Here is a 121,955-nt window from a genome sequence, read left to right as displayed (position 1 = left end):
AGAGGCATTTTACAGTGCGCAAGACACCACAACAGAATGGTGTTGCGGAACGAATGAACAGGTCGTTGAATGAAAGAGCCAGATGTTTGCGGTTGAATGCGGGGCTTCCCAAACACTTCTGGGCTGAGGCTGTTAACATGGCGTGTTACCTTATCAACAGATCGCCAAGGGCATCGCTGGCTGGGAAAGTTGCAGAGGAGGTATGGACTGGTCATGATGTTAGTTTTGATAACTTACGGATTTTTGGTTGTCCTGCTTATGTGCATGTACCTGCTGATGAGAGATCCAAACTTGATGCAAAATCGAAGGAGTGCATTTTTCTGGGTTACAAGAAAGGTGTCAAAGGATTCAAGTTCTGGGATCCAGTTGCGAAGAAAGTTATGATTAGTAGAGATGTCGTTTTTGATGAACAATCCATGTTGCAGCAGAAGCAAGACACGACAGTGGTGGATTTCGAGCAGTTTCCAGTTGAGAAACCAGAAACTTCTCAACCGACTTCTGGTGGTTCCACTACGGATGATTTGCAGGATTATAGTCTCGCCAGAGACAGGGTGAGACGGACGAATATAAAGCCTCCGAACAGATTGGGTTTTGAAGACTTGGTATCTTTTGCACTTATTGTTAGCAGTGATGATCCGGTTACTTTTCATGATGCCGTTACTAGTCAGGAAAACGACAAGTGGATGGCAGCCATGGTTGAGGAGATGGAGTCTTTGAATCACAATCGCACATGGGAGTTAGTTCCCCTTCCTGAGGGTAAGAAGCCGATTGGTTGCAAATGGGTGTATAAGAAGAAACCAGTAGTAACAGAAAAAGAGGGGGAGAAGTTCAAGGCTCGTTTGGTAGCGAAGGGTTTTTCACAGCAGAAAGGAGTTGATTATGATGAAATCTTTTCTCCTGTGGTCAGACACACTTCAATCCGAGCAGTACTTGCATTGGTGGCTAGTTGGGATTTGCATTTAGAGCAGATGGATGTTAAAACTGCTTTTTTGCATGGTGATTTAGAGGAGCAGATCTACATGCGGCAACCTGAAGGTTTCACTCAACCTGGAAACGAGCATTTAGTTTGCAGATTGAAGAAATCTTTGTACGGGTTGAAACAGTCTCCGAGACAGTGGTATAAACGGTTTGACTCCTATATGATCAAGATTGGCTACAACCGATGTGAGTATGATTGTTGTGTCTATGTTAAGAGCCTTGATGATGGTTCTTTTATTTTTCTATTACTGTATGTTGATGATATGTTGATTGCTGCGAAGAACATGGATGATGTTATCGGTTTGAAAACTTTATTGAGTCAGGAATTTGATATGAAAGATTTAGGTGCTGCAAAGAAAATTCTTGGAATGGAAATTTGCAGGGACAGAGACTCAAGGAAACTGCGGCTATCTCAACGGGGTTATGTTGAGAAAATGCTAGAAAGGTTTGCGATGAGCAGCGCGAAACCAGTTAGCACTCTATTGGCGAATCACTTTAAGCTCTCATCAGAACAGTGCCCCAAGACAGATAAGGAAGCTGAAGATATGGCAAAGGTTCCGTATTCTAATGCTGTTGGCTGCTTGATGTATGCGATGGTATGTACTCGTCCTGATTTAGCTCATGCTGTTAGTCAAGTTTGTAAGTACATGTCTAAACCTGGTAAGCAACATTGGGAAGCAGTCAAGTGGATCTTTCGGTACTTAAAGGGTATTGTGGGACATGGAATTGTTTTTGGGAGTCAGCGGGATAATCCTTTGGTTGTAGGATATGTGGATTCAGACTATGCAGGTGACTTGGATAATAGAAGATCTACGACAGGGTATGTCTTTACTCTTGGTGGAGGGCCTATTTGTTGGAAGTCTACTGTTCAATCTATTGTGGCTCTATCTACAACTGAAGCTGAGTACATGGTAGCGGCTGAAGCTGCAAAAGAAGCTTTATGGCTTACTGGTTTAGTGAAGGAGTTGGGTGTTCAACAAGGTGGAGTTCAGTTGCTTTGTGATAATCAAAGTGCTATTCACTTGGCTAAGAATCAGGTGTATCGTGCTAGAACTAAACATATTGATGTAAGGTTCCACAAGATCAGAGAGTTGGTTGCATCTGGAGAGGTTTTGTTTCAGAAGGTACATACTGATGAAAATGCCGCTGATATGTTCACTAAGCCAGTTACGACAGACAAGTTCAAGCATTGCTTGGACTTGTTGAATGTTCGAGTTGTTAAAGAATCAAGGTAACCCAACCCACATTGAATTTTCCAAGAGGCAGGATATTCGCCAAGGTGGAGATTTGTTAGGTATGGCTCATAAATATACCAGTAAAGAGGACAGGAGATGGAGCGGAGTGAGCGAACATCAACTGTCCTTACAAAGAAAGTCTCGTTGTGGGGTTACGAATTATGTGGGTTGGGGGTGCGGGGGCGCAGCCCCCGCGGTACGGTACAGGGTTAATTTTGTAATTATGTACCAGGGTTTTCTATTATAAATAGAGATGTAACCTAGACCTAAAACATCATTGAATAAAAACTTCTAGCGCCGCCTAGGCACCGAGGACGTAAGCACATTGCCGAACCTCGTAAAATTCTCGTGTTCTTTTGTTTTCTTTACCCGTTTTCGTCAACAACCCCATACATTCTAGGAATCGTCAAACCAAACCCTGTCTCCGCTTTCTTTTTCCTTTTCAATTTTCTATGGCCACGGTGGCGCGTGTGATTCACTGCCAACTACTCTCCACAAAACCCGGAGCTAATACTAGGAGAGAACTGGTTGGTCAGGTTCAGGTCCCGGTTCAGAAAGTGAAAGTGGGTGAAACTGAGAATGGAAAGATTGTGTTGCAGCCCCGGTTATGTACGTTAAGATCCTACGGTTCGGATCCAGTTGGTGTGATGAAGACGAGAAAGGAAGAAGGTGATCAGGTTTCACCCTTTTTCGAGACTTTATCGGAGTATATCGAGAGTTCCAAGAAGAGCCAAGACTTCGAGATCATCTCCGGCCGCCTCGCCATGGTAATTAAACTTGAAACTTTGATGATCCAATTTCTTTAAGATGTTTTCGATTCCTTAAAGGAGGGTTTTCTTATTTTTGCAGATTGTGTTTGCTGCAACAGTGACGACAGAATTCGTGACGGGAACCTCCATATTCAGGAAGATGGATTTGCAAGGGATTGAGGAAGCCGTAGGTGCGTGCCTAGGGGCGATGTCTTGTGCGGCGGCTTTTGCATGGTTATCGAGTGCTCGGAACAAAGTTGGTCCGATCTTCACCGTCGGCTGTAGCTCGTTTATCGATTCCGTGATCGACCAATTCGTGGATGGCTTGTTCTATGAAACTGATGCAAGTGACTGGTCTGATGATATTTGAAATCAGAAATCGTGATGGTGTTGACGTTTATACACGAGTAGGATCTCCCTTTGAGAGAAATGAAGATTATAGTAATTATTATATGTGGAGTTCCTGGTAAAGAAAACTAAGAGTTAAAGATGGAGTACTTAGGTTGTGTTGCAGCAGATCTTATAGAATCAAAGGCATAAATAGATGGAGAATGGGATTGAAGTAATAGTTCATAGTGTCTGCCCATCTCATGTGAGATTATAGATGTTAATTTATATAAACATTATATATATGGTAATCAACTATTGGAGTAGTTATGCATATTTTTTTAATTCTTATTTTTTTAAATATATACACCTGTGTTCAAACTTACATTAAAATATTTTTATGTATGATAATGAAAAGAAGGGATTAAATAAAGGTTAAATTATGCGATTTTTTTTGGTCTGATTGACTTTGTTCATCAATTTCAAAATTGAGAGTACATGGTCCCTAATTTTATCGATCCGTTCGATTTTAGTCTCTAACATTGCTGATCTGTTCGATTTTAGTCCCTTAGCTATGTTACATATTCGTTAAGGATTAACAATGAAGAGACCTAAACCAGACATACCGATAATGTTAGAGATTATTTACGCTTAATTTTTAATTTGGTGATCAAAATCGGATAGACCCTAAATAAAAAAGACTATTCACGTAGTTTACCCTTAAATAAAAGAGAAAATAACTTCAGTGACCAAAAATCCCAGATAATATACGATTTTGACCAACTTTTTTTGGATTTGCGAAAATGACCAACAAAATCGCAATGCGATCTCTAATTCGCATTGCGATCTCCACTATCGCAAATTCGCGTTGCATTTCGCGTTGCGATAGTTGAAAATCGCGTTGCGATTTTCCATTTCGTGTTGCGATTTTCCATTTCGCGTTGCGATAGTTGAAATTCGCGTTGCGATTTTCCATTTCGCGTTGCGATAGTTGAAATTCGCGTTGCGATTTTCCACTTCGCGTTGCGATAGTTGAAAATCGCGTTGCGATTTTCTATTTCGCGTTGCGATAGTTGAAAATCGCGTTGCGATTTTCCATTTCGCGTTGCGATAGTTGAAATTCGCGTTGCGATTTTCCATTTCGCGTTGCGATAGTTGAAATTCGCGTTGCGATTTTCCATTTCGCGTTGCGATAGTTGAAATTCGCGTTGCGATAGTCTACAGTTGTCGTTGCGATTTTCCAAATTCGTTGTGATGGTTAAAAAAAAGATTTTGTTTCTTAAGAATTTTATCTAAAAAGATAGTATCCGCGCGGACGTGTCGAAGACACGTATTACCACGACCACGACCACGACCACGACCACGACCACGACCACGACCACGACCACGACCACGACCACGACCACGACCACGACCACGACCCGACCCGACCCGAGACGAGACGGACGGCGGCGGCGGCGCGCGAGAGTTTCCCTTGTTCTCTATCACTCAACAAGGAAGTGGGAAAGCCAAGCCTTAAATACCATTCCCAATAGTGTTTCCAATACTATGTGGGATTTGAGCATTACCAACACTTGTTCCCAATACTATGTGGGATTAAGCCTTAAATAGTGATATTATTTTTGAATGTTTTGCTTAAAATTGCAATAATCGCGATTGATTGTAGATTGACTTTTAATTATGACATATTTAATCGTATAATACTAATGCAATTGGTTGCTGATTCAGTTGTTTTAAGGTGCATGATTGTTAATTGTTTCCTGAATATTCACATTGTATTGGAAACAAGTGTTGGTAATGCTCAATCCCACATTGTATTGGAAACACTATTGGGAATGGTATTTAAGGCTTGGCTTTCCCACTTCCTTGTTGAGTGATAGAGAACAAGGGGGACTCTCGCGCACCGCCGCCGCCGTCCGTCTCGTCTCGTCTCGTCTCGTGGTCGTGGTCGTCGTGGTCGTGGTCGTGGTCGTGGTCGTGGTCGTGGTCGTGGTCGTGGTCGTGGTCGTGGTCGTGGTAATACGTGTCTTCGACACGTCCGCGCGGATACTATCTTTTTAGAGAAAATTCTTAAGAAACAAAATCTTTTTTTTCAACGAATTTGGAAAATCACAACGACAATTGTAGACTATCGCAACAAATTTGGAAAATCGCAACGCGAATTTCAACTATCGCAACGCGAAATAGAAAATCGCGCGAAATGGAAAATCGCAACGCGATTTTCAACTATCGCAACGCGAAATGCAACTCGAATTTGCGATAGTGGAGATCGCGTTGCGATTTCAACTATCGCAACGCAAAATAGAAAATCGCAACGCGATTTTCAACTATCGCAACGCGAAATGGAAAAACGCAACGCGATTTTCAACTATCGCAATGCGAAATGCAACGTGAATTTGAGATAGTGGAGATCGCAATGCGAATTAGAGATCGCATTGCGATTTTCTTGGTCATTTTCGCAAATCCAAAAAAAGTTGGTCAAAATCGTATATTATATAGGATTTTTGGTCACTGAGGTTATTTTCTCTAAATAAAATATATCGGTCTCTCTTCAATTTGGATTTATTTAACTGGTTAGGACACTGATAATGTGATGGAAAAAGTTCGTAAAATAATTTTTTCCTATTTCTAATGAACTAGTATACTAAAATTTCTAATTATTCCAAAGATTACATCTAAATTTTTAACATTTGAAATTATGGTTTACATTAGAAATTACGGATACTTACTAAAATATTAGCTATCCATTATAATTTTTTGTACGTGAAAAGTTTATTTTCTGATTTTTTTTTTAAAAAAATCTTTAATAATTTGATATTGCATTATAATATACAGTCAATAACGATCAACAGTTAATCAATACTATTTAATTTATTTTCTATCAATACTAATTAATTTCAGTCAATAATAATAGTAAAGAATGATCAACAATCTAATCAACATTCCTACTTAACACCAAAATAACTCATACTAATCCCAAAATATTTTATTTTACCTAAATATGTTATCTATCTAAAATTTCTGATTCCTACCAAAATTATGTAACATCTACCATAATCTATATATTTTATCAAAACATGTACAATACCACAGAATTTATTATAGTTACCAAATAGACCAAAATATTTTAGGGTAAACTATATATTTAGTACCTAAATTATTATTTTTGTTCTATTTGTTACTCAAACATTATTTAAAAAAAAATTATATATAAAGTTTAGTTTATGTTTCATTTTGGTATCTCGCTGTTAAAAAATTAACGGTGATGTTGACTGTCACCATAAGGTAATGATATGTCATCTTTGAAAAAAATAAAGTTTAAGTACTAAAACAGAATAAAAGTAATAATTTAAGTATTAAATGTGTAGTTTACCCTTTTTAATTTATTTTTCATAAATAATACCTATATATATATATATATATATGGTTTGTTAAAATTGAAACTTATACTAAACTAATGGTTTTGAAAAAAGTCTGTGTATCAAAATGAACAAAGGTAATAGTTTAGATATTAAACATGTAATTTAATATCAATACTAAATCAATTAGAAATATAAATACTACTCAAGAGAGTATCAATAAACAAATTATAACCAAAGATTTATGTGATATTGAGAAGTTCGATAAAATATATGCATCAACTAGATAATTAGCCAAGTAAATTTTTTAGTAAATTTTTGTTTTTCCCACTAAAGTTTCAACAGTAAAAAATTGATCACTAATATTATCAATTTATAATAAACCGATCACGTACCGTTAACCATTGTTACTAAAACGTTAAATCAAATGACCTAGCACTATTTGACCATGCGAGATCCCTTTGACCGGCCATTTGACTATGCTCTTTTATTTTGCTTCCTTCATCATCTTTTGTTTTGCTTTCTCCATCATCAAACTTGTTTTCTTCCTTTCATATAAACACTAACTCAACGTAACGATTCGGTAATTAAACTCCATGTTATAGTAAACTGTTTGATTTTCTTATTTTATTTGATTTCTGCAGCATATGGTGAACTGCACCAGCCTTCCACTTCTACTTACGAAGAATAGTATATCTTCTGCTGTGAATTTCATTTTACTTGGCATATCATCCCAAGGAGGGCCTGCTGTGTTCCTTTCCTCATTGCAGTGCAGTTTGTCCATGCTAGCTCGTTGCTACTCCTTTCTATGATAAGCAAGATTCCATACATGTTAACAAAAAGTAAACTTGCATTATAGTTTCCGAGGGAACCTCTTGTAGGCGTTGAATGATCGTGTCCACCTTAATACCTAATTAACATGTCTTTCTTGTTAGCGAATGACATATATGCCTCTCTGTGTTTATCCTTGTTTCTTTTAAGATTGAGATAGTGCTGGAAAAGCTGAGAATATTGAGGCCATAGATGGAGTTGTAACCCCAATGAAAGCTGGTGATCACAAAGCATAAGAAATTAAAGGATATAGCATCATGGATGATAAAAGATTGTAAATATAATCAACTAGGGGGAAAAGAAATAACTTTTTTTCAGATAACAATGGAAGGGACTTGAGAGCTGCACGAAATTGTTCATCCTTGATGGCGAGGAGTAGCAGCATTGAGCAACCTGTCATCTGCCGAGAAGTTCCTTTTGCGCATTTGCTCCAAACGATTCATTGCTTTTTCAATCTCCTTTTCCCGTAAAAGCCCATTGATAACGACACTATATGAGATGGAATCGGGTAAGCAGCCCTTTTCTTCCATTTCTTTGAGCAATTTATCAGCCACCAGTGACATACCGTGAGTAAATATGTATGCATGTATTTCTTTCCTTTCTCTTATAGTTTCCAAGCGTTATCAAGTTAGCTTTGATTCGTTTGTGGTCCTCGAGGTAACAATAGGCCCAGAAACAGCAGCCGCGGTTAAAGTGTTTATATGAAAGGAAGAAAACAAGTTTAATGATGGAGAAAGGAAGACAAAAGATGACGAAGAAAGCAAAATAAGAGCGGAGGGTCAAGTGGCCAGTCAAAGGGGTCCCGTATGGTCAGATGGTGCTAGGTCAGGTCAACATTCCTATATTTCAGTAACGACTGACCGATTTATTATAAATTACTTGTACTTTTGAAACATTAGTAAAAAACGAAAACTTAAGAAAAAAATTAATGACTTTTTTATAGAATTCAATTCAAATATCTGAAGAAAAGCTATTATGCTCTTTAACTATTAAATCGATTTGATGGGTTGGTAACGAAAGATTTAGAAGGCAAATTCCACTTTCCAAGATTAACGGGGAATTAAAGAAATGAATAGATGAGCGTGTTTTAGTGCTCCGTAGAAAACTCGACGGAACTGTGTTACATTGGCGTCACTTTTTCCGGTCTATGTGTGGATTTAACTCAATTTTCTATTTCTACCCAATATGTTCAATTCAACCTAAAATCAAACAGTTTGAATACCAATTACCTTTGTTTTTCCGTGTAATTCTCACACTTACGACGCTCGACGCGACAGCTTCACGTGCATCCCCTTTCATTTCTGCCTAAGCATTGCTAAAGCTACCAAGTGCAGCGCTTTCACTAATAATTTGGTTTTTGTTTTTCTAGCTAAATATAGATCGTTGGTTTTAAATTCACTGTATGGTCCCTTTCATTTATCGCATTCCCCAATTCACAGATGTCTGCAGATTTTGATGGCGCTTCCTACCCATCTCTCGCTTCCTTCCTCCACTCTTTTCGCTCCAAAATTCCATCCCTTCTCACCCTCTCCGTCTTCTTTCCCTTTCTTCTCCAAACCGTGCTCCAAATCTCTCAATCTTCGCCTTCGTGCTGATGTCCTCTCTTCCACTTTGACTGCTATGGAAGTCGGTGAAAATTTACCACTTAATTATGGTGACTGGCTTCCCCAGCCAGATCCGAACCAGCGCCGAAGAGCTGGAATTTTGCTCCATCCCACTTCCTTTCGTGGACCTTATGGCATCGGGGATCTTGGCGAACAAGCTTTTCATTTCATTGAGTGGCTACATTTAGCTGGTTGCTCCGTTTGGCAGGTATAACCCGCTTCATTTAAGTTCGGAGTTCAGTTAAGCTAAAATGGATGCAAAATGTTATGGATTGATATAAAATTTATATTAATGATTGGAAATTGATTGTCAATGTAGGTGCTTCCCCTTGTTCCTCCTGATGGTGAAGGATCGCCATATGCAGGCCAGGTGCTGCTTCACCAATGTCTTATTAATTATTTATTTTTCTGTTTCAATAAGTAATAACAATCGATTCTGAGAGTTTATCAATTTAGATGGTTCTCTTTTTACTAATTATTGATTTATGTTTCCTCTTTGTTTTATACGAAATTGTGTAAGCTTCCTTGATGATTATTGTTTCAGGATGCCAACTGCGGTAGCACTATCTTGATTTCACTTGAGGAGCTTGTTAAAGATGGTTTGCTAACAAAGAAAGAGCTTCCACAACCAATGTGAGGAGGTTTTTTTATTTTTTTGGTACTGTTATATTTGGCTAAAATTGTAGTATAACATAATCTTAACACTTACAATTTAAGTAGCTTCTATGTCATTTGTGCAGTGATTGTGACCGTGTGAACTATTCTATTGTTGCTAAGCTAAAGGATCCTCTGATAACTAAGGTAAAGCATCTTCTGAATGACACTTCTTTATCTGGTTAGCCATGCTCAGTTCAACTCATGTCATCATTTCTTAGGCCGCAGAAAGGCTACTCTCAGCTGATGGAGAACTTAAAACTCAACTTGAGGCTTTCCGTAGAGATCCTACCATATCGTGTGAGCTATTTATTTTCCATATAATTGCACTAACTACAATTACATTCCTGTGTACTTCTAGTTTAAATATCCGCTGAGCTTCAATCTGCATTTGATCGTTTTATTACTGTGTGAATCTACTGAGTTTGTGGGCTTGAGAGTGAAAGGTTTTTGGTGGAAAAATAACGTTTTTTTTTTCTGGGATTAAAAGGGGTTGACAAAGATTTTGAAAATACTCATTTTTGACTTATTTACTTTCTCATTCTCAATTTGCGTGCTAGTCATTTATTTGGTGCAGATTCAAATTGTTTCCCTACGTTTTCTCAATTATTTGAATGAAATTACTGTAATGAGATGACTTTTATACAAATCTTTTGCTGGTATTGGTCGAAGTTAGACCTTCTTTCATCCAAATTTCTCTGAATTTACTCTGCAAAATCCTCGTGATTCTTTTCATGGAACTTTTACTTTGATGTCCTGACTCCTGATCCTTCCATGTCGCATGTTTTATATATGTAGTGATTTACAGTTAAGAGATTTCATAGGGAGTTGTCTGCCAGCAGTAATTAATTTTTTTAAAAACTTTCACTTGTGTGCATCTGTAGCTAAAGAGTTTTACTTTATCCTAATTATTTAAGTAATACTCAAGAGAATACAAAAAACCACAAAGTAAAAGTATTGAGGTTTGTTCTTTTTGATGTACTGATTTATCATGCTCCTTTCCATTACCTTTGAATTTAATTTTTGTGAAACTGGAGGCCTTTCTTCATGATTTTTTTTTATCTTTTTAGGTTGGCTCGAAGATGCAGCTTATTTTGCTGCCATCGATGACCATTTAAAAGCATTCAGTTGGTATGATTGGCCTGAACCTTTGAAAAATCGCCATCTTGCAGCCTTAGAAAGGATATATGAGGAAAAGAAGGATTTTGTATGATCTGGATCTCTCTTATTAAAAATACTGGCTTAATAGCATCATATACTAGCTGCCTAATTTAGATGCTAATATTGCTAGCTGCCGTTGCTTTCATTTGACAGATAGACTTGTTTATTGCTAAACAATTCCTGTTCCAAAGGCAGTGGCAAAATATTCACAGCTACGCACAGGCAAAAGGAATCAGCATAATGGGAGACATGCCTATTTATGTAGGTTATCACAGTGCTGATGTTTGGGCAAATAAGAAACATTTTCTGCTGGTGAGGAGTTTATTTATGATCAAGAATAATTTAACTATGCTCCAAATTGTTCTATTGTTAGTATTGGCTACAAGTTTTCTGTTCTCTTTGACAGAATAGGCATGGCTATCCATTGCTAGTCAGCGGTGTTCCACCTGATGCCTTCAGTGAGACTGGTCAGCTGTGGGGGAGGTTTGTACTGACCAAAAACAAGTTCATATGCGTGTTATATAAACAATCTAGTTTTTTATAACTATTTTTACCCATGCTAGTGAAAGCAGGGTATTGTTTCATGTTCATTATGGAGATACATTACATATCCAATTTATGCACCTAAAGAGTGTTTTGTATCTTTTTTCTTTATTTTTCCTCCCTTGTTATTTTATTGCTAGGCATGTCTTTTCGATTTCCTAACAAGGTTAGTGGTCATTTATTCAACACTTTTTAACTGTTAAAACTCACACAAATTATTTTAGTTATAGCATTTAAACATCTGTATGATGTTTTGCTCATCCTGATATCCAGCTCTTATTTTCTCTTAGGCTATGTTTGCACTTTAATTTTTTATGCTAGGTTTTTGCTGCACCGGTCGTCTTTAATTAAGGTATCCTTTATTTCAGCCCTCTATATGATTGGAAGGCCATGGAGAAGGATGGATTTTTATGGTGGATACGTCGCATTAGACGTGCACAGAATCTATATGATGAATTCAGGATTGACCACTTTAGAGGATTTGCTGGCTTTTGGGCCGTCCCTTCTGGTGAGTTGTAAACTATACTGAATGAATGGTGCTTGCTAGAAATGTGATACACTGAAAACCACGTTACTGAGACAATTAATCTATGCAGAAGCAAAAGTTGCTATGGTTGGACGATGGAAGGTCGGGTTTTCTGATTCTGACCATGCTAAAATTTTCTTCAATTGTCCCATTTTCCATTTCCATTACTGATTTTATTTCCATGATAGTAGGTCGGTCCTCAAAAATCGTTATTTGATGCTATCTACAGAGCAGTTGGAACCATCAATATCGTAGCTGAAGATCTGGTATGTTCTGCTTGATATAATATGAACTTATATCATTTTTCTTTCTGTTTCTTGCTGTAGCTTTATTTGCTAATCCCTTCTCCAAGGAAAGTGGCAAATAGATGCTTCAAGATTTAGCAAGGATGCTGAGGATTTTTAGGGTCCAGAAGAACGTTTTGTTTAACTCTGTAGTTCATGTCCTCCTTTGCAAACTCTCATCCTCTTGTGTACCACATGGCAGGGAGTTATAACCGAGGATGTGGTTCAGCTTAGGAAATATATTGGAGCCCCCTGGAATGGCTGTTCTCCAGTTTGGTAATATGTTGCCACTAATTAACTGTGACACCTAGGGATGGGCATGGGACCCGAACACGACAGGTTCGGGTCGGGTCGGATTTGGTTTTAGGGTGAAAGATACCCGACTTGACCCGAAAAAAATATAATTTTACCTTAGATATTTAGGAATAATTACAATAATACCCCTCTATGTATTATTTTTTTCAATTAAATCACTGTTTTTATTGAATAAAAATAATGTTTTTTTTATTATTTCGGGTCGGGTGGAGGGTATATATTATGCGGGTCGGGTCAGATTTCGGGTGGAGGAGTCATTGTTCTCGGGTCAGGTCGGGTGGACCAAAAATCCGACCCAACTTGACCCATGCCCATCCCTAGATACCATATTTTTTAAATTATCATTTTGACTGATGGCTTTTGATTTGGCATTCTTTGATATTGTAGTTTTGTCCCATTTTCTCTTGCTTTAGGTTTTGGTAGTGACTCTAGAAACCCTCATTTACCTCACAATCATGAGCCAAATCAAGTTGTGTACACGGGAACACATGACAATGACACGGTAAAGCTCCTTCAAGGTTCTTCGTTCTTGCCATACTCCATTTTCAGTATCATGGATGCTTGAAAGTTGGCATGCTGCATGCCAGGAATGATAGTTGCTTTTGGGAACTTTATTCCATCTGAGCAAACTTCATTAATCAAATGCAATTCGAAACAAAACAAGGACAGCATTTAAGATATGGAATGACGGAAATCACAATAACAAGTAAAAAACAAAACCAGTGAAGACAACTCAGAAGTAATTCATTTCAATTTTCAGCAAAAATATTGAAAAAATTACATAAAACAATGTTAGTAAGGGAATCACCCATGTCTAGAAAACTAATATCTGAAACAAACATCAAAATTTTGAAAATTGTCTCAATCTTAGAATATATATGGAGGAAGAAGAGTAGGGATAAAGAATGAAAGAGAGGGATGAGGTGTGAAATTTGATACGACACTAGTCATATATTCGAGCTTAATGCATATTTTATATGGTTTCACAAAAAATATTTTACCAAATCTTTAGAAGTTGTATAGTAATAGTTCTTTTTGATGATCTCATAGATCCAAGGTTGGTGGAGCAATTTGATGGAACAAGAGAGGTCCAATGTGAGTTTCCTTTGTTATGCTAAAGCTTCTGATCAGATTTATTATCTTGTATTTGTTTTACATCAAAAATTTGTCCCAGGTATTGAAATATCTTCGTATCACTGAAAAAGATGAGATCTCATGGGCACTCATCCAAGCTGCAGTTGCTTCAATAGCTCAAACAGCTGTCATAACCATGCAGGATGTTCTCGGGTTAGACGGGTCTTCCAGGATGAACATTCCTGCAACACAGGTAAATATAATTTCTTCGCATGTGCCAATATGAGTGTGCTGTAGCATGGGGTAATTCAGGTTCATGCATCTAGAACATTGTGCAAAACCTTGCTCCCATTGGTTGATTAATTTAAACTTGGATGACACACGTCAGAATCTTCCTTGTTTTAACTTGATCCAAAGTTTATTATTCTTCCCTTTCTAAGTTCTCTATTTTTTTCTTTCCTGTTGCAATTACATTCTCATCTTTATCAAGGTAAAAAAGGAAAGTAATATGTGCATTGTAAGTGTCTCATATACTCAAACTGACCGATTTCCACAAATCTCAATGTGACCTGTTGTTGTGCAGCAAGGAAACTGGGGTTGGAGAATACCTAAGTCCATGAGTTTTGATTCCTTGGAAACCGAAGCCTTAAGGTTAAGGTATATGCTTTCCATGTATGGGCGAATGTAGTTCCGGAAAGCTTCATATATTTCTTTTCCTCAATAATTACACATGATTTTAGATTTGGCCACCCCTTATCATGTGTCGAAAAACACTCTGTAGCTTTGAATAAGTTTTTCTTATGATCAATGCTTAAGAGTAAAATATTATTTATAAACTAATAAAAGACTTGATGCCCTTTCATTTCTATCTGGCTTTAAAATCTTACTTTCTAGATAGATGCTGCTTGGTGCAATGACTGCTACTTATAATGGATGAATTAATACTAGCTTCATGGAGAGGACCCAAAACTCATATCCCGTCTGCTTTTAGCTTGAACTCTTAACCTAGCTCGGTATATTTTGTGCTTGAATCTTCCTGTGACTACCCAAGTTTCAAGTTTTGGCAATCATTCTACTTTTGCAAGTTTTCAGCGTACTAATTATCTGTGTTCAGTAGCATCATGTTGGTTGAAGAATGTAAGCAGTCTATACTATAGATAGAAGTGTTATTTACTCTACTCTATGTATTATAAAACCGAGTCTTTGTACATTTGATATCCTTTTACAATCATTTTGGGGCATATAAATTGATTATCAAGATTCTGGGTATTGACAATGAAATTAATAAGAAAGAAAACCAGAAGAAAATTCAGCAGCAGCTTAAGTGCTGATGTAAATTTCAATCTTCCCCAAATTTGGGTACTTGAAAGCAAAGTACTATAGGGAACTGCAAGGTAAAACCTATGCAGCGTTCTCAATTGCTTGGATGCATTCCAATACAGTGGATTTCTTCGACATTGCCAACATCAAGGCTTCATGGATCTCCTTGTTGTTTTTCAACAGGGATCCAGCAAACAGAACCTGTATCAGTTTAACGTTTGCATTAGCTTCATTTATCCTATAATATGAAAGCTGAAGGGATAAGTTGAGTAACTTACTGCCCATCTAGTTAAATTTTGCTGCTGATCATTGCTGAGTTTTGGTTGGCTCCTGTTTATGAATCTCTGCAGAGAATACAAACCATAGTTTAGTTGCATCAGTGGTAAACTACATATGAAATCTTGTTCAACTTTGGCTGAAAGGCTTGTTGTAAAACCTGGAGAGTGAAAAGATCAGCTGATTGACCCACCACTTTGTCATATTTCAAACCCTCTGCTGCAAGTCCAGCCATTGCAACCACTGCCAACCTGAGACGCACGTACATAATTATATATGATAATTATATATAAGCTTTGAGATGATTCATATTGGTACCTGTCGAGCTGCTTAGCATCAAGCTGTCCGCTATATATAAGCTTTTCCAGCTTTTCATCAATGAGATTGACGTGTTCATTACCAATATCTAGTGAATACCCCAGGATAGGAAGACCCAACAAATAGCCAACTACATAAGAGTATTTATATGTGAGTATATACATACATACATACGCATGCACATGTCATTAGATATTAGATGAGATGAGAGATTACTTAAAAAATGAGCAGCTTCATGCCTAGCAATCCTTTCTTGGTAATCAGGGAAGAATGTGGAAAAGCCTCCAATGGCAGCTTGAAGAAGCCTGTAAGAGCAAATTAAAAGAGAGTCTAGAAACCATGGGATTCTTGCATTAGACTTACCCAGGCGAAATGCTCCCCACTGCCAACACTATCAATGAAATGCTCCCGATTAAATATGGTACAAAGAAGCCCCAATCCTGTAATGAACCAGAAAGAACTTGTCTACTATTTTACAGTTCCATCAAAGAGAACAATGACAGTTCAAAGATAAATTATGTGGTCAAGACACTAAATGAAAAAGGAGAGGAGATCATATATAGAGTTAAATTACCCCAGGAAGCTGGCCAGCAAGAACTCCCAAAAACCCTGTTGTCCCAACTACTGTGAAAAGGAATGCTGCCTGTTACAACTGAAACATATCAAATACATGAACAGAAATTTGTAATTAATGTTTTAGCCATGTTTGAGCTCCGAATTCCAAATTTTTAGTGGAGCTTGGCTCAATGACTGCCATATATTGACTCCAAAATATGAGTGATACTATGAGATAATCCCAAGTAGAAGATGAGCATTGTGTTTCTTACATCATTTCGAACACTTGGAATTGCAAGATTTTCTGCATTTTTAATACCGAGGCTGGTCAACTCCCGAAGAGATGTCTGATGCAAACAATCCCAAAGTCAAGCCCCTTCTTTTGCTGGGCTAAATATGTATATAGCAGTGAACAGATACGATGGTATGGTAAACATGTACATGTATGCATATGCGTATGCAGGCTAACATTTGAGTGATCACTTTTCCCAAAACTTCAGACTCGATATCGGAGACTGACCGTACGACGAGAGACATACGGCTGCGAACTCCATTTCTTGGCCCATCCAGTTTCAGTAAGCTGATCAAGTGCCTCTTTCACGGCATCACTGTCTTTCTGAACCAAAATACATATACATAGATATCAACCATCATTCATTTTTCAGAAAAAAAGCTGTGAAGCTACAAGCAAATGATCTTAATATGTAGGTTTAATTCAATTTCAATAAAAAAAATGAACAAAAAGTTAAACCCGAAATTGAACACCCAATTTCAAGTAATTTTTTAAGCAAGTCAGGGGGGAAAAGAAAGAAAATAAACCTTGGAAATGGCGAATTCAAGAGAGTTGAGGTTAACATCAGGAGCAGCCGCAGATGAAGAAGAAGATGATGGTCTTATTTGCAGTTGCAGCTCTGATTTCCTGGGTGTTATTGTTAACGCCTTAAAACACTTGCAGGAATGTTTATTGTAACAATGAAGATATTGAAATGGAAGCTTTGTGTTTGATAGAGAAGACATGGTATTCACATTCAACATTGTCTTTGTTGCCGTCTTTTCCAATTTCTTTTTTCTCTAATGTTTCTCTTTTGAGAATTGGGAAATGAAAAAATATTGCTGCATGCAACTGACTTATTAAGAGTGGATAAGGTTCACGGGGCTTTGGCACAAGGTGAAGTTATTTTTGCACCACGTTGGCTAAGGCTCCTTCATCGTTTTGGAGAACTAAGTAATATTAAATCAATAATTTTTTTAATAAAAAATTAAATAATTTTTAATTTAAATATAAAATTGAAATTTTTAATTTTTAAAATATAATTATAGTTTATTTTATAATTTCTATATTTATATTTTTTTTATCAATACATAATTATATTATTAATAGATTTATTAATCTTGTTAATTGTATATCTTAGTTTATTTACATGTTATTTATGAGTTTTAAAATTTTATATAGCATGTTCATGTTAATTTTTAAATAAATTTATATATTTTTATGGATGTAGAACCAATATAATTTTTTAAATTATTATAATTTAAGTTGATATATATATAATATTAAGAAATTTAAATATTATTTTTAGTTTACAATGATAAAATGATCATTTATTTAAAAAAATATATTTTAACAACAATATTAAATATTTAAATCTTAAATTAATCTTTTAAAAATATTTTTAATAAACATTTTTGTTTCTTCCTTTTTAAAATAATATTAAACTAATCCTAGACTTTATAATCAACTAGTCAAATACAAAAGTTCTTTCTAGGAAACTTTTAATGTATTTATGCATTTTATGGCATGATGATTTTCTAGGACAATTCCTTCCACTTATGAAGAAGTAACACAAAGCTAAGAGTGGACAAAAATTATGAAAGAAAAAATTAAGGCACTAACATAAAATCAAATATGGAATTTAGTTTCAAAGTCAAAAAGATGTAAAACCAATATCCTGCAAATAAGTTTATAGGGTGAAGACTCGACCAGATGACTCTATTGAAAGATATAAAACTCGACTTGTTGTTCGAGGTTTCTTTCAACAATATGGATCATATTATGAAGAAACATTTAGTTTGATGGAAAAGATCACAACAATTCAAGTTTTACTTGCTTTGGTTGCTAGCAAGTCTTGAAAGTTGTGGCACATGGATGTCAAATATGTTTTCTTACATGGGGAATTTGACAAGAATATTTATATGGAGGCAACCAAGAGCCTTTGAGAGCAAGATCCATCCCAAGTATATCTACAAACTAAAGAATACCCTCTATGGCTTGAAGCAGGCTCTAAGAGCATGGTATAAAAATTTCTATGAGTTTTTGATACAAAGTGGTTTTAAATATGCTCATTCAGATTCTAGTTTATTTGTGAAAGAAAATCAAGGAAAACTAGGCACAATACTAGTATATATCGATGACTTAATCATCACGGGAGATCATTGAGAGAAAATCCAAACAAAGGAACATCTTTCTATTATGTTACATATGAAGGAGCTTGAAGAACTCAAACAATTTTTTTGGACTTAAAGTAGAGCACACGAAAGAAGGATTATTTTTGGGACAACAAAATTATGCTAACAATCTTTTACATAAGTATGAGATGCTTAATTGCAAACCATCTCAACTCATATGGATCCTAATATACAATTGCAAGAAGATGAGAAAATAGAAGATGTTACCATGTATCGATAATTGGTGAAAGTCTAGTTTATCTCACACTAAGCCGACCAGACATAACTTATGCAATTGAAGTTGCTAGTCGATACATGAGCAATCCAAAGAAACCTCACCTTGATGTGGTACAACACATCCTGAAGAGGTTAAAGGTACTATTCATTTTGATATTTTATACAAGAAAACAAAGGAATGTCAGGTGATAGGATATTATGACGCTGAATACACTGGAGATTATGATACACAACTATCAAAAATTGAGTATGTTTTTAGTCTTGGATCAGATGCAATATCATGGTGAAGTAAGAGACAACCAACAATATCATTATCAAGCACCGAAGCAGAATATCGATCTACAACATCAACGATTCAGGAAAGTACTTGGTTGAAACAACTAATAAAAGATCATCAGCCAACAGATTATCAAGTAAGGCTTCTATACGATAATTTATCAACCATACGTCTAGTAGAGAATCCAATCTTTCATGCAATGACAAAACATATAGAAGTGCACTATCAATACGTTCGCGAGAAGGTCCTTGAAGGGGAGATTAAGATAGTGCCAATAAAGATAGATGAACAAGTTCAAGATATTATAATGAAGAGTCTGAGTTGACCAAAGTTCGAAAAGTTTAGAGAAACAATTAGAATGGTCTGTAAATCATCTATGAAAATAAGTTTATATTGAGGGGGAGTGTTAAGATCTAATACAACTTCTAGATAAATATATAATTATCATTTAGGAGATATATATTAGGAATATTCTAGATTAATATAGAAAAAGTAGATATCTAGAAATATCCATAAAATAATATAGATATTTGTAATGGTAAATGACTAAGATGTTGACATGTGTCAACAATCCAATGACCACTAAAATCTATAAATAGGGGTGAGTTTTACCATTGTAGTAAGAGTGAAAAAGAATGAAACAAGTGTTAAAAGTGTGAGTTAGAGAAAGATAACTTAGAGGTAGAGAAGATAAAAGTGGTGTGGTTAGGCTGTAATATTGTCATTGTGTTTTCTATTAATAAAAGTGTTATCTTCTTTTAAGTTTCCCGATTAAGCTTTAGTTGTTTTAAGTTCCTAGTGCACTTGTGTTTATATATGGTCGGCTATGCCACTTGAATAATATATGGTTGGTTATACCGCCTAATTGATATATGGTCACCTCTGCCGCTTGAATGATATATGGTGGGCTATACCGCTTAAGTATTATTGCGCACTAAAAATTTATAGGATAAAAGGCTAACCAACGTGAAAAAAGTTGATGTAGTGTTAGTGATCTATCATAGATCCTTCTTTTAGGTGAGCAAGTTGATTTAGTTATCCCAAAGCCTAACAAAATTTACACTCGTATGGATGATGATCGATTTTGCTAAAAAAATCCTTGCATTTTTAATTAATTTTATTTAATAAAAATATAAATTATTTTTAATAAAAAATTAAAATTTTACTAATGCTTACAAAAATTCTTTGACTAACTCAATACTAATCTTATTTCCTATTAGATTCTTGGTTAAAATGCTTCTAAAAATATAATACCCCAAAATTTGTCTAGTGACTAAAATCTAAGTTTTGAAAGTTTTGTGATTAAAGTACAATTTTAAAAAATATATAGTTTAGCCCGGAAATGAATAAGTTGGTATAAAACAAGGATTTTCGTAGGAATCATATTTTCGGTACAAGATTTGTGTTAAAGGCTATAAAACGGTAAAGTTCGGTATTAAATCAGATAATTAGATCAAATCAAAATTTCACAAAAATTTGAAGGATGATAGATAAAGGTTGGAAATATTATTTATATATTTTAGAAAAAAGAAATTTAACATGGATCAATGAAATTAAGATCGATTTTCCATGTTAAGCTGAAATTTTGGAATTAGGTGACTAAATTGTAATTTTCAAAAATTGCAAGGACAAACATGAAGAATCAGAATTAAGATATTTTTATGGATATGAAGAGGTAAGGGATGATGTCATGGACTGACATGGGTGTAATTTTGGGAATTCATTAATGGTAAGTTAGTCTTTTGGCCTAAAATGATAAAAAAAAAAGTTATAATTGATTTTTTTAAGGGTTAAAGTAGGAGATTTTTTTGGAATGCTTGTGAACTTCTCTTCTCTCGTCCAGCAGGTTGCTGAAACCCATAGCCAAGGTAAGCAAATTTATTTTCTTCCATTTTTGACCAAATTTAGTGAGTTTTGGGACTAAAACGTGAAATAAGAAATTCACCTACACTAATTTCTCTATAAGATGGTGTAATTAATTCTTGGTTTCATGTTTGAATGGTGGTAGTGGGTGATTTATGTGGATGAAGGGGAAGTGTGATTTTTATGATTAAAGATTGATTCTTGATATTAGAAGTGTGGTAAGAATTGATGAAGAACCTAAGGACGCAAATTAATGAAAATAGTTTAGATTTTGAATTTGGCAGTGAGTTTGAAAATTCACCATAAATAATATAAAAAATATTTGGAGGTGATTTTTATATATTATGTTCTTATATCAATATAGTTTTGTTTAAAACAAACGAGGATCAATTTCAAGGTTTATAAAAAAGATATGAATTTTTAACCGAGGAAAGGTCAGAAAAACGAGCAGCAGATTCTGCATAAAACATATTCTGTCAGTCAACTTTGAAAATTCACCATAAATTGTACAGATTGAATTAGAAGGAGTTATTTATATTTATAGATTCTTATTCGAGTCTAGTTTTCAACGGAAGAAATAGAATTAAATTTCAGTGAGTGTATCAATACAAAATATTGATTCTTTAAAGGTAGTGCAAGTAGTCTGAATATGGAAACTTTAGAATTTAAGTTGAAATGGATTAGAAGATGAAGAGTAATTTTTAAATGTAAAAGTACCATTTGGGTGAGTTAGAATAATTTTGGAAATTTTGGAAAGTGTGCTGATTTTTGGAGTTTAAGTATTAAGTTGGGATTGAATTTCAAGTTTATCAAGTTGTAAGGTTGAAGTATTGATTTGAACTTTTATTTTAGTTGCTGGAAATTTTATATATTTAATGGGAAATGATCATAATAGTGAAGAGCTATTATGAAATTAAAGGAAAAGTTGAGTTTAATTCTGGAAAGAATTTAAAATACGTGGTTTGATTTTATAATTGGTAAAAGTTGAAGATCATGTTGGGAATAATTATTTGTGGAATTGAATAAGTGTTTTGAGAAATTTGAAGTTATAATGGAGATATGAGTTAGGTTGATATCGATTTAGTTATCGATTTTATTTTATAGATTCTCAAATGTCAAAAATGAGCTTATGTTAGAACGATACTAATATGTAGTTTAAACATTTTCTGTTATAATTTGGTATTGTCAGATTACAATAAAACTAACAATCCGAACAATCTGAAAGGATATGACAAAGCTTGTGATTAGTATTATCGTATACAAGTTCTTAAGTGAGGCAAAGGTGAGTGCAATTTATTTATTTAATTATTTTGATCAAGGACGACTTGCGATAAGTTAACCTCACCTTGTTTATTTCAAAGATATGAATTATGTTTTGATTATGAAATTATATCCATAATTTCTTTAATAAGTTTTATGAAAGTTTTTGGACATGAACTGTCCATGTCACATTTTAAGAATGTGAATTAAATATATTTTCGACTCTGATATGATGTTTATCAAATGGTTAAGAAATGAACTAAAAGCCCAATGTATGTTATATTCAGAGTCAAAGGTACAATTGGCATGCCATGAGGTGGAGTGATTATCTGTTCTGATTTTGATATATTGTGGTGTACCGGAGTGTACACTAGTATATATATATATATATTCTGATATGAATGCACTTGGTGTGCATATTATTATTTCCGATGTGATAGCACTGTGTGTGCTTATCTGTTCCGACTGATGATATGATATCTGTATTGCGCACACTCGTCTGACTCACGTATCTTATATTCTCTTAAAATATACTTTGGGCTATAAAAATGAAATAAGAAAGTTCTGAAAAGTGTTTGACTACAAAGGAATATGGACTGATTTTTTCTGTCTGATCTGATTTATTATGATTTTGTGAAAATTATCAGATGATTCTTTTCAGGTTTATGATAAAGTTCAACATGAGATATCTGGTTTGAATGTTCTGAAGAAATTCAGTCTGTTTTATTTTAATGATTTTATATATTTTGATATTTTATTTAATTATTCTCACCTTAAGTATTACTGCCTCACTAAGTTATACTTAGCGCGTGATAATTTTCATGCGTAGGTTCTAGTAAGGATAAGTACGATCAGTAAGGAGCTATCAGAGCATCTTTTGGAAAGACATACATATCATCAGTATCAGTAAGGCATCTATGATGTTTCCTTTGACTTATAGTGGCATGTATAATTATGTCGGTGATTTCTATTTATCGTATTTATTTATAATAATCTGTAATAGTAAACTAGAACTATTTTAGTTTATTTTACTTAGATTAGTGTTATCAGTATTTATGCATGAAAAGAATATATTATGTTATTATGTTTTTTTTTTAAGATTTCACGAAAAGACATGGTTTAGTAAAATTACTGATTAACAAATGAATTTATTTTCTTGTAATAAAGAAATAAATTATAGTTGAGATATACTTTTAAAATAGATTTTTAAAGTTAGAATAAGAGTGTTTTCAAATGAAACAAATTTTAGGCAAATTTCAGTTCAGTAAATGTATTTAAGTTGATGTGACATCTTTGACTCGTATATTGAGACGTATACGGGTTAAGGGTGTTACATTTATTGGTATCAGAGCTACAGATTTAGTCGATTCTCGGCCTAAACTGAGCCTATAATATGTCAAAAATATGCACATGCCAATAGGATATCGAAATTATTGATATGGTATGATATGATGATTTTATTTATGATGCTGCTCCTTACTAACGTAAATTTGTGCTTTTGTTTAGATGTCGGGTTCGAAAGGCATAAGACAGGCCACCGAACAAGAGGTTCCCAAGGGAACTGGTAGTGGGAGTAGTAACGAAGTAGAGCACGTACCTCAACGTCAAGGAGAGCATGTACATCAAGGAGTACCTGCTCCAGATTAGGGAACTTTCTTACAAGCTCTAGAGGCTATACTGGCTCGATATCAGCCATCAACAGCACCTCCTCTTCCCTCTGCCTCCACCTCTTTCTCCAGTTTTGAGAATATCGGTTTCGAAAGAATTAAAAAGTTTAGGAGATGTAGAATTTAAAGGCGAAGCAAACGAAGGCCCAGTAGAAGCATATATGTGGTTGAATGATGTGAAAATAATGTTGGACAATCTTCATTGTTCTGATGATGAAAGATTGGAGGGAGTAGTTTTATTATTACGAGGTTAGGCTCATATATGGTGGACGAACGTGACGACACGTGTTCCTCCAGATCATATCATATGGCAGTTTTTCTTAGAAGCATTTCAGAAGAAATATATTGGAGAGCAGTTTATTACTGAGATGAAGCATGATTTCTTTAATCTGATTCAGGGTGGTAAATCGGTGTACGAGTATGAATGTGAGTTTAATAAACTTGCTCGATATGCCTCAGAGATGATTCCTACTGAAAGAGATAAATGTCAGAAATTTATTCGAGGTCTTCGTCCCACACTCAAGGAACTTCTGTTGGCTGCGAACTTGACTACTTTTCAGGAAGTAGTGAACAAAGAAAAAGATTTGGAAATGACACAAAATGAGAATCTTCTGATAGAGCAGAGACGATAATCTAAAAGATCTGGAGCATCATCATCTTTTTCAGTCTAAAAGAGGTCGAGGTTCCGGTTATCGATATCAAAATAAAACTGAAAGTAGTGCTTCTAGTCGTAAAGGATTTGAGGCAAAAGAAAAAGGTCGACAGACTCTTATGACAGTTTTAGGAGCCAGTAGATCAGCTCGATCACATGATCAGATATTGCTATGTCAGTATTGCGGTAAAAATCACCCTGGAGTTTATAGAATGAAGACTGGAGCTTGTTTCTGTTGTGGAGATACCAATCACTTTGTCAGAGATTGCCCTTTAATTGGGGAGTGATCAGTACAAACAGAAAGGTCTGTAGCAGTATCTCAGAGAGGCGGTAGAGGCAGAGGTAGAGGGAGGGGATATTCTGAGACAGCCTCCCAGTCTGACGTTCGTGCTCCAGCGAGAATTTATAACATCAAGACTAATGATGATCGTGACGACCCAGAGATCATAGTAGGTACTTTCTATCTTTATGATGAGCCTATATTTGTTTTGATTGATCCGGGTTCTATGCATTCCTATGTTAGTTCGGAATTAGTTAAAAATAAGAATATTCCGTTAGAACCCATCAATAGTGATATGATAGCTATAAATCCACTGGGTCATAGTGCTAGAGTCACAAGGATTAGCAGAAATTGTTCGCTAAAGATTCAAGGGGTTATATTCCCAACGAATCTTTTGGAGTTACCGTTTGATGAGTTTGAGATTATATTGGGCATGAATTGGTTATCTCGACATTATGGTTGGGTAGATTGTCGCATGAAGTGATTATTTATAAAGGATGCAAAGGGTACCGAGATAATAGTAATTGGAGAAAAAATGGGGTCTTTGCCTAATGTACTATCAGCTTTTATGGCAATGAAAATGATGGAAAAAAGTTGCACAGCTTTCTTAGCAAATGTACTCGATACCCGGACATCTGAAATTCGATTAGAGAATATTCCGACAGTTCGAGAATTTTCAGATGTATTTCTTGATAATTTTTACCTGGATTACCTCCTGATCGAGAAGTGGAATTTAAAATTGAAGTTTTCCCAGGTACATCTCCTATTTCAATGGCTCCATATAGGATGGCTCCAACGGAACTCAGAGAACTAAAGGCGCAATTATAGGAGCTATTAGATCGAGGTTTTATTAGACCGAGTGTATCTCCATGGGGTGCACCAGTATTTTTTGTTAAAAAAAGATGGCTCGATGCGATTATGTATAGATTATCGTAAACTGAATAAGGTGACAGTGAAGAATAAATACCCTCTTCCAAGGATCGATGATCTGTTTGATCAGCTCAAGGGTGCTTCAGTATTTTCAAAAATTGATCTTCGATCAGGGTATCATCAGCTAAAGATAAAAGAGGAAGATATTCCAAAGACAGCTTTCAGAACTCGATATGGTCATTATGAGTTTGTTGTGACGCCGTTTGGACTAACCAATGCTCCAACAACATTTATGGATTTGATGAATCGAGTCTTTCAGTCGTATTTGGATCAATTTGTGGTTGTGTTCATTGATGATATTTTGGTGTATTCTAAGACTATGGAAGAGCACGACACACATCTCCGTATCGTACTTCAGATATTACGAGATAAAAAGTTATATGCTAAATTATCAAAATGTGAATTTTGGCTGTCAGAGGTTGCCTTTCTGGGTCACGTGATTTCAGCAGAAGGAATTAGAGTAGATCCTAAGAAAGTACAAATGGGTAGTAGAGTGGAAACCTCCGAAAAATGTTTCTGAAGTCCGAAGTTTCTTGGGGTTAGCTGGATATTATCGGAGATTTGTGAAGAATTTTTCAATAATTGCATCTCCACTTACCAAACTACTTCGAAAGGATGTACCATTCATCTGGAATGAAAAGTGTCAAGAAAGTTTTGAGAAGCTTAAAAAGATTCTGACTGAGGCACCGGTATTAGTACAACCAGAGTCAGGAAAAGATTATGTAATCTACAGTGATGCATCCCATAATGGTTTGGAATGTGTTTTAACTCAAGAAGGTAAAGTGGTAGCGTATGCTTCAAGGCAGTTAAAGACGCACGAACGAAATTATCCGACACATGATTTGGAGCTAGCAGCTGTAGTGTTTGCTCTGAATATATGGCGCCACTATTTATATGGTGAGCGATGCTATATTTATACAATCATAAGAGTTTAAAATATTTTCTCACTCAGAAAGAGTTAAATCTAAGGCAAAGGAGATGGATTGAACTTCTTAAAGACTATGATATGATTATTGATTATCATCCTGGGAAGGCTAATGTGGTAGCTGACGCACTTAGCCGAAAAATCTTTGCTGCTATGAGAGCGTTAGATGCACGACTATCAATGGAAGATGATGGTGCATTGATTGTAGAATTGAGATTGAGACCTGCCCTATTGGATCGTATCAAGGATCTTCAGAATAAAGATAAGAAGTGTTAAGATAGAATAGAGCAAGCAAAGAAAGGAGAAATGACATATTTTGAAATTAAGTCTGATGGATGTTTGTATTATCGGAATCGAATTTGCATACTCGATGATGAAGAACTGAAGAAAGATCTTCTTTCTGAAGCTCATTATAGTCCTTTGACTATGCATCCAGGAGGAAACAAAATGTATCAAGATTTAAAGAGTCGGTATTGGTGGGCAGGTATGAAAAGAGATATCACTGAGTTTGTTTCTAAATGTCTAACCTGTCAGCAGGTAAAAGTAGAACACCAAGTACCTTCGGGGTTGTTGCAACCTATCTCAATTCCTCGATGGAAATGGGAACGAGTTACCATGGATTTTGTGACAGGTTTATCTTTGACACCTAGTAAGAAAGATTCGATCTGGGTAATAGTGGATAGATTGACAAAGACAACACATTTTATCCCAGTTTGAGAAGATTATTCTATGAACAAGTATGCTGAGTTATATATCAGAGAAATAGTACGACTTCATGGAGTACCCATTTCGATAGTTTCTGATAGAGATCCGAGATTCACTTCGAGATTTTGGAAGTCTTTGCATGAGGCATTGGGAACTAGACTAAATTTCAGCACATCTTATCATCCTCAGACAGATGGTCAATTTGAAAGAACTATTCAGATACTTGAAGACATGCTAAGGGCGTGTGTTATTGATTTTAAAGGATCGTGGGAAAAGTATTTGCCTTTAGCAGAGTTTGCTTATAATAACAGTTATCAATCAAGTATCAAAATGGCTCCTTTTGAAGCATTGTTTGGAAGAAAATGTCGAACACCACTGAATTGGTACGAATTAAAAGATCGAGATGTAATTGGTCCAGATCTAATTAAGGAGGTGGAAGACAAAGTGAAAGTAATCCAAGATAATCTCAAGATAGCAGCTGATAGACAGAAATCTTATGCTGATTTAAAAAGAAAAGAGATTGAATATCAAGTGGGTGATAAGGTATTTCTTAAGGTGTCACCTTGGAAAAAGATTCTAAGATTTGGACGAAAAGGGAAATTGAGTCCAAGATTTATCGGGCCATACGAGATTGTAAAGAGAGTTGGATCAGTAGCTTATCAGTTGGCGTTACCTCCAGAGTGGACAAGATTCATAATGTATTTCATGTATCAATGCTTCGAATATATCGATCAGATCCTTCACATGTAGTTACACGGGAGGAAATTGAGATTCAGCTAGATTTATCATACGAAGAGGAGCCAGTAAAGATTTTAACACATGAAGTCAAATAACTAAGAAATAAGACGATTCCATTAGTAAAAGTTCTTTGGCGAAAAAATAAAGTTGAGGAATCAACTTGGGAACGAGAAGAAGACATGAAGAAAAAGTTTCCTTATCTATTTAATTCAGGTATGTAAATACATATGGAAAATTCGAGGACGAATTTTATTTAAGGGGGAGGAATTGTAATACCCTAAAATTTGTCTAGTGACTAAAATGTAAGTTTTGAAAGTTTTGTGATTAAAGTACAATTTTGAAAAAAAATTATATAGTTTAGCCCGAAAATGAATAAGTTGGTCTAAAACAAGGATTTTCGTGGGAATCATATTTTCGGTACGAGATTTGTGTTAAAGTTTATAAAACGGTAAAGTTCGGTATTAAATCGGATAATCAGATCGAATCAAAATTTCACAAAAATGTGAAGGATGCTAGATAAAGGTTGGAAATATTATTTATATATTTTAGAAAAATGAAATTTAACATGGATCAATGGAATTAATGTCGATTTTCCATGTTAAGCTGAAATTTTGGAATTAGGTGACTAAATTGTAATTTTCAAAAATTACAAGACAAACATGAAGAATCAGAATTAAGATATTTTTATGGATATGATGAGGTAAGGGATGATGTCATGGATTGGCATGGGTGTAATTTTGGGAATTCATTAATGGTAAGTTAGTCTTTTGGCCTAAAATGAATAAAAAAAATAGTTATAATTGATTTTTTAAGGGTTAAAGTAGGAGATTTTTTTGGAATGCTCGTGAACTTCTCTTCTCTCCTCCAGCAGGTTGCTGAAACCCATAGCCAAGGTAAGTAAATTTATTTTCTTCCATTTTTGACCAAATTTAGTGAGTTTTGGGACTAAAACGTGAAATAAGAAATTCACCTACACTAATTTCTCTATAAGATGGTGTAATTAATTCTTGGTTTCATGTTTGAAAGGTGGTAGTGGGTGATTTATGTGGATGAAGGGGAAGTTTGATTTTTATGATTAAAGATTGATTCTTGATATTAGAAGTGTGGTAAGAATTGATGAAGAACCTAAGGATGCAAATTAAAGAAAATAGTTTAGATTTTGAATTTGGCAGTGAGTTTGAAAATTCACCAGAAATTCTATAAAAAATATTTGGAGGTTATTTTTGTATATTATGTTCTTATATCAATCTAGTTTTTTTTTAAACAAACGGGGATCAATTTCAAGGTGTATAAAAAAAGATATGAATTTTTAACCGAGGAAAGGTCAGGAAAACGGGCAGCAGATTCTTCATAAAATAGATTCTATCAGTCAACTTTGAAAATTCACCATAAATTTTACAGATTGAATTAGAAGGAGTTATTTATATGTATAGATTCTTATTCGAGTCTAGTTTTCAACGGAAGAAATGGAATTAAATTTCAGTGAGTGTATCAATACAACAAATTGATTCTTTAAAGGTAGTGCAAGTTGTCTGAATATGGAAACTTTAGAATTTAAGTTGAAATGGATTAGAAGATGAAGAGTAATTTTTAAATGTAAAAGTATCATTTGGGTGAGTTAGAATAATTCTGGAAATTTTGGAAAGTGTGCTGATTTTTGGAGTTTAAGTATTAAGTTGAGATTGAATTTCAAGTTTATCAAGTTGTAAGGTTGAAGTATTGATTTGAACTTTTATTTTAGTTGTTGGAAATTTTATATATTTAATGGGAAATGATCATAATAGTGAAGAGCTATTATGAAATTAAAGGAAAAGTTGAGTTTAATTCTGGAAAGAATTTAAAATATGTGGTTTGATTTTATAATTGGTAAAAGTTGAAGATCGTGATGGGAATAATTATTTGTGGAATTGAATAAGTGTTTTGAGAAATTTGAAGTTATAATGGACTTATGAGTTAGGTTGATATCGATTTAGTTATCGATTTTATTTTATAGATTCTCAAATGTAAAAAATGAGCTTATGTTAGAACGATACTAATATGTAGTTTAAACATTTTGTGTTATAATTTGGTATTGCCAGATTACAATAAAACTAGCAATCCGAACAATCTGAAAGGAAAGGACAAAGCTTGTGTTTAGAATTATCGTATACAAGTTCTTAAGTGAGGCAAAGGTGAGTGCAATTTATTTATTTAATTATTTTGATCGAGGACGACTTGCGATAAGTCAACCTCACCTTGTTTATTTCAAAGATATGAGTTATGTTTTGATTATGAAATTATATCCATAATTTTTTTAATAAGTTTTATGAAAATTTTTGGACATGAACTGTCCATGTCACATTTTAAGAATGTGAATTAAATATATTTTAGACTCTGATATGATGTTTATCAAATGGTTAAGAAATGAACTAAAAGCCCAATGTATGTTATATTGAGAGTCAAAGGTACAATTGGCATGCCATGAGGTGGAGTGATTATCTGTTCTGATTTTGATATACTGTGGTGTACCGGAGTGTACACTAGTGTATATATATATATTCTGATCTGAATGCACTTGGTGTGCATATTGTTATTTCCGATGTGATAGCACTGTGTGTGCTTATCTGTTCCGACTGATGATATGATATCTGTAATGCGCACACTCGTCTGACTCACGTATCTTATATTCTCTTAAAATATACTTTGGGCTATAAAAATGAAATAAGAAAGTTCTGAAAAGTGTTTGACTACAAAGGAATATGGACTGATTTTTTTGTCTGATCTGATTTATTATGATTTTGTGAAAATTAGCAAATGATTCTTTTCAGGTTTATGGTAAAGTTCAATATGAGATATCTGGTTTGAATGTTCTGAAGAAATTCAGTCTGTTTTATTTGAATGATTTTATATATTATGATATTTTATTTAATTATTCTCACCTTTAGTATTACTGCCTCACTAAGTTATACTTAGCGCGTGATGATTTTCATGCGTAGGTTCTAGTAAGGATAAGTACTATCAGTAAGGAGCTATCGGAGCATCTTTTGGAAAGACATACATATCATCAGTATCAGTAGGACATCTATGATGTTTCTTTTGACTTATAGTGGCATGTATAATTATGTCGGTGATTTCTATTTATCGTATTTATTTCTAATAATCTGTAATAGTAAACTAGAACTATTTTAGTTTATTTTACTTAGATTAGTGTTATCAGTATTTATGCATGAAAAGAATATATTATGTTATTATGTTTTTTTAAGATTTCACGAAAAGACATGGTTTAGTAAAATTACTGATTAACAAATGAATTTATTTTCCTGTAATAAAGAAATAAATTATAGTTGAGATATACTTTAACAATAGATTTTTAAAGTTAGAATAAGAGTGTTTTCAAATGAAACAAATTTTTAGGTAAATTTCAGTTCAGTAAATGTATTTAAGTTGATGTGACATCTTTAACTCGTATATTGAGACGTATACGAGTTAAGGGTGTTACAAAAAATATCCTTTCAGTCCATCTTAACATGTAAATGTTTTTTTTCAATATTTTCTTTTTGGAAGTATCCCAACACCCATTCAACAACGCAACACCAAATACATTATGAATCTCAATTAAATATGTATCACCAATATCCAGTTTAAATTGCACACGATCAAGGATTTCTCATGTTAAACTTTGCAGGACAACTTCACCGCCAGAGTAATTCTTTGCCACTCACTACAAGAAAATATTCCTTTAATGACACACGAACGATGACACACGCTAATTTATGACTTGTAAAACATGTGTGTCATAAAAAATGTCATGTTTTTTAAAATCTTAACGATTTATGACTTACTGTAATATGTGTCATATTTAATAGTCATAATCCAAAAAATTTGCAAAAACACGGAGTACACTTTTTAATTGTGTGTCATTTGTAAAAGTCGTCTTTTAATTTCCCCCCATTATTTTCATCATTTCCCGCTTCTTCCCCTCATAATCAGTTCACGCCTAATGTTTTGCACTTCTTTCATTCTCTCTTTTTCTCTCCAATGCCAAAACCCTAACTTACTTTCTTTATTTTCCTAAAAGCTTCTCTCTCCGTGTTTTTTGTTTTTTTAGTAACATTCTTTAAATTATTTCCATTTCCTTTTTCTTTTCCCCCTCCTGGTTTGTGGTCAGGGGTTCGAGTTTTTAAGATGGATATTGAGCAAAAGCAAGCCGATTTCATCGATCACTTCGTTAAGCAAGCGTCGGCTCAGAAGGGGACAACCCTTGTTTCCATTATCGTCGAAGCGATGTCTCATTCTTCACTCTTCGCCTTCTCTGAGATTCTTGTCGTGCCTACCATCGCTGAGGTAAAAACCTATTCCGTTATCAGTTTCTTTTATTTTCTTTCCCCTACTTTCCTCAATCTGAGAAATAAAAGCCGTCATCAGTTATTTTTTATTGCACATAGCTTAATAACATTTCTTCCTGTTTCTTTTTATGTGAATATAGTCTGGTGTTTTAGTTTTATTCATTGCTTCACTTTTGATTTGATGCTTTAGTTTACTTTTAATTTATAAGAAACCTATATACCTTTGCAGCTTGATGGAACTAAAAACTCGATGTACCTGGAGGTGCTTCGGTTGTTTTCCCATGGCACATGGAACGATTACAAGAGTAAGCTAGAAAACCTGTGTTTTATTGTTTGTGACACGTTTGTGATGTTTTCAATACACTTGTTTCACTTGTACCCATATTTTTTCTATTCGAGATATTTTGAAGATCATTAGTAGTAAACATTTGTCACTACCGTGTAAATCTTTTCAAGATTACCAGTTTTACTCTTTTAAATGTTACCCTTCACTTAATTAATCCACTTGATTATTTCTGTCTTTGATTGTTGTTATTGTAACATCCCAAAATACGGGTTAGTGACTAAATTGTAAAACTTCAGAGTTTGGTGATTGAAGTAGGATATTTGAATAGTTTAATGATTTATGTGGAGATATTTCCTGAAAGTTATTAGTAAATATTAAAGGAGTCAAAGGGCAATTGAGTAATTGAACAAGGAAAATAATTAAATAATAATTAATGAGTATTATAATACCCATGTGGAGAATGATTGAAGAGATAAGCTTCAAAGCAATTCTCTTCTTCATCTTCTTTTCTTCTCCACGTGACAACTCAAAGCAAAGGTGAGTTTGCTATTTTGTTAATTATTTGTTGTTTTAAAAGTTGGGTTATGATCACTAGATGATAACTAAGCTTAAGGAAAGCTTAAGTTATCTTATAGTCAAAAGATGAAGAAGTTATAAGAGATTTAAGAAAATGAGTTTTTATATAAAATCATGGAATAGAGTCGATAAGTTGAATTTTAAGTTTAATTTGACTTGTCATCTATGAGAATAAGAGGTTAGAAGTGTTAGAATTAAGTTTGGATAATATGGAAAATTTGGTATAATTATTGAATTCTATATAGAGAATAGAATTTTGAGGTTTAAGATGAAATAAATGAATATAAGTTGGTTTAAGTAATGGTGGTTGGGTTTAATGGCATGATAGGAGTTTAAAATAGAAGAATTGAGTGAAGAATTGATGATTTTCGAGCTCGAAATACAATTTATGGGCATAGGGAACCGATACCCTATGAAGGGAATCGATTCCCCCTCTTGGACGAAAATTTCCAGAATGTCCAGGGGGTACAGATTCCCCTGGGGGGTATCGATTCCCTGGGAATAGATTCCCCTGGGGGTATCGATTCCCCCCTAAATAAAAAATGGAATTTGATTCATTAAATCGGTTTAAGTTATTAACATCAAGTTTAAAGTTTAGGCTTCTGATAGTTGTTTTGAAATGATATATTTATGTAGATATTGAGCCTAAACAAGTTCCGGAATAATCAAAGGATTATAATCGAATCAAAGCAAGGCTAAGGTGAGTGCAATTTAATTTGTACTTATATTATTGAATAAACATTGGCTTGCGATGAGCTAGTGATAGAGTTACTATGGTAAGAAGTAACTCCTAAAATGTGATTTGATTGGTAATCTATGTGATGATTTGTGTGATTATGGGATATGTGTTAAAAGACAATGATCTAAATGACTACATGAATCATGTGGTATAAGTTATGTGATTACATGTATGTATTAATACATATTGCTTGCATTACATGTTAGTGTGATTATGAATAGGTAGAAAGGAAACAAATGATGATATAAGAATCTATTATAAGATATATGATATTAAAATATGATAGTGAGCTATGTGAAAGAACTATGAGATATATGAGTTATATGGAAAATATATGCGAACAAGATATGACATCTATGTTTATATGAAACATTGCAAGGTGATATGAGCTATGTGAGATATGGATATAAAATCATATGAGAAGTGAAAAGAATTACATGAAAATAGACTAAGTAATTACATGTATATGTGAAAGAAGCTATGAGCTTATATGAATATGTGATATGAATGAAGCTATATGATACGATCTATGTGATTACATACACATATGATATATGTTATATGAAATGACATATGAATAGGCAATACGTGATACATGTGATATGATATGGAATACATGGTTACACATACATGTGGTATGTGACAGAAGAGAAATGACAAGTAATGTGAACTGTTAAATGATAATGCTCATGTTATGTGATATGAGAGCTAGGGTATAGTTGGCATGCCAAGGGTCGAGGGTTTACCTATATTCTTCGGGACATATGGACTGTTTACCTATGTTCTTCGGGACATATGGACTGTTTACCTATGTTCTTCGGGACATATGGACTGTTTACCTATGTTCTTCGGGACATATGGACTGTTTACCTATGTTTTTCGGGACATATGGACTGTTTACATATGTTCTTCGGGACATATGGACTGATTACCTAGGTTCTTCGGAATCTATGAACTGGTCCTTTGGGACATTGATCGAGCTGTGGTGACAGCATATGTGTGCACAACCTCAATGTACTCACATACCTTAAGTTCTCACTAGTGTACATGGGCTAATAAAGTGATTAAACAAGCATACTGAATGTGATATGTATACGATAGGTTTATAAATGGTTATCAAAGGTAAGTGGTTTGAAATGTGTTACATGAACCATATGATGTTATGTGTGTTTCTTAATGATAATGATAGAGATTATGATAATAATGGTATATGTTTATGTATGCTTTATGTTATATGAAATATTATATGTTTTATATGCCTCACTAAGTCATCGACTTAGCGTGTGATTGTTTCACACGTAGGTTTGGAAAGCGAAAAGAAAAGTAAAGACGAACAAGACAGGTCAGTTCTCCTTACCGAATGTCAGATCAGAAGAGAGGTGAATAATATGTATTTTTGTATATAAAGTTCTAGTTGGCATGTAATCAAAAGAATATATTGTATAAGCTCTGAATAATTTTGTAAATGTTTTGAATAATTTAAATGTTATAAAAGTTTTTAAATTACTCACTATTTTATACGAATAAATTTTTGAAAAGTCAATGTGACACTTCGGACTCGTATCCTGGTCGGATACGGGTTGGGGGTGTTACAGTTATAGTTATTATTCACATCATAATGTGACCAACTCTGGCTACTTAAACTATTTGATTAGGCAATAGTGGCAGCCTTCCTCAATTGGTCCCTGATCAAGTTCTCAAGTTAAAGCAACTCAATGTCCTTACACTTGCTGAGACGAACAAGGTATTGTAGTTGAGTTAAGAGGGCATTTGATCATCTAAATATGCTATAGTTGCCAGCCTCGTTCCATTTTAGTGGTTATAGTTATTTTGATATTCTTTGAACGTGCCACTTTGACTTCGTAACGTGAAGAAACCAAGTCTTTATAATATCTTGAAAAATTTTAATGCCTTTCTGAATTGTTTTATTCCACTTTATAATTGAAATGGATATACCTTTTGTCTGACAATGGCACTATAGGTTGTAAATGTTGGTTGTATCAAGTCCATTGGATGTTTTGTTGAATTTTAAGGGAAATGAGTTCTACTAGAGGTGCAAATATACTGAAAGTGTGTTGATTTTTGTTCATTTTTCCCAACCTTTTTGTTAGGGTATAGTCAGAGGAAAGTTGGATCAGTTGCGAAGATGTTTAGAGGTATACTGTCATTTCCTCTCAAGAATTTTCCTTTAAATTTATTTTTCTTCACTGATTAAAATCTTTAATATTTGTTCTGGAAGATCCAATTTGCTGCTGGGAGGGATTTAAGGCCAGGACAACTTGGGAGTATGATAGAAACACTGTCGAACTGGTAACATCTCTGGTTCAAATAGAGCATTTCATCAAGTCCTCTGCCCATACTTCATTTATAGTTGCTACTGTGTGATTTTCTATTAAATTTTTTGATTTGTTCATTAGAGTTATTTAGTCCAAGTAGACCTGACAGAATACAAAGTTGAATTTGATAAATTTGCAAGATCCTTTAATTGGAGCAGAGTGTAGAGCGATGTTTCAAGAAGCAGAAGTTGATGATAGGTTTTTAATGATTTTATTTCTTATTGTGGAACATCTCCGAAAGAATTCTTCGTGGAAACCGTATGTACTTAACATATTTGATTGTTTTCTTTTAGTTTTCTTTTATTTATTATTTATGTGGATTTAAAGATTGGTTCAGGTATCTTGATATGCTTCCCACCACTTTTGGGAATCCGTTATGGTTTACCGATGATGAGATGCTGGAATTGAGAGGAACAATCTTGTATAGAGAAACTGAATTGCGGGTAAATATAATCATATAGTTTAACGTTTCTCTTGAAGATGAAATGCATGTAATTTGACTACCCATGATGATGAAAGTTAGTGTAATTGTTTTATAGAAAAAGGATTTGATTTCTGTGTACGAAGATAAAGTGAAGGGTTTGGTGAAGAAACTTCTTGCTCTTGATGGAGTTTCAGAAAGGTCGGTATTAATTACATCGAATAAAGTAGGAATCAAGTGTGTTTATTTTCCTTTTTCGCAATTATGAATTGTTGTTAATGCTTCTTTTGCAGTGAGATATACTTTGAAGATTTCCTTTGGTAGGGATCTCCTCAAAATGAACTATTTCTTATTCTCTCTCAAAATGGGGTGGGTGGGGACAATGAAGGAGATTGACTATGATATGATGACATTCCTTGCACTTCAAACTTTGGTGGTTAATACTGCGTGATTTCTATAATGCTAGGGCGAATTCTATATTTTGGTCTCGTGCTCTGAACCTTCCTCTTCCACATTATTATGTATTTCCCCAAATTCAAGAAGATACCGAGACAACCTGTCCAGTTGAAAGAAGTTCTGAGGTGACCATCAGTCATAGTGGACTAAGTGGAGAGCCTGTTAATGAAATTGATGGAGAAAGTGAGGTTACACTTTAGTTCTTACCACTTTTGTGCCTAGATCTTTCCTCTTATTTCCTTTCACAGGTGAAAGTTTACTGTATTAACATGGAGCTGAGGTTAAATATTTTTATTTATTTTGGGTTTATATCAGGATTTGAGGGTCATGAGAATGATAACAAAGTTAATGGAGCAACTTCCACATCGAAACAAGAAGAAACTGTCTGGGTGGAGGGTCTTCTCCCTGGTATTGACTTTTGCAACCATGGTATGTTAGTTTTTATTAGTCAGTGGCTCTCTAGTCAATTAATTAGAGTCTATTCTCATTGAATTTTTTGGTTGTTAATTTTATTTTTAGACTTGAAGGCAGTGGCAACATGGGAAGTTCCTGTCCCAAAGGTAAGCATTAATGCATTATTATTTGTAATCAATAAGCTTAATTCTCAGTATTATTGGAAACGTTCTTTAATAAAATGTAAGTTCCACTGTCAATATGCCTTTTTTTCCTAATATTTTATGTGTTGTTAATTAGTTCCATTTGTATGGGGCTCTGCTGCTATGCTTTTAACCGATCTATGAATTTCTTGTTTTTGCCTTTATGATATCCTTTGTGTATTCTATTTTTCATGCATATAGCATCGCAAGCCTATTTCAAAGTTAAATTACTATTATTAGTCTATTCCTGAGGACATTTAACTTATATGTGACTTCTGTGGTTACCAGCTGATCGGTATGTAGTTTAGTAATCTAATTTGCTAAATCAGTGCGATTGAGTAATTCCTATTTCCATACTTTATGCATTATTGTCCGTCTTTCCCACCTTAGAGGGATTGTAATTGGAGTTCTATGTGCCAAGGTGGGTATTTGATTTGTATTATATTTCCCGTTTAGAAGTTGTGAATTAAGCATGCTGATAAACATAATTGAATTATTTTGATTCTTAGTTTTGACATAATTGGTCTGCTTAGCGTTGTACTATTCTTGTTCCTTATCACTTCATTTTCAATTTTCTTTTGCAGATATACAATGAGCAAATAACAAATTTATTGGATCCAAATCAAAGAAACCTGCAGGTAAAATGGATTATTATTTAACTTTTCAGTTTCCAAATCAATGTTGTTTTGTAACTTTTCTATATATTGGTAATTGTTGATGAAACTTAGATGGAGTTTTATTGGTTTTATGGCTTAATTGGGTAAATCCAGAGAAACATTGTGGATTTTGTGATATAATCCTTCTGATACACAAAAAAAAAAAACTGATTTTTGGCTTTTTGTTGGACTGTACATGGATGCTTAAGTTGTCTCAATCTAACCTAGATATCAAGATATATGCGTTAATTTGTTAGAGATTGGATTTATCTAAATTCACGTAGACCAAGAAAGTTTAGTTCAATGCCCTCCTTTGTTTGATTGATTAAGGATGTTCAGAGTTTAGACCCACTATGTTACTCCTTATAATCATTGGAATCTATAACTAATTTTGGTAAATAGATATCAATCACCTTTTCCTATGAGCGAAATAGAATTCAGTAGCAAGTTTGAAAAAAAATCATCATTATAACCGAGAAGAATGGGGGAATTACCCATATGTAAATAGACTTATCCCCTTAAAAAAACAGTGTAGCTGTGAGAAATGAAAAGTAAAGCTTTTAAAGCTTAATATACCTTTACCACAAATTTACTTGATTTTTCGTTCTTTTCATATTACTTAGTGATGAGTGATGACTTGATAACCATAAATGAAAATGTTTGCTCTTTACAAATGTTTGGACTACTTTATGTTCTCACCTGAAGATAGTTGATGCTTGATTAATATATGAAAAGTATTAATTCCTATATGTCATCAACAGTTGGTTCAAATAAGGAGTGGAAACCAAAGGTGATCAGCTCTAATTTTGGGAAGGGTTTGGGAACAGCTGGTTCATCTAATGTTCCTACTAGTTCAGTTGAAGCCAATGCTCATTCGCAGCCTGTTTCAAGTGTTCTCGACTCTGAAGAAGCAACTTCAAAATTGCAGAAGAAGCTAGAGGAGTTACATCTAAGATCTTATAATCTGTTAGTATCTTCTTGTGATAATCTGAGAACATTCTTGGTTTTTTTTTTTATTCAAATAGCCATAGGTGATGGATATTATGTTTGTAACTTAATGTGAATATATTGTATGCAAATGGATTACTTATATATAATATGATATATATATTTAGTATTATGAGGCATTAAATGTGATTTAGTTTGATTATTTGTCAATCTACAATATATATATATATATATATATATATATATATATAACAATAATTTACGAAATACAATCACGACACACGAATGTCTGTCATCTTTTTAATGGCGTGTGCTTCAATGACACGTAATGTAAGTCATACATGCGTGTCATAAATTTATGACACACAAATGTGTGTCATCTTAATTTATGACGGGGCTTCAATGACGCTCAATGAACGTCATAAATGCGCGTCATAAATGTGTGTCATAAATGCGCGTCATAAATTTATGACGCACAATTGCGCGTCATCTTAAAATCATGTTGGTGGCTTCAACGACAGACAAATGTGTTTCATCCACACCCATAGATGACACGCAATGCACGTCATTAAAAGGGTTTTTTCTACTAGTGACTGAACCGTCAACAGAAACAATATGACAACTGAAAATTAGAGTTATGCAATGCAATTTTCATCCAGTTTCCTCATTTGTTCTTCATAATTATGTATTTGATCTTTAAATTAATGTATAATTTCTTCTAATTATTCGGAAGACAAAACATTGAATTCATATATTTTTTCTATATATAAAAAAATCGGATCAAATAACATCTCAATAAACAATTGGATTATTCACTACTCACACCAGCTAATTCAATAATCAAAGATTATAAGTGAAATTTGTATGCAATGAATCTACTTTGTAGCATTACCAATCTAAACATAAAACTTTAGTAAAATACCAAAGCTTACATAGTGAAAATTTCTTTTTCCCGTTTGAGATTTTCACGTAAATTCTGAAGTTCTTATTTTTCTTGTTCCATAAGTTTGTTTGCCATTAACCGATAACTTATAACATAGATAGCACCGAAACATATCTCTCGTGTCTTATCTGTAGAAGGTTGTGTTGAAGCTGGATTTGCACGATGCAGAAGATTTTGAAGGCAATTTCAACCATGGGCGGAACTTCCAAGAACGAAGAGGAGCCTTGGGCCCTGTAAAATTTTCTTTTAAGTATTAATAAATATTAAAAAATACATTAAAAATAAATAAATAAAAAACTTTACCCTATCTTCCTCAATTAAAAAAATTGTATTTATAAAAAATAAAAAAATGTCTCCTTCGGATTTACCCGATTATACAAAGCTTTAATTTTTATGGAGTATCGGACACTTGCGTTCGAATTTAAGTAACATATTTGAGCTGGCCATGTAAAAGTAGTGATCTCTCCTTTGGATTTAACTTGCCCGGAATTGATTCCATTGGCATGGATATGAAGACAAAGCAGTTAACAGTGATTGGCACAGTCGACCCCGTGAACGTGGTGAGCAAACTGCGCAAGTACTGGCCAATCGACATCGTATCGGTCGGTCCGGCAATAGAACCGGAGAAGAAAGAGGAGCCAAAGAAGGAAGAAGGGGAAAAGAAAGAGGAGCAGAAGAAAGTAGATGGAGAAAAGAAAGAAGAGGAGAAGAAGCCACGGTCACCACCAGACCCTGTTTTGGAACTTGTCAAGGCTTACAGAGCGTACAATCCTCATATGACCACTAAAATTGAAGTTTTACTTGAGGTTCACTAAAATTAAAGTCGGCAGCATATTTTACTTGTATTATTTAAAGTTTTAATTAATTAATTATGTAAATGTAAGATTTTTATTATATCCACATTGAAATTGATTTCTAACAAAATATTTATGTACACGTGAATGTATAACTATATCATGATATTCAAACGAAACAAATCTTAGTCGATATCTCTTTAAGTTATGTAAAAATAATTATTATGCATGAGATAAATTAAGAATACATTTATTTAAAATTATTAACCCACCATATTTAAAGATGTTATTTACTTACATGAAAAATTTTAACTATCTTTTACGGAAATAATACGAAATATATAAATCAATTGAAAAAAATTATACATCGAAGGAGGCAAAACATAATAATATTTTCAAAATTTTCTCATATTCTTCGGAAGAATAATTTTACAAATGTTCATCAACTTCGTTTAGGTGTTAGTTGATAAATCTATTTATCAATGTATTGTCAACTTCTTTAAATATCATATTCACGATAAGATTATAAAAACTATAAAATCTTATATGACGTTGTCACGAGGAACTTTACGTTGTAAATGTAATCATTTTTCTTTAACGGAAATTTTATCATACTATATATATATTTTGATATAACATTTAGAAAAGAGTTAGACGGAGGTTTGAAGATCTCGCAGCAACGTGGAATATAACTCCAATGGTGGCTCTAAGAAAATAGTAGCAACAATGGGGTCTCCTCTTCTCAAAGTAGCCAACCTATCCGCAACCATATTCTGCTCACGACATATATGTGATACCTTTGTGATCCACTCAAGTTTGAGCATTTCGTGGATTTTAGTGACCAAAGCACTCCCCACAAGCGCATCCGATGAAAAATTACAGATTTTCATAACCTCGAGGTTATCGGTTTTCAGTTCAATATATCGGATTCCTAGTCTCCAAGCATGCAACAAGATCATGAACACCCCACAGCTCAGTGGTAAGAATCAAACAACGTCCTAGACTAAGCGTGAAACCAAAAATCCATTCTCCCTCAGAGTTGCGCAGAACACTTCCTACAGCCGCCATATTGTCACATGTTCTAACAACCCCATCCGAGTTTCCCTTAATCCAACCAGTGGGAGGTCGACTCCAAGACAAGATGCTTCTAGACATTGATGGACTACGATTTTTGTTGCTAACATTAGCAGTCACAACATCATCAACAAAGCGATTGCAACGATAAATAAACTCATCTCTTTCAACATAACTAGGATCAAAGAGAATATCACATCTCCGTTTTCAAAGGTGCCAACAGTAAACCAAGAAGCGAATATCCCAATCATCATTCATTTGCGCATACACTTCAGGAGCCCTTAAGTTACGTTCATTCCAAATCTTGTAAGGAAAAGTCAAGAACTCATTAAGCTTCTCAGTTTTGATAACCCTTACCCACATATTCCTAGCCATACTGCAATGATGTAGAATATGATCAACATCCTCTATAACAACCCCACAAATCTAACATCCCAGTAGGCTAGAAAGGTGTCGACGAGATCGTTCTACATTAGTAAGAAGTCGATCATGAAATAATAACCAATGGAAAATACGGAGGAGTTTTACAAATATCTCATCTTATCTTAGTAAAATTTTAACGACATAATCTACTTTTAGTGAACATTCAAGGAGGAGTTTTATAAATATTTATTATTTATGAATATTGATTATTGTTAAAATTAAAGGTTTTGAAATTTAAGATTCATTAAAATTAGAATTTTATTTGATATCAAATCTTTGAGTTTATAAATTAAATTATATAACTGAATGTAGAAAAGTAGTTTTGATAAAAATGATTTTATTGAATAGTTTGACGAATTTAAGAATTATATTTTATGATTTAAAAGAGTTTTATGTTCTCATAGAAAAATTAAGAATATATTTAATTAAAATCAAATAGAATTAAAAATCATTTGACTCGTATGTTAAACTCAATTCAAACCTAACTGTTACCTATTCCATGAACAAAATCAACTTTATACAACCACGCATTCCTCACTGTGTATTCATCACAATCTTATGACAAACGTGAAGTGTGAAATAAAAATAGAAGTTTAGACGTAAGTTGAATAATTAAAAAATATTACTATTTTTTTGTTCTAAGATAAGAACTTCATATTTTAATATTTAAACTAGTTCATAACAAGTGCATGACAGGATGGCTGATTTAGGATTGTCTGTATTCGTTATGAACCGAATAAACACACAAGAATAATAAACAACTGAAACTTAAATTTAAAATTAATATAAATCTCGAAACTGCATAAATCATCCCAATACTGAAGCAACTTAAATATCAATACCTGCAGAAAATTCATTTTAACAACACTATATTGAATATACAGTTGCACATAAATTCAAGGCTTAGGAAAACTAAAAGGAGGACTGGAACACACAAAATAATACCAATAACGATTAAACCCTAAAAAGGAGAAACCCTATGGTAATGGAGAAGAAGTATCAGCTCTTTCCACAGCAATAGCATGCAAAGGGAATTTCATCTCACATGAGAGCTTGAGAACTTCGCTCAAATCAACCAGGTGAGAAGCCACATCCTGAACCCACTTGAAATGCTGCACCAGCTTAGCAACCCACAGGTTAACTGTGACGAGCCCAAGGTTCTTTCCAGGGCAAACCCTGCGCCCAGCACCAAAGGGTGCGAGCCTCAGGTCACCGCCTCTGACGTCCACGTAGGCTTCCAAGAACCTCTCGGGCTTGAACTCCAGCGGGTCATTCCACACGTTCGGGTCATGCGTTATGGCCCACATGTTCACCATGGCGGTTGTGTTAGCGGGAATCAGCATCCCGTTACTGAGCTGGACGTCCGACGTGGACAGCCTCGCCCACGAAAGCAGGGGCCCTGGGGGATGGAACCGGAGGGTTTCTTTGACAACCGCCTGAAGGTAAGGTAACTTTGCCAAGTCGGCGTCGGTGAGGGTTTTGTTCTTCACAACAGCGCTGTCAATTTCAAGATGCAGCTTGTCTTGTACTTCCGGGTATAATATCAGCTCAGCCATGACCCACTCCGTTAACAAAACCGTCGTATCAGTTCCTCTAAATATCATTTCCTGCACCAAAATTCACAAAGTTAACTCAGTATTCAACATGCAAATAAAATTAGTATATACAATCACTATCACTAACCCATAAAACGGCAACCATGTCATCTTCTTGGAGTTTTTCTTCACCGTCGAGAGAGAGCAAGACATCTACAAAATCAGCATTATCAAACAACAATCTGGACTCACATAGTCTTTGTTGGTGTTGTTCAATGATGCCTTTGACCAGTTTTCTAACTCGGGGAATCAGTTTCGAGCAACGTTGATTAATATGAAAGGGATCATAAAAGTAACTCAGCCATGGCAAATAATCAGACCAGTTAAAAGCCCCCAAGAGTTCAAACCCTTCTCCTACCATATCCCTAAGCTCTTCCAATTCTTTACCATCTTTTCCCTGGTCATATCTTTTGCCAAAAACACTCCCCATGATATTGTTCAAAGCAGCAAACTGAAGATGTCTTCTTAAGAAAACAGATCCATTGAGTTTCTGCTCGTTTGATATGTCGCGCAGCATGGTGGCGCAGTCTAGTTGGCGACCGGTTTCGTGTGCCATAATGCGCTTTGGTACAAAGAGGTGGGAGGAAGCTATCCCTCTCAAAAGCCTCCAATATGTTCCATTGGGAGCGAATCCTATGGCTCGACTGAACATGAGGCTTTTAGCAGACTGTTTGATGGGTCGGTCGGCGAAGTGAGGGGAGGTTAAGATTTCTCGAGCAGTATGGTGATCGGAAGTTACAACGACAGGGGTGGAACCGAGGCTAAAAGCCATGAGCTGCGTGTTGGCTCCGGACCAAGCCATGGCGGCAAGCGAACGGTGAGCCAAGCCACGACTCAATGTAAATAGGCTACCAAATACAGGGAGACCCCTAGGACCAGAAATTGGAAGGCTACCTTTTCGGTTCCTTCCATTTCTCCATGCAGTCCCACCAACATTAAAAGCCCAGGAAAGAAGGGCAACTGAAAGAGATGCCATGAAGATGGAAAACAAAACACAACCATCGACGACTGACACACACCTTACTGCAGTGATTTGATTAACCTTACACTTTTTCGTCGCAGTTATCTATTTTTAATCTTTTTGTCATAACCGTATTTCGGTTAGATCTCGAAATTGGGTTCCGACTTAAAAAATGTGGATTGAGAGTCGCCACCGATTATTTACTTTACGAAAAGTAGGTTGATCGGATACCTTATTTCTTACCTGATCTACGTCTTACCAGTGATATGTCGGATCCGAGAGTCGGTTACAGTCAAGGAAGGATTAACACATTTGAACCGCCCTTTCGGTACTATGTAATTTCCAATTGTCTTTAATTAAGAAAGTTGAAAGTTTAAATTGAAAGGTAAAAATAACGATCCAAAATTTACATTTGATTGATTGAAAATGTACACTTAAGAAAGTAAAAAAGCCATGTTAGATAAAATGGTAAGAAATTAATTAATTAATTAAATTAAAATGAAAAGAAAAGAAACCAAATTAAGTAAAATGATAAAATGAAGAAAGTAAAGATAAAATAGTAAGTAAAAAAATAAAATAAAATATAAAAAACAAAAGAAAAAGAAATAAATAAACAAATAGAATAATAATAAAGTACGAATAATATATAATATATAAATAAAAAAGTAATATATATAATTAATAAATTAATGACGAAAAGAACATATACATATATAATGATAAAAACCAAATAAAGATAATTACAATATATATATATATACAATACTAATAATGATAATAAGTAGTTAAAAAAACAATCACACCGAAAAGGGAAGAAAAGAAGTAAGGTTTGGTGAAGTATAATTGACGGGAAGAAAATGATGAGGGGTGGGGACAAAGTAGGTAGATATAATTAACTTATAAATATATATATATATATATTAATAAATAATAATAGTAAAATGTATATAAACAACACATATCGATAAAAAAAGAAACTAAAAATGATAAAAATATAAAAAATTAATAGAAAAATATATGTATAATATTATAAAATATAGCACTTAAATAAAAAATCAAATATATTATAACATGTATAAAACTAAAATATTTAAAAAGAACATACGTATATATATATATAACAAAATAAATAATATAAAATAATACAAGTAATAATACAATATAATAAAGAAGAGAAATAAAAAATAAATAATAATAAAATATAAAAATATACATATATAATATAAAAGTAGAATAAAAGGAAAATATAATAGTAAAACTAAATATAATAGTAATAATAAAATGCAAAGAAAATAAATATATATATATTGGTAATAACGTATATAAATAGAGAAAAATTAAAAAAGTGATAAATTAAAAATAAAATTAGCAATATGTATATATATAAAAAAACTAATTAAGGATTAAAATGAAAGGAATGTAATTAAGTGGGTAAATGTCAAAAAACATTGAAGATTAAAACCGGCAAAATAAAAAGTTTTCATTTTTTGATAGATTTTCGTACTCTCATTTTACAATGTAATTTGTTTTTGCGAAATAGCCTCTAGAGAGCGTAGATCTGAAATCAAAGTTTCGAAAAAACTCCCTCTGGGTCATCGGCTAAATATTTTTCTTTGGGTTCTCCAAGAAACACGATTAACAACGCATGCAAGTGAAGAGTAAAGAGAACAAACGAAAGATAAAAAAAGCTTTCACCTTTATTACTTCGAATCGTTTACAATAGCCTCGAATCACTTTTTCTTTGCTCGTATTTTCTGGCGTTCCTTTGTGTAACTCCTGTCTGTAAATCGTGTCTTACAATAGTGAGTTACAATGGCTATTTATAGTGCTTGTGGATCCTATCTTTAGGAGTTTAAATCATAGTAGAACTCTATCATATTTTTAGGAGTTTAAATCCTAGCAAAATTCTATCCTATTTTTAGAAGTTTGAATCCTAGTAGGACGAAAAGGTGTGTTGACAGCTGCCCCTCTTTGCCCATAGTCGTGTAACGGGATAGGGCAAAGATTAAAAGACACACTTTCGTTCGGTGGAGTTGAAAATTGACTCTGATGTTTCAATAACTCCCTGTCGAATTGAGTTACGGATGACTCCTCCGTCGTGAAGCCGAGTTCATCTTGAAATGATATGAAATTGAAGTCATAGTTCGGAATTTGAATCAGCACGTGGCTTCTCGTTGCCCTTCGGTCTTCTTCTAGGTTTAAAGACCTTGGATCGGAATCGAACTCAGAAATCTTCATTGACAAATAGCTTTTGCTTGAAAATGGTTGCTTGTCACTAAAGCACGGTTAACCCAGGTCCTCTTCTCGACTTGAAAACCTTGACTGCAACCGAAAAGTAGTGCGATTGATGTGTCATCGAGCTGAATGAAATCGAACTCGACAATTTTGATGGCAGATAACCATTCTAGCCTTGAGTTATGCTGTAAATGATGTGCCTTGGAGCTGAGCGTAGTCGAACTCGAAGGTCTTTGTTGATAGATACTCATTCTTTGAGTTGGATATCCTTCGTCGTGAATTTGAAATCCAATCTAAAGATGGATGATGCTGGTGTGCACGATTCCCTTCGTCGTGAAGTTGAAACCGCGGGTGACCCCTTCGTCGTGAAGTTGAGTCTGGAATTGGATATCCTTCGTCGTGAAGTTGAAATCCAAGTAAGTAGCATTGTTCCGAGTCCAATATCCTCCGTCGTGTAGTTAAAATTGGCTCTGGAATCGGGAAATTGTTTGTTGACAACCAGCCGTCCCTTCGTTGTGAAGTTGAACTTGTGTTGTCTCGAGTCCAATATCCTTTGTTGTGAAGTTGAAATTGGCTCCGAAATTGGGAAATTGTTTGTTGACAACCAGCGGTCCCTTCGTCGTGAAGTTGAACTTGCGTTGTCTCGAGTCCAATATCCTTCGATGTGAAGTTGAAATTGGCTCTGAAATTGGGAAGTTGTTTGTTAACAACCAGCGGTCCCTTCGTCGTGAAGTCGAACTTGCATTGTCTGGAGTCCAATATCCTTCGTTGTGAAGTTGAAATTGAATCTGAAATTGAGAAGTTGTTTGTTGACAACCAGTGGTCCCTTCGTCGTGAAGTTGAACTTGCATTGTCTGGAGTCCAATATCCTTCGCTGTGAAGTTGAAATTGGCTCCGAAATTGGGAAATTATTTGTTGACAACCAGCGGTCCCTTCGTCGTGAAGTTGAACTTGCGTTATCTGGAGTACAATATCCTTTGCTGAAAAGTTGAAATTGGCTCTGAAATTGGGAAGTTGTTTATTGACAACCAGCGGTCCCTTCGTCATGAAGTTGAACTTGCGTTGTCTTGATTCCAATATCCTTCACTGTGAAGTTAAAATTGGCTCTGAAATTGGGAAGTTGTTTGTTGAAAACCAGCGGTCCCTTCGTCGTGAAGTTGAACTTGCGTTGTCTGGAGTCCAATATCCTTCGTTGTGAAGTTGAAATTGGTTCTGAAATTGAGAAGTTGTTTGTTGAAAACCAGCGGTCCCTTCGTCGTGAAGTTGAACTTGCGTTGTCTGGAGTCCAATATCATTCGCTGTGAAGTTGAAATTGGCTCTAAAATTGGGAAGTTGTTTGTTGACAACAAGCCGTCCCTTCGTTGTGAAGTTGAACTTGTGTTGTCTCGAGTGGCACGATATCCTCCGTCGTGGAGTTGAAATCACGGATGGCCACTTCGTTGTGAAGTTGAGCCTTGACTTGAATATCCTTCGTCGTGAAGTTGAAATCCAAGTATTGTATGTTGCGGGTGGACACAATTCTCTTCGCCGTGAAATTGAAACCGTGGAGACCCCTTTATTGTGAAGTTTGGCTTCGAGATAGATATCCTTCGTCGTGAAGTTGAAATCCACTCTCGAACAAATTGTGTTGTTTCGAGAGAAACTTTCAATCTGTGGAGTTGGTCGAAGTGTTGCTTCTTGCTGCTGAGTTAAGCAACCAACATGAATCTTTAAAGGTGCTTTTGAATCGAGTATCCTTCGTCTTGAAGTTGAAACTTGACTCTAAAAGCTGCAAAAAATTATGTATGTGGAAAATGATAAATATGATGCTTTAAAATGTATTCATAAGATGCATGTAACATGAATTGGTTATATTTTATCTCCTGAAAAAGGTCTGATAATTTGCATTAGGATGTTGAATCCCCAAATGATACCCCAATATCCAAAAATGCCCCAATATTTGATGTTGAATCTTCAAAGATGCCCCAAATGTTCCTCATTTCTTGCTTCAGCATTGATTCTGAGCATGAGTTTTGTGTCTAAGAGTCACATGTCATTTACCAATCCACTCTAGAGAGAATGTATTGTTTGAAAAAAATGTTTTTCTTTCTATTTTTTCAAAGTTCTGAAAATATCAATAAAGAGTTTCGAAAAATGTTTAATCAAAGTTTTGAAAATATTGTCTCTTTCACGGTTTTAAAATTGAGACGAATCATAAAAGAGTTCATTAGATATCAAATGTTTAATTACAATGTTAATCCTTCGATAAATTATAGCTATTTAACACGTGCCAAGATCAAAGCTATCTTTGGGAAATGGTTAAGTAAAGAAATGATAAAAAGGTCTCAGGTTATTGTGTTTGGTCAAAGGTTTGGCATTTGATGCTCAAAGGTTTGGTATTTGATGCTCAAAGGTTTGATGGGGTAACTTGCATGCTCCTCTACTGGAAGTGTTCTCCGACTCCCAGCTTTCATAGTCACATTTGGATTGTGCGATGCCTTATCAAGGAATTTGTGTGATCGCCTCAGTTGCACAATTTTTATTCGAGCCCCTTTTCAGGTTTTCAACTCGAATCCTCATTTGGTTTCAAGACGTTATTCAGGATTTACGTATTGAACCCCCCTTGTTATTTTCTCTACCATGCATTACATTGTTTTTTTGCAAACAAAGATTAATCCTGATGGGAGGGATGAAATCTGAAGATTTCTCTTCTGTTTAGAAATCCATGTATGATTAGAAGGGACTTTTAAGGCACGTAATGTAGGTCAGGTTCATGGTTATGAAGAAAAAAATAGGCCCAAACAAGTGTTTCAAGGTGTTGAACCAAGGATCAATTCATTCTGATGCCTTCAATCTTGCTCAAAATGTTTCTCTCTCTTGATGCTCTATGATCTTCGAGTGAAGTAATTCAGTGATTCGGGAATGATTGTGCTTGGTCAATCTCATAGTTTGAAGCTTGATGTACCAATTGTCTTTAGGGAATCTTCGCATGTGTTTTTTTGTCACTTTTTCTTTTTTATTTTGTTCTTTTTTTTGTTTTCTTCTTTTTGCTTCATTTCTTTTTTATTTTGCCCTTTTTGTTCTGATTGAATCTTCGTACTTGGCATTTGTTCACCTTTTGGTATCTCTCAATCATGTCTTCGCTCATGTGAGCATATTTCTTCCACCTTTCCCCCCAGTGTGGAGGGTGATAATTGGTTAGGGTTTAATCAGAAAAATACTACAGGCTCAAAGGGACACAAGGGATATTTTTTCTCCTATTGTGAAGGGATAAAGAAAGAAAGCCGTTCATCATTTCGTACATATAAATCTTCACAGAAGAGGTATCCCCAGGGGATAGATTTTCAAGATTAATTCTATTCACATGAAAATAGTGTAATTAATGTATGATAGAATTATTTTGAATGAATTCTTCTTCTTTTTTCCTAGATGTCTCAATGTTCAGGCTCCCCGCGAGATGCCCCAAGTTGGTTCTTTAGAAAAATGCTCATGTTAAAATGAACAACTCAATGCCTTGGGTTTTAATGGTAAGAAAGGTTATTTTTTCTAAAAAGACAGTGATCTTATTGACTCAAGAAAGGTATGAGTGTATCAAAAAGATAAAGGCAATGTTCAAGAATTTCAAAATGAGGTAATGTCAAAATTTCATCTTTTGGTAATGACCACAAGTTATTTTGGGCAAAGAATCAAGGTATTTTATTCTGGGGTTTGAGACAGGGTAAGAAAGGTCCAATCTTTCCATATGTCAAAAATCTATAATTCTTGAAGAATTAAAAGAATCATTAATTCATTTAATATTCGAAGAACTAAAGATTAAAATTTGTTCAATTACTCCACCTTAGAAAGCAGCATAAATTCAATCATTTAAAAGATTAAGAAAACATGAAAGATCAAAGACGTGTTCAAACAAAACAACCCTCTAAGTGCAAATGGTATATGCCTTGCCCCATTTTTTGGCAAATGCCTTACAGTTTTCAGAGGAATGTTTGGGGCTTCTTATGTGGTAACAACTAACAGCTTCAACATCGTAGCCCTTAGGATATGGGGATTCTTTTCTTAGATCATTCTGGCAGGCTTTGTCCTACAATCAGCTGATCAGGCTCCCACTGTATTGTTTTCAATTTTTTTCTTTTGATGTTACAATATTGCTTCCATGTGGTGTCATGTGGTTAAAACCACTTCATCAAATCCTCCATGAAGAAATTTCATGTTTATGAAAATGCTTAAAAATGAAATGTAGATGCACGCAAAATGAAAAAAATACTGAAATGTTCGAGACATTGATCCAGAAAGTGTCCATTATTATAAATAATCCTTATTTCGACAAAAATGTTTTATCTTGTAAGAGACATAAAAACAATCAAAGGTACATTCGGACTAAATCCTCTAGACCCCGAACAGCTGCCAGCAGGTTAACAAGTCTTCTGTTTTCATCTGTCACTGGTTGTATGCCTTGTTGGACCACTCCAGCTTCCCTTGCCAGGCCGTGTAGATGGCGATCTGTCTTCTGTACTTGATCCAGGAAGTTTCGGATGACTGCGTCTCTGGCCTTCACCCTTTGTTGTGCTTACTCCCAACGAAAACGCCACTGTAAACCTCCGTCAAAGGGCACTATCTGAAGCTCGCTTGCATTCTTCTTGAACCCATCTTCAATAGTTTCTAACTCAGCTATTGTTTTTCCATCTCTCATGTTTTTCTCTCAGATCAGCCATCTGGATTTTCAAGCGTTGGTTTTGATGCTGGCTGTCTACTAAGCATCTCTGGGCAGTTTTTTATCTTCTTTCCAGGCTCTCTCATCAGGCCCCTCGAACTTTCTTTTCAAGCTGTGAGCTTCATCTTTCTAGTACTCATAAGACACCTTCAACTTGGAGTTATCCTTGACCGTATCTTGATACCCCTTTATCAAGTCTTCAAGCTCAAAATGGACTCTTTTATGTTCTCTTTCTAGTTTGTCTGCTTTATCTTTCTGTGAGTCGGCCTCAAGTTTCCATTGATAACGTTCAGTTTCAAGTTCCTTAATCCTCTACTTCAGCTCGCTATTCACAGCTTCAAACTCTGCCTTGGCTATCTCCAGTCCGGAAGGGACAGGCCTGAGATGTTCTTCCATAGTCCGAGTGTCCTCACAGTCTGGCACCGAAATATTGTCATTTTCCCTCAATCTTCGCCACTCCACATAGTCCAGAGCAAGCATGTTTCTGGCAGCTACCACATCCATCCGGAATACTTTCTTCCATGAATCGACTGCTTCCTTGATCATCTTCTTATAGTTGTCACCGTGATACTCAAACATTAATTTAGCTAGTCCGCATGTTGCTGGGACAAACTGACGTGCCCCATAATGTCTAAGTGCTAACAATGGAGCATACCCAACTGCATCCCAAAGTTCAGGTAAGGTCATAGTGTCAGAGTCCCCACATTGGAAAAGAGCGTCACTGAGGAACAACCAGGGGGATCTCCAAGTAATATCTTGGTCTTGATAGATGAGTGAAGACTTTCATCCACTTCTCTTTTGAAGTTCCTTCATGCCATTTTATGGTGATGAACTCTCTCAAAGGTGAATACGTAGTGCTAAATCAGCGGTAGGCAACCCAATTAGTCTTCCAGAAGTGGTTGTGAATCCAGACTTGAAGGAGCTAAACACATCCAATGAATCTACCTCCGTCAGTTCTTCGGCAATGGCTGAGAGGCCGAAAGGTCTCGGCTAAGATGGTTGGTGCTGGGTTGACTCGTTTCGGAAGTTGCTCAAACAGTTCCACCACGGCTGCGTCAATGCATCCCAAAATCTTCGGAAAGATGATCAAGTCATACAGACCTAGTGCAAAAAAGGTTTATAGTCTTCCATTCATCAGGGTAGTCATTCATTAGTTTCCTTATGTGGATCCACTGAATTCCTTACCCGTTACCTTTGTTTCGGAGTTGGTAAGTCACCCACTTTTCATCAACTCCTGCAATCTTAGCCAGTATGTTCTTGAAAGGCTGACTCTTGATGTGTTTGATGTAGGCTCGCTCCAGTTTAATGCTTTCACAGTGCAATAGTGTAGTATACTCCTCGATGGTAGGTACCTTGTCCTCTTGGTTAAAAGTGAAGTAACTGTATCCCGGGTTCCAGAATTGAACCAAGGCTCTAATTAAGGGCTCACCGGTTTTAACATGAAGCAAAAGTGCAATGTCACCATACCGCTGACTGAACTTCTATTTTCGATCATTCTTCCAACTGTCCCAGATGTCTCGAAGTTCTTGCACATTGTTCTATTTTAGGCTGATAGAGGCATAGCTAACAAGCTCTGACACATAACGTCCTTGAAGATTGTCTCCCTTTTCTTTCTGAGTCTTCTCGGACCATAGTCGTACCTCTGGGTTTTTAATCTCCTGTATTACAACACCTTTGTCCACTAATGCAGATTATTTATGGTTAACGAACACATTTTTTTTGGTGGATCAACACCTCTTTTGAATGATGAAGATGATGGAAATAAAATAAAAGAGAGGAAAAAAAATGAAAAGAGTTAGTAAGGTAAAGATAATAATCAAAGCAATCATGAAAATAAAAGTCCTACCCCACATGATATCTACCCCACATGCTTATTATTCCTACCCGTACATGATCTCTATCCCGAAAGTTGATTTTGAACAAGTCCTAACCGCATAAATTTCTAGTTCACATGTTTTGAACAGAAAGTAAAGCAGAAAATAATTTCAGCATCCTAGGGTTTAAAACGAGGTTTTGGGGTGGGCCCTAACTCCTTGTAGTCTCCGGGGTCCAGTGCCCCCTTGGGCTTACCAGACCCTTAGTCCTAAACCCATCACAGGCTTGTGTGGACTAAGTTAAACTCGAGAGGAAACATTCCCTTATGCCCATACGGAGAATAAATTCATACGAAGGCATAAGGTATATGAATCCCGAAGGTTACTTGCTAGGCCCATACGATGAATAAATTCACACGAAGGCGTCGCTTTCACCCCCACTTAAAACGGGTTCGGAGCTCGGGTATAGAGCCTTTGGATGAAAAATCTTTAAGGGCTGAAATCATTAAAAACGGTCAGTACAACTATTTACTCGAAAATATAATCAAAAGTAAGTAATAAGGATCAAAATGTTACCTTAAAATTTAAACTTACCATTTTCATTAAAAAGAAAACTGGAAATTACCTTAGCCTGACTCACTTACATGTGTCCCCAGTGGAGTCACCAAACTGTCGTAACCGTTTTTCGGTTGGGCCCCGGAATTGGGTTTCGACTTGAAAAATGTGGATTGGGAGTCACCACCGATCATTTACTTTACGAAAAGTGGGTTGATCGGATACCTTATTTCTTACCTGATCTACGTCTTACCAGTGATATGTCGGATCCGGGAGTCGGTTACGGTCAAGGAAGGATTAGCACCCTTGAACCACTCTTTCGGTACTATGTAATTTCCAATTGTCTTTAATTAAGAAAGTTGAAAGTTTAAATTGAAAGGTAAAATAACGATCCAAAAACTTACATTTGATTGATTGAAAATGTACCCTTAAGAAAGTAAAAAAGCCATGTTAGATAAAATGGTAGGAAATTAATTAATTAATTAATTAAATTAAAATGAAAAGAAAAGAAAACAAATTAAGTAAAATGATAAAATGAAGAAAGCAAAGATAAATAGTAAGTAAAAAAAACAAATAATAAATATATAAAAAAAAAAAAAATAAATAAATAAATAAATAAACAAATAATAATAACAAAGTACGAATAATATATATATATATAAAATAAATAAAAAAGTAAATATATATAAATTAATAAATTAAATGACAAAAGAACATATACACATATAATGGTAAAAAAAACCAAATAAAGATAATTACAATATATATATATAGTAACAATACTAATAATGATAATAAGTAGTTAAAAAAGACAATCACACCGAAAGGGAAGAAAGTAAGATTTTGTGAAGTATAATTGACGGGAAGAAAAAATGATGAGGGTGGGGACAAGTAGGTAGATATAATTTAACTTGTGTAGAATATTATATATATATATATATTATATAATAGTAAAATGTATATACAACAATTAATCGATAAAAAAAGAAAATAAAAATCATAATAAAAAATATAGAAAATTAATAGAAAATATATATATATTATAAAATATAGCACTTAAAATAAAAAAATCAAATACTATTAATAATAGGTATAAAAACTAAAATATTTAAAAAGAACATACGCATATATATATATATAACAAAATAAATAATATAAAATAATACAAGTAATACAAGAATAATAAAATAAAGAGAAAGTAAAAAAATAATAACAATAAAATATAAAAAATATACCTATATAATTAAATAAGTAGAATAAAAGGAAATATAATAGTAAAAAATAATAATATAATAGTAATAATAAAAATGCAAAGAAAATAAATATATATTGGTAATAACGTATATAAATAGAGAAAAATTAAAAAAGTGATAAATTAAAAATAAAATTAGCAAGTATGTATATATATAAAAAACTAATTAAGGATTAAAATGAAAGGAATGTAAATTAAGTGGGTAAATGTCAAAAAACATTGAAGATTAAAACCGGCAAAAATAAAAAAGTTTTCATTTTTTGATAGATTTTCGTACTCTCATTCTAAAAATATAATTTGTTTTTGCGAAATAGCCTCCAGGGAGCGTAGATCTGAAATCAAAGTTTCGAAAAAACTCCCTCTGGGTCATCGGCTAAAACATTTGTCTTTGGGGTTCTCCAAGGAAAACACGATTAACAACGCATGCAAGTGAAGAGTAAAGAGAAACAAACAAAAGATAAAAAAAGCTTTCACCTTTATTACTTCGAATCGTTTACAATAGCCTCGAAATCACTTTTTCTTTGCTCATTTTTTTCTGGCGTTCCTTTTGTGTAACTCCTGTCTGTAAATCGTGTCTTACAATAGTGAGTTACAATTGCTATTTATAGTTCTTGTGGATCCTATCTTTAGGAGTTTAAATCATAGTAGAACTCTATCATATTTTTAGGAGTTCAAATCCTAGCAAAATTCTATCCTATTTTTAGGAGTTTGAATCCTAGTAGGACGAAAAGGTGTATTGACACCTTTTTTATTAATATTTTTCGAAATAATTTCCTTTTTAGTTGAAGTGACATAAAGGCACATCTCCGAAAACGTGTTTTATTTGGGTTTATGCTAATTGAGATCTCACGTGTGTGGATGCCACACTGATATTTTTTAATAATAAAGATTTTATTTTTATTGTTATTATAAATTATTATTATATTATGTAAAGTGTTTCGGTTATAATTTAAGAATTATCGAATGTATTTTTTAAATGTGTGTTAAAGGTGGAATGAATTTAGGTTCTAGTGTTATATGTTTCAGGGACTTTGACATTCACCCATTCCACTAGACATTAATAGATGAAACAATAGATGAAAACCACCTTTGATCTTATTGTAGTTATAGGAAAAATGTATGAAATTATAATATTACACGTATGGTTATATATCTATTATTTTTTTATTTTGATTATCTATTAATTAATTTTATCACTTAATTATTTAAGTATTATCAATCTAGCCACATGTTATCAATATTTAACGAAAATATTGAGGCATAAGTTAATAAAATTAGTATAATTACACATTTAATCTTCAATACTTACATATTTTATCAATTTAGTCTTACTATTAATTTAATTTAATAAATTTAATCCTCCAATCAGAATATGAAATGTGTTATCGTATACATAATTTTTTATAACTTTTAATTTGTTTAATTTAATATTTTTTATCTACTTAGAAGGTGGAATTATTATAATATTTTAAATTAATAATTAATTTTTTATAATAAATAATATTAATTATTATATTAAATAAATATCATAAAATAATTTTTAAATAAAAAATTTTAAAAAAAGTATTTAGGTGTACATACATTGAGAAATTATAGAAAATGCAATTACATTTAAATACTAGAAACAAAAACATTCATTTAAATAGAATATTAACTACATAAGGGTTAACGGTTATGTGATGATAACATAGTTGGACATTTTTTTTCTATTGTGCCCGATGTTTCTACAATACCCACATCGTTTTTGTTCTGTTGACTTCTCTCGAATATCCATATCACAATGTATTCTAGTAGATTTTGGATGACTTGAGTCCATCAATAGTAATAGATCTGGTACAATTGTAAGCCAAGTTTGAATCTCATCTGAGTCTCTTTCGTTTCTTATGGGCGAAAAGTCAAATTCATAGACCTTGAATACTTGTGAAAGTTAGTATACGGGATCAACATAATTTTTGTAGTCCAAATGCGAATGTGAGCAAGCTGCAATGACATGAGAGCATAGATATTTGAGTGCTTGAAAGAAACCACAATCGTACCACCTCTCTTGCGGATTAATTCTGAAAGAGTTAGCTTCAATCCCTTGCAGCGGACGTGGCATTTCGGTTACACGAAATAATTCACGGGTGCGAGAAAAATTTGTAACCAACATCCCATTTGATGCAACCATTTTTTTCTGTAAATCAGCTACTAGTCTTGGGTAGTAAATATGACCTTTTTGCATCCAAGTAAGAGCTTGTCCACTGAGCTTTGCAAAGAGTTGACCCAAACGAAAATAAGTCGTTTTGACCAACGCCGTGACTGGTAAATGACGAGCCCCCTTTAAGGTTGAATTTATTGCTTCAGCCAAGTTGGTTGTCATATGACCATAGCGATACCCCCTGTCATACGTATTTGTCCACATTTCTTTGCCGATGTCTATAATGTACTCGCACCCCTTCTTATTTTTGCCAAACAACTCTTGTAGCATAGACTCAAACCTTTGAGGTAAGAGTTCGTAACCTAAGCCATTAGGAATATGTAATAGTTAATATGAAGTATAAATAAGTAATACGAAAATGATAGAAAAATTGGGAAAAAGTAACATACCCATCCGCACGACTAACTGACGTTCATCGTTCTTCTTGTATTTTCTGTAATAGTTTGTAGTAATATGACAGACACAATAACGATGTTGAACATGTGGAGGTCTATACATTGTACCCAAAGACTCCATTGCTACTTTTATCTCGGCTCTTCGGTTTGAAATAATGCATACTCGTTCCTTGGTGACAACATGTAAACGTAATTTTTTAAGGAAAAAAGCCCAAGACTCAGTGTCTTCTCCTTGAACGAGGGCAAACGCAACAGGAAGAATATTGCGGTTTCCATCTTGGACCACATCCAATAATAAAACTTGCTTGTATTTCCCATATAAGAAAATACCATCAATTTGGACAACTGGTTTACAGTACTTGACTACATTAATACACTGAGGGTAAGTCCAAAAGACACGGTATAATTGGCAGCGATCGCGAACCATTTGATCATTCACGTAATGATGTTGAGTTTTAAACTCAACAATTGTCCCGGGATTGAGTCTTTGCACAACATGAAACCAACTGGGCAGCTTGTTGTAAGAGTAATCTCATTCGCCATGAAGTTTGCAAATGGAATTTTGTTTTGCCAACCAAGTTTTTTATAGGAGACAGTGTACCCATATTGTAACTGTATAGCATAAATCAACACTGCAACATCTATATGAGAGCTTTGCTTCATAATGGGCATGATTGCTTGGCAAATAATGTTGGAGTCCAAGTTGGGATGATCTTGGTTTATACCTCTTCCACAACACGTATGAGGACCGTTGTATCTGGTTAGTTCCCATAATTTATTCTTCCTCTTCCTCTTTGATACATAGGCCATCCATTGACATCCGTTGTCACGTTGGACGCAGTACATACATATTTCTCCGTGGTAGATCGATCAACTCGGGACTAAACTGAGTTACAAATATTGTAACTCTTTATTGCCATCATTGCTTTCTCTTTCGATGCGAACTCCATTCTAATATGTAAATCACCGTCGTTGACTGGTGACTGAAGTCCATAGTTGCCAACATCAGGAAGATTCGGAAATTTAGGCTCGTACATTGCGTCATAATCAACCCCATACATATGTGCAAGAAGTTCGGTCGGTGTTGTATTTATCAGAACGTCATCCTCATCATCATCAGAATGTACGTTAAACTGTGGTGAGTCAGGTTCAATGAATAATCCTGTTTCAGCACCATCTACACCTGGCTCCCGAAGAGGTTCTTCTGGTGGAGATGAGGGTTCCTCCGATAATCCAATGTTGAGGTCAAATAAATTCTCGCTTACGTGTCCTCCCCTTGAACTTGAGGCCATTGTATCATGTGGGATGTGAATAGACTGCCATCTTGATGACATTTCCATATGTAAGTCAAAAACATTAGCAGATGAATGTCGCCCCTTGAAGTAGAAGAGATGTTTCCATATGGATTATTGGTAAAGCCACGTGGGTTGAGATCATAAGCAGTTATTGATGAATGTCTTCCTATTGAACTTGATCGCATAACATCTGGCCTTGGATCCTCTATTAATTATGTGAAATCTTTACAGATCAGTTGCATCGGGCTATCAACTTGATCAGCTTGATATGCAATGCCAAAGTGAGAGAAATATGAGAGACCACGAGAAGCACGAACCTCAATAAAATTGGCATAAATTTCAATAAGAGATTATGAACTCCCCATATGAGCATCAACCATCATAGAAACATCATCATCGTTGGAAAGCTGAAATGATGTATACGTGAGTGGAAAAAGTTCAGTAGGAAATCTATACTGAAGTAAAGATAGTCTTCTCCGGCCAGCTACACGAATCTTTAACAAAAATTTTATGATTAACTCCTCAAGAGTGATGTTTCTCTTCAAGTTTAAGGGGATATAATGATCTGACTAAAAAACAACCCCGTCTTTAGCTTCCTTAATTTCTCCATCATATAAAACAACAGCAAAAAGATGACTCATTTTCAGAGAAATTTTTAAGAAATTTTGAGTTTGTGAATATGAAAGCTTGTGAACTGAAGTTTGTTTTGAAAGTCCATAATACGTTGCATATAATAGTGTCTATAACTGGGGTACTATTCACGTGAAGACGCGTTCCTAGGGGCGTGCCTTCCATTATTTTGTCAGATAATATGTTATCATTGCCCTATTATGTCACCCATGTCCTTCGGGGGCACTATTTATGTCAGTACCCAAAGTGGTGAAAGCGCGTTCCTGGGGGCGCGCATTCCATTATTTTGTCAGAGAATATGTTATCATTGCCCTATTATGTCACTCATGTCCCCTGGAGAACTATTCATGTCAGTACCTATTATTTCCGAGGGGACTTGACAAAGTGGTGAAAGCGCGTTCTTGGGGGCGCACCTTCCATTATTTTCTCAGACAATATGTTATCATTGCCCTATTATGTCACTTATGTCCACTGGGGAACTATTAATGTCAGTACCTATTATTTCTGATGGGACTTGGCAAAGTGGTGAAAGCGCGTTCCCGGGGGCGCGCCTTCCATTATAACTGTAGAAAAAAATATAATTAGCACAAAAAAATTAATTAATTAATATAAATAAATAATAATTGTATAAATATTATTTTAATAAAAAAAATAATATTTATATTATTATATTACTATAAAATATAAAAACTATTTAAAAAATACTAACTTAAAAATAAATTTCTTATCACTAATAAGAAATTTTAAACTCAAATGGTTGAATAATTTTAGTTATATAAGAGATGAGAAGATGATTTTGGTGTGAAGAATGAGGGGGGGTTGAGGGGGTTTATATAGGGGAGGAAGAGGGGTAGTTGGGGGAAAAACGGATGGGCAATTATGGCATTTAATGGAAGGCGCGTCCTCGGGGATGCGCCTTACCCCCGTGGCATCCGACTCAGCAGAACCCTGTGAAAGCGTGTCCCCGGGGATGCTCCTTACACGCGTGGCATCCCAGTCAGCATAAACCCAGGTAAAGCATGTCCCCAGAGATGCGCTTTTGTGCCACCTCAGCCAAAAGGGTACTACTTCGAGAAATATTGGTCAAAGGGTGTTAGAGAGAGAATATTACGACGAAAATGTGTCAGTTTAATCAAATCGGCCCTTACCGCCTGCTGCCACTCAATTCATTGGGTGTCACCTGAATTCAAACCCTACTAGGTGGAACAATATCACTTATCTGATCATGACAATTTAATTGAGGAAGAAAGAAACATGATTCATTCAATTATGGACCCAATTATTCAAAATGAATGGCTAACGATTTCAAAATAGTTGATGTTAATGTAAATTGATCATAAAATAAAAATATTAAGATTTAATGTAAAAATATATTTTTAAAAGAATTAAAGTCAAAAGAAAAAATTTAATATGTAAAAAAAATAATTTTTTAACTCTATCTACGCATAAAGATAATTACTCGTTTATAAATAAAATTTGTTTTACTGGAATTTATTCAATTTTTGTTTTACTTTTAATTACCATTAAAAAATAATACATGATCATCATGAATGCTCTAAACTGATAAATGCATTTTAAGTACATTTTGATAAATATAGAATTATGGTGCACTTTTAGTTCAATATGTGGTTGTCATAACCATTTTTTTGTAAAACAATTAAATATTATTTTTAAAAACAATTATGACTTTAATTTGGAAAAAATGGGTGATTTTGAATTGATTTGAATAAAATTAAAAAGAGTCGCCATCAGCCTTTGGGTTAGGTAGGTCGAATACCTAAAAACGTCTTTTAAAACAATTTTAAGAAAAATCATTTTTTAAGACAAGATTCGGTCTGCGTTACCAAAGATTCATTTAAATGGATTAGGGAGTCGGTTACGTGCGGGGAAGGGTAAACACCCCCACAACGCCCAAAATTGGTACTGTGTTGCTTACACATCGTTGTAAATGGTGGAAATTATAAATCAAATATAAAGTTAAAATATGATCTATTTATCGAACGTTGATTAATTTGCTTCGAATTAAATAATTAGAGAAAATTCTTTAACTCGAAAAGAAATCTCGAAATTAGCAATCCTCCATCGGGAAAGCTAACTCGACTATTTCTCATCTATAAAGAATATTCCTCTTGATAAAATGTGAATCGAATATGAATAAAATTGACGTTTGCATACAACAAAATAAATTGATTAACTAAAACATGAATCGAAAATAAAATGGAAAAGAATTTGAAGTTTATATTTACATAAAGTAAAATAAATTACTATTTAAAATAACACACATTGCATCATTTGCACAAATTAACAAAATATACTCAACTTATTTTAAGTTACTATGTCGTTAAAATGCCGTATCGGATCGCACCACTTCGACCAAGTGATACTTTCCACGCTCATTCTACGCATACGTGTTCTTAAAAGTATTTGGACAATATTTAAATAAAGAAAAATGGAAATAAATAGAAATAGAAATATGTGAAATAAATATTACAACAAATAAAATTAAACATATTTAATTACATATGGTACAAATAGATACATAACATGAAAATGTACATACATAGGGGATTAAAATAAAAGAAAATTAATATTACAAACCAAACTATAATGACAAAAAAGTACTTTGAATTACAAAAACCCAAAATAACAACATATAAACTCAAAGGACCAAAATAGTACAAACATGAATTTCAAAGGACTAAAATGAAATAAATAGAAAGATGAAGGGATTAAGCGGTAAATAAAAAAACAGAGCCAGAATCAAAATATTAAACATTTACAAGCACTAGAAATGAAAATAAACCATAAACAACATCTAGGACTAAACTGCAATAACCAAAAACATGAAGGCCGAATCATAATTAAACCAAAAGTAAGATAATGACTAAAATAATAGATTTATAACTATCATAGCCAAATTTGAATATCAGAGAAAGTACACAACACCTAAGATCAGTGACTAAATATAATATTTATAAATGTCAGAGATAAATTCGAAACTCAGCCACAATACATAACATATAAACTCAGGGGCTAAAATGAAACTATTACAAACATTGGGACCAAAGTCAAATATCCACAAAAATGACATAACATACATTAGTAGGACTAAAATATAAACAAGGGAACATAGATGCCCAAAACAAAAGAAAATAAAATAGACATTAAACCAAACATCAAACAATGACTAAAATAGAATATATACGAATATGATGACCAAACTCAAATAACAGTAAAGATAATAAAATGCATGGGATCAGTGGTTAAATTAAAATATTTGAAAATATTAAATCCAGAATCAAATATAGACAAATATGATATAAAACATGAACAGGGACTAATATATAACATTTGCATATTTCAGGACCAAATCCGAATATCAAAGGAAAATGCACAATAAACTGAAACAGTGACTAAAACGAAATAAATATAAATATCACAACCAAATTATAATATCAGCAAACATAATATACAAATTAATGACTGAAATGCAATCATTAAAAACTAAAAGGCTCGAAATAAAACAATAATAATTTCATTAAATGACTTAAATAAAGCATTACAAAGGAGAAGGGACCTAAACTGTAGTTACCCCATGCTTGCAAAACACGGGTGCCCAGACCCTTGAAACGGCGCCGTTTGGTCAAATTACATAAGCCCAAAAACGGGCATTCATTCATCCATCCTCTCATTTGCCTCTCATCCAAAGAAAACAGAACTCAACTTCTTCACATCGGGGAAGAAAGGGCCGCCTCATACCGGCGGCCATCCCGGAGGCCCATGACGGCCGGCACGGCAGTGCCCGGCGGTCGGAGGAAGTAAACAGTCTCAAAAGACCCCCCTCCTTTACCCTCAACCCGAAAATCACCCCTACCTAACCTAAAACCGACCCTAAACCCTTAAATCTAAGGTATACCTTTTGAGAAAACAAGAAACCGGTGACCCTTCCTCCTCTCGATGACTTCTCCGATCAAGGTATGGTCTCCTCCCTCTCTATTTCCCTTGGTTTTTTATTTTTTTTGTTTGGTTCGAGTAGTTCTTTTTCTTGTTTTTTTTTTCTGGTTTTTTTTTCTCCCTGAACCCGAATGCCCCCCGTTTTTTCTCTGTTCTCTGCTCTTAACACCCTTGAATACCCCATCTTGTCTGGTTGCATGCTTGATTTATTAGGGGTTTTGAATGAAATCATGAAGCCTACGGGGTATGGGGATTGTTTCTCTGATTTGGTACGATTGAATCCCGAAAAAATCAGGATTAGATATTTTAATGGGTTTTAGATTTGATATTTTTTGACTGATTTGGGAACTGTGGATGACGTTCAGTTACTGTTTGGAAGCTGGATGACAACGGCGGTGGCTTGGGATCGTCGGCGGCACTCACTCGGCTGAGAGGCTAAAAGGCGACGACGGCTGAGCTTCAATTTAGGGTTTAAAACCCTAACTAGGGTCCCTTTGGACCGTTGGATCAAATCTGATCCAACGGCTGAAATCTCGAGCGGTTGGTGCCTTAGAGTGAAACCCTAACCGGGTATGGGTCAACTTGTTGGGCTTGGATGGGTCGGATCCAGAGCAGCTGGGCCTGATTCAGGTCAAGTATTGTAATTGGGTTGACTGGGTTGATGTACTGGGCCTCAAAAATTGGCCTGCAAAAATAATAATAATAATAATTAATAAACATAATAATAATAACAATAATAATAATAATTAAAATTAGATAGAAAAGACCCGGACAAAAACGGGTGTCTACAGCTGCCCCTCTTTGCACATTCTTGTGTTAACAAGAATAGGGCAAAGACGACAAGACATCACGTTTTTGTCTGGTTCTCTCCCTTTTAAACTTAGAAATTGGATAATGTTGGTTGTTGGGGACGACACTGCTCATACGTGATGAAGAGTTCGGGTTGTCTAAGGGTGAAACGGTTCCTACGTGATGAGGAGATTTGGTCGGTGGATGACACGGCTCATACGTGATGAAGAGTTCTTGGCCATCTTTAGGAAGGCAATAACACGGTTCCTACGTGATGAGGACGGCTGGTTATCTAGGGGTGACACGGCTCCTACGTGATGAGGAGATCTGGTCGGGGGATGACACGGCTCATACGTGATGAAGAGTTCTGGCCATCTTTAGGAAGGTGATAACACGGTTCCTACGTGATGAGGACGGCTGGTTATCTATGGTTGACACGGCTCCTACGTGATGAGGAGATCTGGTCTGGGGATGACACGATTCCTACATGATGAGGACGGCTGGCCATCTTTAGGAGTTATGGTTTAAAGAGAAACCAAATTAAAGATTTGTTTCAAAAGAAACAAACCCAAAGATTCGTTTCAAGAAAAACAAACTCAAAGATGATGTGTTTCAAAAGCAACTGTCTCAAAATAGACAAAATTCTTTTCAAGGGAAATGACTCAAAGATGATTTAAAGGAAACTGTCTCAAGAAAATTTGTTTTTAAGGGAAATGTTCTCAAAGATCGGGGTTTCATTGAAAACTGTCTCAAGAAAATTTGTTTTTAAGGGAAATGTTCTCAAAGATCGGGGTTTCATTGAAAAACTGTCTCAAATGAGACAAAATTCGTTTCAAGAGAAACGATCTCAAAGATGTTTGCTTTGTTTCAAGGGAAACATACTCAAAGATGGTAAATTTTGTTTCCAAAGAAACAAACTCAAAATTTTTTTCCAAAAGAAACTGTATCAAGAGATAAAACCTTGTTTTCAGAGAAACAAACTCAAAGATGATCTTGTTTTAAGAGAAAATGTTTCAAGAGACAAAATTCGTTTCAAGGGAAACGACTCAAAGATAGTTTTATTTTAAGAGAAACAAACTTAAAGATTTTGTATTTCTAGAAAAACTGTCTCAAGGGAGACAAAATTTGTTTTAATAGAAACGATCTCAAAAATGGGTATTTTCAAAAGAAACAGACTCAAAGATGGATTACATCTTAAGTGAAACCAAATTTGTTTCAAATGAAACAATCTCAAAAGTTAGTTTTTCATTTGAAACTGTCTCAAGAGAGACAAAATTTGTTTTCAAAGAAATAGACTCAAAGATGATTTTGTTAAGATAAACAAACTGAAAGATTTTTTTTTAAAGGAACAAACTCAAAGATTTGTTTCAAGAGAAACTGTCTCATTTTAAGAGAAAAGACTCGAAGATTTTTTTCAAAAGAAATTGTCTTAAGAGAGACAAAATTTTGTTTCCAAAGAAACAAACTCAAAGATTTTTGTTTCAAAAGAAACTATCTTAAGAGAGACAAAATTTTGTTTCCAAAGAAACAAACTCAAAGATTTTTGTTTCAAAAGAAACTATCTTAAAAGAGACAAAATTTTGTTTCCAAAGAAACAAACTCAAAGTTTTTTGTTTCAAAAGAAACAATCTCAAAGATTTTTTCACAAAATTGTCTCAAGAGACAAAACTTTGTTTCAAAGTAAATAGACTCAAAGATTTTTTTTCAAACGAAACAACTCACAGATTTTTATTCCAAAGGAACAAACTCCAAGATTTTTATTCAAAAGGAACAAACTCAAAGATTTTTATTCAAAAGGAACAAACTCAAAGATTTTTTCAAGAGGAACAAACTCAAAGATTTTTTCAAGAGGAACAAACTCAAAGATTTTTTTCTCAAAAGAAATTGTCTTTAAGGGATAAAAAAAATCGTTTTAAAAGATTCAAATATTGTCGATTTTGTTTATATGGAAATAATCTCAAAGGTGTTTTCAAAAGTGTTTATTTTGTTTCAAATAAAACAATTTCAGGATTTGTTAAGAGGGGAAATGTCTCGTGCGAGACAAATCAGCTTTGAAAATCTCAAGTGATATTAATTTTGCTTTAAGTACAACAACCTTGAAATTTGTATTATGAGAGAAAATGATGTCTCAAGCGAGACAAAATTTGCTTTAAGATATAGTCTCAAATGAGACAAAATTTATTTTTTAGAGAAATTGTCTCAAGCGAGACAAAGTTTGTTTTTGAGAAAACGATCTCAAGTGAGATCAACTTTGTTTAATGTGAAACAAATTCAAAATTTGGATCTCAAAGGGAAAAGGTCTCAAGCGAGACGAAATTTGTTTTAAAAGAAACAAGAATCTAAGGTGAGATTAATTTTGTTTTTAGTGAATCAAATTCAAAATTTGTATCTCAAAGGAAAGAATGTCTCAAGCGAAACACAATTTGTTTTAAAATTCTCAAAATTTGGGGAAAATGTCTCAAGCGAGACGAAATTTGTTTTGAAATAGATACGATCTCAAATGAGATCAACTTTGTTTAATGTGAAACAAATTCAAAATTTGGATCTCAAAGGAAAAATGTCTCAAATGAGACGAAATTTGTTTTGAAATAAATTGTCTCAAGCGAGACAAAATTCGTTTTTAGAAAAATCTCAAAGTTTGTGGAAAAATGTCTCAAGCGAGACGAAATTTGTTTTGAAATAGATACGATCTCAAATGAGATCAACCTTGTTTAATGTGAAACAAATTCAAAATTTGGATCTCAAAGGAAAAATGTCTCAAATGAGACGAAATTTGTTTTGAAATAAATTGTCTCAAGCAAGACAAATTTTGTTTTTAGAAAAATCTCAAAGTTTGTGGAAAAATGTCTCAAGAGACGGAATTTTACTTCAATAAAAAACCTCAAAGATGATAGATAGTCTTCTTGTTCCTGTATGTTGAGGAAATGCCTTGATTGTTGACTTCAAGAAGTCAAATCATTGCTTCTTCAAGTTAGGGATTTCTGGTCATTTCTGAGCTTTGATTTCCTGAGAGATCAAAATGATGTATTTTTGACTGACTATCTTGGATGTTATGATGGATGTCAAGATGAAATTTATTTGATTTTTGATTTTTTTTGTCCTCCAGCGAGGAGAAAAATGTCCTTAATACACATGATGATAAATGTTTGATGCAAATTTATGTATCATGTATGTATGTGTATGTATGTTTTCTCAATCTGGAAGGAGAATTGTTGCGAGAGCAGTCTTCACTCTATCATTGATTCAATTTGTCTGTACTTCCACCAATGTGTACTCTTACAAACCTTGACCTGAGACCATTTGTTTATTCCATCAAATTTTGCCCTAAAATTTAGCTTCTCTTGCCCCAGCTTCGATCTTGAGCTTCAGATAGATATTTTTTGAATTCCAAGATACGCCTCCAGAGAGATTATCTTGTTTAAAAATGTTTTTCTTCTTCTTTCATTTTCAAAAGTCTGAAAATATCAATAGTTTTGAAAAATGTTTAATCAAAAGTTTTGAAAATATTGCTCCTTTCAAGGTTTCTCAATTGACAACTCATAAAACAAGAGTTCATTGGATATCAAAGAATTAATTACTCTTTTAATCCTTCAATAAATTATAGCTATTTGACAAGTGTCAAGATCAGTGCTATCTTTGAGAGATGGTTAAGTAAGGAAGGAGAAAAAGTCTCAAGTGGTTAATTTTGGTCAAAAGTATAGTGTTCTCATTTATTTGATGTTCTCTGATCTGATGGAGTAGCTTCTGTACTCAGTTATTGGAAGTGTTCTCTGACTCCCAACTCTCATGTTCTCATTCATGTTGTGTGATGCCTCATCAAGGGATTTGAGCAATCGTCTCCTATGTAATAATCTTCATATTCGAGCCGCCCTTTCAGGTTTTCAACTCGAATCCTCCTTTGGTTTCAAGACGTTACTCAAAATTTTACGTCTTTAACCCCCCTTTGCTATTTTTTATCTATCATGCATTAAAGATTTTAGAAAATCTTTATAAGTAAAATATTAATCCTGATAGGCGGGATGAAATATGAGGATAGTCTCTTCCGCTTAGAAATCCATGTATGATTAGAAGGGACTTGTAAGGCACGTAATGTAGGTCATGGTTCAGGGTTATGAAAGAAATGGATAAAAGGCCCAAACATGTGTTTTAAGGGTATTTGAACCAAGGATCAATTAACTCTGATGCCTTCGATCTTGTTTTGCTCAATTTGAATATGCTCGTATGAGTCCTTTGTCTTCTCTTGATGTTTTATGATCTTCTGGTGAACTAATTCTGGATCAATCTCATAGTTTGAAACTTGATGTGCCATTTAAGTCGAGAGACTCTTTGTATGTGCTCTTTGTCCACTTTCTGTTCTTTTTTTTCACTTTGTTTCTTTCTCTTTGCTTTCTTTTCTCTTCGCTTTAATATGATCTTTGCACTGTGTATTTGGTTCACCTTTTGGTATCTTATCTGGATTAATGGTCTTTACTCATACGAGCAGATTTCCTCTAACTTGCCCCCCAATATGGAGGGTGATCCTTGATTAGGGTTGAATCAGAAGAAAATATAATTCAGGCTCAAATGGGGACACAAGGGATATATATTTTCTCTTGTTATGAAGGGATAATGAAAGAAAGCCGTTCGTCATCTCATACATAGAAATCCTTGCGAAAGAGGTATCCCCAGGGGGATAGATTTTCAGGATTAATTTTTATTCACATGAAAAAATATAATTAATGCATGATAAAATTATTTTGAAATAATTTCTTCTTTTCTTCTTCTTGCTCCCGGTATGCCTCAATTGCTCAGGCTCGTCCTTAGAAGATCGCTTCAAGATGCCCCACATTGTTTCTTCTTGTAGGAAATTTCATGTTCAAGTGAACAATATACTCAACGTCTGTAGGTTTTATTGGTAAAAAATGTTGGTTTTGCGTCTAAGAAGACGATGGTGACTTTATTGGCTCAAAGAAAGGTATGGGTATGACTTTTGTGTCTCAAAAAAATAAATACAGTGTTTCAAGGTGGAAAGAATATTTCAAGGTCTCGAAGAGATAGAATGTCAAAAATTGGTTATTTGGTAGTGACCAGGAATTATTTCGGGTAAAAATTGAGATATTTTATTTTGGGTTTAGACAGAATAAAATAGGTCTAATCTGGCCATATGTCAAAAATCTATAATTCTTGAAGAATTAAAAGAATATGTAATTCATTCGATATTCAAAGAACTAAAGATTAAAATTTGTTCAATTATTGTATGATCATTTCAGTCATCAAAGATTAAAAATATTTAAGCAAATATTGAAGAAAGAACAAAAACGAGTTCAAACAAAACAATCTCTATGGATGCAAGTGGTTGATGCAATGACTTCTCTGGCTTAGTATTAGGATACCCCTGAATAAAACATATTATGGATTTTGTGCTTTAGTGTCTTGCAGTTGTCAGTGGTATGCCCCGAGCTCCCAACATGATAGCTGCAAATGGCGTTAATATCATGGCCTTCAGGATATGGGGTCTCTCTTGGTTTGGATTGAACTGGAGTCACAAGGTTCCTCTCAACTAGCATTGGGAGCAATTCCTCATATGTCATTGGGATTGGATTGATGCGACAGAATGTCTTATGAGGTTTGGTCCCCAGATTAGCTAGATAAGATCCTTCAATGTTAATATCATCTCTTTCTTCATTGTCGGAATGACTAGTGCCTCCTATCTGGCCATTCTTAACTGCTGTTTCGATCATTTCTCCACACATGACAATGTCAGAAAAACTCTTAGTGGCAACCCCCATCATGTAGTCGATATATGGAGACTTCAATGTATCGATGAATAGAGTGATGAACTCTCTTTCAGTCATTGGTGGATGCACTTGAGATGCGACATCCCTCCATCGTTGAGCATATTGTCGGAAACTCTCATAATTTTTCATCTTCATATTCTGAAGCATTGTTCGATCGGGGGCCATATCAATCATGTGCTTGTATTGGCCCAGAAAAGCACTAGCCAAATCCCTCCAGGAGCAGACTTGAGTATGACTCAGTTGATTATACCCCCTAGAAGCGGGTCCAATCAAACTATCTTGGAAACAGTGGATCAACATCGGATCATTGTTGGTGTATCCAGTCATCCTTTGGATAAACATCGTGAGATGTGAATTAAGGCGACTGGTGCCACTATACTTTTCAAACTCGGGCATCTTGAATTTGGGCGGAAGCACCAGGTTAAGAACTAATACTAGTTCTGTTGCATCCATCCCGTTGTGAGAGTTTTGTCCTCTCATTCCATGGAATGTCTCTCTGCACCACTGTTTCAAATTATCTGGGATCTCGTTCTGGGCTCTTCTCGTCACTAGGTGATTAGGAATCCTGTTGGGCTAGATAGCTGGTTGCGAACTAGCCTGTGCTTTCACACATTTAACTGTTTCACGGGTCAATGAAATCTTTTCTTTGCCTTTTTCTTGGTTGAGCTCAGCCATCTTTGCTACCATTTGGTCAACTAGGTCTTTTTGGTTTTGCAAGATACGATCCACGGTGGTCTTTTGTATCTGCTCCATTTTAACCTCCCACTCTGCTTGCAACTTTTGCAAACTCTCGTTCAGCTCTTTCTTCAATTCCTCAAATTTTGCATCCATTTTCAATACTGTGTGAATGCAGTTGCACAGTTAGAAGCGCTTCCTCAAAGTTTCCCACAAGGTATGATTAATGCATGTAAACATGCTTAAATGAATGTTATGCAAAATGCAACGATGCAAATGCAAATGCAGAAATGTTGATCCCAACAATGAATATTTTAGAACAATTTTCACTAGAAATAAAAGTTTTCACATTACAAGACAGTCCACTTTACAGACTTGACTTCTCTTAGATGTTGAATCTGAAATGGGTCGCTGCTTCATCTTGGATCTTCATCCTTGAAAATGATGCCCCTCAAGCGTTTTGTAAACAGACTCTTTTAATGCCCCGGCGATGCTGAAGTCAGTGCATCACTCTTCGATGAATAACGTCGGAACGATCATAAATAATAATCTACTGCTGGATTAATCCCCAGACTTCAGTCTTAAATGTTGCACGATCGTCGAGCTCACTGCTTTGTCTCGGATCTTTGTATTTGGAACTGATGCCCCTAAAGCATTCTGTAACCTAACTCTATTAATGCCCCAGTGGTGCGGAAGTCAGTGTGCCGCTCCTTGATAAATAGCGATGAAATGATCGTAGATAAAAATCGACTGCTGGATCACTCATCGGATCAGTGATTTTAGTCTCGAACGTTGCACGATCGTCTTGAACAAGTCTCCTTCTTGTACTCTGTGCATTTCTTTTTAGCCTTCGGTGCATGTCTGTGTACGCGACTGCTTGGTTGAAAACTTTTATCTCTTCTTGTGAAAATTTTCTCTCGAATATCCCCTTGCTGATCAACATTTTCGCATTATGTTATGATGATGCAATGTAAAGAAGAATGAAAAAAACAAAAACAACAGAAAATAAATAAGTTAGTGCACACAAAGAAAAGAAAAGAAATTAGTTAGTACAGGTAAGACAATCGATATATATAAAAATATTATTTAGAGATGAATATAACACCTACCCCATCATGATATCTACCCAAACATGCTTTCAATAGATAACAATCCTACCCGGACATGCTTTCTACCCAAAATTGATTTAATTTCAAGAAAATAATCCTAACCGCATGATATCTAGTTCGCATGCTTTTATTCTAAAAGAATAAATATATTCTACAAACTTTAAACAAAAGGTAAGGGTTTAGAAACATTCCTCCTTTGTGTACACCTATTTTAGGTACCTACTGACGGACAGAGGTTCGATATAACTATACCTAGGGTGACCATTCTACGGTTCACTATATGCATGGTTTCGGTTCTAACAGGAAAGGGGACTCGAATTGTCCTTGATGTCGGTGCCCCCTTGGGCTGCCAGACCCTCGATCCTCACCCATTACAGGTTTCAAACGGAACGAGTTCAATTCAAGGGGATTCATTGCCTTATACTCGTACGAGGAATAAATCCCTACGAAGGTATAAGGTATGTATCCCATGGGTTATTTGCTAAAACAATTTTTAATATTATTTTTTGTAAAACAATTAAATATTATTTTTAAAAACAATTATGACTTTAATTTGGAAAAAATGGGTGATTTTGAATTGATTTGAATAAAATTAAAAAGAGTCGCCATCAGCCTTTGGGTTAGGTAGGTCGAATACCTAAAAACGTCTTTTAAAACAATTTTAAGAAAAATCATTTTTTAAGACAAGATTCGGTCTGCGTTACCAAAGATTCATTTAAATGGATTAGGGAGTCGGTTACGTGCGGGGAAGGGTAAACACCCCCACAACGCCCAAAATTGGTACTGTGTTGCTTACACATCGTTGTAAATGGTGGAAATTATAAATCAAATATAAAGTTAAAATATGATCTATTTATCGAACGTTGATTAATTTGCTTCGAATTAAATAATTAGAGAAAATTCTTTAACTCGAAAAGAAATCTCGAAATTAGCAATCCTCCATCGGGAAAGCTAACTCGACTATTTCTCATCTATAAAGAATATTTCCCTCTTGATAAAATGTGAATCGAATATGAATAAAATTGACGTTTGCATACAACAAAATAAATTGATTAACTAAAACATGAATCGAAAATAAAATGGAAAAGAATTTGAAGTTTATATTTACATAAAGTAAAATAAATTACTATTTAAAATAACACACATTGCATCATTTGCACAAATTAACAAAATATACTCAACTTATTTTAAGTTACTATGTCGTTAAATGCCGTATCGGATCGCACCACTTCGACCAAGTGATACTTTCCACGCTCATTCTACGCATACGTGTTCTTAAAAGTATTTGGACAATATTTAAATAAAGAAAAATGGAAATAAATAGAAATAGAAATATGTGAAATAAATATTTACAACAAATAAAATTAAACATATTTAATTACATATGGTACAAATAGATACATAACATGAAAAATGTACATACATAGGGGATTAAAATAAAAGAAAATTAATATTACAAACCAAACTATAATGACAAAAAAGTACTTTGAATTACAAAACCCAAAATAACAACATATAAACTCAAAGGACCAAAATAGTACAAACATGAATTTCAAAGGACTAAAATGAAATAAATAGAAAGATGAAGGGATTAAGCGGTAAATAAAAAACAGAGCCAGAATCAAAATATTAAACATTTACAAGCACTAGAAATGAAAATAAACCATAAACAACATCTAGGACTAAACTGCAATAACCAAAAACATGAAGGCCGAATCATAATTAAACCAAAAGTAAGGTAATGACTAAAATAATAGATTTATAACTATCATAGCCAAATTTGAATATCAGAGAAAGTACACAACACCTAAGATCAGTGACTAAAATATAATATTTATAAATGTCAGAGATAAATTCGAAACTCAGCCACAATACATAACATATAAACTCAGGGGCTAAAATGAAACTATTACAAACATTGGGACCAAAGTCAAATATCCACAAAAATGACATAACATACATTAGTAGGACTAAAATATAAACAAGGGAACATAGATGCCCAAAACAAAAGAAAATAAAATAGACATTAAACCAAACATCAAACAATGACTAAAATAGAATATATACGAATATGATGACCAAACTCAAATAACAGTAAAGATAATAAAATGCATGGGATCAGTGGTTAAATTAAAATATTTGAAAATATTAAATCCAGAATCAAATATAGACAAATATGATAAAACATGAACAGGGACTAATATATAACATTTGCAAATTTCAGGACCAAATCCGAATATCAAAGGAAAATGCACAATAAACTGAAACAGTGACTAAAACGAAATAAATATAAATATCACAACCAAATTATAATATCAGCAAACATAATATACAAATTAATGACTGAAATGCAATCATTAAAAACTAAAAGGCTCGAAATAAAACAATAATAATTTCATTAAATGACTTAAATAAAGCATTACAAAGGAGAAGGGACCTAAACTGTAGTTACCCCATGCTTGCAAAACACGGGTGCCCAGACCCTTGAAACGGCGCCGTTTGGTCAAATTACATAAGCCCAAAAACGGGCATTCATTCATCCATCCTCTCATTTGCCTCTCATCCAAAGAAAACAGAAGTGAGAGAGTTTTAAAACTCTCTCAACTTCTTCACATCGGGGAAGAAAGGGCCGCCTCATACCGGCGGCCATCCCGGAGGCCCATGACGGCCGGCACGGCAGTGCCCGGCGGTCGGAGGAAGTAAACAGTCTCAAAAGACCCCCCTCCTTTACCCTCAACCCGAAAATCACCCCTACCTAACCTAAAACCGACCCTAAACCCTTAAATCTAAGGTATACCTTTTGAGAAAACAAGAAACCGGTGACCCTTCCTCCTCTCGATGACTTCTCCGATCAAGGTATGGTCTCCTCCCTCTCTATTTCCCTCTTGGTTTTTTTATTTTTTTTTGTTTGGTTCGAGTAGTTCTCTTTTTCTTGTTTTTTTTTCTGGTTTTTTTTTTCTCCCTGAACCCGAATGCCCCCCGTTTTTTCTCTGTTCTCTGCTCTTAACACCCTTGAATACCCCATCTTGTCTGGTTGCATGCTTGATTTATTAGGGGTTTTGAATGAAATCATGAAGCCTACGGGGTATGGGGATTGCTTCTCTGATTTGGTACGATTGAATCCCGAAAAAATCGGGATTTAGAATGATATTTTAATGGGTTTTAGATTTGATATATTTTTTGACTGATTTGGGCACTGTGGATGACGTTCAGTTACTGTTTGGAAGCTGGATGACAACGGCGGTGGCTTGGGATCGTCGGCGGCACTCACTCGGCTGAGAGGCTAAAAGGCGACGACGGCTGAGCTTCAATTTAGGGTTTAAAACCCTAACTAGGGTCCCTTTGGACCGTTGGATCAAATCTGATCCAACGGCTGAAATCTCGAGCGGCTGGTGCCTTAGAGTGAAACCCTAACCGGGTATGGGTCAACTTGTTGGGCTTGGATGGGTCGGATCCGGAGCAGCTGGGCCTGATTCAGGTCAAGTATTGTAATTGGGTTGACTGGGTTGATGTACTGGGCCTCAAAAATTGGCCTGCAAAAATAATAATAATAATAATTAATAAACATAATAATAATAACAATAATAATAACAATAATAATAATAATTAAAATTAGATAGAAAAGACCCGGACAAAAACGGGTGTCTACAGTGGTATTGTTAGTTTAATAGTTATATATAAATTATTTGACATGTCAAAAAAACATAGGAGTTGTTTATAAATGAAAGAACGATCGGTTAAACTTTTTAAGTCATTAGAAATTTGTTCAAAAGGTTTGAGTAATCTTTTGGCAAGGTTCGGTAAATTTTAGAAACATAATGTCCTAAATAATTGGACGATGATCTTCGTTAATTTTTTAAAACAAAAAGGACATCTTTTTTTAAATAAAACTGAGTGAACCATATTATTCTTGGAGTCAAATATTTTTAATAAAAGTTAATTCATTTAAAATAAATTATATAAATGAAATGATCATAATTTAAATTTATATTTGACTTTGAAAATTCACTACTAAGACAATGTATAATCAATTAGGTATCAATCTTGAGCGTTGTAACATTTTGATCATTTCCCATCAATCTTGAGCGTTGTAACATTTTGATCATTTCCCATACATGGCTGACTCTCAGAACCATTTTTAATTGGTGTATGGTCCCTTGTTGCTTGACATGGAGCCGATAATATCAACGATTGGAAAACGATGTTTAGGGAGTAGAGTTTTTTTTGTTGTTTTTTTTTTGTATAAATGATGAGTATGATATAATCATATATGTATGAATTCTTTATGGTGAATGTGGTTCTTAATGCATTCTAGTGTGACTAAAAAATGCATGAAAGAAAGATAATAGTAATTTACTAATCAGTAGATTAACTTAATTAGGAAATATGATAGGCGAAAGATACGATTACAATAAATGCTCTAAGTTGATAAATGCATTTTAAGCACATTTTAATGAACATAGAATTATGATGTACTTCTAGGTCAAGTATATCATATTACTAGTTTAATAGTTACGTAAAAATTATTTGATATGTCAAAAGTTGCGCAGGATTGTTTATGATTGAAACAACGGGTACTTAAACCTTTTAAATTATTAGAAACTTGATCAAAAGATTTGGATAACCTTTTGATAAGGTTTTATAAGTTTTAGAAGCATAAAATGACAAAAGGACTAAACCTATTTAAGAAATTACATGAAAATAACACATGGGTCAAATCAATGAGTATATTTCTATTTAGATATTATTTCAAAAATTTTAGAGGCATTCAAGTGTGTGTTTGTGGTGAGCGCGCGGTATGTGGGTGCATGTGCATGGTGTGTGGGTACGTGCGTGCGTGTGAGTTCAATTTCTTTTCCTTGATACTTGTTAAGGCCTTTTTTGCATCATTCTCAGATTCTACCGACTTGAATGCACTTCCTTGAACTTCAACAATTATTTCTTTTTTTCTCGGTAAATATTATATTATTTATAATTGAAAGCCAAAGTCGTACTTATGAGTCTCATTAAAATCCTCTTTAACCTAATTGTACTACATAAGTCTCATTAAAAACAATTATTGGGTGGAGCCAAATTCACCTCACATTCCATGTAAGAATCTTCATTCTGCAGCAAATATCCTTCTTTCCCGACCCCCTACCACCCAATAAACCTTCCTTAATCTTTTTCTAATATTTTTCTAATAAAGCCAACTCGTTCACCACCTCTCCCATCACCAATCACTTGAATCCCTAGTTTTTTATCCAAAGCCAAAGTATTCTCAGCTTCTTTGATCGTCTTCGACCACTTTGCTCTAATATCTGAGTCGGAAAGAGACCTCCATGATAACTTTGAAGACGACAAAACTACTTTCTTAACCTTATTATTCTTACGTGCTCGATCTCTTTTCATCCTATCTGCAACTAAGAGAACCTTATCTTAAAGATCGAGGAGCGACCCGCACTTCATTGCTTTCTTACTTATCGCCGTCTTGTTTAATTTTGGAAAGAAATTGTCATAATCGGCTTCCCAAAAATAATTATTACTAATATCTTTCTTCAATATCTCTAAATTTGAATTATTATTAGAACATGCGTTGAACTTTTCGTTACACGTAATGGCCCTTAATTCTTTACTTGGATCTTGACCACCCACATACTTTTTAGACATAACCTCGAAGCCCATGCACCTTATATCTTTCTTCAATTGTAACTTATTCTGCTATCTGTGGTTACGAGATCCGAAATCCCAAAAGAATTTCCACTTTATTACTTGGTGGCGACACGTATACTTGAGTGATTACTATAGTATATTTAAGAGCATCATGTACCTCCTTATCTTCATCATTACAACACATAAGTTCTTTCTTCCCAATACAATCTTCATTGAATGAGGTTTCCTTTTCTGTCGATTATTCTTTTGTAAGCATCTATCTTTGACGAAGAAGCCATCGACGAGTTATTTTCCAGATACCTTACCGATCCCACACCCATTTTCCTTATCTCCTCCAATTGCTTTGGACTGTTATGTTTGGCTTGAAAGTTGGAAAAATTGAAAGTTGGCAAAATTGAAAGTTGGCAAAGTTAAAAGTTGGCAAAATTGAAAGTTGACATCTTTGGTTGGTGGCTAACTTGTACACATTGAAAATTTCTTTGGTAGGTGGCGAACTTGTGCCCATAGGAATTTCATCTTTGGTCCCTAAAATATTAGGTTATTTATAAGTTTAGTCCTTAAAGCTTAACTATAAATAGACCTAAGTATTTCATTAGAAATCATCCCAAAACAAATTCTCTCGTCCACTTGTTTTCTTCATTGTCTCACTTTGGGAATTCTAAAGAATTCAATTTGTTGTAATATTTGTTGATAGTGAAGTTATCATCCAGTGAGGTGCCCGAGGAGTAGACGATATTCTCGTCGAACCTCATAAATTTGGTGTATTATCTCCTTTATTGTTCTTTATTCGGTTTTTCAATTGTGTTTTAATATTCAATAGTTTGACGAGTTTATCCGCTGTGCAACCTTTGGTGGTTTTGATATTGACATTTTAGGTCAATTTTGTAACAACGTTCGTGTGGGAAATAACACGGTTTCCCTAAGAATTAGTATCAGAGCTTCGGTTGAAGTTATCTCGGTGGTCCCGTTGCTAAAAATATACAATTCGTGCTATTGAATATTGTTTGTTAGAATTAAAATGCCGAAATACAGGTCAGTTGAGACATCAAGCTCTTCATATGGACCGGTGAGGAGGATGATGTCAAATGCAAATTTCTCGGTGAAGTTGTTCGATGGATCCGATCATTTTGGCATGTGGCAAGGCGAGGTGTTAGACGCTTTATTCCAATAAGGTTTAGACATTACCATTGAGGAAGAAAAGCCCGTAGATACGAAGGAGAAAGAATGGGGAACAATCAATCGTTTGGCGTGCAACACGATTCGATATTGTCTTTCCAGGGAACATAAGTATGGCTACAAGAAAGAGACTTCTGCAAGTAAGATGTGGAAAGCATTGGAGAAAAAATTCCTAAAGAAAAGCTCTCAGAATCATCTCCACATGAAGAAAAGATTGTTCAGATTTGATTATCAACCAGACACCAGTATGAATGAACACATCACTGCATTCAATGAGCTAGTGGAAGACTTATTGGGCATGAATGAAACTTTCAAAGATGAAGATTTGGCTTTGATGTTGTTGTTTCTAGATGAATTTGAGCACCTTGAGACAACGTTACTTCATGGTAAGGATAATGTTACCCTTAAAGATGTAACTGCTTCTTTGTATAGTTATGAGCTCAGGAAGAAAACCAAGAAGGAGAGCAAGTACGAAGCAGCGGAGGCCATGGTGGCAAGAGGTCGCTCGAAAAGTCAAAAGCCAAAGTAGAGAGGGAGATCAAAGTTGAAGTCTAGACTGGGAAAAGATGAATGTGTCTTTTGTGATGAGAAAGACCATTGGAAGAAAGATTGTCAGAAGCTGAAGAAGAAAGGATGCTCCAGATGCATGTGTTGCAGAGCATGATGCAAATGACTGACATATCATTGGTTACTTCGTCAACAACATTCCATTCAGATGAATGGATATTAGATTCGGGTTACACCCATCATATGTCCCTAATCGGGAGTTGTTCTTCAATTTAGTAGAACTAAATGCAGGAGTTATTTATATGGGCAATGACAATGCCTGTAAAACTATTGGGATAGGTTCAATTCGATTAAAGAATAAAGATGGATCAACCAGAGTTCTAACTGATGTCCGATACATGCTCAGTTTGAAGAAAAATCTCATCTTATTGGGAGCCTTGGAATCCAAAGACTTAGTAGTCACTATGAGAGATGGAATTTTAAAAGTCTCATCTGGCGCACTTGTGACGATGAAGGGCATCAGGAAAAATAATTTGTATTACTACCAAGGTAGTACAATTATTGGAGCAGTTGCAGTAACTTCTGGAGGTGATGATTTGGACATAACCCAGTTGTGGCATATGCGATTGGGACATGTTGGAGAGAAATCCTTGCAAATTATGACGAAAAAACGATTATTGAAATGTGCAAAGGCTTGCAAATTGAACTTTTGTGAGCATTGTGTCCTGGGAAAGCAGAAAAGAGTAAAGTTTGGCACCACTATACATAATACAAAAGATATTATGGATTATATTCACTCAGATATATGGGGTCCTTCAAAAACATCATCTTTGGGAGGAAACCATTATTTTGTAACTTTTGTAGATGACTTTTACAGAAGAGTTTGGGTGTATCCGATGAAGTGCTTCGATTTTTTCTTAAATGGAAAAATATGATCAATAACCAGACTGGTAGAAAGATCAAACTTCTTAGGACGGATAATGGAGGGGAATATAAAAGTTACCCATTCTTTGACGTTTGCCATGAATATGGTATTGTTCGACACTTAAGTTCGATGTCTGTTGTCTAATGATGAGTTAAGTAAGACATTTTGGGCTGAGGTTGTGACATATGCTAGCCATCTCATCAATCATCTTCCATCATCAGCGATAGGAGGAAAAACACCATTGGAGGTATGGTCTGGAAAACCTGCTACTGATTATGTTTCCTTACATGTATTTGGATCAACTGCTTATTATCATGTGAAGGAATCCAAGCTTGATCTGAGAGCAAAGAATGCTCTCTTTATGGGAATCACCCATGGAGTGAAGGGATTCTGCCTTTGGTGTTTAGACACCAAGAAGATAATTTGTAGCAGAGATGTTACCTTTGATGAATATGCCCTAGTAAAGAAGGTAATAAATGAAGCTGTATAGACAAGTAGTACTCCGCAACAGGTGGAGCATACTCCAAAACAGGTGGAGTTTCAGCAGACGATGATCCCAAAAGTTGATGCAGCTGATTCTTCAACTCCAATAGAAGAATTAGAAGATGAAGAGGTTCAAACCCAAGAACCATTGGAGGCACCAGAATCACTTGTAGTTACAAGGCCATGGAGAGAAATTCGTAGACCTGCTCGATTTGTTGATATGGTGGCCTATGCTCTTCCAGTTGTTGATGATAATATCCCTATCACTTACTAAGAAGAAATACAAAGCTTGGGAAGTGATTAGTGGAAAAGTGACATGGATGAAGAAATACAATCTCTCCAAAAGAACAACACTTGGAAACTGACACAATTACCGAAAGGTAAAAGAGCAATTGGATGCAAGTGGGTATTTACAAATAAATATGGATCTCATAGCAAGAAAGAAGTTCGCTACAAGGCAAGGTTGGTAGCTAAAGCCTACACTCAAAAGGAGGGAATTGACTACAATGAAGTAATTTCTTCTATTGTGAAACATTCCTCCATTAGAATATTCTTGCCCTTGGTAGCACAGTTGAATTTGGAGATAGCTCAACTTGATGTAAAGACGGCTTTCTTGCACGGTGATTTAGAAGAGGAGATCTATATGACTCAACCAGAAGGATACAAAGATGGTGGTTGTGAGAAATGGGTTTGTAAGCTGAACAAATCACTATATGGATTGAAGCAATCTCCGAGATAGTGGTACAAGCGATTTGATAGCTTTATGAGGAGGCAAAAGTACACTATAAGCAAATATGATCATTGTGTGTATTTACAAAAGCTCAAAGTTGGATCTTTAATTTATCTTCTCTTGTACGTTGATGGTATGTTAATCGCTTTGAAGAGTCAAAAGGAGATAGACAAATTAAAGGCTCAGTTGAATCATGGGTTTGAGATGAAAGATCTAGGTGAGGCCAAGAAGATTCTTGGTATGGAGATAAGCAGAGATATACATAGAGGGAAGCTTTGTTTAACTTAGAAGAAGTATCTGAGAAATGTATTACAATGTTTTGGCATGAATAAAAATACCAAACATGTAAGTATTCCACTAGCTTCTCATTTGAAACTTAGTTCTTAGTTATCTCCTAAAACTAACGAAGAACGAGAGTATATGGTAAAAGTTCCATATGCTAATGCAGTTGGGAGCTTGATGTATGCAATGGTGTGTACGCGTCCTGACATTTCATAAGCAGTTGGAGTTGTGAGAAGGTACATGCATGATCCTGGAAAATGAAATTGGCAAGCTGTGAAATGGATTATACGGTATCTCCAACAAATCATGGATGTTGGTTTAGTTTTTGAATAGGATGAAACACTTGGTCAATGTGTGGTTGGATATGTTGATTCCAACTATGCTGGTGATTAGGATAAGCGTCGATCAACTACTGGGTATTTGTTTACTCTTGCTAAAGCCCCAGTAAGTTGGAAGTCTACTTTGCAATCTACAGTGGCTTTGTCTACTACAGTGGCAGAATACATGGCAGTTTCAGAGGCTGTGAAGGAAGCAATTTGGCTTAACGAGTTGATGGAAGACTTGGGAGTTGTTCAAAGTCACATTAGTCTCTATTGTGATAGTCAGAGCGCTATTCACTTAGCGAAAAATCAAGTCTACCATTCAAGGACTAAGCATTTCGACGTGAGGTATCACTTTGTGCTAGAAATCTTTGAAAAAAGAAAGATTCTACTTTAGAAAATTGCAACAGCAGAAAAAACTACAGATATGATGACCAAGGTGGTAACAGTAATCAAGTTCAATCATTGTTTGAACTTGATTAATATCCTGAAAGTATGAACACCTTCGGGTGTGTGACTCTTGTGAGCGCAATTAAAGGCACTACATTAAAATAATTTCATCAAATTTGAGTTGAAAAAGTTGAGTAGGCTTGGTAATTTCAAGCCAAGGTGGAGATTTGTTATGTTTGACTTGAAAGTTGGAAAAATTGAAAGTTGGCACAGTTGACATCTTTGGTTGGTGGCTAACTTGTACACATTGAAAATTTCTTTAGTAGGTGGCCAACTTGTGCAAATGGGAATTTCATCTTTGGTCCCTAAAATATTAGGTTATTTATAAGTTTAGTCTTTAAAACTCAACTATAAATAGACCTAAGTATTTCATTAGAAATCATCCCAAAACAAGTTCTCTCTTCCTCTTGTTTTCTTCATTGTCTTACTTTGGGAATTCTAAAGAATTCAATTTGTTGTAATATTTATTGATAGTAAAGTTACCATCCGGTGTGGTGCCCGAGGAGTAGACGATATTCTCGTCGAACCTCGTAAATTTGGTGTGTTTTCTCCTTTATTGTTCTTTATTCGGTTTTTCAATTGTGTTTCAATATTTAATAGTTTGACGGGTTTATCCGCTGTGCAACCTTTGGTGGTTTTGATCTTGATATTTTAGGTCAATTTTGAAACTACGTTCGTGTGGGAAATAACCCGGTTTCCCCAACATGGACTTCTGTTTAAGAGACCCAATCAATTGTACCAGCGAGCTATCGTTAAAACCTGATTACCTAACACGTACTCCATACTTCATATTCTCCATTACAATATCAACCACCTCTTAAATTCGTGAAATCTGATTAGCTGTCACAGCATAGTTACTTTCTCACAATCCAACTAATGTCTCACGTTCTCTCCATATGCTTTAAACTTTCCCCACGGATCAGCTAGCCTTCTCAACATGGTTTCGTTTCGACAATGCAATGGTATCCCTGAGAATTCCAACCAAGTCACCCTTTCCACTTAAGTGAATGCTTCTGTCCAAGGTTTGATTTCGACAAATATCTCTTATAGATAAGACCAATGGAGGTCTTCCATCAAGAACAAATCTTCATCTTCAATGGTAAGTAAAAACGATTTTCCTCCTAGTCTTTGAACTTGAATTTCCCCAAGCCCCCAACCTTGTAGCCTACTTACAATGCTCCCCACACTACAAACAGTTGCCATAAAACCAACCAGACACCTCCTATTCTTCCATATTTCTTTATCTTCACAATATCCAATGATACTTTTTTTAACTAAATCATTCTGGTTGTTGTTCTCCCCCTGCTACGTCTCTATAAGTGGCGGCCAAACTACTTTTGTCCTTATACCGTATTCTTGATCTGAATTTTCCCCATCATTGACTTATTATTGAGCCTAGCCATTACCACAGCTTTACGAATACCATAGATCTTAAGACTGTTGAATCTCTCGATCATTCTCATGGCTTCGATCCTACTTCTCGCTCGAACAAAAGCAAACCTTGTCCCTCCTCTACTTCGTTTACTTGCAATGAACACATTTCAAACCTCTCCATGTCTACCAAAGATCTTCCATAATCCTTGCCAGTGTACCAACGATGGCAGATTATCCTTAAACAACGATACTCCACCTCTATAATCCATTCTTGTTGCATCAACTTTTCTTGTATCAAGTTGTACCTCTGAAAATCTTAAGAAGATTCATTATCATTACACATTTTAAGAATATTTAATATGTGTCCCAACATATAAACATCAGGCACAAATATTTTGAATAAAATAAAATATTTGAACAACATAATCTTTTACTCAAATATTTTTTTCCAGGAATTCCAAAGATTGTCAACCCTGAATGTAACCCCCAGACCGATGCGGGTAACCCGATCCGATCCGGGAAGTCATATTAGGGCCACCGGAGTGACCCACTGTAATTATAGCGGAAAATTTAAAACTTTTTATCAGAACATGTAAACTTATAAAATCAGTTTTCACTATTTAAAAATAAAACAGATTTCCAAACTCGTATATAAATCAAAATACAATTACATGCCCCCTAATCACATGTACCATATTCTGCATCAACGCCGGAAGAACTCCTTTACTGAAGTCGATAGATGCACTGGTACAATTCTTTTAACCTGAAAAGGTGAGTAATAGAGTGAGCTTTGAAAAGCTCAGTAATACAGAACTACCAGATGATGCTGAAGAACGTGCATATACAGATAAACATATATATCCTTATTATTTCCGAACATTTATAGATTTTTATGCTGAGCAGAGATCCTACTGATATTTTAGATGGTAACGGATAATGAGCTTTTAGTTCAGACAAATATTTCGGATGACTGAGTTCAGGAGATCAGAATAGGTTATCTAGTGTGTTCCGAAAAACCATGTAACTTTTCAGATCTTTTTAAAACATATATATATATATACCCCCATCCCAACACATCATAATGTGTAGGTTCCCCAGAACCATACACCCAACCCAACACATTATATAAGGCCCTGAGCACAAAGCCGAGGAACCTGCGAAACTTCTTCCTTCAACAATACCCCCTAATTAAAACGTTTTTCGTCCGTAAACGGATATATCAAAAATCAAAACATAAATCAGGTCAAGTATCATATCAGAAATCAGGTCAAATAACATATCAGAATCCAAGTCAAGTATCAGATCAGAATCCATGTCAGATATCAGATCAGAATCCATGTCAAGTATCAGATCAAAATTCAAATCGAAAATCAGATAAAATATTCATGTGAGTAGGGAACACACCAGAGTTTATGAACATTATTTAGAGGGACTAGATAATCTTATAAGGCAGAGAAACACATATCTTCAGTTTACCGATAGAATGTCGGTATTTAGGATCACTATAGGAATATTTCAATAACTATCGAAATCATTAGTTATTCAGAATGTGAATTATCAGGATCATATCTTATTCGGACAGTTTTCAGAAGTTGTACGTAATCAGAAGGGTATTCAAGATCTTTTACATCCATATCAATTGAGTGGATAATCGAACAACTTAACAACAAAGATTCAGAACCTTAACAATCTATGTCGATTGATCGCATTATCGAACAACTCTTAGATGAATAGTTCCCATAACTAATACTTATCGACTAGTCATTTCGTGTCCTTCTAGGGTATTTACACTTTAATACCAAAAATTCTTATCCATAGATCATCTTCGGAATCATCAATAAATAGATCTTCCAATGTATTTATTTCATTTTTACACTTCCACTATATCATGAAATACTGATGTGATTGATTTATAGTTCATGATCCAGAAGAACAGTACATCGTGTATGTTCATTAACGTTTCCAGACTCATCCAAATCACTTATTAAAATCTTAGTCATTGAGGTTACTTATTTCACTTAGTAGTCAAATCCATTCCAATTACTTCAGAGTTTTTCAGATTAATTTGGACGTCTCTAAATTTCAGATACATATTGTACTTCTGTTCAGTTCGGTCTTCGTGGTTGATTTGTCAGACAAATATCCAATTCTTAGTGCTTAACGCGATCTAGAGTTGAGCTGAGCTGAATACTTCCAAAATTATCATCGAGCCAAACTTGAAAAGACGAACACGCATTCCAGTAATATCTATGTCGTTCAGGTATTGACAGAGCTTTAGGGTTGATCTACTCACTTAAGTTTTGTTCCATAACTTTTAAAGGTAGTCTAACACCTATGCTTATTTGGATTCCTTAATTAATCCAAGACATTTACATAATATAGGCCATAAGGGTATTTTGGTAATTTTGGTGTTCAGTTTTATTCCATTCATTTCAGACCTCGAGGATATCCAATCATTCTTGAGTTTGGTGGTATTCTTGGGTCATTTATATTACAGGGGTATTTTGGTCATTGTATAGATTCAGTGTACTTTAATCATTTTATTCTGTCTGATCTTACTATTAAATTCAATCTTATCATTTATTTCAGTCCTTTCGAACAATTCTGACAACAGAACACCCCCGATAAATTGTTCTTCAGGTATTTACTCATAACTCGGATATTTTCGGGTCAAGTGCATTCTCAGATTTTTTCTATCTCTTAAGGGCATTTCCGTAATTTCTTAACCAGATAATTTCGATATTAGCTCTTAACGAAAATAATATAATTCAGAGATCCTATAATTAATTACTTTTCTTGAACACTCTCTGATCTTGAAACGGTTCTCTTAACAGACTTCTAGTATCATTCACAAACTCTCATAGGATTAAAACCAGTTATCCATAATTTCCAAATAAAACTAACATTTCTTATGCACATCAGTAGTTATATCGGATCAATATGTCTTTTCATAGTTATTAACCAACTTCTAGGAACAATTCTTATCATCCTACAACATAAGGGTATTTTCGTAATTTTACCCTACTAGAGTATTCTCATAATTTCTCATCCAAGTACCTTTAACATTTAACCTTTGATGAAATAAATTCTAAGTTGCAGATACAGGGCTGATTTCTTTATCAATAATCACAAACTTGTAATTTAATCTAACAATTCCTCAATCTCTTATATTAGTCATTCGATCCGTAATCAGTTATCGAATTTCTACCACATTCATATCGAGTGTATAATTATTCAACTCCATAAAAGTGACCAACATTATCTTATTCATGCATTTACCAATATCAACATGTTCCATAAAGCATAAAGAGGTAGTAAAGTATTACCTCGATTTTCGTGCAATACTGACCGACCATAAAAATTCCATTCGAACGCTTTTGATCTTCAATTCAACTTCCAATAATTCCTCAGATACATATCAACATAAATTATATCAGAAACGGAGCTTATTTGCGATAAACGGATCGAATCGGATGATAAATCAGTGAAAGACAGCTTACCGGGTTCGAATTTGGCGAAACGGACTTCGGATTCGGATTCAGGATATCGAAAGCATAAAATATGACTTTTCGGAAATTTGGAATTTTTGGTCAAAATCAAAGTCAACGGGTTTGACCGGCAATTTCGAGGCCTTCGATTTCGAATTTCGAAAACGGACAGCGGAATCAGATTTGGAACGTCGAAAAATGTCAAGATAGGTATACTCGGTCGAAGTCAAAGGTCGTTTAATGCCCGGTCAAAGCCGATCAAAGTTTTGGTCAACAGTGGTCAACGCCGGTCAACGGTTAACGGTCAACGGGTCGGATCAACGTGTCGGGTCAGGTCAACAGGTCGGGTAAACTGGTCGGGTTCGGGTCGGGTTATGACCGGTCAAACCGGTCAACTATGCACCAAAACCGGTCAAACCGGTCATTTGAACCATCCCCACGCGCAGTGGCGGCGTGTGGGGCCCCTTCCGGCTGCCTAAAAATCACGGAAAAAATCTTAAAAATTATTTTTAGCGATTTCGAGATACTTACAAAGCTCGGTTCAAATTTTTGAACGCGGAGAGCTCGATTTCAACTAATCGGAAACTTTGACCGCTTCACCTCCACACGCGCCACCGCCGCCGGAGCAAAGGGAGGACACCGGTGGACTCGAAACGGCACAAGGAACACGATGGTGCGGGAGGTGTCGTAAACGGATGACCCGATTGTCGTGAATCGATGAAAAACCAACTAAAACCGAATTATTACCGACGATACTTCCGACTGAAATTAACGACGAACAGCGATGATTCACGACAAAAGGTTTGAGGGGTTTTGTTCCTCGCTCAACAACGAACACAATGGTGATTTCGGCTCGTCGATCGATGATCGGACGACGAGTAGATCGAAGTTGAAAGTTGGTTGGCCGGGAGAGGAAAGCTGAGAAAATAAACTGGAAAGTGGGCACGGCAATTGGGATTTATAATTCATCCCATAATAAAAATGGGTAAACCATGAGTTTAGTCACTGAACTTCCTACACTTCTTAAACTGGTCTGTTAACTTTTAAATTTTATAATTTAATCCTCAATTTCTTTCAAAAATACCAATTAAATCCACCAATTTATATTTTCTTAAATTTAACCCCTAAATCAGGGTGTTAATTCTCAATCTTCTTTTGCTCACTCATTCTTCAATATCTCTAGGAGATGATAAGATCTTAAAAAATATAGAGAAAAAGAAAGAGTTTGAAGGCTTATATGGAAACAGAAGCAAAAAAGTAATCATATGATATACATAGAAACCTCTTTTGTTTATATATTAACAAAAGAAAATGAAGAATAGAAAAAACAAATAAAATTAAAAAAATGAGAATAGACGATGTTTAGTGGGTGAGAAGTTATACTTAAACTATTTGATTAGGCAATAGTGGCAGCCTTCCTCAATTGGTCCCTGATCAAGTTCTCAAGTTAAAGCAACTCACTGTCCTTACACTTGCTGAGACGAACAAGGTATTGTAGTTGAGTTAAGAGGGCATTTGATCATCTAAATATGCTATAGTTGCCAGCTCGTTCCATTTTAGTGGTTATAGTTATTTTGATATTCATTGAACGTGCCACTTTGACTTCGTAACGTGAAGAAACCAAGTCTTTATATATCTTGAAAAATTTAATGCCTTTCTGAATGTGTTATTCCACTTTCTAATTGAAATGGATATACCTTTTGTCGACAATGGCACTATAGGTTGTAAATATGGTTGATCAAGTCCATTGGATGTTTTGTTGAACTTTAAGACTTTATTATGTTCATATAACTTATTATGATTTATGTATGTTTTATCGTATGCGAACAAATTAACTCTAAAGTTGCATGTTATATTAAAGAATTTAAGTGTTATTCTTGTTGTTACTTTTTTACATTCATTGTTGTGTTCGAATAAGTTTTTTTTTGTGTTTGTGTTGTGTTTATGTTAATTTATTATGTTCGTTTATGTTCGTTTATCATTTAAATGAACGAACATGAACAAACTATATTCCTTAATGAGCGAACATGAACAAAAAAAATTTTGTTCATTTATGTTCGTGTTCGTTTATGTTCGTTATTTATTAAATGAACGAACATGAACATACCTCCGTTCGTGTGCGTTCGGTTCGTTTACAGGCCTGAAAACCATAGAGATAATAGAGTTCACCTTAACGATCTTCTCCTAAAATCAACCCCCAATCCCTAAACCAAATACTTTGGGCATTTAGGTCATACATGTTTCTTTTTGCGATATTGTGATGGAAACACAATGGAAACATGGTGGCACCGACCACGCTAACAGTTTTGCGCAGGTGGGGGGACATTTTTACAGTTTTGTGCATGGAAACGTGGCTGCCACCAACGATGATGCCCTTGCGAGAGAGGAGCATTCAACTGATCCAACTCAAGGAAGCATCGCTAAACCTCATTGGCCGACTCCAAAGTTGTTTGGCCGGTGAAAGTGGATTGTTGGAAGGCAGAGGTTCTGCCACTGTGGAGTGAAAATTTGGGTTTGAAGTTTGTATCTCGGGAATAAGGATTATGATTCATAGATTAGGATATGAGATGGATTTAGATTATTCTAAATTCTTTAATTTTAAATCTTCCACGGTATTAAATAATAATAAAATATGCCATAGAGATAATACTAATAAAATAATCCATGTCATCATAGAGGACCAAAACATGAGCAATATGAAAGTTGAGTGATTAAATTGAAAAGTTTAAAGTTCAATGATCAAAATAGGAGAGAAAAGATAGTTGAGTGAGGCATAATATAATTTATCCTTATATTAAAAAGTACATAGTAAATTGCCTCGTTAGTAATGTAATTAACACAATCATATATAACTATATATTGTTTTATTTTGGAAGGAATCACAAGATACAATTAATTTTAATGATTAATTGATCTAATGTTTTAATTTGGAACAATATAAAATTATTAAATTAATTCCGTATTATTTTAATTCTTCCATCCACGAGAAAAAAATATCGCTTAAGCTGTAACTTTTCACAATTTATTTCTCAACTATTATTAATAATTCGAACAACAATCCGTTAATGAGATAATTTGATACAGCAAAGGGAACAGTTGGACTTCCATGATGTAGGGGGAAAATTGTAAATTAATTCCTTTGGAAGTGGTGGCCAATGTATGTGGAAGTTGTCGTAACCGTTTTTCGGTTGACAATCGTTTGATTTTTAAAATAATTACGACTTTTAGTTTTCAAAAAAGGGTGATTTTGAATTAAATTGGATTAAATTGAAAAGAGTTGCCATCGGCCTTGAGTTAAGTAGGTCGAATACCTAAAAAACATCTTTTAAAAATAATTTTAAGAAAAAAATCATTTTTTAGACAAAAGTTGGTCTGCGTTTGCCAAAGATTCGATTAAAACAGGTTTGGGAGTCGGTTACGCGTGGGAAGGATTAGCACCCCACAGAGCCCAAAATTAGTTACTGTGTCGCTTATACATTGTCGTAAATGGTGTTAAATCATGAATTAAATATCAAGTTAAATATGATACGTTTATTGAATATTAATTTGCTTCAAATTAATTAATTCATTAGAGAAAATTCTTTAACTTGAAAAGAAATCTCAATATTAACAATCATCTATCGAGAAAGTTATTTCATCTATTTCTTATATGTAAAAGAATATTCTCCCAACTATTTATCGAAAATATTAACATCGAGTAAAACTCAATATCTGAATTTATATGGATTATCTAGAAACATAAATTGTCAATACTTAAATTTAAATAGAATAAAATATCATAAAATAGAATAAAATCACCGTCATTTAATGGAATATTCGACATTTTAAATTCTCCATTTCGTTCAAATATTGTATTGAATCGCACTACCTCTATAAGGTAGTGTTTTTCACACATATTCTACGATGAAATTATTACTAATGTTCGAATAAAAATCTTGGCAAATAGTAGTATCAAATATAAGGGTATTTAATATCTTTAATAATAAAACACACATGTTCCATTAAATATTAAATATTTAATGTTAACAATGACGTCAAAACTAATTAAAATCTAAGGTCTGTACGTACATGGAATATGAGGTTAAAATGAACGAATAAAAAAAACACAACAACTAAAAATATAACTAAACCACAAAATACTATACATGATACTCAAACAATGATCAAATGAAAGATCAAAATAGTTATAATCTTAAGTAATTTAACCATAAGTTTATTTATATAGTGACCAAAGACAAAGCATGTTACAATTAAAATCTATAAATCCAATATTAATTATTAACAAAATTTGAAATCTACATACGCATAAGCAAAATTAATATTCCAAATTAAATTATATGATTCACAATATTATCAAAACATGAGTAATGAAGAAGTGTAATTACAAACAAAAATAAGGATTATAAACGATAATAAAACAAAATTTACCTAAAAGAATTGATCCAATTAAATGCCATCACATATTTGGCTTTTCAAAACAACTTTTCTCCTTGTTTTTGAAGCAAAACCGGCGGCTGAATTATGAGTATAGACTAGGGCTTTTGTTTTCTTTCATTTTTTTATTAATGTATATATATTGTAACATGTGAGCTACATTGGCCTATGTAAAAGACAATATAAATGGACTTTTTTAATACCAAAAAATATTACAAGGTTACAAGACACGTTGAAACCCTTTTCGAAACCCCTTTTATGTGTAATTCTCTAAATATCATTTGTTTGTCTTCTCTCTGCCGCCTCTCATTTAACTTTGTTCTCTATTCTTTAACTTTCAAACCTTCAAAAATCCCCAAAACCGACCCCTTTCCTTTGAAACTCGAAATTACAACTTTAAAAACTAAAACTTTTACCTTTGTGATGGGGTTCTTCTTCTCCGGCGAGAGCTTCCAAAATAAGGTAAACTTCTTTTTTTTTTTTCCCGAATCTCTCTGTGAAATCCTCTTTTTTTTTATGTTCGAATGGCCTCCAGAGTCCTCTCCCCCTTTTCTCTTTTTTTTGCTCGATTCCTCTTTGATTTTATTGTTGAAATCTTCATGAATCTCCTTGGATGCATCTGCATTTTCTTTGCGTTTGGTATGATGTTAATGGGTTAGGTGAAACCATTAATTTTTCTTGACTTTGGTGCATGTGATTTGATGAGTTCGATTGAAATGGCCCGAGCTGTTGGTGAGGATAAGATCTTATCGTTGACACAAAGGCAAATTGGAGTTGGCGGCGGTGTGGGCGGTGTAGTGAGTGTATATTGGACTTATAATTGTCACTTGTTGGCTTGCATAAAATATAAATAAAATGATATTAGTAATAATAATATAATAATAATCATACTATAGTATATAAAATAATATAATATATATTTTAATCCCAATCAAAAATAGGTGTCTATAGCTGCCCCTATTCGTACATTTTTATATTAACAAGAATAGGGCAAAGATGAAAAAGACAACCAGTTTTTGTCCATTCTTCCTTTGTCGTTGGATTGAACAAGTTATTCTCATTATGAACTTCTTCTCTCTCGTGGATGAGTTCTTCTCATTATGAAATCTTCACTGAAAATGTTGAGTCACCTATTTCTGTAGTGGACTTGAAAGGAACAAGTTCTTTCATTATGAACTTTCTCATTTAAGACGAGTTCTTCTAATTTGAACTCTTTTGGAAATGTCAATTCCTCTAACGAGGCGTCACTGATTCGAATGTCGTGAATCGAGTATAGGTCGAACAAGCTTCTTATTATGAACTTATTATCTCTCTTTCGGATGAGTTCTTCTCTTATGAACTCTCCATTGAAAATGTTGATGCGAAGTTGAACAAGTTCTTCTCATTATGAACTCTTCTTCCTTGTTGGATGAGTTCTTTCATTATGAACTCTCTATTGGAAATATTGATCCATCTATTCTGTGATGGACTTGAAAAGAACAAGTTCTTCTCATTATGAACTTTCTCCTTTAGGACGAGTTCTTCTCATTATGAACTTTAGAAAATGTCAATCCCTCAAGCGAGGTGTCACTGATTCAAAATACCGTGAATCGAGTGATAGGTCGAACAAGCTCTTCTCATTTTGAGCTTCTTCCCCTCGTTGGATGAGTTTTCTCATATGAACTCTCCATTAGAAATGTTGACCATCTATTTCTATGATGGACTTGAAAGGAACAAGTCTTCTCATTATGAACTTCTCCTTTAGGACGAGTTCTTGTCATTATGAACTCTTTAGAAAATGTCAATCCCTCAAGCGAGGTGTCACTGATTCGAAATGTCGTGAATCGAGTGATAGGTCAAACAAGCTCTTCTCATTATGAACTTCTTCTCCTCGTTGGATGGGTTCTTCTCATTATGAACTCTCCATTGGAAATGTTGATCCATCTTTCTGTGATGGACTTGAAAGGAACAAGTTCTTCTCATTATGAACTTTCCTTTAGGACGAGTTTTCTCATTATGAACTCTTTTAAAATGTCAATCCCTCAATCGAGGTGTGACGGATTCGAAATGCCGTGAATCGAGTGATAGGTCAAACAAGCTATTTCATTATAAACTTCTCCCTCTGTCGGATGAGTTCTTTCATTATGAACTCTCCATTGGAAATTGATCCCTCAAGCGAGGTGTCACTGATTTGAAATACGTTGAATCGAGTGATAGGTCAAACAAGCTTTCTGATTATGAACTTCTTCTCCCTCTGTCGGATGAGTTCTTCTCATTATGAACTCTCTATTGGAAATATTGGCTCACCTTCTTCTGCGGTGAATCTTAATTGTTATGACTCTCTTTGAATTTCTATCAAAACATTCAAAGCATTTCAATGAATATGAATAAATGAGCATGCTCCTATTTATAGATGCTTACTGATGTATGCATGATGTCATTGTAATATATGAACTTTGTGGCCCTGCAAATCTTCATTTTAAATGCGTCATTTGTCCTTTCGTTTGCATTCCACATTTTGATTGGGTTATTTATGCAAATTCTCATTTCTCTTGTTCCCATGCAAATCCTTTTCTGTTCCTTTTGAACTGCTCATCTTTGTCAGCGTATCAAAATATCAGTGTTTTCAATGTGCTTTCCTTTCTCAACTCACATGCATTTTCTTTGGCCATGTCATACCCTAATCTTTTCGATCATTATGGTTAGAATATCTGATATGGAAGTATTAATTTAGAGTAATACCAAAAATCTTTTTTAATGCCATGTCATTCTACTTATAAGAAGAATGAATAAAATTGGGACTTGAAATAACAAACTTCGAATTTACTGACAAGAAATTGAATTACAAAGTTATGGCAATCACATGAATAATGGAAATTTAAAACCATAAGTCAAATGTCCTTATGGATCATTAGCACGAATGTTCCTGAATCAATCCACTTGATATAACTATGAGTTGAGCTTCTGTCTGGAGGACTTCGAGAATTTCCAAATGTCTATAGATGTGAAGCTTCTCTCAAAATATCAGACCCTCAAGAAGATTTAGTTGTATAATGCCTAATCTCAAAATGCCTTTGAGCCGCCTTTTTAGGTTTTCATCACAAAGTCTTCCTTTGTTTTCAAGATGTCTTTGCGGATTTTCATCTCAACCCTCATTTTTCTCTTTTCATTTTCATTTTTTTTCATTTTTTTTAATTTTTTCATCTTTTTATTTGTTCCTTTTTTCTTCAAGCATAGTACTTCTTGACAGAGTCTGAGTTTACTGGATTTCTCAATTTTTCTCCATCCATCTCAGCCAAGATCAACGCTCCCCCAGAGAAGGCCTTATTGACAACATATGGACCTTCCCAATTAGGCATCCATTTTCCTCGGAAATCTTTATGAATTGGCAGATCTTTTTAGCACTAGATCACCTTCTCGAAATTCTCTTGGATGAACTTTCTTATCATGAGCTCTCATCATCCGTTTCTGATACATCTGACCATGGAAAATAGCTTTTAATCTCTTTTCTTCAATAAGATTTAATTGGTCAAACCGAGCCTGAACCCATTCAGCTTAATCCAACTTCACCTCTTTCAAAATTCGAAGTGATGGGATTTCTACTTCCACTGGCAAGACTGCCTCTATCCCGTAGACTAAAGAGAAAGGCGTGGCCCCTGTCGAAGTTCGCACTGTAGTTCGATATGCATACAAGGCAAAAGGTAATTTGTCATGCCAATCTCTGTAAGTATCAGTGGTCTTTATGATGATCCTTTAATATTTTTATTTGCTGTTTCCACTGCTCCATTCATCATTGGACGGTAGGTCACTGAATTAGAATGTTTTATCTTGAACTGAGTACAAAGTTCTACCATCATAATATTATTCAGATTGGTGGCATTATTATGACAATCTTTCTGGCAACCCATACTGGCAAATTATCTCTCTCTTTATGAATTTGTAAACTGTAGATCTCGTGATATTTGCATATGAAACAACCTCAACCCACTTAGTAAAATAATCAATTGCCACAAATATGAAGCGATGTCCATTCGAAGCCTTTGGTGTAATTGCCCAATGACATCAATGTCCCACATAGAAAACGACCATGGTGCGGTCATCACTTGCAAAGGTGACGGAAATGTATAGATTTATCTCCATAGATTTGACATTTGTAACATTTTGTGCATATTAACACAATCTGAATGCATAGTGGCCCAATAGTATCCATATCTCATGATCTTCCTGGCCATAGAAAGCCCATTCGCATGTGTTCCACATATCCCTTCATGCACTTCTTCAAGTATACTTTTTCTTCTCGGGCATCCACACATCTCATCAAAACTTGATCACTACCTTTTTTTGTATAGAACTTCCCCATCTAATACATATCCGGCAACCATTCTCCTTATTGTCTTTTTATCGATCTTAGACGCACATTGTGGGTAGTTTGATGCTTGATGTATTGCAAAATGTCATAATACCATGGATGACCTTCTTCCTCTTCTTCGATATTATAACAGTGTGCCGGGGTTTTATACATTTGCATTTTAATTGGCATCATGTCAGTTCTTCTATTTACTTGGAACATTGTAGCAAGTGTTGTCAAAGCATCTGCCATTTGATTATCTTCTCGAGGGAGATAATTGAAAGTGACATCTTCAAATTCTTTTACCAATTCAAGGATCAATCTTCGGTATTCTACTAACTTTGGATCCTTTGTCCCATTCTCCTCGCAATTGATACACCACTAATGAGGAGTCTCCCATACTTGGAGCACTTTGATTTTTCTTTCTACAGCTGCTCTTAGCCCCATAGCACAAGCCTCTTATTCTGCCATATTGTTGGTGCAAAAGAACTCCAATCTGCTTGTAAAAGGATAATACACTTTTCTGGGGAAATTAGTACTGCTCCAATTCCTTGTCCTAAAGCATTAGATGCCCCATCAAAATACAGCCTCCATGATTTATCATCTAAAATTGTTTCCTCCCTGGTTGTAATGCACATCAGATCCTTGCCTGGAAAATTAAAGTTCAAGGACTCATAATCATCTGAGGCACGACTTTCAAGGAAATCTTCTATGGCACTCCCTTTGACTACTTTTTGGTTCACATATACAATATCAAATTCTGATAACAACATCTGCCATCTAGCCAATCTACTAAAGGTGATTCCATTAAATATTTCAAAGGGTCGAGCTTAGATATCAACCAAGTAGTGTGGTATAACATGTATTGCCTGAGCCTTCGAGTAACCCATACCAAAGCACAACATAGCTTTTGAATTGACGGGTATCGAATTTCGCAATCGGTGAACTTTTCTTAGATAATAGATCTCTCTCTTTTTTTCCAGATTTGTCATGCTGCCCCAACACACATCCCATTAAATTCTCAAAGACCATTAGATAAAGGATCAATGGTCTACCAGGGATTGGTGACACCAGAATTGGAGTATTAGACAAATATCCCTTGATTATCTCCAAAGCCTTTTGGCACTCGTTATTCCAAACTTCGGGTTGTTCTTTCAAATCAATTTGAAATTGGGTCACATTTTTCAGTTAATGTGAAATGAATCGAGATATATAATTTAATCTTCCTAGGAAACCTCAAACTTCTTTCTGTGTACGAGGTGGTGGAAGATCTTGAATGGCCTTTACTTTATCTGGATCGATCTCAATTTCTCTTTGACTAACCACGAAACCCAAGAGTTTCCCTGACTTTACCTCGAAAGTACATTTAGTTGGATTGAGTTTCAATTTATACTTCCTCAACATTGGAAAAGCTTCCTCAAGTTTTGAATGTGTTCACCTTTAGTCCTGGATTTGGCAATCATATCATCCACATACACTTCAATCTCTTTATGCATCATGTCGTGGAAAAGAGTCACCATAGCTCTTTGATAAGTTGCCCAGCTTTTTTCAAGCTAAATGGCATCACTTTATAGCAAAATATGCCCCACATAGTCATAAATGTAGTTTTTTCCATGTCTTCAATGTTCATTTTATTGGTTATACCTCGAGAAGCCATCCATAAAAGAAAACCATGAATGACCAGCAGTGTTATCCACTAAAGTATCTATATGAGGCAATGAAAATTATCTTTTGGGCTTGCTCTATTGAGATCTCTGTATCCACACACATGGGAACTTTTCTTTTCTTGGCACAGGAACTATGTTAGCGACTCATTCTGGATACTTTGCCGCTTGAAGAAACCCTGCATCAATCTGTTTCATCACTTCCTCTTTAATTTTTAATAGTATTTATGCTTCATTCTTCTGAGCTTTTGCTGAACTGGCTTACACTCAGGCTTTATCGGAAGCTTGTGCACTACTATATGTACTCAGCCCTGGCATATCTTGGTAAGACCACGCAAAGATATCCTTGAATTCTCGAAGAAGATCTATCAAGGCTTGTCTTATCTCAACAGAAAGTATGCTGCCAATTTTTACTTCTCTCTTGTCATGATCAGTTCCCAAGTTTATAACCTCAGTTTCTTCCTGGTGAGGTAAGATTTGTTTGTCCTCATTTTCTACCAGTCTTAATAGTTCGTTAGGAACATCACATTCTACCTCATCTTGACACTTATTAATTTCTTTCGGACATATTGGTTGCTCAAAGTTTATCTCAGTATTAAATTCAGAAACATTCATGCTATTGATATTATGACACCTACAAAGGGAAAAATTGAATCGAATATATTTCGAATGAGACCAAAATTTATGAAATGAATGTAAAGAATAAAAAATGAAAATGAAAATAATGATGGCCATTTAATAAACAAAGACTGTCTTTTATTGAAAGCAAGTAAAGTTAACATAGCTGCCCTTACGAAAATTCCTTAATACTTGCGGGCAAAAATATAAGGATTAGTACTGGGTATTACTCTGAATTAATCTTAAAAACTACAGGGAGATCCTCTGCAGTCCAATTTTTCAGTGTTTCCCCTGGGAAGCAAGGACGGATTCCCAGCCAAATATCTTCCTGCTTTATCGTCTCCAGTTATCATATTAATGGCCAAACCCTCCATAGCTTCATTGAACAAGTCTCTGTCTTTATGCTCTTCTTCATCAATTGCTCTGGCTAACTGTTGCTCAATATCAAACATTCCTCCAAACTTGAAAGAGCTCTCCAGGGGAGGGAAAGACATATGCTCCCATGGAATGTCCTCTCCTTTTAGTCTAGCTTCTTATTTCACCTCTCTTTTTCAATTCTTTCTTTCTTTGCTGAAAATCAGGCTTAAACCCCAGCCCGAAGCGATCGCTCTTTATCATGAAAAATTTGGGATATAAAGTCCCTTGTAAGAATTTACCAAGACCCTTCCTATCTTGGCTCCTTTTCCTAGAGTCTCTCGCACAGTCATCCTAGTACAATTAGATAAACTCGGGCGAGAAATCTTGTTTCCTTCAGCAATAAAGTAGCTTTGACAAATTCTAAGGCTCTGAAAGAACATTCTAGAGCATTCTCTTAATCTCAATATATGGGGCGTCAGTCTTCACGGAAGTAATAATCTCTTCCTCTGCCCCAACACTAATCAATTGACCATCTGACAATAATTTCAATTTTTGGTGTAAGGACGAAGGGACTGCCCAGGCAGAATGAATCCATGGCCTCCCAAGCAAGCAATTATATGAGGGGTTGATATTCATCACCACAAAATCAATATTGTAGACAGTTGGTCCAATCAACAATGGTACCTCTATTTTTCCAAGCACATCCCGTTGAGTTCCATCAAAGGCTCTAATGTTTTGGTAGGCCCTCATATGTGAGTTGTCCACCGGTAATATTCGTAATGTGGCCATAGGCATAACATTGAGTGCCGACCCATTGTCAATCAAAACCCCTGGTAAGACATGACCATGGCAGTGAGTTGTGATATTGAGGGCTTTTACTGATCTCATTCCACCATAAGGAATTTCATCATCAGTGAAAGTTATGTAGTTGTCAGCAGCTATGTGTCCTACAATTCGATCCAAACTTGTTCACTAGTATATCTTCAGGCATAATATTTGATTGAGCACCATTAGTAAAGTATTCCGATGTACTTCTGAATTTATTAACAAATCTTGAATTGAAATTCATGCTTGTTGCTTATGTAATTGCTCAACTACATTATACTCACTTTGTTTTAAAACTTCAAGAATTCTTGAGCTTGTGTTTCTGTTACCGGCTCATTGATCATTGGTAGGGGTTCATCATTAAATATCTTTTGCGGTACCACCATAACTTTTCCTTTTGCTTTCACTTTGTCCATTTCTTTCGACATCTCGGGATAATAACACCTCCCACTTCTTGTGAAGTGCCCGACTTCATTCACTATTTCAATCATCAAGTTGCCTACTGGTGTGTTTCACCTTCAACTACCTTTATTTTCTCTAGCGACCCAGATTCCCTTATTAATGAACATTGGCAGTATAATTCCAAGGCACCTTGTGGGTGTCTTTAAATGGAAATGGTAAAGGAGTTGCAACTTTTGGCGTTGACGACCCAGAATTCATTGTTGATGGTTTCACAGTGATGACTACTGGCTTGTTTGTTCTATGAACGGGCTCGAAATTTTCTATAGTGAAGACATCTTCTTCTCTTTTTTCCTTATCTTCCTCAAAGAACTACCTCCTTATTATCCATCAATCTTTGTAGTAACCCCTGAATTCAGGGTAAAGCTGAATTTTGTGTCATTCTTCTTCGTGATATTCACAATAGTGTCTACCCTCATTGGTCTTTAGCTTAGGATCTTGTCGAATCATGTCAGCCTGATAGAGTTGTTGGAATACCCAACTGAAGGGAGATTTGATTTCATGAACATTTGTCTTTGTCTTCCTCCTATTCTCCTCATGGATTGCATTTACCCCTTTACCTCCATGATTTGGTAATGGGTGTGTAGATACATCTAGTGAGTCAAACTGTAATCCTTCTGTGTTAATTAGATTTTACACTATCTTTTTTAAGGCAAAACAATTCTCAATAGAGTGACCAGTAATTCCGTCATGGTAATCACAATGTGCATTTGCGTCATACCAATGAGGGTACGGTGGTTGAAGAGGAGTCAAACGCTAGGGGCGTACCACATTTACCTTTAATAACGAGGCACATATCTCTGAATAAGGTACATGTAGTGGTGTAAAGGACACCTTCTCTCTCCTTGTGAGGTCCCCTAGAGTCATTTATGGTGTTGTTCATGTCATTCTTCTCGGCCCTTGATTGGGTTATTGTGACACTATTTACAGTATTCTTGTGGTAGACACCTGTATTACTAACTTTATTTTCCTTTTTCCGGTACACAGGTCTTTTAGAGCTAGACCCTTCAACTACTTCAATCTTACCACTTTTTATAGCATTTTCTATGAGCTCACCAGAGATAATCAAATCAGCAAAATTTTTGGTGGCATTTCCAAGCAAATGCCCCAAGTATGGAGCTTTCAAAGTGTTGACAAAATTATAATAGCTTTCTTTTCGAGTAAAGGGGTTGGACCTGTGCAACAACATCACGCCACCTTTGGGTATATTGTCGAAAAGTCTCATTACTTCTTTTTTTCATATTCTGAAGAGTCCACCGATCAGGAGCTATATCGAACATGGCGATACTATTCTAGGAATGTTTTTGCCAAGTCCTTCCATGATTTGATGTGAGCCCTAGCTAATTGGTTATACCACTTGGCGGTAGAACCTGTCAGACTGTCTTGAAAATAGTGAATCAATAGACTTTCATCATTCACATGGCCATCCATCCTCCGGAAAAACATGGTAATATGAGATGAAAGGCAAATGGTCCCATTGTATTTTTCGAATTCAAGAACCTTGAATTTCATAGGGATGATCAAAGCTGAAAACTCAGCTCTCTAGCATCAACCCATAGAATGGTTCAATAACTTCTACGAATTTTACCCTTTCTTCCAATTTCTTCAACTGTTGAGTTATTTGTTTATTGGCTTTTTTCTCGGCTAACTCATTAAGATCTGGAGTTAGTGCTTGGTATTAAATTCCCCTAGCCTTACACCTGAAACATGTTGATAAATGTTTGGGAATATGGATCCCATATGGTGCTGTTGATTCTCATTGCTGACATATGTATGAGTTCGGGCTTGAGGTACCGAAGGGTGAGCAGAGATGTGTATAGGTGTGAAACCAGGAGGAGGACGAGATTCTGGTGTAAACCCTGGTGGGTGCTGGGGGTCAGAAGTAAGCCCCGCATGTGATGCTCCTGGTCCAAACCCTGGAGGATTTGATGGATCTTGCTCGGATGACGCTAATTGGTCATTCGCAATCCTTTCACCTGTAGCATATTCTTAAACATTTCTTTCATCCTTTGTAGTAAACCGATTTACGAATTTGTTATCTGCTTCCATATTTAATCTCTCTCTCATTTCTTCTTGAGCTTGTTTTTGTTCTTGTTCAAGTTGGATCATTTTTGCTTCCATTTTCTTAGTTGTATTCCGAGTACCTTACGGGTGTGAACTGAATGCCAGAATAACTACAATGATTGGAAATTATATTTTATATTATTTTTTGTATTTTAATGAATGCATGCAAAATAGTTTAAAATAAAATGTAAATGTATGATATAAGGCTATATTATGCAAAGATGCAAATGCAAATGCAAATGCAAAAGGTATCGATTTCCAAAAGTAACCATTCTTAGAAAAGTTTCATTCTCATAAAAGTTCTTTCATCTTTACAAGAAAGATCAATTCTACAAATACGGTTTGGCTCTGTTGTTTAATTCCATGATTTCATTCATGATCCCAGTGACCTTTCCCTATACACAGGTGATAAAACTAGTACAAAACAGAATAATTCAGCCTTGTTGGCTAGTTCTTATGTATAATGGGCCACCTCGCTCATTTGTGTTATTGCTTCACCCATCATGCATTCACGTTCCTCAACCAACATCGATGGTATTCATATGTGTCTTTCCATTCCTCCTTAATTTGAGTAATTTCCCTTTTGAGATTGGTAATGTGTACTCGACAGCATTGAAACTCACTCTCTAGTCCTCTGAATTGCTCTCGTAAAGAGTTATTCTCCTCACGTGTAAGCCTTAAGTTCCATTCAGGTAGCACTTGCATTTGAAGTAAGGACTCCTCAAGATGTGAGATATGATCTCTTAGCTCACCATTCATAGCTCGAGACCGATTTAACTCCTCTTCATAATGGGTCTGTAAATCTTCCATTTCTTCTGTTAATTTCCCCACTCTCCTACTCTTATCTGGAATCTTTGCATCCAAGACCCAATTTCAGCTTGTTTTCTTTCGAGAATTCAGTTTCATCCCTGTCTCTCAGTCCACATTTCCTTTTTATTTTGTTCTTTTTTTTCTCTAATTCCTGAATCTTCTGATCTCTAGCCTCGAGTTCCTCGAGTATATTATTCATCTCAGTTTCCAAACCACTGACTCGATGTTTTTTTGCTTCCCACTCCTTTAATACCGCTTCCTTCTCAGTCTTCAATTTCTCGACTCTACGGCTTTCAATCTTAAACTGCTTAGTCTTTTATTTTCTCAGCTTTATATTTGTCCCGTAATTTCTTCTCGGCTTCAATTCTCCTAAATTGGCATTTGTTTTTAGCCTCCAGACATTGAACTCGTTGCCTTTCAATTGCCAACTCTTTAGCCCATTGTTGTGATGTCTTGCTAGACCCAGATTTTTTGCCTTTTGTAGATTGCGGTATTCCCTTTTTAAATCAGCTAGCTCGATATCAACTTTCTCTTTATCTTTCTTCAACAAATCATATTGTTTAATATGGAGACTCCTATCAAGGTCCATCATGAACTTTTCTTGTCTTGCTTCTTTCATTGCTTTGTCCCATTTTTTCCTTTCAGCTTCAAACTCGACAGTAAGAATCTCAGCTTGTGAAGGTACCACCTTGATAAGCTCTTCCCAAGAAATATCTCCTCCTGGATCTGGCAAAGGGACATTTTCATTTGTCCTTGTAAATCTCCAAGCCTCATAGTCAGGTGTATACATAACATCTCCAGATACAACTCTTGTTCTAAAGGTTCTTTTCCAGGCGAGAGATAGATCTCGTTCTTTCTTCTTGTAATGGTCTCCACGATAAGTGATTTTAGATTCCCTTAAGCCGCTTGTTATTGGAACAAATTGACGAGCTCTATATTGTCTGAGAACCATTAATGAGGCATAGCTGACTCTTCCCCATAATCCCAGCAAAGGGACATGGTCAAGATCCCTACATCTAAATAAAATATCAGTAATCCAAGCCAGGGAACATACAAAGCAATATCTCGGTCTTGTAAATTATTGAAAGTTGTTATCCATTTCTTCCTTAGTAACCCTTTTAGCCACTCTTTGCTCAGAAATTCTTTCAAAGGCGAGTACATAGTAGAAAAACGATGGTATAATACTTGTTTTCTTTCCAAAAGTGACTGCGAATCCATACAGTGAGTAATTGAGCACATCCTACAAATCGACCCCTTCTAATCTTCGACAATTGTTTAGGGATCGGAAAGTTTTTCTGTCAAAAATGTTGGGGTTGGATTTATACCCTTATCCAATGTGTCAAAGAAATTTGCAACACTCTCCACATGGAACAAAGTCCTTGGAAATATTATTAGACTATATATGGCATGAGCAAATGTGTCCAATCTCTTATCTTATCATATGCTTGAGTATCACCTTCTTGAGACAATGCCAATGAAAACATTTACTTTCCTTTTGTTGAATGTGTTGTACTATCTAATTTTCACATGTACCGGTAATCTTTACCATTTTATTCTTGAAGGATTGAACTTTCGGAGGTCTGGAATAACTTTATCCACCTGGATGTTTTCAAAATTAAACAGAGTTGTATACTCCTCGATCGTTGGTGTCAAATCCTACTTGTTAAAAGTAAAACAGTTGTATGTAGGATTCCAGAATCGGACCAGAGCCTTGAGCAATGATTCCTCCATCTTTACATAAAGGAGTTGCGCTATGTCACCATATTTCTTGTAAAACCTCTCTTTGGTAGATGTTCTCCAACTTTCCCAAATCTCTGCCAATTCTCGTAAATCGTTCTGCTTGATATTAATATTGACATCCATGGATAGTTGCGATACATAACCTTCAGGCAAACTGTCTACTTTTACTTTTTGCATTTCATCCGACCAAGCTCGTACTACTGGATTGAGTTCTTCCTTGTTATGAAAACTTTTTTCCATTGCAATGATCGCTCTTCTAATATGATGATTACGTGGTTAATCAATACCTTCCTTTTATTCATGATGATTATGTAAAGATGCAAAAATACCAATGCAAGCAAACAAAATAAGTTAGGATTACAAATAAAAGAGGAAAAAATGAATTAGTACTAGCAAGATAATCAATAGAATTTAAAGATGCTATCTACAAAAAATAACACCTACCCAATCATGATCTATCCGAGCATGCTTTAAATAGATAACAATCATACCCAAACATGCTTTCTACCCCAGAAATGATTATTTTCAATGAAATGATCCTAACTGCATGATATCTAGTTCGCATGCTTTTAAAGAAAAAAGAAAGATTCTGAAACGCTTCTCCTTTGTGTACACTTAATTTGGGTACCTACTGACGTTCAGAGGTTCGGTATGTCTATACCTAGGGTAACAGTTCACTATATGCATGGTTTTGGCTCTAACGGAAAAAAGATACTCGAATTGTCCTTAATGTTGGTGCCCCTTGGGCTACCAAACCCTCAATCCTGGCCCATTACAGGCTCGTACGGATCGAGTTCAATTCGAGAGGATACATTCCCTTATGTCCATGCGGAGAAAACAATTTATCTCACGTAGACATAAGGTATATGAACCTCAAAGATTACTTGCTAAAACCCGTGCGGAGAAACATATCTCACGTAGGTTATGCTTTCATCTCAACTTAAAAGGGACAAAGCTCGTAAGTGAGCTTATGGTATGCAAATGCCGGTGATGTTTGTGAGGAGGAACATTCAGCTCTTTGACTAAAAAAACTAATCGACAAAACTTTGGACAAATCTGAAAACAAAGATAAAAAGTTAGTAAGACAATAATAAAATAAAGCAATCAAAAACTTCAATAAAAGGATCATAGTTAACTAAAGACTCGAACTCATAATTTCTACCAAACGACAATGTGTAAGTGACTTACAGACTAACTCTCTAAAAAAATGTCCCCAGCAGAGCCGCTAAACCTCATTGGCCGACTCCAAAGTTTTGGCCGGTGAAAGTGGATTGTTGGAAGGCAGAGGTTCTGCCACTGTGGGAGTGAAAATTTGGGTTTGAAGTTTGTATCTCGGGAATAAGGTTAGATTCATAGATTAGGATATGAGATTGGATTTGATTATTCTAACTTCTTTTAATTTTAAATCTTCCAAGGTATTAAATAATAATAAAATATTCCATAGAGATAATACTAATAAAATAATCCATGTCATCATAGAGTGACCCAAACATGAGCAATATGAAAGTTGAGTGATTAAATTGAAAAAGTTTAAAGTTCAATGATCAAAATAGGAGAGAAAAGATAGTTGAGTGAGGCATAATATAATTTATCCTTATATTAAAAAGTACATAGTAAATTGCCTCGTTAGTAATGTAATTACAAATCATATATAACTATATTGTTTTACTTTGGAAGGAATCACAAGATACAATTAATTTTAATGATTAATTGATCTAATGTTTTAATTTGGAAACAATATAAAATTATTAAATTAATTCCATATATTTTAATTCTTCCATCCACGAGAAAAAATATCGCTTAAGCATGTAACTTTTCACAATTTATTTTCAACTATTATTAATAATTCGAACAACAATCCGTTAATGAGATAATTTGATACAGCAAAGGGAACAGTTGGACTTCCATACAAAACTTTGGACAAATCTGAAAACAAAGATAAAAATGTTAGTAAGACATAATAAAATGAAGCAATCAAAAACTCAATAAAAGGTCATAAGTTAACTAAAGACTCGAACTCATAATTTCTACAAACGACATGTGTAAGTGACTTACAGACTGACTCTCTAAAAAATGTCCCCATCAGAGTCGCTAAGCTGTCGTAACCATTTTTCGGTTTGAAACAATCGTTTGATTGTTTAACATACAGTTACGACTTTTAGTTTTGGAAAATGGTGATTTTTGAATTAAATTGGATTAAATTGAAAAGAGTCGCCATCGACCTTTGGGTTAGGTAGGTCGAATACCTAAAAAACGTCTTTTAAAAATAATTTTAAGAAAAAATCATTTTTTAGACAAAAGTTGGTATGCATTTACCAAAGATTCGATTAAAACAGGTTCAGGAGTCGGTTATGCGTGGGGAAGGATTAGCACCCCCACAGCGCCCAAAATTGGTACTGTGTTGTCATAAATGGTGTTAAATCCTGAATCAAATATCAAGTTAAAATATGATCCGTTTATTGAATATTAATTTGCTTCAAATTAATTAATTAATTAGAGAAAATTCTTAATTTGAAAAGAAATCTCAATAAACAATCCTCTATCGAGAAAGTTATTTCATCTATTTCTTATCTGTAAATATTTCTCCCAACTATTTATTCGAAAATATAAAATCGAGTAAAAACTCAATATCTGAATTTTTATATGGAATTATCTAGAACATAAATTGTCAATACTTAAATTTAAATAGAATAAAATATCATAGAATAGAATAAAAATATCACGTCATTTAATGGAATATTCGACTTATTTTAAATTCTCATTTCATTCAAATTGTATTGAATCGCTACCTTTATAAGGTAGTGCTTTCACACATATTCTACGATGATATTATTACTAATGTTCGAATAAAAATCTTGGCAAATAGTAGTAACAAATATAAGGTATTTAATATCTTTAATAATAATAAAACACATGTTCCATTAAATATTAAATATTTAATGTTAACAATGACGTCAAAACTAATTAAAATCTAAGATCTGTACGTACATGGAATATGAGGTTAAAATGAACGAATAAAAAAAACACAACAACTAAAAATAACTAAACACAAAATACTATACATGATACTCAAACAATGATCAAATGAAAGATCAAAATAGTTATAATCTCTAAGTAATTTAACCATAAGTTTATTTATATAGTGACCAAAGACAAAGCCTGTTACAATTAAAATCTATAAATCCAATATTAATTTATAACAAATTTTGAAAATCTACATACCATAGCAAAATTAATATTCCAAATTAAATTAAATGATTCACATCAATATTATCAAAAACATGAGTAATGAAGAAGTGTAATTACAAACAAAATTAAGGTTATAACGATAATAAAACAAATTTCACCTAAAGAATTGATCCAATTAAATGCCATCACATATTTGGCTTTTCAAAACAACTTTCTCCTTGTTTTTGAAGCAAAACCGGCGGCTGAAGTATGAGTTAAACTAGGGCTTTTGTTTTCTTTTCATTTTTTATTGTATAATGTATATATATTGTAACATGTGAGCTACTACATTGGGCCTATGTAAAAGACAAATATAAATGGACTCTATTTAATACCAAAAAAAATATTACAAGTTACAGACACGTTGAAACCCTTTCCAAACCCCTTTTATGTAATTCTCTAAATTATCATTTGTTTGTCTTCTCTCTGTCGCCTCTCATTTAACCTCCTGTTCTCTATTCTTTAACTTTAAACCTTCAAAAATCCCAAAACCGACCCCTTTCCTTTGAAACTCGAAATTACAACTTTAAAAACTAAAACTTTTTACCTCGTGATGGGCTTCTTCTTATTCGGTGAGAGCTTCCAAAAATAAGATAAACTTCTTTTTTAGTTTTTTTTCGAATCTCTCTGCGAAATTTCCTCTGTATTTTTTATGTTCGAATGGCCTCCAGAGTCCTCTCCCCTTTTCTCTTTTTTTGCTCGATTCCTCTTCGATTTATTGTTGAAATCTTCACCGAATCTCCTTGGAGCATATGTATTTCTTTGCGTCTGGTATGATGTTGATGGTTAGGTGAAACCATTAATTTTGTTTAACTTTGGTGCATGTGATTGATGAGTTCGATGAAATGGCCCGAGCTGTTGGTGAGGATAAGATCTTGTCGTTGACACAAAGGCTAATTGGAGTTGGTGGTGTGGGCAGTGAGTGTATATTCTGGACTTATAATTGTCACTTGTTGGCCTGCATAAAATAAAAATAAAATGATATTAGTAATAATAATAATATAATAATAATCATACTACTATATAATAATAAATATAATATATAGTACGGTGTATTCTAATTCAAGTTGGTCAATTAGACCTTTTAAGTCAATAGAAACTTATTAAAGGGGTTTAGGATAGCCTTCTTAGAAGATTTAGTAAGTTTTAGAAGCATGAAATTACATATGGATTAAAATTATTTAAAAAATTACATAAAAAGAACATAAAGGTCAAATCATTGAATAGAAGAACATTTAATATCATGAGTATATTTTCATTTAGATATTATTTCAAGATGTTTGGAGGCATTTCAGATGTGTTATGAAAAGGAATTTATATTTTTAGAAGGTTTGGTAAGTTTTAGAAGCATAAAATACAAGTGAATTAAAACCAGGCATAATGTTAAAATTAGTCCCTATATTATAAAAATAGTTATTTTGACTCGTACTCTTTTTAGAGTATTTTAGCTCCCAATGCTTCATTTTGGGACAAAAAGACTCATATGTGGAAATAAACTGTTAGTTAACAAACGATTAACGCTCTAAAATATGGGTCTACCTTAGAATGAAAACCATGGAGTCCAAAGTGATTAAAAAGAAATGGAGCGAAATGATTATTAATCAAACTTTATAGGCTTTTGCCTTAAAACGAAATGTTGGGGGACCAAAATGCTCAATAAAGAATAAATGCCAAAATGAAATTTGATAAATGTTGGGGGGCTAATTTTTATATTTTATCTTAAAATTATTTAACAAATTGTCGCAGCCGTCTTTAGGTGGGCCCGAATTAGGCTTCGAGTTAAATGAAATGGTTAGAGTCGCCACCGATCATTTAAAAACAATTTTAGGTTGATCGGACACCATCTTACATGATCTACGTTTTACCATAATGTGTCAGGTTCGGGAATCGGTTACAGTCAAAGAAGGATTAGCACCCTTGAATTGTCTTTCAGTACCATTTAATTTATCAGTTGTTTTAATTGAGAAATTAAAAATTAAAATTAAAATTTAAAACCCGATTCAAATTACTGATCTTTGATTGGTTGAAAGTATCCCTCCAGGTATAATGCCAGTGCCACCGGCAATACCAATAGCTTCTTGCTTGGCAGTTTCTCTCCGATTAGCATGGCAACCACATGAACAAAAAGTCATGCACATTGGACATGACTTTTGGAAGATTGCAATAACAAGGTCTTGATTGATAGAGTTTCTTTCAGAATTCAAAGGAGAAGTTGTTCCAACTCTTCAATCCACTGGCAGCACTCACACAAATACTTCTCAAATCTAGCAATGATATATTGTAGAAATGGAGATGGCTTCTTGGGAAGCCCTTGGTAAAAATAAAAAATGGGTATCATTGTTGCAGTAGTTGGTTGAGCACTGGAACTGGTGTCGTTGTTGCTCCTAGAGCTTGGGATGGTGTTGTGCATTTGAAGTACCTCCGGTGTTTGAGTGAAGAAACCGTGGCCAAAGTATCATGAAAGAACGAACAACAACCTCTGTGTTCCTTAGCATGTCTTTCGCAGTAGCCATCAATTCTTGTAGCAAAGCTTTCTGCCTCTCCGTGGCAGTGGACATCCCCCCGTTTTTGCTTTCTCCCAGATTTATTTATGGATGTATGCATGTGGTAGTCATGGAGTAGGATTAGTGGTAGGGTAGGTTTTTTAGTGGTGGGGTAGTGGTGAGATGATGATAGTGGTTAGGTAAATTGTGTTTCCTGTTTTAAGGGTTTTGTAGAATGGTGAGGGTTGAACATGGGGACTGCAAAAAAATAATAATAATAATATTTTTTAAACCCAGACAAAACGGGTGTCTACAGCTGCCCCTCTTTGCACATTCTTGTGTTAACAAGGATATGACAAAGAAAAAGGACAACCAGTTTTGTTCGGTTCTCTTTTTCTAATTTGATTTGGGGGACGCTGCTCATAGGTGATAAAGAGGTTTGGTCGTCTAAGGGTGATAACACGGTTCTTGTGACACTAAGTCGATCCATTGGGCACGATATCCTTCTTCGTGAAGTTAAAATCGTGGGTGACTTCTTCGTTATGAAGTTTAGTTGAACTGCAAAATCCTGGGCAAGATATCCTTCGTCGTGAATTTGAAATCGTGGACCTCTTGAATGTGATAACCCTCGTTGTGACGTTGAAACCGAGCTCAAAATATTGGGAAGTAGCTCCTGTATTGTCTTCTAGCTCAATATACTTTGTTGTGAAGCTGAAATTTGACCTGAATGAAACAGGTTTTTCATTGCTGTGTCACAGATGACTCATTTGTCGTGAAGTAGGGTCAATCTTTTGGGTACGATATCTGTCGTTGTGAAGTCAAAATCGTAGGTGAATCGAAAGTGGCTCTTTGCTGCCAATCTTAGTCGACCTTGGTCTTCTTCTCAATTAAAAGACCTGAGTGTGAAAATTTGATCAGAAAATATTTCCTTGTTGTTACCTTGTGGTAAATATGTCCTCGAGCTGAATGGAATCAGACTCGAAGGTTCCTGTTGACAGATAACTCTTCTCGCCTTGAGTTATGTTATACTGGGCTAGGAGATAGACCATGTTGCAGATAACTCATTTGCTGTGAAACTAAGTAATTCCAGTTGGGCACTATATCCTTCGCCGTGAAGTTGAAATCGTAGATGGCTCTTTCGCTGTGAAGTTGAGCTTTGAATGGATGTCATTCGTTGTGAAGATGAAATCCAATATCAAGTTGTATTGCTTCACCAAATTGGCTTTGAGTTGGATATCCTTTGCTGTGAAGTTGAAATCCAATCATGTGTAAGTTTTGTCATTTCGAGTCCAATATCATTCGCTGCGAAATTGAAATTGACTCTAGCATTAATCTATAAAATTATGCACATAAGCGATGCTATGGATCCAGTGCTCTTATGTATGCCTAAAATGTATACGCCAAATAAGTTATTTGGAGAGAAGTCTCAATCTGGTTGTCAGTCTTGATAACTCTTGATTCTGGAATCTTAAATTTTAGATTCTTCAACATGCTTAAATCCGATGTACATGATGATGTATATGTTGATCTGTGAGGGGAATGGTTGCATGAGTAGTCTTTAGTCTATCCTTGACCCAGTTTGTCTTCATTTCCACCAGGGTGTACTCTTACAATCTCAACCTCAAGTGTGGTTACCATGTGTTTGATATGCCCTCGAGTTGAATGGGATCAAACTCGAAGGTTTTTGTTTACATATAACCCTTATCACCTTGAGCTATGCTGTGAATTTGACTGAGAGATAATTCCTTGTTGCTAAATCGCAACCAACCTAGGTCTTATTCTTGACTTAAAGACCCCAGTTTAAAATTCAACCGGAAAGTAGTTCCTCACTCCTACCATACGGTTAATATATCTTCGAGCTAAATGAAATCGAACTTGAAAGTCTTCATTGACATATAGCCCTTCTCGCCTTGAGTTATGCCGTAAGTTTGATATGCCCTTGAGCTGAATGTAATCGAACTCGAAGGTTTTGGTTGACATATAACCCTTCTCGCCTTGAGCTATGCTGTAAATTTGATATGCCCTTGAGTTGAATGTAATCGAACTCGAAGGTTTTGTTGGCAGATAACTCTTCTCACCTTGAGCTATGTTGTAAATTTCCTCTATATGAATGATGACCCCCTTTCGTGGGTTTAAGTAGTCATAATTCTTTAGATGACTCCCTTCATGGGAAAACCAAGTGATATATTCTTTCAGTAGGATATCATCTGTCGTGGAGTTTAAATCTGGCTTGAAGATGTTAACTGAAAATTAGCCACTCACTGAACTGGATCCGTTCTGAACTGGCTCTCGAACCCGTCTGAAGTTGATTCTAAGATTTGTCGATCTTTAAATTGGTCAAATTGGTTGAGGTGGAGCCCTCATTGTTGAGTTAAGCAACCACCATCAATTTTTTTTGAAGGTGCTTTTGAATCGAGTATCTTTCGTCTTGAAGTTGAAACTTGACTCTAAAGCTGCAAAAATTATGTATGCAAAAAAATGATCAATGTGATGCTTAAGTATGTCTAATATGTTGAATTAGTTTATTTTATCTCTTAGATTGAGCCTCATTCTTTGTGATGATTATTCATGCATGTGAAGGAAATACCTTCAGAAGATCTGATAATTCGCATCAGGATGTTGAATCCCCACAGATGCCCCAATATTCGATGTTGAATTTCTAAAAATGCCCATGTTTCTCATTTCTTACTTCAGCATTGATTCAAAATATGAGCTTTGTGTCTGAGAGCCACATGTCATTTACCAAGATTGTAATACTCATCTCCCGTATACCCTTACGTACACGAGATATGGATGTCACATCACTTTAAAAAATGTTTATTATTTGAAAACTCGTAAAAATTTGTTTCAATTCGATTAACCACAAAATATGATATTTTAAAAGCAACATACTAAAATTTTCACTTAATTACATTACAAAATGTTTACCATAGTTTAATTACAAGCCAACTAAGTCTTTAAATTGAATAAGATTGTCATACCGTTACTAATGAGAGTCAACTTTAACTGAAGATACCTGCTGCTACTGCTACACTCCTTACTTAATTATCTCCGCCTTTACCTACGCGTGAAAACAATACACGTTAAGTATTTACTTAGTGGGATATAATATTAGAAAGTAACCTTTGTGTATACATAAGTATGCCATTTTTATTTAATTTGTACTAAATCGTATTACTTACGGATTCTATGATCCTCCTCATTTAATTGTATTTCATTCTTAATTATCTTAATTACTTTAGTATGCCTAGCATACCTATCTTCCTTTATATATTTCTTCTCCATTTATCTCTTTAGTCCTAAACCTTTATTTTCATTGATAACATCCCTTCATGCTTATAATACACCATTATACCCTTTCCATTATAACATCCTTTCATGCCTTTTATACACTATTATACATTTCATTTATGGCATTCTTTCATGCCTTTTATGTTCTGTTTACGTTTTCCTTTATACCCCATTTATATCACAATACATTAAAAATTCCTTTATTTTCTTACTCAACAATGTTAAACCGTTCATCTAACTGACATAATGACATTTTTCTGCCAATTGCACAGTTATGCCTCAAAGACACTTAGTCTTTCATCTAACTGGCATAAATGACACCTTTCTAACATATGCACAGTTAAGCCTATTAATCTTTTATTTTAGAACAATTTCTACTATAATAATCATTCATAATATCTGTAGACACCCATTTTTGTCCAGGTCTTTTTTTATTTTAATTATTATTATTATTATATATTATTATTATTATTTTATTAATTCATTTTGTTTTACAGACCAATCCCAAAGCCCAAACCAGATTATATTAAAGCTGAAGCAACCCAACAGCTAACCCATCAGGCCTGGTTCAATAGCTCACAAAACAGAACCCATAGTACGGATCCAACACGGGATCGAAACTGGCCTAGCTCCCCGACCCGCTAGGGTTTCATCCTCTCTGCCTTAGCACCACATCAATCTCGGCCCTTGGATCTGGACCCATCTAATGGTCCAATCGCTCAAGGATTAGGGTTTACCCTAATGATAAACAGCCATCCACCGCCAGTGACTCTTCAGCTCTCACCGATGTATGAGCCACTGTCGAGCCACCAAGTCGCCGATCAGATCCCATTCATCAATAGTGACCAAAAAAACAATCCATCAGTTAACACAAATCAAAGAGAAATAAATAAAATAATCAAAAAGAAATCCTCAATATCCGAGGAAATCTTAACTTGTCAATAACATCTCTCGGCAGCAGCAAGAAAATCATATCAAGCATGCAAGGACAACCATCACCAATTAAAGGAGAAACATAAAAGAGATGAAGAGAATAACCAAAGACCATTCGGGTTTTCAGAGAATAAAAAAAAGAAAGACAGAGAGGTAACTGAGATGAGGTCATTTGGGCTTTTGGAAAATAACGAGAGAGGAGAGTTTAGAGGAAAAAATGAGAGAAGAGAGATTTTACCTCTGTTTTAAGAGATTCCAAAGGTCGCCGACATTTCATTGTTTCGAGAGGTAACCCTTTCGATGGGGCTCTAAGGGTGTTTGTAGGTTAAAATATGTGGGGTTTTGGGTAGAGGGGTTTGAGAGGAAGCTTTTAGGGTAGGTGGTGTTGCTCCGGTCACCTTGCGCCACTGTGAGCAACGCCGGCGGTGGTGAGTTTTTCCCCGATGGGGGAAATCTCGTTCTCTCTCTGCTTTTTGAGATGAGAAACAAATGAGGGGGATGGGAGAAATAAAGCCTATTTTGGGCTTATATAATCTAATTAAACGACGCAGTTTAGACCCCCTACTTATTCGTGTTTTCACATTAGAGATAATAGCCATTTAGGTCCCTTACTTTGTAATATGTATGTTTAAATCATGAAATGGAAATGGGTTATTATAATATCTGATCCTTTTTATTTTTGCATATATTATATTTTAGCCTTATTATGATGATATTATGGGATATTTAGGAGAAGGGGTTTATCATTTTGTAATATTTGTCTCTAGTCATTATAACATGTTTTTTTAATTTGAGCCTCAAATTTTATTTTGTTTATATTGTGGTCACTTGCATATGTAATAATATTTGTTCTGGTTTATTTACATGTTTGGTACTCATTCAAGATTTTCACACTTCTGATTTGTACCTTTTATTTTGCATGTGTTTACTATGGTCATTGAAGCTATGTATTTTGATGATTTCGATTTTTGGCATGAAATTTTGGGATTTATATTTTAGTCCTAAATGTATGGGTTTATTACATTTCACTGTTTGTAATTTTGTTTTATAGTATGTGTTGTGTTATTTATTTATTTTGTTTTGAGACCTCATTTTTCTAGTTTTAGAACGGACGTGAAAAGTATCACTTGATCGAAGTGGTACAATCTAATACGATGTTTGAACGAAATGGACTTGAAATAATTTAATTTTTACTAATTAAATCTTTTATGATTCAATTGTTTTATATAGCAATTTAATTTATGTAAAATGTCGATATACAATTTATATTCGATTTGCGTTTTTTATATATTCGAAGATAGAATATTCTTTTACGAATGAGAAATAGTTGAGATAGCTTTCCCGACGGAGGATTGCAAATTTCAAGATTATCAAGTTAATGAATTTTCTCTAAATTAATTAATTCAAAGCAAATTATATTTTAATAAATGGATCACATTTTAATTTTATATTTGAATCATTTCCACCATTTACGACGTGTAAGTGACATAGTACCAATTTTGGGCGTTGGGGGTGTTATCCTTTCCCACGCGTAACGACTCTCGAACCCGTTTTAATCAAATCTTTGGTAAACGCATACCACTTTTTTTCTTAAAACGATTTTCCTTAAAATTGTTTTAAAAGATATTTTTGCGTATTCGACCTACCTAACCCAAAGGTCGATGGCGACTCCCTTTCCATTTTTTTCAAATCAATTCAAAACCGACCAATTTTTCAAAAATAAAGTCATAATTGTTTTTAAAATAATATTTAATTATTTTACAAAAAAAATGGTTATGACAATATCAAGTAACCCTTTTTAACCATCATACATTCTATTTTTACCAATAATGCCAGTACATCACTACATTTTTTCAATAATTTACAGGGATTACTCAACCACTACAATTACGACAATTCACCTTTTCATTATGAACTTCTGACACTTTCACATATATTTCCTATACGGAAATTCATACATGTAGTATGATTTCTTTATCATTTTAGCACACAAAGTGCCCTATATGGAAATTCATACACTAAGTATGATTCCTTATCATTTTAACACACAAACTGCCCTATCTGGAAATTCATACACTTAGTATGATTTCATTATCATTTTAGCACACAAAGTGTCCTATCTGGAAATTCATAATTAAATTATGACTTTCGTGCTTTGCACACATAGTGTCGAAACGGTTATTCATTCTCATAGGATTAATTCCGTAAAATACACACTTAGTGCCGAAACGGTTATTCATCCACATAGGATAAATTCAGTGAAATGCACACTTAGTGCCGAAACGGTTATTCATCCACATATGATAAATTTCGTGAAATACACACTTACTGCCGAAACGGTTATTTATCCACATAGGATGAATTCCGTGAAATGCACACTTAGTGCCGAAACGGTTATTCATCCACATAGGATGAATTCCGTAAAATACACACTTAGTGCCGAAACGGTTATTCATCCCCATAGGATAAATTCCGTGAAATGCACACTTAGTGAAATGGTTATTCATCCACATAGGATAAGTTCCGTGAAATGCACACTTAGTGTCATTTGGTAATCACCACATACATCAATAAATCATACTATTATGATATATAGTATATACGTACATAATTAAATGCACTCACCTGACTTTCCTTGATATATATCCAAAACGTAAATGTTGATTACTCCAGTATTTTTCTTTTACCCTTAGTTTTGTTCGTCTCTGGAGCTTGGTTCTGATCTACTCAAGAATCCATTAAAACATGTACCATACTCAAATAGTAGTATACTCTTTAACCTTGTACGTTAAAAATATTCAAAATATCATATTCTCAATTTTAATAACAATTTCAACCTAATATGCGGTTTCAAGCTCAATAGTATCGATACCATTCCCTGGTACCGATACTTCTATATTATTGTATCGATATCCCTTTTTGGTATCGATACCAATTTTAGGTTCGATGTTGCCTGGTATCGATATCCTTACCATGGTATTGATACTACCATACTATGGTATCGATACTCCCTTCTAGTACCAATACCTAAATTAGATTCGATGTTGCTTGGTATCGATACCACTTATCATGGTATCGATACCACCTCGTAGGCATCGATACTGATTGAATCAGTATCGGTACTACTCATCTAATTTATCTCATTTTAACCTATAGTATCGGTACTGTTCTTAGAGGTACCGATACCTTGCCTAGAATTTTTAGTTTTTAACTCGATTTTCATCCCAATATGGTCAATTCTCGTTATATTTACCTCATACAACCATTAACCTATTCCTTAACTATTTATACTAACATTCCTTCATTTAGCCTCTTAGAACATCTAAAATCATTCAAGAACATTCAATTCTAAGAATCAACCTTTTTTCTAATATATTATTTATCCCATCTAATACTTCTAATCTCTCATTTGCCTCTATGACAAGTCAAATCTACCATAAAACATCTATAAACACTCATATCTTAACATCTCATTTAAAAACCCATTTTATAAAATCCCATCTATTTCTTCCATTTCTTAGTTTTAATCTCATTAATGTTTCCTTAAGCTTCTATACCACCTAAGGTTATAAAAGAAACTCATAATCAACCAGAAAAACTAATTGATTGAAGCTTACTTTTGGGAGCTATAGAGGATGCTTATCACGTGAAAGAAGAATAAGAAGAAAGAGCTTTTAGTTGATATCTACTTTCCCCTTTTTCCCTTACCTTTATATCTTATAATTAAGAATTTTAAATTTATTTTTCTTTAAAGGACTAAAATGCCCTATAAACCACCCCTTGTTACAATTTAGTCTAATTCACTAATCTTTCTCATCTTTTACCAATTATTCAAATAAATCAAATTGTAATTATTTTCAATTTAGTCATTGGCCTAATATTTGGGGTATTACAAAGATCCACTATAGAGAGATTGTCTTGTTTAAAATGTTTTTTTCTTTCTCTTTTATTTTCAAAGTTCGAAAAATGTTTAATCAAAAGTTTTGAAAATATTGCCCCTTTCTCAATTTTACAATTGAGACGAATCATAAACTAGAGTTCATTGGATATCCAAGAATTAATTAAATTGTTAATCCTTCAATAAATTATAGTTATTTGACAAGTGTCAAGATCAAAGCTATCTTTGGGAAATGGTTAAGTAAGGAAAGGATAAAAAAGTCTCAAGTTATTGTGTTTGGTCAAACGTTTGGCATTTTTGTTTATTTGATGCTCAATGGTTTGATGGGGTAGCTTGTATGCTCCTCTACTGGAAGTGTTCTCCGACTCCAAGCTTTCATGGTCACACTCGGATTATGCGATCGTCGCAGCTGCACAATTTTATATTTGAGCCGCCTTTTTCAGGTTTTCAACTCGAATCCTCCTTTGGTTTCAAATGTTATTCAGGATTTATGTCTTAAACCACCTTTGTTATTTTTCCTATCATACATTAAAGATTTTAGAAAACCTTTTGCAAAAAAATTAATCCTGAGGGCGGAATGACATCTGAAGATAATATATTCTGTTTAAAAATCCATGTATGATTAGAAGGGACTTTAAGGCACATAATGTAGGCCATGGTTCATGGTTATGAAAGAAAGGGATAAAAGGCCCAAACATGTGTTTAAGGGTGATTAAACCAATGATCAATTCATTTGATGTCTACAATCCTGTCTTGCTCAATTTGAATATGCTCGTATGTGTCTCTCTCTTGATGCTCTATGATCTTTGCGTAAAGTGTTCAGTGATTTTGGAATGATTTTGCTTGATCAATCTCATAGTCTGAAGCTTGATGCGCCATTTGACTTTAGGAAATCTTTACATGTGCTCTTATCCCTTTTTCTTTATTTATTTTCTCTTTGCTTTTCTTTTTCTTTTTGTTTTTTTTTATTTTCTCTTTGTTTTTTTCTTTTTTGCTTCTTCTTTTTTGATTAAATCTTCACACTTGGCATTTGGTTCACCTTTTGGGTATCTCCTCTGGATTGATTTTCACTCATGTGAGCAGATGTTCTTCACCTTTGCCCCCCGGTGTGGAGGGTGATCTTTGGTTAGGGTTGAATCAGAAGAAAATATTATACGCTCAAAAGGGGACAACAAGGGATATATATATATATACATATATGGATAAATGAAACAAAGTTGTTCATCATCTTATACACAAAAGTCTCAGAAGAGGTATCCCTAGGGGGATAGATTTTCAAATTAATTTTTTCACATGAAAACAATGTAATTAATGCATGATAGAATTATTTCGAATGAATTCTTCTTTCTGCTTCTTGCTCCCAACATGTCTCAATGTTCAAGCTTCCTGCGAGATGCCCCAAGTTATATCTTAGAAGCAGGCTCATGTTCAAATGAACAACTCAATGCCTTAGGTTTTAGTATAAAAATGTCAATTTTGCGTCTAAAAAGACAATGGTGTGACTTTATTAACCTAAAGAAAAGTATGGATATGACTCTTTGTGTATCAAAAAGATAAAGGCAATGTTCAAAAGTTTCAAAGGGATGTAATATCAAAATTTGGTCTTTTGGTAATTACCATGAGTTATTTTGGGTAAAGAATCAAGGTATTTTATTTTGGGGTTTTAGACAATATAAGAGAGGTCTAATCTTGCCATATGTCAAAATCTATAATTATTGAAGAATTAAAAGAATCTTTAATTCGTTTAATATTCGAAGAACTAAAGATTAAAACTCGTTCAATTATTCCACCTTAGAAGGTAGCATAAATTCAGTTGTTTAAAGATTAAACAAACATGAAAGATAAAAATGTGTTCAAACAAAACAATGCTCTCAGTGCAAATGGTAGATGCAATTCCCCATTCTTCGATTTTCCATGCCCTGAATCCATCAGGTTTTGGATCTTGCGCTTCAGTGCCTTACAGTTCTCAGAGGAATGTCTGAAGCTTCCTATGTGGTAACTATACACATCTTAAACATCGTAGCCCTTAGGATAGGGCTTTTCTCAGACCATCCCGGCACGCTTAGTCCTACAATCAACTGATCAGGCTCCCACTGTACTGATTTCAGTTTTTCTTTAATTGTTAAAATCTTGCTTCCATGTGGTGTCATGTGGTTAAGACCACTTCATCTAATCCTCCATGAAGAAATTTCATGTTTATGAAAATGCTTAAAATGAAATGTAGATGCAAAATGAAAAAAATGCATGAAATGTTCGAGGCATTGATCTGAAAACATGTCTGTTATTAAAAATGCATGAAATGTTCGAGGCATTGATCCGAAAACATGTCTATTGTTATAAATAATCTTTATTGGGACATAAGTGTTATTTCTTAATAGACAAAAACATCCTAAATGTACATTATGGCTAAGCCTTCTAGACCCGAAATAGGTTTACTAGTCTTCTGCCTTCGTCTGTCACCGGTCGAATACCCTGCCGAGCCACTCCGGCTTCTCTGGATAAATCATGCAAGTGACGAGCTACTTTTTGTACTTATTCCAGAAGTATCGGATTACTGCATCTCTAGCTTTCATCCTTTACTGAACCTGTTCTCTAACAGAAACACCATTGAAATCCTCCATCAAAGGGATTATCTGAAGTTCATTTGATTGTTTCTTGAATTTGTCAACAATGGCCTCCAATTTCGGCTATCGTTTTGCCATCTTGTTCTTTTTGTCTTTGAAGGGACTCTCCAGGTCAATAATTTGTTTCTCGTCTTGCCCCTGCCACCTTTGTCAACCCATTTTTTGAAAAGTTGATTTTTGATGTACTTGATTGCAGGCATCACGTCTTTTTGATCGAATGTGACATATA

At 34.7% G+C, this 121,955-nt stretch overlaps 6 protein-coding genes, 2 long non-coding RNA genes and 1 pseudogene across 10 annotated transcripts; 6 read left to right on the top strand and 3 right to left on the bottom strand.

Moving 5' to 3' along the window:
- Positions 1-2,601: 2,601 nt before the first annotated feature.
- LOC120184641 (stress enhanced protein 2, chloroplastic-like) lies at positions 2,602-3,583 on the top strand. The gene is made up of 2 exons (XM_039189055.1): positions 2,602-2,980; positions 3,063-3,583. Exons 1-2 carry the CDS (start codon positions 2,666-2,668, stop codon positions 3,330-3,332), a joined length of 585 nt encoding a protein of 194 aa, XP_039044986.1. The 5' UTR covers positions 2,602-2,665; the 3' UTR covers positions 3,333-3,583.
- A 5,232-nt stretch (positions 3,584-8,815) lies between these two features.
- On the top strand, positions 8,816-14,506 carry LOC120184637 (4-alpha-glucanotransferase DPE1, chloroplastic/amyloplastic-like). The gene is given in 17 exon segments (XM_039189051.1): positions 8,816-9,291; positions 9,403-9,453; positions 9,628-9,716; positions 9,824-9,884; positions 9,959-10,037; positions 10,808-10,944; positions 11,052-11,210; positions 11,305-11,381; positions 11,810-11,949; positions 12,038-12,069; positions 12,159-12,233; positions 12,454-12,501; positions 12,503-12,527; positions 12,980-13,068; positions 13,617-13,661; positions 13,741-13,893; positions 14,224-14,506. Coding segments are annotated over 17 exon segments (1,722 nt in total). The 5' UTR covers positions 8,816-8,934; the 3' UTR covers positions 14,329-14,506.
- Positions 14,507-14,871: 365 nt separating this feature from the next.
- Positions 14,872-31,977, bottom strand: LOC120184640. Of its 3 annotated transcripts, XM_039189053.1 has the most exons (11): positions 31,969-31,977; positions 16,929-17,171; positions 16,630-16,725; positions 16,382-16,456; positions 16,129-16,197; positions 15,918-15,994; positions 15,771-15,859; positions 15,555-15,684; positions 15,397-15,487; positions 15,239-15,304; positions 14,872-15,161 (listed from the first exon to the last, which is right to left on the bottom strand). In XM_039189053.1, the coding sequence occupies exons 2-11, from the start codon at positions 17,142-17,144 to the stop codon at positions 15,042-15,044; spliced, it is 1,029 nt and encodes a 342-aa protein (XP_039044984.1). In that variant the 5' UTR covers positions 17,145-17,171; positions 31,969-31,977; the 3' UTR covers positions 14,872-15,041. The 3 variants fall into 3 exon arrangements, with proteins under 3 accessions (XP_039044984.1, XP_039044983.1, XP_039044985.1); XM_039189052.1 differs by lacking the exon at positions 31,969-31,977 and having other exon boundaries at positions 16,929-17,225; XM_039189054.1 differs by lacking the exon at positions 31,969-31,977 and having other exon boundaries at positions 16,551-16,725; positions 16,929-17,074.
- On the top strand, positions 16,123-28,893 carry LOC120184642. The gene is made up of 4 exons (XR_005522047.1): positions 16,123-16,258; positions 17,278-17,282; positions 26,173-26,180; positions 28,883-28,893. It is a non-coding gene; the product is annotated as an uncharacterized LOC120184642 (long non-coding RNA).
- Positions 31,978-32,234: 257 nt separating the features above from the next.
- LOC120184595 (COP9 signalosome complex subunit 7-like) lies at positions 32,235-35,767 on the top strand. Its single transcript, XM_039189016.1, has 3 exons — positions 32,235-32,411; positions 32,643-32,718; positions 35,670-35,767. The coding sequence occupies exons 1-3, from the start codon at positions 32,253-32,255 to the stop codon at positions 35,765-35,767; spliced, it is 333 nt and encodes a 110-aa protein (XP_039044947.1). The 5' UTR covers positions 32,235-32,252.
- A 735-nt stretch (positions 35,768-36,502) lies between these two features.
- Positions 36,503-41,185, top strand: LOC120184594 (annotated as a pseudogene).
- An 894-nt stretch (positions 41,186-42,079) lies between these two features.
- On the bottom strand, positions 42,080-42,613 carry LOC120184593. The gene is made up of 2 exons (XM_039189014.1): positions 42,507-42,613; positions 42,080-42,413 (listed from the first exon to the last, which is right to left on the bottom strand). The coding sequence occupies exons 1-2, from the start codon at positions 42,611-42,613 to the stop codon at positions 42,080-42,082; spliced, it is 441 nt and encodes a 146-aa protein (XP_039044945.1).
- Positions 42,614-43,638: 1,025 nt separating this feature from the next.
- LOC120184592 (cytochrome P450 78A7-like) lies at positions 43,639-59,392 on the bottom strand. Its single transcript, XM_039189013.1, has 3 exons — positions 59,323-59,392; positions 44,345-45,279; positions 43,639-44,268 (listed from the first exon to the last, which is right to left on the bottom strand). The coding sequence occupies exons 1-3, from the start codon at positions 59,390-59,392 to the stop codon at positions 43,639-43,641; spliced, it is 1,635 nt and encodes a 544-aa protein (XP_039044944.1).
- Positions 59,393-74,111: 14,719 nt separating this feature from the next.
- On the top strand, positions 74,112-90,741 carry LOC120184605. Its single transcript, XR_005522044.1, has 3 exons — positions 74,112-74,121; positions 79,804-79,809; positions 90,650-90,741. It is a non-coding gene; the product is annotated as an uncharacterized LOC120184605 (long non-coding RNA).
- Positions 90,742-121,955: the final 31,214 nt, after the last annotated feature.

Source organism: Hibiscus syriacus, unplaced genomic scaffold (genome assembly GCF_006381635.1).
Source record: "Hibiscus syriacus cultivar Baekdansim isolate YM2019G1 unplaced genomic scaffold, ASM638163v2 tig00112925_pilon, whole genome shotgun sequence".
Lineage (NCBI taxonomy): Eukaryota > Viridiplantae > Streptophyta > Magnoliopsida > Malvales > Malvaceae > Hibiscus > Hibiscus syriacus.
Note: the sequence above shows the minus strand (reverse complement) of the source record. Positions and strands in the feature narration are given on the sequence as shown.

Bases quoted from the DNA above. Each gene is read 5' to 3' on its own strand.
- LOC120184641 (XM_039189055.1), top strand. From the start codon at position 2,666: ATGGCCACGGTGGCGCGTGTGATTCACTGCCAACTACTCTCCACAAAA. The intron at 2,981-3,062 runs GTAATTAAACTT...TTATTTTTGCAG, and splicing joins TCTCCGGCCGCCTCGCCATG to ATTGTGTTTGCTGCAACAGT.
- LOC120184640 (XM_039189053.1), bottom strand. From the start codon at position 17,144: ATGTTGAATGTGAATACCATGTCTTCTCTATCAAACACAAAGCTTCCA. The intron at 15,860-15,917 runs GTAAGTCTAATG...TTGCTCTTACAG, and splicing joins GTGGGGAGCATTTCGCCTGG to GCTTCTTCAAGCTGCCATTG. The intron at 15,685-15,770 runs GTAATCTCTCAT...ACTCTTATGTAG, and splicing joins TGAAGCTGCTCATTTTTTAA to TTGGCTATTTGTTGGGTCTT.
- LOC120184595 (XM_039189016.1), top strand. From the start codon at position 32,253: ATGGATATTGAGCAAAAGCAAGCCGATTTCATCGATCACTTCGTTAAG. The intron at 32,412-32,642 runs GTAAAAACCTAT...ATACCTTTGCAG, and splicing joins TCGTGCCTACCATCGCTGAG to CTTGATGGAACTAAAAACTC. The intron at 32,719-35,669 runs GTAAGCTAGAAA...CTATTTGATTAG, and splicing joins CACATGGAACGATTACAAGA to GCAATAGTGGCAGCCTTCCT.
- LOC120184593 (XM_039189014.1), bottom strand. From the start codon at position 42,613: ATGGCTAGGAATATGTGGGTAAGGGTTATCAAAACTGAGAAGCTTAAT. The intron at 42,414-42,506 runs GTATGCGCAAAT...CTTTGATCCTAG, and splicing joins AACTTAAGGGCTCCTGAAGT to TTATGTTGAAAGAGATGAGT.
- LOC120184592 (XM_039189013.1), bottom strand. From the start codon at position 59,392: ATGTACGAGCCTAAATTTCCGAATCTTCCTGATGTTGGCAACTATGGA. The intron at 45,280-59,322 runs GTGATTTACATA...AAATCACTGCAG, and splicing joins TCAGTCACCAGTCAACGACG to TAAGGTGTGTGTCAGTCGTC. The intron at 44,269-44,344 runs GTTAGTGATAGT...ATTTTGGTGCAG, and splicing joins ACATGGTTGCCGTTTTATGG to GAAATGATATTTAGAGGAAC.